The 144,179-nt window shown below is 43.5% G+C and overlaps 1 pseudogene; it reads left to right on the top strand.

Moving 5' to 3' along the window:
- Positions 1-61,320: 61,320 nt before the first annotated feature.
- LOC101614886 lies at positions 61,321-107,688 on the top strand (annotated as a pseudogene).
- The last annotated feature ends 36,491 nt before the right edge of the window (positions 107,689-144,179 follow it).

Here is a 144,179-nt window from a genome sequence, read left to right on the forward strand (position 1 = left end):
AAATATGTAGTCATCATTTCTACATGCATCATTCCTTAATTTAAAAAAGCTTACATTTACAATTTTACATTACAATTTTAATGTATAGTACTTAGAGATATTTTGATTATTATATAGCACTTTATGTTCTATTATTTTTCATTTTCATTGATTAAAAAAGAATTGAACTAATAATTTTATTTCTTATAGGACCCATTTGGGAAGAAAATTCATATTAAAATCTATACATCCAATGTCAAATTTCCTAGGTTTCATTAACCTTTCCTATTGCACTGATGCTTATCTCTTTATAATAGAGGTAACTCCTCAGAACCAGTCTGAATGCTATTCTGGTTTCCAGTCCACAGGTATGCAGAGCAAAATTGTCTTGGGACTTCCTCTGCCAAACAAATCAGTCCATTACATTTGAGTTCACTCTCCCTCAAGTTCTCAGGACATGAGCAGAGAATGTGCCTGATTTCTTTGACAACATACAACATGAACTGCATTTAGATGAGTTTCTGATAGACTCTGTTCTTCTCTGAGATCTCTTGGGCCTGGCCTCCAATGTCCATGTTCCTCTCAGCATTTTTGCCTTCTAAGCTCCCACCAAAATGGTCCATTAAACTCTGTTTATAGCACTTAATGGCTTTGCTTGGCCAAAGTTTCAAACTCTTCCACATTTTTGCTGAAAACCAGTTCTAAATACCTACAAACCACGTGGTAAGATTTATCACAGTAACAGCCACACTTCTTTTTTAAAAATATTTTTATATGTTTATTTATTTATGAGAGAGAGAGAGAATGCATGTGCTGGGTCCTCCAGCCACTACAAACAAACTCTAGGCCTATGTGACACCTTGTGTATCTGACTTACGTGGGTGATAGAGCGTCAAACTGGGTCCTTAGGTTTCACAGGCAAATGCCTTAACCACAAAACCATCTCTCCAACCCAAGCCTCACATTTTAGTACCAGTTTTCTGTATTAGTGACTTTCTTTTGGCTATAATCAAATACCTGGCAAGAAGCAAATTAAGAAAGAGCAGGTCTATTTCTACTTACAGTTCAAGGTTAAGGTGAACTTGGTGGGAACAGTGGCAGCAGGAACAGGCAGCAGCCTTCGCAATAGCCTGTGATAGTTTGGGGGCATCAGGAGCCTCCCAGGCCAAAAATTCACTGGAAGGTACCCCACCTCTGGTACTGAAGTTTTTCTAATAACAATCTTTGGCTTTTGGGCATAGCATTATCCACCCTCACATTACAAGGGAATTACAAAAATAACAAAAAACAAAAATCTACAAGGGATCACATTAAGAGAATGCTTTGAGTTTCGGAAGTCATGTTGGACTTGTGAACAGTGTTGGCACTGTTAAAGACTATGGGGACTTTTGAAGTTGGGCTGAACACATTTTGCCCTGTGCGATAGCCATAAGTCTATGGAGACAAAGAATGGACTGTTAAGCCTCAGAAGTGGTAGGCTTGGGTATCAAATTGACAAGGGGTGAGTTTAGGATGCTTCATGCTTGTCATCAATTTGATGACCTAGAATCACCTAGGACAAGCCTCAGGGTATGCCTGTGAGGGTTTTTCTTAATCAGGTTAGTTTAATTGAGGTAAGAAGGCCCACTTTACCTAGAAAGCACCATTCCCTGGGGTTGGACCCATTACTGAAATAAAGGAAAATCTAGCTGAGCACTAACTAGCATTCATCACTGCGTTTCCTGGTGCCAGACAGCATGTGACCAGCTGCTAGATGCTCTCGCTGCCATGGCTTCCTCACCATAGTGCACTGTAACTTTCACCATAAGTGAGAATAAACCTTTACTTCCTTTGGCCCCAGCTATAAGAAAGTAACCAATCCATTAGGCCTATTAATAAAGCCCCAAAACTTACATTCACCAGATGGATTCCCAGCCGAATTTTATCAAACCTTCATGGAAGAACTCAAACCAATCTTCCTAAAACTGTGCCACGCAATTGAAGAACAGAGAAAACTACCCAACTCCTTCTATGAAGCTAGTATCACCCTAATCCTAAAACCATGCAGAGATGCCACAAGAAAAGAAAACTATCGGCCTATTTCCCTAATGAACATAGACGCAAAGATCCTCAACAAAATTCTCGCAAACCGAATCCAACAACACATCAAAAGCATTATCCACCTTGACCAAGTGGGATTTATCCCAGGAACACAAGGGTGGTTCAACATACGAAAATCTGTCAATGTAATACACCACATAAACAAGCTTAAACATAAAAATCACATGATCATTTCGTTAGATGCAGAAAAGGCCTTCGACAAGATACAACATCACTTCATGATCAAAACATTGGAGAGAATCAGCATGGCCGGTTCACATCTTAATATAATAAAGGCAATATACAAAGCTCCAAAGGCCCAAATAATACTTAATGGAGAGAGACTGGAGGAATTCCCATTGAGATCAGGAACAAGACAGGTATGTCCTCTCTCACCTCTGCTTTTCAATATAGTTCTGGAAGTCCTAGCCCAAGCAATAAGGCAGGAGAAGGAAATAAAAGGGATATAATTTGGAAAGGAAGAAGTTAAGTTAGCGCTATTCACCGATGACATGATTGTATATGTAAGAGACCCGAGAGACTCCATCCCAAAACTCCTGAAGGTGATTAACTCCTATAGCAATTTAGCAGGATACAAAATCAATGCACAAAAATCGGAAGCATTTCTGTATGCAAATGACAAAGACACAGAAAAAGAAATAAAGGACATAGTCCCATTTTCAATAGCAACAAAAAAAATAAAATACCTTGGAATAATGTTAGCCAAGGAAGTAAAAGATCTATACAACGAAAATATAAGAACTCTCAAAAAAGAAATTGAGGAGGACTTGAAATGATGGAAAGACCTCCCATGCTCCTGGATAGGCAGAATTAACATTGTGAAGATGACAATCCTACCAAAGGCAATATATAGATTTAATGCAATTCCAATTAAAATCCCTACAGTGTTCTTCACAGACATAGAAAAAATGATCTCAAATTTCATATTAAACTTATACACAGGCACCCAACCCCCTTCAATTATCTTACATAACATGTTATCTCTCAGTGTAGTATGTTATTTACCTTGTGTTAATTATTACTAGGATATTTTCACTGATACCCGAAGAAGACTTAATAGTATGTTTGTATATCTAGCTAGCTCTCCAAGTACAGAATGAGCCCCAGCAAGACAAAGTATATATTACTAGAAATAAATGTTATTTCTCCTTATTTTATTTTCAAGCAAAAGGGATAGTTATAGATTGTGATAGTTGATGAATGAATAAGTGAAGGCATGAATGAATGTATGCATAAATAAATAATCATCAAGTATTTAAGCTTCAAAATTCAAATTTACATTGATAAGAAATATTAAGATCAGGAATACCAGACACGCTATGCTACTGATTATGCAACTATTGCAACTAGTTAAGACAAATCTATCAGGAGAATTGTCTTTTTGTATAATTTATGAATGGGGATTATAATTTCTAACTTCTTGAGTTGCAACCTTTTCTTAAAAGTTTCTTGCTCATTGTTATTGGACAGTTGATAAACTTTTATGAGTTCTCATCTATTTAGATAAAAATAAAGTCAAATGAATACACAAAAAAAATAAAAAAAAAAATAAAGCCACAAAACTTACATTCACAAATACCAATGCAATTATTTTAATTAGGCATGCCAAAAATAAAAATACTTTCAGCATGCAACAAAAAATTATTGGAAAAATTGAAGTAGCCATAAATTGGGTTGCCTGGTGTTTGTGTGGAACTTGAGGAGCAGACTGGGTTTTGACCCATGCTGTCTTAAGAATGGCATACAAAGAGTTACATGAAAATAACTATAAACATACAAGCATATGAACAAGACAAAAAGGCTTTATTTCTGCTGATATTCAGAGGGAACAAGATTAACTCTTGGGGATTTGTAAGACTGCTTTTTGACTTTTAATCTGCCAGTGTGGTTCACTGGGCACCTTCAGTCCCATAAGGCAGTCATGACGGGTTTATCGCATCCTTCTGATGCCAGGTTGTTGAACACTGAGAAGACCATGTCCAACAGCCAAGTCTCTGGGGATTTGGGTTCTTCTCTTGTTGAAAGTTCTTGGACTAACTTAGTTATTTAAGTTAGCAAGGTCTAAGAATAGTCTTTTAGCAGTGAAAAGAAAAACAGAGAAATAGGTCTGGCATTTTTTTTTTTAATTTTATCCATTTGGGAAGGTAGCAGGAAAGCAAGAACTTGTGACGTGGGGGCAGAGAATTTGTGTCTTTGGAAGTTCTCACGAGGCAAGAGAAAACCAAGAGAGCATTCAGACACTGACATGGCCAATTAGTGTGAACTGGCTGCCTAACAATGTTCTAGAAGCCCATTTTAGTTGTCAAAAGCTATTTCCTGGATGGCTGTACTTCCAGGTCTTTAGAAGCACTACCCTCCTTGATGAACCAGGTCAGGATTGGACTCTGGTCAGGAGCTCACTGGACAATAAAATGTTGGTCCAGAAGGGCTTGTCCTCCGGATGATGAGAAATGATGGTGTATTTCCCGAAAGCCTCAATTAATTTGTTGAGAAATAGGGCAGGATTTTCCTCCCTTTCTTGAGGAAGCTTGTGTAGTTAACAGGCTTCTTTTTTTTTTTTAATTTTTATTTATTTATTTATTTATTTGAGAGTGACAGACAGAGAGAAAGACAGATAGAGGGAGAGAGAGAATGGGCGCGCCAGGGCTTCCAGCCTCTGCAAACGAACTCCAGACGCGTGCGCCCCCTTGTGCATCTGGCTAACGTGGGACCTGGGGAACCGAGCCTGGAACCGGGGTCCTTAGGCTTCACAGGCAAGGGCTTAACCGCTAAGCCATCTCTCCAGCCCGTTAACAGGCTTCTTGATGCAAGTTTCCATTTCTGTTATGAGGCTTTCTGTCATGCTCTTGTGCCTGCGGGTCACTGCTGGGGTGTTAGGATCCCAGTCAATGGGGGATGGCCTGAGAGCCCCTGCGTGCTTGATTGGCTGGCATATGAACTTGGACTCAAAATAGTTCACCCGCATGTTCTTTTCTTAGCTTCCTCTCATATCCTCTGCTTTCCCCCAAGGATACAGTCAGGACTAAATATAGATCTTTCCAAGGTCATAGGTTAAAGTTAAAGTCTTAGAAAGAAAAGGTGCCTAGCAAACAAAGAGCAAAGGAGTCCTGAGAGGGAAAGAACCAGAACGCTTTGTCCCAGCCTGACTCGCATTCTGCTTTCCATCTCCAGGCTTGGGATTCTGGGCACCAGCTGTGCTGCAAGGGTGCCTCACTCTTTGAATTCAGGCTCTGCTAATTTCAAATCCCTGTCCGTACCAGGACTTGGCCTGTTAGGACAAGTTGGAGCTTGGAGGTGCCCGGCACATCAGCATGCAGAGTCGATGGGTCGTAGGATCTTGCAATTTCCTGAAGATGGATATGTATGTCTTCAATGACTACACTTGTCTGAACAGAACACATTAGTTTAAAATACTGGGCAAGGGTTGGAGAAATGGCTTAGTGGTTAAGTCATTTGCCTGGAAAGCCAAAGGACCCAGGTTCAATTCCCTAGGACCCATATAAGCCAGATGCACAAAGTGGTGCATGTATCTGGAGTTTGTTTACAGTGGCTGGAGGTCCTAATGCACCAATTTTCTCTTACTCTCTCATTTCTCTCTTTCTCTCTTCCTCTATCTCACTCTCAAGTAAATAAAATTAAATTAAAATTAAATAATGGGGAAAACCTGTCTACTCCCTTCCTAATAAAGTGTACCATTAATTCATATCTAGAGTTTACCTGCAATTACCTTCCAAATGTTGTCTTGATCTTCCTTAAATGATTTTATTTATGGGAAAAGGGAAGAAACTATGCAGAAGTGAAAATATCTGCCTGCACCCTGCTGGCTCACCCCAAGCTGTAAACATTAAAGCCTTAAATAATGCACCAGAGGGGCAATGATTCGTGACAGCTCGGAGCACTTGGTGAGCATCCTGAAGACTGTTCTTGATGACTGGGAAAACCTCCCAGCTAAGCCAGCACTGGAGGCTTTCAAATAAAAATGTCCCTTCTATTTTCAATCCCCCTCCTGGGAAATTTCATTTGAAAAATTCATTAGATACAATTATCACCTCCATAAATTTTGCTGTCCAGTCAGTGTAGAGCATGCATAAATGACTTAGTAAAGCAAGTGACAAAATGCCAGGCTTGGTGCTAAATTAAATGTGACGCTCCCATGCCTGTCAAGGAGCCACAGGATGCCAGCAGGAAGGCCAAGGAGAAAATACTTAAAAGGGAATTCCCTCCCATCCCCTGTGACCAAATATCATGCAAAATGGGATGGAGTCATTATAAAGAGATGATGGACACCATCATTTATACACTTTTGTGCTCAAAATGCAGTCGCTTGAAATGACAACTTCTTAATCATCCCCCTGTGTGTTTACACTGGCTGGGAGTTGAGGCATCTGAGCTAAATTTGGGAAGGAGTATCTCCACACCAATGCCCCTCATGTACCTCCTGGGACTGAGGCAGAACAGAAAGATAGGGAAAGATTTGGGGAGAACATGAGAGGGAAAAGGAGCCCCTCTTCTATCCCGAAGTTGAAGACTCAACAGAGAGCAAGAATTCCAGCACAATTATCAATGCTTAAGGACTCTCTTCCTTTCCCAGCTAGAAATCAACACTTTTCTAAGAATCTCACCCAAAACCCATTTACAGTAAAAGCTATGTCCTAAATCCCTTGTGCAACCCATGGCACCTGGTTTTATTTCATCAGACTGTGACACCTCCAAAGTCACACTATGTTTTCAGTTATCAAGAATGGAGAATGGGGATAGGGGAAGGGATAGGCCCTTAGGAGCCCACTAAATAATGAAATTCCAAAAGGCTTCCAAATTCCAATAGACAGCTGCCGTCAGGATATGTGAGTGTGACTCCGTCTCTTAGAGGAGTTCACACCCATGCTCTAGGGTTTCATTCATTCTTTTCTCTGCATAGCCTTTCTTCCTCCTAACCTTTGTGCTCACTTAAGCCTCCATCAAAATATGCTTCATGAAATGTCCAACTCTACTCTCTGCCAGCTCTTTTTGGAATTCTTTTCACTGTTGAAACCATGAATCTTAGGTTTAGCCTGAGTTGAGGTCCCTAAAAGTCTAGGGGAACTCCTCAGGCTATTGAGGGTGACAGTGTGAATCATGTCTCAGTCCCTTGACCACTGAAATAATTATTCTGGGATTTGAAACTAAAATGTCCCCCCGGGTCATGTGTTGATCACTACGTCTCTAGATGGTGGTGCTGTTTTGGGAAGTGATAAAAACTTCAGGAGTTGGAGCCTAGCTGGAGAAAATAGGTCCTCGAGGGTTTGCATTTGAAGGTTATACTTGTTTCTCTGTCCCTTCCTGTGTCTGCTTCCTATCTTCCATGGGGATCACCCTCCTCCTCCACATGCTCCACTGCCATAATGCTCTGCCCAAGGACTGGAGAGATGGCTTAGTGGTTAAGGAACTTGCTTGCAAAGCCCAAGGACCCAGGTTCAATTCCCCAGTACCCATGCAAAGCCAGATGTATAAGGTGGCACATGCATCTGGAGTTTGTTTGCAGTGGCTAGAGGCCCTGGCATGCCCATTCTCTCTGTGTGTCTCTCTTTCTATCTATCTCAAATAAAGAAGTAAAAATATAATTTTTAAAAATCCTCTAGCAGAGCCAGGCATGGTGGCGCATGCCTTTAATCCTAACACTCAGGAGGCAGAGGTAGGAGGATCACCATGAGTTTGAGGCTACCTTGAGACTACATAGTGAATTCAAGGTGAGCCTGAGCTAGAGTGAGACACGGCCTCGAAAAATCAAAACCAAAAAAAAAAAATCCTCTATCAGTTGTCAGTCAGAACAAAAAGACTCCATTTCCTAAGAACTGGAATTCCTTCCTTCGAAAGCACATCTGTTGCTTACACAAATTTAGAAGCCAACAGAGAGACCCCCTTTCCTAGGAGGAACTCCTTCCTTCCTTACACAAATTTAAAAGCAAACAGCATTGCTCTCACTCCCTGAAGCTCTGCAGAGACCTGTGAGAGGAAATGAGGCCATCAGTTGCATCACTGGGCCACTGGCCTTCACAGAGCACTATCCCCAAGACAGAGCGGCAGAGGAAGGCTTCCCAATGCTTCCTATGAGGATATGTTCTCAGTATGATGTGCTGGGCAGGACACAGCCAGGCCTGGGCTTCTTGAAGGTGGAGAAACGCCACTGGTTCAGCAGGGCACCAGGGATGCATCCACACATATGTCACATACCAGGTTAGAGAGATGGCTTAGAGATTAAGGTGCTTGCCTGTGAAGGCTAAGGATTCATGTTCTACTCCCCAGGTCCCACTTAAGCCAGATGCACAGGGATGCAAGCAAGCGTGGGTCGCACATGTGCACAGGGGACTGCATGCATCTGGAATTCAATTGCAGTAGCTGGAGGCCCCGGTGTGCCAATTCATACTCTCTTTCTCTAAAAAAAAAAAAGTCAGATACCAAAATACCTCAGAAAGAGAGGCGAAATTCTATGGCTGTCACAGGATGAAACCCCTTCTGGATCATGGGTGAGAGATCCTTTTCAGCCCCTGGTCTCACTGAACAGTTGTTTTGAGATGCCTTCAACATCAAGGTCTGTAGTTTTCCCATAGATTAAGGGGAAGAATTAAATAGAGGATTGCTGGTGTTCTGCAAAGACTTCATAGTATCATGGCAAGGCAGACACAGACCACCTACCCCACGGCCATTTTCCATCTGTCTTTCTTACTGGAGGAGGCCAACTCACCCCACAAAGTCTGGTGGTACTCTCTGTGACACTTTTCCAGGAAGAGCATGGCTGTGTGGCCAGCCTTGGTCAAGGGATCTGTGACACTCTCTGAGAAAAATTTTCTAACAGATCATGAGAGGCCTGTGTGCAGTCTGCCGGCTCTCCAGGGCTCCTCCTTCTTCCAACCCCAGGAGCTGTGGAAGCCGTTTTGAACCAACAATACAACAAAAAAATAACACATGTATCATGCAGTGAAAGAATGGTAGAGCTTTAGTCACCAATAAGATCAATCATAGGCGCACTTTGTTATCACTCTTTGTTATAGGAAACAATAAAAAATTCCACGCTGGTTTTGTTTGCCAGTATTACTTATAATATGGCACATCCTGCATAATGTAATGACCTGAAATGAACAACCCTGAGCCATACTCTCTCCCGTCTTATGTTTTGTGTGTGTGAATCAGAAGAAAAGCTTGGTACAATGCAGATTTCTGATGTGGAAGGTCTGGTCTACCAGTTTTACCTACCAGTCCTCAGAGCAGGCAAGCAAGGTGACTTTCTGCTGGGTCTATCACCATTCTTAACAGCAGCCCTTGGCCATCGCTTGACAGTGACCAAGTCACGCCAGTTTCCCCAGGGCTCGCCGACTCCCCGAGCTCATGTTTCTCAGCATCACCAGGAGGAGATGCAGACAATCCTGTCCTAACAAACACTCGCTTGGAGAAGTGACCCAGGAAGCAGAGATGCTGGGACCAGGATTCCCTCTCCTGCCAAGTGGTCACTGATCTCATTACTTCACACAAATTGCATAGAGGACAGGGCCCTCGGCCTGTGCTGGTTGCCATGGCTACCCCACACCCGACCTGCACTCTGTCTGGAAGCACCATGCAGGATGTTAAACGTGGCCGATCTTCCAGCTGCTCCTTGGAACCTCTTTGTATAGGGTGAGTGCTAATCAGAAGCTTAGTTAATGAAGACCTGATTTAGAACAATCCACCCCACGCCTCCTTTTGATGACCATGCAAGACGGATGAAGCTCTCTTAATAACAATCCACTCGCCTGCAAGAATGGCAGCCTCACAAGCCAGGTGACCCACAGACATCTTGGTCCCACATGCGCATCACTGCTCTCTAGCTATACAGCTGGGGACAATGTCCTGTCCACCCTTGGTCCCCTTCAGCCCACACCTAGGACCCTCCACTTCCTACATTGAGTAGGAAGCCATGGGGAGGAGTGGTTTTGTTCAATTGTGAGTGAAGAGATGAGAGAGTTCATTTATGTCATATTTTATTTCCTCTTATATATTTTACTTCTTAGAAAAGTTTTCCATTTAAAAGAAAAATTGAATATTAAAGTTCCCATAGGTCTCACATTCAGGTTCCCCTCATAATAACACTACAGTTTTTTTGTTTTGTTTTGTCTTCTAGGTAGAGTCTCCCTGTAGTCCAGACTGACCGGAAATTAGCTCTGTAGTTTCAGGCTGGCCTCAAACTCACAGCAACCCTCCAACCTCTGCCTCCCGAGTGCTGGGATTAAAGACTTGTGCCACAAAGCCAAGCTGATATGACAGTTTTTGCAAATAACAAATCAGATACATTATTAGCTAAAGCTCACACCTTATTTAAATTCTACTGATTTTTTTTTATTTTTATATATTTACTTGCAAGCAGAGAGAGAGATAGAAGAGAGACAGATATAGAGAGAACAGGCACGCCAGGGCCTATAGCCATTGAAAATGAACTCCAGACACCTGTGCCACCTTATACATCTGGTGTATGTGGGTCCTGGGGAATTGAACGTGGGTCCTGAGGCTTCACAGGCAAGCACATTAACCACCAAGCCATCTTGCCAGCCCTCTATTGATGTTTTTTTTTTTTCTCCTTCTTCTTTTTGTTTTTTTTTTTTTTATTTTTGATGTTTTTAATTGAATGTCCCTGTCCTGTCCTTGGACTCTACATACTTTGGGCAGTACTGTCTCTTGAGGCTTCCCTCACCTGTGGCTGGCTCTAAGGGATATTTTGATGGCATCAGTAGTGCCAAGACATCTGGCCACATGTTCTCAGGATGCCTTGCTATTAGAATCCATCTGATGTTTTTATCACCACAAGACAAGTGTTGTTTCTTGTGGGAGTTAAAAAAAAAAAAAACAGAGACAAATAGTCCCTTTCTCCAGCTCAGTCAAATGGGATCACTATCAGCATGACTTAAGGCCATTGACCTTGGCCTGGGCTGCATGACTGAGGAAGTGTGTGTCTATCAGATCTCACCACCCTGAGCCTACCTTTCTATCTTCTTTCCATGCTGAGCACTTTGAAGAGAGTCACCTTGGGCAGGTGAAACCTAAAGAATGGCTCCATGCTCCTCCTCCCCCAGCACGGCATACCTACATGACATATATAGAATTCTTCCATCCATTTTCCCTGAGTTGTGCTGCTTCCCATTGCTGAGATGAGTCCCAGTGGGAAACTTTTCACTTGGCTCTGTCATGTCTGGGCCATGGTTAAACAAACATCATAAAGGGGAGCATCGGCGGAGCAGAGAGATGGGGAGGGACCAGGGTACCACTACACATGCCAAACACCCCAGTGACAGCCGTCTTCACCAGGCACCATCTCTAAAGGTTTCCTCTATCTCCATAGCACCAGCAGCCTTGAACACCTGAGCCTTTGGGAGGCATTCCAGATTGAAACTAACCGCCCCCATTTACTGACTTGTCCAATCCCTTAAAGTAGAGCCTTGGATATTTATTTTGTACTTTTCCCAGTGCTATTTCCTTTTTCTTCCAAGTGCCCCAGCTTTGGTTATTAGAATCTCTTATAGCTGGCCTGTCTCTAATTTATTTCCTTTGGCCTATCCTTATCACAGTACTTCCTTTGAAAATATACTTTCTCATTATCTAGTGAGATGTGATAACTCAGGCCCATCTTGCACACTTTACCCCTATTCTTGTGAGTCCCCTCTCCGAGCTTCACTGGATCTCTTTAGCAGAGAATGGCATGATAAACCAAGCTCTAGAGGCAAGATGAGTTTACTACTATCTGGATTATTTCTTTTAGATATTCTCAACTATCAGAGAAAAACCATTTATGTGTATACTAACCCATGTATACATGCCTGTAAACAGTTCACGTATGCATTAAGCTTAGCATGATTCCTTCTGATGTCTTTAAGCTCTAATAGCTTCCCCCAGGGCTACCTGTAAACGACCACTCCAACCGATCCTCACCATTTGCCATCTATTTATTTAATTCTTCCATTCAGTTGTATGTATGTGACAGAATTAGAATGATTAGCCTATGCTTTCTTGAAAAGTGACTGGGGCGAAAAAGACAGGGCTTGTGGTGGGGTGGCTCAGTGATGGAGCAGTGAGGTGTGGTATTCACTCACGGTCTCTGGCCATCCACGTTGCAGGCATCACGATTTTCACTCTTAGGACTTGTCATCATTATCCACACGTACAGTGGCTTCTTCCTGGGTGGACTCTGTTTCCCATTGGACCATCATGTAGTAAGGGTTTCTTTGGGTCAACCACAATCAAGAATTCTTAGGCCTGGGCTGGAGGGATGGCCTAGTGGGTAAGGCATTTGCCTGCCAAGCCAAAGGACCCAGGTTCGATTCCCCAGGACCCACTTTAGCCAGATGCACAAGGGGGCGCACATGTCTACAGTTCGTTTGCAGTGGCTGGAGGCCCTGGTGCACCCATTTTCCCTCCCTCTCTCTCTCTCTCTCTCTCTCTCTCTCTCTCTCTCTCTCTCTCTCTCCCTCTCTCTTCCTTCTCTCTCTGCCAAATAAATAAATAAAAATAAAATGTGTAAAAAAAATTCTTAGTCCTAATCATGTACAAAAGCAATCTGCTTTGCTGCTTCCAAGAGCCTTCTCTTATTCATTTCTCTTGGTCCCCATGACTCTTGGTGTTTCTGTAGAACTTTTCACACTGTTTTTAGACCATGAACTCTTGAGTCCATCAGGGTCATGTCATTAATCACAAATCCTTCAACAACTGACTGTATATGTGACCTGTAAGTTGCACATGTGTAAGCAGCTGATAATGAAGAAAGGGTGCTAGAAATTCCATGCAAAAGTTGAAAATATGGGTAGGTGGGGGAAAAGAGGAAAACTATTCCCAGCAAAGATAAGAACAAAATATAGATTTTAAATACATAGGGTTATAGTTGTTTTAGCAACTATATAACCCAGAAAGGAGATCAAAGGGAATTGAGACCACTAGAACAGTCCTTACACTTTCCATCAGCATAAAATGTGGGACAATCCTGAATGCATGTCTTCTTTCATGTTGTGGAAGGAACTTCTGGTCAGAGGGAAATCAAATCAAAGTCACATTAAAACACTCAGGGAGCCTTAAGTTAAAAGAACCCTGAAAAGAATCACAACTTACTTCCTTTGTATAGTTTTTGTTTTATTTTGTTTTGTTTGCTGTTTGTTTATTTGTTTTTTGCTTCAACTTCTACCATATTGAAAATGGCCATCTGAACATCAAAAGGATACTGCATTACATGGAGCAGAGATTCATGGCAGGACCACAGGCCATGTGAAGCAAAGCCTCACACTCATATTTGAGGAATTCTTGGGGTTCAAAGCCACAGAAACTCAAGGATGTTGCCAAAGCAGATGCCTTCAGAGGCTGAGAGGTGGGTGACAGCAGATGAGTGTTGATGAGACGCCAAAGAAATGGGTGAAAAAAAGTAAACCTGATGTCATTAATATAGTATCCTAGGCCAGAAAGGGCTAAAATGGAAAATAGAAAACCATATTAATCAAAACATCTTCAGAAAAAATTATAGAACAGCCAAGGCTGTCTACACAATCATGAAGACATAGGTATAAATCTGGTCACTGCCACTCCCTGACTGAGCAGCCCAGGGTATATAACTTCACTGCCCGCTGTGGATAACCCTGGCTGTCAGCAAATCTCTGGGCCTATCTGTGAGTGCGCTTCCGCAGAGGCTCGGCTGAGGAGGGAAAACCCATGCTGGATGTGGGGGACACCATTCCGCGGGCTTGGCAACCAGACAGCACCTGCTGCCACGGCTTCTTACCATGATGGACTCTGTCATCAAGCTGTAAGCAAGTCGATCTTTCTTCAGTTGATCACGTCACATCAGTGAAAACCTTAACTAGGAGAAATATACCAGTGGTTAGGGCACTTGCCTGCAGAACCTAGCAATCTGGGTTCAATTCCCCAGTACCCAGATCAGCCAGATGTACAAAGTGGAACATGCATCTGGAGTTCAATTGCAGTGGCAGGAGGCCCTGGCATACCCATACTTACTCTCTCTCCCTCCTTCTCTCTCTCTCTCCATCCCTCCCTCCCTCTCTTTCTTCCTTTCTTTTTCTCTCACTCCACATCTCTCTGCTTACAAATAAATAAAGTATTTTTTTAAAAAAAACTTAAATATTATAGAAAATTGCTAGCAAGGATACTACATAGACCTTAAGCCTGGGATCCTATAAGCAGATCTTAGTGGGCCATTCTGTTGGGGGTTTTGAAGACCAGGATGCTGAGACAAATTCGGGCAATGGAAGGCTGGCTCATGGGGTTTCTGAGTTATTTGCTACATTGTGGCAAAAAATCTAACCACATTATGTGGGTGTCCAGAGATCTCAGTGAGGTTGAGTTCAAAGGTAATGGAGCACAATGGTGACCGCCGCTGGTGTCTCCTGAGACCACTTTCCATGGTGACTGTCATGATTACCTGGTACCTAATTTTTTATTTGGTTCTCCACAGAAATGACACCACACTTAACTAAGAGTTTTCAGTCAAAGCATGATAACAGATTCTCCCTTACTCTAGATTAAATTCAGTGTGATCTTGTTTGCCTCAAGTGTGTGGTCATATCCTTCAGCTCTTCTGTGAGAATTGTTGGATAGACCACCAGAACTGGAAAGTTCTATGAGGTCTTCTTATGTCTCTGTGTCATGACCTTCAGTATGAGGCTGCTGTGCTGCAAAAATGACAAAGCTGGTCTTTCTCCATCACTGGGCAGGGATAATTGTGCCAGGTTCCCAGGAGCTACCATTATCTTTGGAACCAGATATAAAGACTTAGGTGGTCAAGTACAGGGCCAGATTTTCAAATTATTCCTGACTTATCTACATGCCCGGAAAGTCTCATGTCCAGGGTACAGATGGACATGAGATATCGACTTCCTCGGCCCCTAGTGGAACAGGGTAATGTAGCAATGTTATGTTTCTGTCAGGACTAGACATTTATTTCCAAAGTTCTGAAAGTGTTAGGGCTGAATGGCATGATTCTATGACAAAATGAATTGAGCAAATGGATGAGAGAATAAGGAATCAAAAGGCATGACCAAACCCTGAGAAAACTCTTTAAAAAATTGTATTTGCTTGTTTATTTGCACACATGTGTGTGTCAGTGGTGGGGGGCACACCAGAACCACTTGCTGCTGAAAATGACTACCAGGCACTTGTACCCCTTTTTTGACTCTAGCTTAAATGCATGACTCAGAAATTGAATGTGGGCCAGCAAGTTTTGCTGAGCCATCTTCCACCTTTTGCCCTCCAAGAGAAAAGTCGTACCCACCAATCACTAGATGGGGGCACGTTCGCTGTCGTATGGGTGGAACTTGCCCTTGCAGAGTTGGGCTATTTCATGCCAATCACTTTCTTTACATTTGACCCATGGCACAAAATAAATAGCATTCTACATTAGAATCAAATCATACATGGTTTAAGTCACTATGGGAAATGCTTGTCCCCCAAAGAGCAAGCATTACCTTTATTCCAACTTTCCAGTCACAAGGGCATTTTTTGCTTGTATTTTCACTCTTGAAGCTAGTGACAGTAAATGCTAGGAAATTACATTGGTACTAAGCTGTCACACTGCAGAGATTTTTCTCTGGCTTGGCCAAAACTACCTATAATTTAGGAACTTGTTTCTCTTAAGGGATGACATAATATGTTAGACAAATATACTTTTTCCACTGTAAGCAAGTGTTGTCATTGCCAGGAAACCAAGATGCCATCCCCCTCTGCCACTAGCTGGATGTAAACTCAAGACACACTTACCTTGGCTTCATGTCCTTTTCTATGAAATAAAGCAGTCAGAACAGATCAATGTTTTCCAATCCCGGCTCTATGTGTCTATATTTGGTGTTTCTATCTTTAATAGTATGGATTGATCCTAAGCCCTCATCTTTGCTAGGCAAGCATTCTACCACCAAGCTTTATTCCCGGACCTATTTTTGCTCTCTCTCTCCCCCCACCTCTCTCTCATATGTACATGTATATACAGATGTATGCATGCTGTGTGCACACACAAAAGCTAGAGAAAAATGAAGGGCATCCCTCTCCATCACTCACCCACGTGTTTCCTTGACAGAGAGTCTCTCACTGATTCCAGAGTTTGTTGTTTTCACAAGCCCCAGAACTTATCTGGTCTCTGCCCTCCAGTGGACTGGGGGTTCAGATGTACATGGCCACACCAGCTGCTTACATGGGCACTAAGGAATCAAGCTCAGCATGTTTCAAGCCCTCACATCTGTGCATGGAGAGTTCTTATCCACTAAGCCATCTCTCCTTTCACTTTTTACCTTAAGACAAGGTCTCACTAAGTTGTCCAGATTGGCCTTAAATGCATTCTGAAGTCCAAGCAGGGCTTGCTCTTGACATCCTCGTGCCTCAGCCTCCCAAAGAGCTAGGACAACATTCCACTGAGCTCAGCTTTTCTGGCTGTATTAGAGTTGCCTGGGAAGACAATCCAAGAGTTACCTTAACTAATTAAACCAGCTCTGGAGAGGGAAGGACCACTTGTTTAAAGTTCCTCATGTAGGGGCTGGAGAGTTGGCTTAGTGGTTAAAGAGCATGCCTGTGAAGCCTAAGGACCCAGGTTCAGTTCCTCAGAACCCACATAAGACAGATGCATATGGTAGCTAGAGGCCCTGGTATGCCCATTCTCCCTCTCTCCCTCTCTCTCTCTCTCTCTCTCTCTCTCTCTCTCTCTCTCTCTCTCCCTTTCTCTTGTCCATTCTCTCTATCTTATAAATAAAAATTAGATATTTTTAAAAGAAAAAGTTCCTCATGTAATTTTAATGTGTGGCCAATGTTGAGGCCCAGGACACAGAGCAATGCCTGAAGCCACATCTGTGCAGATATTCTGTCATTATCTGTGTCTCTAAACTTGACCTCCTGGGGAAAACAGAATTCTACCGTGATCTCCCAGGAGGTATGACCTTGTATAAGCTCCATTAAGTAGTAGAACCTGTGAGCAAAAGAAACACTGATGGTGATGATAGCCACCCCTCAAAATCACCCAAAGGCTGAAGGCCAGTGTTCAGTTTGCTTTAAAAAGCAAACTGGGCTGGAGAGATGGCTTAGCGGTTAAGCGCTTGCCTGTGAAGCCTAAGGACCCCGGTTCGAGGCTCGGTTCCCCAGGTCCCACATTAGCCAGATGCACAAGGGGGCGCACGCGTCTGGAGTTCATTTGCAGAGGCTGGAAGCCCTGGCGTGCCCATTCTCTCTCTCTCCCTCTATCTGTCTTTCTCTCTGTGTCTGTCGCTCTCAAATAAATAAATTGAAAAAAAAATTAAAAAAAAAAAAAGAAGCAAACTGCTGGGTTGAGTGGGATATTCCATTATGGATTAAATGTTACTACCCCCAAATCTCATAGGCTGAAATACAATTGCCAAGGTAACAGTGATAGGAGGTGGAACCCTTGGAAGGCAATTAGGTCACAAAGGTAGAGATGTCACCAATTAAGCCAGTGCACTGTGCCTTTATAAGAAGACGTCAAGGAGTTAGCCTGCTCTCTTTCTGCCATATGAAGATAAAACTATAAGTCAGCAGGTTGTAAACCAGAAGAGAGCCCTCACCAAGATGCAGCATTCTCTGGGTTTCCACTTGGATAAATGGGCACTTCCCCAGTGAGTTCAACAATCCTAAGCTCTTACCGTGGTAATAACTGTAGTAGAATAATGATTGGGGAGTACAGTTTTGATGTTGGTCCAACCTGAGCTGAAATTATGACTCTACCAAATTGATTATGTATCTTTGGCCAAGTGACATTAATATTTCAAAAAACTTAAAATATTTATTTAATTATGTGTGTGTGTGTGTGTGTGTGTGTGAGAGAGAGAGAGAGAGAGAGAGAGAGAAAGAGAATGAGAAAGAAAAAAAGGTAGAGAAAGAATGGACATGCCAGGACCTCTAGCTCCTGCAAACAAACTCCAGACACATCTGGCTTTATGTGGGTACTGGGGAAATCTAACCTCAGTCCTTAGGTTTTACAGGCAAACACCTTAACCACTGAGGAATCTCTCCAGCCTGGCATTAATCTTGATAAGCCTCATTGTGGTAGTTTTGGATCAGGTGTTCCCCATAAACATACGTGTTCTGAATGCCTAAATCCCTAGCTGATGGCAATTTGGAAGTGGAGCCTTGCTGGAGGAGGTCTGTTGCTGCAGACAGACCCTGAGGTTTATCAGCCCCTCACTTGCCCATGTTAGCTCAGCTCACTTTCTTGGAGCTATTTCCTCCTGCTGTGGCAGAGGTGATACCCAGTCTCGGGTTCATGCCATCCTTTCCCTACCATCATGGAGTTTCTCCTCAAGGCTGTAAGCCAAAATAAAAACTTTCCTCCCATTAGGTGCTTTTGGTCAGTTGCTTTGTGCCAGCAACCAGAAGGTAACTACAATACTCAATTTCCCCGTATATAAACTGTGATAAATTGTACCCCTCAAACTTCTAACATTTCAGGGTGGGATTATCACAGGAGTCAACTGATACAATGGGTTTAATAAACACAGGACTTACAGCTTGTAGTGACTCAAAATGGGTAATAGTAATGGTGGTTTCAAGTGCTTTGCTTGATTGCTTTCCAAATAATGTGTTCTTTTTAAAAATGTTTTCTTTATTTATTTAACAGAGAAAGAGGGAGGGAGAGAGAGAAAAAAAATGGGTGTACCAAGGCCTCCAGTGTGTGCGCTCCCTTGTGCATCTGGCTAATGTGGACCCTGGTTCAATTCCCAGGGTCCTTTGGCTTTGCAGGCAAATGTCTTAACCACTAAGCCATTTCTCCAGCCCCATTTTTAGCTCCCACTTCCTAAGGCACATCTGAAAATGTGCAACTGGGCAGAAAATGACCAAGGTAGGATGTCTACAGAGAGTGGTACCCTGCCCCAGGTCCAGCAGTAAAGGCAATGTCAGCTCTGTTTTTAGTTTTCTCCAAGCCTCAGCAGCAAGTGCCAGCAACAAATAATGGGTATACAGCCGGGTACTGCACACACAACAGCTTCCTGGAGCCAAAGAAAACGCTGAGGCATTCCCCTGCTTTGGCATCGACCTAATACGTTTTTCTTTCCTTTTTTGTTGTTTTTTGGTTGGTTGGTTGGTTGGTTGGTTAGTTGGTTGGTTGGTTGGTTGGTTTATGAGGCAAGGTTTCACTCCAGCCACAAACTGGCCTAACACTCACAGCAATCCTCCTACTTCAGCTTCCTGAGTGCTGGGATTAAAGGTGTGTGCTGCCACGCCCAGCTATTCTTTCCCTTCCCAGCTCTGCTCTGAACTACCTTCAGATACCAAGTGTAATATTTTTTTAATTTTTTTTTTTTTTTTGAGAGGGACAGACACAGAGAGAAAGACAGATAGAGGCAGAGAGAGAGAATGGGTGCGCCAGGGCTTCCAGCCACTGCAAACGAACTCCAGACGCGTGCGCCCCCTTGTGCATCTGGCTAACATGGGACCTGGGGAACCGAGCCTCGAACCGGGGTCCTTAGGCTTCACAGGCAAGCGCTTAACCGCTAAGCCATCTCTCCAGCCCAAATGTAATATTTTTTAAGTCAAACACTGGGAGGCTGTTTGACAGCCTTAAAGATCCTATAGAAGTGATTGCATTTTCAATGCATCGTCCAGTAAGCCTGGCCAAAACCCAGAATCTGCTCAGCTAAGCTGAGAAACATAAGTTCTGAAGCTTACCACCAAGATTCCCATATGAAATACGGGGAAGGGAAATATAAAGCTGGTCCCAGGAGAGAGCTCCTACTTGGCTGAGAAGAGCTTTTTGAGAAAGTTACCTAACTAACAGCCCTCAGCACTCACGTTTATTTGGCATAGAGAACACTACAGAAGAGAGAGATGTGATAAAGCTGAAAGACAGATAACTTCCCTTCTATGAAAAATGCAAGCATCAAATGCAGAAACAAGAGACATTGTTAGAGAATAAATGAAAGAAATACTACATGATGTTGAAAAAAAATTCAAATGTAACAGATTCATAGAAATTCATCATGTGCTAAAGCCAAATATATGTAGATTAATTCATGGATATAAGAACCATGAAATCAAACCTCAAATTAGAGGTCTTTGATGAATGCAGAATTTGAACACATCACAATCATCAAGAACCTTCAAAAGGTTACTTGGAAATATCAGAAAACAAATTCAATATATTAGAAAGGAATCCTAGAGAAAAATATAGATGAGTTTCTTTCAAAATGCTTTTATATAAAACATAATTCCATTTAGAACCATGATGTTTATTTGAGAAGCAATCTGAAATAACTTTACTCCTATGAAGTAGCTATAACCACTGAAAGCTTTATTATTAAAATAAGAAGTAAATGTCCCACATGAACTGTGTTCAAATCTCCAACTGGACCCTGTTCACACAGCATGGAAGAGGACTGCTTGCCTCTAAAGATTACTTGTTCTCTTTACAGATGTAAGGCTGAAAAATAGAACCATTAGAATGCTAAAGAGTGAGAGAGATTAAGAAAAGAAAATAAGAGGGAAATACTGTAATTTTGCTTAAGATGGCCTCATTTGTTTAAAAACAAAAGTGGGAATTAAAAATGCACATTCTCTCTCTTTCCCGCCCAAGGTATTAGCTGTGAGATCTACACCACCTTAGTTCTATCGCAATTCCCCAGGACCATTCTCCTTTCCTCACCACAGGAACCTGGCTGGGATCTGCCATTGGAGCTGTAATACCCCAGCCTCCTTAGTTCAGGCATACAGTTTCCCAAAACCATTCTCCTTAGGGAGCTGAAAGATCCCCCACTGGAGTTGGGTAATGAAGTAGCTTGAATAAATGTTCCCCAATGGATTCAGGAGTTTCATTAAACCTTAGATTTCCAGCTACCTAGCTGGAAGAGGTGTCACTGGGCAGATCTTAGGATCCAGCCCTAAGGTGTGGTGGTGGATTCGGAATTCCAGTCTAAAATATGCAAAGTGCCTGAGTTCCGCCTGGTGTGCTTGTGTGTGGTGTGGCTTTGGGATATTTTTAGCTTGTAGCTTCTCTCCCCGCCCCCACCCCATTTGGACCTGTGAAAGTGGGACAGCTTCTTCTGCCATTATGCCATTACCTGCCTGGATCTGTAAGCTTCAATAAATATCCCTTCTTCCATAACTGTGCCTGGTCTAGAAGTTCATCTCAGCGACCTGGAAGCTGTCTGCTACAGAGGACCTGCTTCATGTTAGTTGGGGGCAAACAGTTCCCCAAGCCATTCTTCCTTTGCTCTTGTGGTGGCTAGCCAAGATCTTTTCCACTGGAACTGGGGTCCCAAGTGAGTCTGGACACCCGTGCAATTGAACTGTGATAAACTTAGCCACTGTATCGGTGAAGCAATGTCAGATAGCTCCAATGCTGAACAATGACAAGAAAACACAAAGAAAGAGCATCATCCCAAATACTTACTCAACACGTGTATGCCGGAAAGACCTGACCAATGAGCTGCATCCAGACAGGCAAGTCTCAATGCAACACGGGTAACAGGAAAAACTATGCCAATATGTCACTCCCAAGAGCTACCAATCCCAATGAGAGTAACTTAGAAGAAACTTCAGACAAAGAACTCATAAGAATAACCATAAATCTGTACAAAGAACTCAAAGAGAAACCTACAAATTCCTGGATGAAGTCCTGAGTAATCACAGGGTACACAGATGGGCATGCTTTGGGGCACTATCTTTCCAACATAAACTGATTGGTGCATTCATGACCCTACAGCAGTTGACTGATTCCTCCGCAAGAGCAACACAGTTCTAAAGCCCATCAGCCTTTTGGCATGGAAGACAGAGGAAGACCAAAGGAACCAGACAACAAAACAGACGAAGTATATCTTGAAAGAGGAAGGTCCACATGCGATTGGACATGGGGGAAGGAGACAAAAGAGGATCATGGGACAGGAGCATGCTGAAATTACTGTGATTTTTTTGTATTTTGACCACAATGTAATAAAAATAGAAATTAATTAGGAACTACAAAAAATCCACAAATTCCTAGAGATTGAACAACATATTATTGAATAATGAATGGGTCATTTCAAGAAAGAAATAAAGTTGATAGAACCTGAATGAAAATGAAAACACAATATTCCAGAAAGATATCAGGGAAAAAAAAAAAAAAAAGCATGGGCAGTCCTGAAAGGGAAGTTTATATCTCTAAGTGTGTACATTACAAAAACTGATATGTAAACTTAATAACAATGCATCCAAAGGCCTTGGAAAAACAAGAATAGAGCAAACCCATAAGTACAAGACAGAAAGAAATAATTAATATCAAGACAGAAATAAATGAAACAGAAACAAAGAAAAAAAATTAATAGAATCATGGAAACAAATGGCTGGTTCTCTGAAAATAGCAACAAAAACTGACAAACCATTAGCCAACTTTGCCACAAGACAGCACAGAATCTAATCAATAAGATGGAGATGAAAAGGGAAACATCTCAACTAATGTCAATGCAACTGAAAAATCATAGGGACATGCTTCAAAAATCTATGTTCCTGGGCTGGAGAGATGACTCAGTGGTTAAGATGCATGCCTGCAAAGCCTAACAACCTAGGTTTGATTCCCAGTACTCACATAAAGCCAGATTCACAAAATGGCACATGCATCTGGGGTTTGTATGCAATGACTAGAGGCCCTGAAATGTAAATAGAATGAAAATGTAAATAATGTAAACAGCTCTATTATTAGTGAGAGTAACACAGTAATAAAAATATCTCCCAGCCAAGAAACAAAGAAAAGTCCAAGTCCTTGTTAGAATTCCATCAGACCTTCAAAAAAGGAACTGAAACCCCTGGCTCTCAAATTATTCCATAAAATAGAGAAGGAAGGGACACTCTCTAACTCCTATGAAGCCAGCATTATATTAATACCAAGATCAGAAAAACACACAATAAGAAAACAAAACTATAAACCAACATATCACAAAGATCATTAATCAAGTCAGTTTTATCTCAGAGATGCAGGGATGGTCCAACACATATAACCCACTGAATATCATGCATTATTCAAGTAGACTCAAGCCACACAATGATCCTAATAGATGCAGAAAAGCCCACTGACAAAATTCAACACCCCTCATGATAAAAAGAAACACTTGAGAGACTAGAGATGAAAGTAACATACCTCAACGTGATCACATCAATATGTAGCAAAACTGTAGACAACACCACGCCACATAGACACAAGCTTGAGGGAGCTCCCCAAAGATCTGGAACAAGAAGAGAGTGTTCCCTCTCGACTGCTACTGAATATGGTGCTTGATATCTTAGTTAGACTAATAAAACAAGGAAAGAAAAGGGAAAAAAGAAAAATGATACAGCTTAACAAGGAAGAAGTCAAACTATCCTTATTTTCATATGATAAGATTCCATATAGGAGACCCTAAAGATTCACCAGAAAACTTATAGATCTTATAAATACTTTCAGCAAAGTAGCAGAGTATAAACTAACACCAAAATCTGCAGCATTCATATACACCAATGGAAAACACATTGAGCAAGAAATCAGGGAAACAATCCCATTTACAATAGCCTCCGGATGATTAAATATCTAGGAATACCTCTAACCAAGGAAGTGAAAGAACTCTATAATAAAAATTTTTAAACTCTGAGGAAGCTAGGCATGTTGGTGCATGCCTTTAGTACCAGAACTTGGGAAGAAGAGGTAGGATGATCACCATGAGTTCATGGCCACCCCAAGACTACTTAGTGAGTTCCAGGTCAGCCTGGGCTAATGTGAAACCCTACCTCAAAAAACAAATTAAAAAAAAAAAAAAAAACACTGAGGAAAGATAATGAGGAGTAAGACGCCAATATCTCACATGCTCATAGATAGAATTAATTGATATATGAAAATACCTATCCTATTTAAAGCCATATATAAAGGTTCAATACAATACAAACCAAAATTCTAGGACTATTCTTTACAAAAACAGATAAAGTAATCTTGCAATTCATATGAAAGCACAAAAGATCCTGGAGAGCCTAAACTAGCCTCAGTGAAAAGAATACTGCTGGAGGTATTACCATACCTGATTTCAAGTTATACTACAGAGCCATTGTAATAAAAAAAAAAAAAAAGTATGTTGTACATAAAAAAAATCAATTAACCCATTCAAAGCATTGGCTATCAATCTCATCAGAGAGTTCCAGAAAGAACAAATATAATTGACCAACTATTTTTTTAAATGTTCAACATCTTTAGCCATCAGAAAAATGCAAATTAAAACCACTTTGAGATTCCAAGTCACTCTGGTAAGAATTATTTTTTAAAACCATTACAAATTAAAATTACTGGCTAGAGAGATGGCTTAGCAGTTAAGGCGCTTGCCTGCAAAGCCTAAGGACCCAGGTTTGATTCCCTAGTGCCCATGTAAGACAGAGGAACAAGGTGGTGCATGCATCTGGATTTCATTTTCAGTGGCTGAAGGCCCTGATATGCTCATTCTCTCCCTCCCTCTCTCTCTCTCTCTCTCTCTCTCTCTCTCATAAATAAATAAATATAAAGTAATATTTTTAAAAAACTAAATATAGATTTACCATATCATCCACCTATACCACTCCTGGACATATACACTGAGATCTCTATACTACAGAGATACTTGCTCCCCCATGTTTTTGGCTGCTATACTCACAATGGCTAGGAAACAGAAGCAACCTAGATGTCCATCAATAGAGGAGTGGATAATTAAGATATGGTACATATTCACAATGGAGTTTTATTTTGCTGTATGAAAATAAAATAATGAAATTTGCTGGAAAATGCATGGAGCTACAATATATTATACTAAGTGAGGTAATCCAGACTCAGACAAATGATAAGTGTTCTTTCTCATATGCACACCCTAACTTTAAACTTATAAATTGGTATGCAAATTGGAATTCAGAAAAAAAAAAAAACTACAATGTGGTGAGGGCTCAAGGTGAGGGGATAGTAGATCTGTAAGAGGAGGGGTGGCCGGGCGTGGTGGCTCACACCTTTAATCCCAGCACTCGGGAGGCCGAGGTAGGAGGATCGTGGCCACCCTGAAACTAGAGTAAATTCCAGGTCAGCCTGAGCTACAGTGGGACCCTACCTTGAAAAACCAAAAAGAAAAAGAAAAAAGAAAAAATAGGAGTTGGATACTGGGGGTGGAAAGGTTTAGATGTGGTCAGGGGAGTGGGTAAGATGGATGAGGTGGATAAAGGAGAAGAGGAGTTAGGGTAGTGTTAACCAATATTAAGGACATTATGAAAACCCCATCAGGCAACCTACTTCTTTGTAAGCAAATTCAAATTATATGAGTAAACAAAGAGAGATAGTGCAGAAGTACCCAGTTGGGATGGGTAGTACTGCTTTCGGAAGCCATAGATTGTTATAAGAAAATCCCAGTGCCAGGGGCGGGATACCTCCCATGAGTCATTGGTCAGGGAGTCCTCTGAGACCCCCAAAACAATACAAGCCATTGCCAACACTCTTGGTTGCCCACCAGAACTATGTGGCAGCCCCTGTTGCTGAAGACAGCACACGCTTTGATTGCAGGACCCTGAGAACTCAAGCTGGAGCTGAGCTGGAGGATGCCCTGCTGGGTTGTGTCACAGTGGTAGAACGGCTCGGGAAGAAAAGTCACCCATCGTGTTACCCACTGCTGGACCCACCACGTATCTTATGCAGCTGACCAACCACGCGAGATGTCCCGGCCAGTGTAACAGTGGCATGTCTGTAATGAGAATAACCAACAGCTCTCTGATGGAGCTTGAGGACCACTGCACCAGAGGGTGCAGTCTTGGTAGTGGAAACCTACTCAGAAGCTTATGGCTATGAAGTTCATAGACCCTAGGGAGAAAGCTACTACTGGTATTTGGCTAAATGAATATGTAGCGCCCATCAAATTACCTTCTAAATATCTATGTTTATTCCCACCCTTGAATAGAGAAGCTTATCTTTGCAGATGGCAGTGTCTCCCAGAGAGACTCAAAATTAGGCAAAAGCCTGAGTAGAAGTGTCTGTTGAGTGCTCCGTCCTAAATGAGACATCTCTAACACAGTCCTGAAACGCAGAGAACGTTGCAGAAGTAGGGACAGAAAGGACACAGGAACCAGAGGAGGAGGAGTGCTTGAGCACCACCTTGTGGACATGAAGTGGCCATTGTGCTATGGCCGCTCAGTAGCTGTCAATACCTGCACCTGATCTGTAACTATACTGAGGCCATCAACACTTTGACATGGATGATGAAGGTGAGACAAAAACAGACATGAAAGTAAGAGACACCAATCTGAAAGGGGGGTTCAGTGGAGAGGGGATAGGGAGAAAACAGAAGGTAATGTACTTCATGTCAATGAAAAGGGTTTTTTTTAATCAAACAAAATGAAGACTATTGGAAAACATGTATTAGGATATAATTCAATCATAAAAACTTTGTCATTTTCTTTTTTAAGGTGTTTTTAAAACATGGAGATAATCTTTTTTTTTCTCACAGAAATGGTAAAAAGAAATAAAAATACTAATAATAGAGGGAGAATGGTAGGAAATGGCCAAACGCATGCACTGAGACTGAAATGGCCCAGCCTTTCATGGAAGCGACATGGCAACAGCTAACAAGTACTCTATTCATCCACACGGCTGATACCAAAGGCCGCCTCTATGAAAGCAGTCAGCTTCAGGAGCAATCAGCGCAGCGCTGTTTTGAAATCGTGACAAAGCAGGACCTGTTTACTGCAGGATAGAGCCTGGAATGCTGGGAGGTTTTTGTTTGTTTCGTTTGCAGGGTAGGAGGGGAGGGACGTCTATAAAGTAGACACAAAGTCTAGACACAGACTTTCTTTTATGGATTGGTGATTCTGCTTGCATTGCCTGTGTATTGCCCCTACTAGGAAAATTATGCATTTATTTTTTTAGTGGTGATAAAGTGTTAGTATAATAATGTATAAAAACATCTGAATATTAAAAATCTTCAGTTAGTTTGGGATGGAAAGATAGCTCAGAGGTTAAAGGCATTTGCTTACAAAGCCTGATGGTCCTGAGTTCGATTCCCTTGTAACCACGTAAAGCCAGATGCACAAAGTAGTGCATACATCTAGAGTTCATTTGCAGTTTCAGAAGGCCTTAGTGAAACTATATATTCCCTCTCCCTCCCTCTCTCTCTCTCTCTCTCTCTCTTTCTCTCTCTCTCTCCCTACCCCCTTCTGCCTCAAATAAATAAATAACATCTTTTTTAAAATCTTCAGTTTTGGTATCTTAACCATTCACCCCCTATGAAGGTAGTTGAAGGTTGCATTAGTTAATAAATGTTTTCTCATTTGATCCTAATTTTCTCCATGTTCTATTTGAGCAAATATAAAGTATTCTGCCACCTTCCCTTCATGTTATTTTATATTTTTTTCCAGGAGAATAGGGATTCAGGATCTTGTGCAGAATCAGAATTACTGTGAGAAAAATATTATCTCCATGTTTTAAAAACACCTTAAGCCGGGCGTGGTGGCACACGCCTTTAATCCCAGCACTCGGGAGGCAGAGGTAGGAGGATCGCCGTGAGTTAGAGGCCACCCTGAGACTACATAGTGAATTCCAGGTCAGCCTGAGCCAGAGTGAGACCCTACCTTGAAAAACCAAAAAAAAAAAACCTTAAAAAAGAAAATAACAAAGTTGTTATGATTGAATTATATCCTAATACATGTACGCCTGGTTTTATGGTGATAACCTTGATGAGGGCTGCCTCTGTACCCCACACAGTAAGACAGTTGCATGGCAGAGTCCAGCAAGTATTCTCCTGGTGTGGTAGAGCCTCAAGCTGGTAAAGTGGTTCTCAGCTGCATATTGAGCCTATTGTGACTCTGAAAACATTTTACTAATAAAATACTAGTGTCCGCCCTTGGAGAGGTTTCTCAAAGCGACATGAGGCCTAGGAGGCCCACCATGTAAGCTTGGGACTTGAGAGTGTGGACAACTGGAGAAAGTCATAGCAACAGGTCGAAGAGGCAATCCCTGATTGTCTGGTACCTGGCTCTGGGGTGATTAAAGGGCAGGAAAATATTGGCTTGGTGTGTGAGCATAATAAAAGCATCAACTGAGAGTACAGGCTTTGAACCAGGTGATTTATATGTCACAGACAGAATCCCGGAGGAACCCTTTTCAATCACAAGGATTCAGCTAGTTTTGGAAGGTCTGTCTCTGCAGAGCCCAGGCTGCTCATGTCAAAGCATCAGGAACAAAGAGTACTGCCAATGCAATACAATGCAATGCAATACGGACAGGCAAGCTCATGCTCAGCCAATGCTTGCAGAATGCTTGCTAAAAGCTAATTGTGGGCTGGAGAGATGGCTTAGCAGTTAAGCACTCGCCTGTGAAACCTAAGGACCCTGGTTCGAGGCTCAATTCTCCAAGACCCACATTAGCCAGATGCACAAGGGGGCACACACGTCGTGAGTTTGTTTGCAGTGGCTAGAAGCCCTGGCGTGCCTATTCTCTCTCTCTCTCTCTCTCTCTCTCTCTCTCCTGCCTTCTCTCTGTCTGTCACTCTCAAATAAAAAGGGGGGGCACGCTTGGTGGCACACGCCTTTAATCCCAGCACTCAGGAGGCAGAGGTAGGAGGATTGCCATGAGTTTGAGGCCACCCTGAGACTACATAGTGAAGTCCAGGTCGGCCTGGGCTACAGCAAAACCTTACCTCAAAAAAAAAAAAAAAACAGGCCACTTCTGGAGAATTATTTATTTGTCCCTGTACCCTGTCTTGATTTTATTTTACCAATGAAGATGTATTACATTAAGGACAATGTCAAGGCTATCCATCACATTAACAAATCATCAAAATAAATAATAGTAGCTTAGTGCAGGTTCTCTAGAAGCAGAAACCTAAGCTGGGGAGTCTTCACATGAGCGATTTCCTGTAGAAACACAGCCATAGGGGAAGAGGAGGGGCGCACCAGTCAGGTGAAGCAGAGCAACTGCCTGGTCCTGTTAGTGGCTTATCCAGCTTTGGGACCCTGGAGGATGGGCACTGTGGAGTTGTCCCTCCTTCCTTCCATTTCCTGTCAGTCTGAGGCGGCTTCACAGCTGCCTCCTGAGATGCTAGGGTACAGACCTATCTCAAGGGATGAGAGCAGTGTGGAGCCCTGTCTTTGCCTATTTTGTTGCTGTAACAAAATGCCACAGGTGGGTATCTCTGATCAGGAGTGCACTGCCCACAGTTCTGGAGGCTGGAAGCCAAGGTCAGGGGCATCTAGCCTGGGTGTGATCCTCAGAGATGGTGTTTGCCCTCAAATGGCAAAAGAGGGAAAAGTGTCCTTGAGGCCTCTTCACTAAAACGCTAATCCCATTTATGAGGGTAGAGTTCTCTTCACAACTAAACCCCCAGAGCCCCATTTCTTTCCCTCTTCGTAAGGTCTCACACATGTAGGTGAGCGCCTACCACAGAGTCCTTTTATTACTCTTTAATTTTGAGGTACAGTCCCTACACTGACAACTCCATAACCCAGACAGGTCTCAAACTTGGCCTCCTGCTTTGACCTCCCAAGTAGCTGAAGTTACAGGCTTATCCACAAAGCCCAGCAGACCCCTTTTCTTAACACCATACAGTGGAGACTAAGTTTCAATTTAGATTTTAGGGAGACACAAACATTGATACCAGAGCAATCTCCTATCAGGCAGCTCACAGAGCCATGAGGAGAAGGTACCTATATTCTACAGGCCAATAGCAGATAATCATTGGCTGTTGTGTGCTTCCAAAGGCCAGCTCTGTCACATCGCCCATGTGTGTCTCAATACCCAGCACATACTCCAAATCTGCCCTCTAAACAGAAAATAGGCATCAAGTGATGCACAGTGGTTGAATGAATGTTAACTATGTGGAAGTCAGAACTTTGCCTGCTCTTTTATGAATACACCATGGGTCCTTAAAAATGACTCTGGGGAGTGTAAATGTAAGAGTATGTCAGGATGTGGTGGGTAAGACATCACTCTTTCATCTTTGAATAGCTTTATAACTGTGATGAGGAGGCAGATTTTGCTAAACTTTCCCAAAAATTCTCCTCTGGGCTAAAATCATGCATGAGAAGTTTCAGGGGAGAAGGCTCATTTTTTTTTCTGAAAACTGCAAACCTAAATTATAAACTCAAGTCAATAAGTCAGAGCTCTAAAAGTTCTAAAAATAGGTGTGGATAATAAGGGCGCTTTCTCAACCAAAACCACAGCCTTCTCTCTGCTGCACTCAGAGAAAGCAGAAACAAATCGTTCTCCTCAAGTGGAAAAATGGGTAATGGAACTCCACTAGATACCTTGGACTCTGGGCACTGACAGTAGGTTTCCATCAACCTTATTTATTTTTGTCTAAAGTCTTACATTCAGGGCATTACATTCAAATACCAAATTAGGGCATATCTACCAAGATAGTCTTAAATAAATAAATAATGGTGGCTTTTATTAGCAGGCATTCTTACTTTCCAGTTTTAATTGTCAATGATGACAAGTCTGTACTGGAGGGGGTGAGATAACGGCTGGCTGATTTTTAAATGTACAATCTGATGGATGTTCTGATGGGAACACGGGGATGTCCAGAGGTCTCTCTAAGGTGGAGTGAGGTGGGACAGAAAAGGGCTTTATCAACAGGGCTCCAGCTTCACCAGATAAAGAGAGGGAAAGAAAACATGGGAGAAGACTTTGGAACAACCATCTTCCCAGTGAGACAGGGAAGTCAAAGTTCTGTTCACTTGGCTTCTTCCCCAACCCCGCTATCTTCAACAACCAACTACATGACTGGGGCAGTTCACCAGTTAAGATGATGGTTCTAGAAAGGGATAAAAGAAGGAAGGAAGGAAAGACCATGTCCTGGTAATTTAAAAAGAGAATTAGGGGCTAGAGATATGGCTTATCAGTTAAGTGCTTGCCTGTGAAGTCTGAGGACCTTGGTTCGAGGCTCGATTCCCTGGAGGATGCACAAGGGGGTTCATGTGTCTGGAGTTTGTTTTCAGTGGCTGGAGGCCCTGGTGTGCCCATTTTCTATTTATCTGCCTCTTTCTCTCTGTCTGTCTGTCACTCTCAAATAAATACATAGAAATTAACCAAAACAATTAAATTAAGAAAAAGAGAGTTAGGATTGAGACATGGTGACCCACACCCATTATTCCAGCACTCAGGAGCCTGACACAGGAGGATTACCATGAATGCCTGGGCTATAGAATGAGGCTACCTCAAAAACTTAAATACTTGATAGACAGCCAGATAGATGATAGATAGATGGATGGATAGATGATAGATAGATCAGAAAAGAGATCCAGAAAGATACCTATTTTTCTAAGTCATTGATCAATAATTGGCTAACTGAAATTTTATTCTTTCCAGTCCAGGTAATAAGCTCAACATGGTTTTAGAATTTTCTCATATAACCAAATCCATGAGAAAAATCATACATCTTTTTAACAGATTATGATTCTTTGGTATGTGGGCACTTTAGCACAAACTCATTTCACAAAGGCACCATCTGGAAAACTCAGTTTTCCTCTTAGACTTCACTTCTATGTCTTTCTCAATGTCTTCCACAACCTCTCCCTTCCTCACTGCTTCCTTCTTTCAATATAGCTTTCCTTCTCTCTTTCTCACATATCCATAAAGACAAACCAACCCCCATTCCTCTCAAAGGGCTCACAGAAGGCCATTGCTAATTGCTGTGGAGATATTCCTCAGGGTACCAGACATCCTTTGACATGCCAGCTGCCCTTTCCGCTCCTGGGAAACTGAAGAAGAATGGGGTAGCAGCTGGCATCAGGCCCCCTCACCCCCAGGCTGGCCTTGGAGCAAGAGCTAGAACCACAGGGACCCTCTGAAGTTGGCTCGGAAGCTGACTTAGCCAAGCAGGAGGCCAGGAAGGGAGAGTGTTCACTTCTGGGGACTTCTCCCCCGGGTGGCACCATCTTGCAGCTGGTGGGACTCCGCAGCTGCAATGCTTGGGAAGTACAGCCTAGATTCTATCCCCAGACCTGAAGTTTCTAACTGCTTCTAGTTCCTTAGAACTTACTAGAAGAAATCATATAAAAGGACCACTATTCTCCACAATGCACGACCCATTTTCATTAACAAGGAGGGTCTAATGGGAGGGGGTAGATCACAGATGAGCCTAAATAATGGTACCAAACTGCCTGTATTTACTGAAAAGAAAACTAATAAATTAAATTTTAAAAAAAGGACCACTATTTGACGGTTTTGATGTACAAAATGATTAGACCTGATATTATATGGTTCAACCTATCCTGCATTGTGTCTGAATGACAAAGAAATCATGGGAGGCCCTTGGAGGAATGCCATAGGGATTACATAAAATGCTTAAAAATAACCAGTGGATCCCTGTTAGCTCACAATAAAGTTGTCACTCATCAGAGTTGTGGGGAAAGCCCCTAAAGGGCCTCAGCCTAGTCATACAGACTTGTCAGCACCCACCCACCTATTCTCTCAACCCTCCCAAACCTTCCTCTTCCTCCACTGCCTAAGTATAGCAGACGTCACAGGAACTTGCAGTTTCCCCAACTTTCCTCCAATTCATTTGCACATTTAACTTCATTCATTAGCTTTCCTAAAGGCAAAGAAAGACAAAACTAAGAACCATAATTAGGGATGGGGTGAAAGTTCACTGTTAAGTACTTGCCTGGCATGCCTGGGTTCAATTCACAGCTCTACCACAAAAGAAAGTAAAATAAAGTATGACTAAGGCATTGACATAATTTTTCAAACCCTGAAACTGGCCTTCAATCAACTATCATAAATTTTGGTTCAAACAGTAACACATTTATTGGTAATAGATGGCCCGATCTTCACAAAAGAAGAAGTGCATTAGGAACAACACTTGTCACAGAGAGTTCTTGAAGAAGGTTCCAGAAACTACCAACGGTATACCTGCTGGTACACTACCACCCAGAACCCGTGGAGGAGAAAAGCTCTCTCCTGCTAACTTAGGGGAGGGTACTCACTTGGATCTTCCTCCAATAGGCCTCCAACAGGTCCCCAGGTGAGTAGCTTCATAGAAAAGTGGCCTTTCTCACCTCATGTTATCCTGTAATAGTGATGGATGATCTGAGTCTTGGATAAGCCAGGGTTCAATTGACCATCTCTCTAATATTGAGAAATGCTAACATGATGTCCCAGTTTCCTAATTAGGACCTCTTCTCATTGACTCAAAAGACCTAAATGTCCTATGTCATACTTGCCCTGACCATAAGCTAAGGCTTATCTTTTGGTGAGAATCATTTTACATCATGTGTTATTCTCTCCTATCACATTTTTAACCTCTTCTCTTTGCACCTGCCTCTTCTTTTGATTTTTTCTTGTAAACACTTTTGCTTTGATTTCTTTTCACAGTTAGAGAGGCTAAATCAGGGACTGATGAAAATGTAGTGAGTCCAGGTTCCCTCAGGGGCAACACTCATACCCAATGCCACAAGGGCTCTGTGTAAGAAGTTTGTCTGAGAGGTGACTCTGCCAACACCAAGGGGCGGGGCAGGGGAGACAGGAGAGGAACAGGCCTGTGGACTGATCCACACCAGTACTGCTGGGGGAGGGTGGAGTTTCAGCTGGCAAGCTAAGGCTCTGGGATCCAGGAAGGCTCTCCGATCCATGCCTCAGAATTATTCCTCCGAAGGATAAAAGAGAGATGTAACGTTCTCACCACTACTCCAAGTTTTGGGGGAAGCTGCTGAGAAGTAAAAGTGAACCTCTCTGATGTTTTGACTACCCAGCAGGTGTGCAGAGCAAAGTCTGGTGTCTAGAAAGATATCAGGCAAATCGATACTTGAAAGTTGCAGGACTGTGGGGTGGAGAATAAGGTGTAATGGGAGGACTGACAGTATCGGCAGAGCTACAAATAGCAAGATGATAGGTTAAAATAATTGGGGAAAGAGAGTGTTAGAATGACACTTATCAGAGGAAGAAGGTTTGTTACAGCCTCTTAGGAGTTGAACTAATCCATTCCAAATGCACAGCAAGACTATTCTCTAAACGTCCTGGTACATTGCCTGTGAAAAGATGGCACTGCCTCCATGCCTCCTGCTTGGACATGTCAAATGCCACCCCAAGTTTTTCACCCCTTGATCTCTTTCCTTGACTGAGGGTCATCTCCCCACTGCCCAGTGACTTGTACCAGACTCGCCATAACTGCTGCGCAGCCTGTCCAGGACCCCATACCTGTCATGACAAGCCTCTTCCCTCATGGCCTAGCCGAAACTCACCCCCCACCCATGCCCAGGCACCAGCAGCACCCCAAGCATCCTGAACGTTCCCCCCCCCATGCCCACTCTGCATTGTTGTGGTGGGCAGAGAATGTCCCTGAAGATGTCCACGTCCTAATCCCCCAAACCTGTGGACAAGTCACCTTAGATGCAAAGGGGAGTTTGTAAGAGACTGAAGTAGACATCATTTTGGATTCTCTGGGTAGATTCAGAGTAACCAAAAGGGCTCTGAGATGGCAGAGACAAGCAGAAGAGTCCATGTCAACAAGATGCTGTACTTTTGGCTTCAAAGATGGAATAGACCACTGATAGCAAGTGACCGCTTGAGTACTCAAGAGTCTGGCTAAGGCCAGGGAATGGAGTTCCCTTTAAAGACCACTGACACTTTGATTTTAACCTGATGGGCCCCACCTTGGACTTATCATTTCCAAACTGAAAGATAATAAATTGGGTTATATTTATTAATTTTTAAATTTATTTATTTTGTGTGTGTATGCGTACATATGCCACAGTGCACATGGGAGGTTCTGAGGTCAATTGCGAGGCGTCTGCGCTCCAGCTTCCTTGAGACGGGGTCTCTTGCCACTGCAAATGAACTACTAGACTGTAAAGGGACATGGGAAGAGCTGACCCACAAGCTTCACATTCTTCTGGCTCTGCTTCTCACTGTTGTAGCTGCCTTGGGATCACAGGTGTGTGCAACCCTTTGCCTACATCTCTGCACAAGTAATTGGAAAATGAAGGCTTTGCAAGCAAGTTCCTATAACTGCTGAGTCATCTCCCCTCCCAAGCCCCAAAGTGGTCTTGTCTTAAGCCACTAACTTGGTGGCTTGGCACAGCAGCAATGGGACATCAGTACAGTGGCTGTGAGGCTATACCCTTCAGCATCCTGGTCACTGGCAAGGTCTTCCTGCTGAGAATGCAACCAGAGAAGCTGTTTTTCCACCAGAGGCATCTCACCGACTCCTGCATAACATTCCACTTAGTAAAAGATTTGCCCCATCTTTGTGGGCTAAAATACAATGTCCTCTAAAAAAATCAGTAATTTAACCTTCAGTTACCCCATTTTTAAGGGAGTAAGGGAAAGAGCTGAAGAGATTTCTTAGTGGTTAAATCACTTGCTTGCAAAGTCCAATACCCTGGTTTGGTTCCCTATAATTCACATAAAGCTAGATGCACAGAGACACATGCATCTGGAGCTCATTTACAGAAGTTGGAGGCCCTGGCCTCTGTCTCTTTTCTCTCTATCTCTTTCTGCTTGCAAATAAATAGATAATTATTTTTATAAGAGAGTAAAAGAAAAGTAGCATTCCTGATAAGAGTTCTGGAGGCTTGGAGGCCTGGGTTTGAATCATAGCTATATAATTTACTAACTTTGTAACCTTGGGAAGTTTAATATATCACTGCTTAGGTGATTTGTCCAAAAAGTGAGGACAAAATAATATCTACCTGTACTGGGTTGGAGAGTGTACTTCCCCTGCCCGCAAACTCCTGTCCTTCCCAGAAGCGGAGAAAGCAGCCCTTTCTGAAAACAGTCATTACAGATCCAATTAGCTAGGTTGAGGTCACACCAGATACATATTTGTGGTACTCTGTTAAGGGCATCCATAAGAAACTCCTACAGAATTGTTGTGTGCTAATAATCCATGGGAAAGAGGGGCAGAGTATCAACAAAAATAAATGGTGTTTGAAAAATGTGATAATGATACTTAACATTTTATGCTAATTAAACAAATATTTTTTTTCAAAGGGGAGAGAAGTTGATGCTATTGAAAACTTTGCTCAGGGCTGGAGTGATTGCTTAGTGGTTAAGGCACTTGCCTGCGAAGCCTAAGGAACCATGTTCAACTCTCCAGATTCCACATAAGCCAGATGCATAAAGGTAAGGCAAGTTCAAAGTTGCATATGCCCACTAGGTGGCAAAAGTGTCTGGTATTCCATTGCAGTGGCTGAGGCCCTGGCATGCCAATTCTCTCCCTCTCTCTCTCTCTCTCTACCTCTCACTCTAAAAAAAAAAAATAATTAAAAAATTTTAAATTTTTACTCAAAAAATACTAAAAATGGAAAGATTTGAGGGCACATCCTGGCATGTTAGATGTTAAATAAAGTTAAGTCAGTGGTCATTGTTGCTTCATAAGTAGCCACCTTATCACCATGACTTTTCAGCATACTAACAACTACTGGCTTTTAAGGATCTCCTGTGTGGAGAGCAGGTCCTAACCCTGCCTGCAGTGGGGAGCCCTTCACTGTTAGGAAGCACTCAGTCTTCTGCATTCCAAACCTGAGCCTTCTTAGCTCCTCACTGCTAGAACATCAAAGTAGAATCTGAGAATCCCTGAGGGATATCACATTGCACTGAGGGCCTCCATAAAATCTTATCTAATTTATGTGCCTGTGTGAGACCAGATTTTTTTCTTATACTCTATTAGTTATTTTTCTCATTGCTGGGCCAAAAGATCTCCTTAAGTCTGAGACTCCAGCCTAAGGTGGTACTACCCATAATTAGTTAATCAAGGTATCCTCACACCTTGATTAACCTAATTTAGAAACTAACACATATTCCTAGAGATTTGTTTCTATGGTGATTCTAAATTCTGTCACATTAACAACCAGAGACTAACCATCACATATATTTCAACCAAAGAAATAGTAGATTGAATGCAAAAGGAGGTTGAGTCCAGCTATCTTTGTGCATGTGTGTGTGTGTGAGTGGTTTTTCAATGTATGGTCTCACTCTAGCCTAGGCTGAACTGGGATTCACTATGTAGTCTCAGGCTGGCTTTGAACTCATGGCAATCCCCCTACCTCTGCCTCCCCAGTGCTGGGATTAAAGGTGTGAGCTACCATGCCTGGCCTGAATTTTCAAGTAAAGCAGAAAACCCCAATTTTTTATGAGAAAGGACTCAATATTTAAATAACTGGCTGCAAGGTGTAAAGTCATAGCACAGAATGGTTCCACAATCTGAACCTGGGGCACTTCAATTCCCCACATCTCTGCTGTCCTCTTGAAGTTAATAACAGAGGTTTATTTTTTATTTTTTTATTTATTAGAGACAGAGAGAGGGAGAGAGAGATAGAATGGGCATGAAGGGCCTCGGGCCACTGGAAACAAACTCCAGACACATGTGCCACCTTATGCATCTGGCTTATGTGGGATCTGGAGAATCAAACCTGGGTCCTTAGGCTTTGCAGGCAAGTGCCTTAACTGCCAAGTTATCTCTCCAGCCCAATAATGGAGTCTAAAGACCAGGAGAGAGAATGCTGCAGAGCAGTGTTTAACATTGGCCACATAGTAGAGAAAACTGTGAGGGTTCCAGAGAGGGCAACGACTGGGTGCGGTGGCACATGCCTATAATCCTAGCACTCTGGATGGGGATGCAGGACCAGGAGCCTGACTATTGTGGGGCAACCAGTCACTTTCTGAATAGAGTCGAGTCCTGTTTTACACTTAGTCACAGCCCATGAGTTGGAAGGACATGGGTCCTGATTTGCTAAATGGATGTGTTCAAACTGCCTTCTAAATATTTATGATTATACTCATAGATGTGGGTGGCTCTACACCTTCATCAGAAAAGCTCTTTCTGCAGTTTCATGCAGAGACTGGACCACGTGCTGAGAATAAGTGATTAATGAGTGCTCAGCACCAAATGGGACATGTACATCACCTTCTCTGAGCCTCAGGGAGCACCATGCAGGGGGAGTTAGAAAGGATATAAGACCACAGGGTGGGGAGGGGTGCCTTGAAGTACCATCCTTTGGACATGGCGTGGCCAATGCAGTCATTAACTCACAGCTTCTGTGCTTTCTTGCACAAGAATGAGCCCATCAATAGCCCATCATGGACTGGGGAGGGGACATGAGGCCCCACTCCTCCTGAGAAGTTACTGGCAAGTTAATGGCTGCTGAGAGTGGGTGAGTCACAGTGCTATGTTGCAGGCACTCGTAACTCATCCAGACTCCAGCAAATAAGCCTTCACCCATGCACATGCCAACAACCCTCATTTGTCTCAGTGGTTCACACACACAAAATATCATGCCCAAGTTGATTTTAAACATGCAGGCAACAGGGCAGTTAGCCCATTGTTCTGTTGTATCAGCTTTGGTATTATTTCAATTGAAGAGTGTCAGGTTTACGCTTTGTCTGAAGAGCACTGGGTATCATTCTTATTTCTCTTGCTGTAACCTTTGGCTCGGCTGAAATTAAAAAGGGAAAGAGGGGAGAGCAGTGGACAAGGGAGGAAAGGAGAAAGGGGAAGGGGAAGTTGACTCTCTCGTAGCTAGGTGCTGAGACGGCAGTATCCCCAGATAGTCCCCAACTCCTAGAAGTCCTGCTTTGGAGATCATGCCTCTGTTCAGCCTTTCAACCCTCCAGTCACAAGCCTCGACAGGTTCTCCTCACCCATCGACGCTTCAGGATCTCGCACTGTGCACTGGACAGGTTCCCCTCACCCATCGATGCTTCAGGATCTCGCACTGTGCACTGGACAGGTTCCCCTCACCCATCAATGCTTCAGGATCTCGCACTGTGCACTGGACAGGTTCCCCTCACCCATCAATGCTTCAGGACCTCGCACTGTGCACTGGACAGGTTCCCCTCGCCCATCGATGCTTCAGGACCTCGCACTGTGCACTGGACAGGTTTCCCTCACCCATCAATGCTTCAGGATCTCGCACTGTGCACTGGACAGGTTTCCCTCGCCCATCGATGCTTCAGGACCTCGCACTGTGCACTGGACAGGTTCCCCTCGCCCATCAATGCTTCAGGACCTCGCACTGTGCACTGGACAGGTTCCCCTCACCCATCGATGCTTCAGGACCTCGCACTGTGCACTGGACAGGTTCCCCTCACCCATCGATGCTTCAGGATCTCGCACTGTGCACTGGACAGGTTCCCCTCACCCATCGATGCTTCAGGACCTCGCACTGTGCACTGGACAGGTTCCCCTCACCCATCGATGCTTCAGGACCTCGCACTGTGCACTGGACAGGTTCCCCTCGCCCATCGATGCTTCAGGACCTCGCACTGTGCACTGGACAGGTTTCCCTCACCCATCAATGCTTCAGGATCTCGCACTGTGCACTGGACAGGTTTCCCTCGCCCATCGATGCTTCAGGACCTCGCACTGTGCACTGGACAGGTTCCCCTCGCCCATCAATGCTTCAGGACCTCGCACTGTGCACTGGACAGGTTCCCCTCACCCATCGATGCTTCAGGACCTCGCACTGTGCACTGGACAGGTTCCCCTCACCCATCGATGCTTCAGGATCTCGCACTGTGCACTGGACAGGTTCCCCTCACCCATCGGTGCTTCAGGACCTCACACTGTGCACTGGACAGGTTCCCCTCACCCATCGATGCTTCAGGACCTCGCACTGTGCACTGGACAGGTTCCCCTCGCCCATCGATGCTTCAGGACCTCGCACTGTGCACTGGACAGGTTCCCCTCGCCCATCGATGCTTCAGGACCTCGCACTGTGCACTGGACAGGTTCCCCTCGCCCATCGATGCTTCAGGACCTCGCACTGTGCACTGCCGGCCCTGGTGACCGCGCTGCTGGCTCACACAGGTTGAGAGATACACGGGCACACACTTCGATTTCCCAATTCACAGAGCAAACTCCCATGAAACACATTCACCCCACACATCTTACATGGGTTCAACTGTTGGGCAAAAGCCATTTTTGTTTCTGTGTAGTCTTCCATGATTGCCAGAGCTGGAAGGGATTCCTCCTCTGTTTTCACCCCCATTACCTTCTCCTGTATCTCTCCTCCAACTCCGTTGTATGTAGATAATCTGAGTTTAATTAGGGTACTTGTATGAGCACTGAGCCCCTGAGATTCCACCCCTGGTATCTTCCCTAGCACTTGTAATTATATTGACATCTGTCTTTTCTCCATTACAAGACTATAAAGCACTTGAAGAGAAGACCACACCTCTTCCTCTTCCCTTCCTCTCGTTTCTGTGCAGGGACCCCTTACATGCACACAAATGATGACTCAATATGCCTCAAAAAATGCTTTAACTAATCTATGTGGTACTTAGACTTGTTCTGTTTTGGGTTACCAACGCTTTTTAAATATATTTTCTAAATATAATAGTACTACACACTATTAAGCCCTTTCTCTATGACAGGCCACATGCATATATTGTCTTGTTTATTTTTCATGCAACTGTATGGCGTACTTTTTGTCATTTTCTCCCTTTGTAACATGAGATGACTAGAAAGAAGACCGACTACAGCTCTTGGCTAAAGTTTCTTATACTTCAGTTGTTTTGCTGCCTTTACTGTCAATTTTGAATGCCAGCAGCTGTTCAAGGCTGTCATGACACTCCAGCCTTAACCACCCCACCCTGGCTGAACTGGTAGTTACCCTGCAGATAATAATAGGATGGATGGATTATACTTTGTAGGTGGTAAACATTAAATTTTATGTAAATATAAATTTTATGTAAATTTTACTATAAAGAGTAAGGATATACTTACTTTGGAATTATTTTTAAACAGAGCCAATTTTCCTGCTACTGGTAACGAGTTGATCTAACATTTCTAAAAAGCAACATGTTGATACACAGGACAACTGTTTGAAATGTGCATGGCCTTTGATCCAGCATTTCTTTTCTCAGAGTTTGCCTTGAAAAAGAAACAATTAAGGCTGTGTACAAACATTTAGCTACAAGGTACAAGATTTGCACATTAATGCTATTTCCAATGACAAAATCTTGAAAAAAGTTCAAATGGCAAACAATATTTTAACTAATTTGTAATCAGTGCGAAGGAACACATGTTAGTTATTAAATGTAGAATAATATGCTTCGTCATGGTGGGGTGATGTTTGCATTAGCTACTAAAACAATGTATAAGAACCATATGTGGTATGATCTTTCTAAAAGAAATATAATATGCTATAAACGATACATTGGCATATCATGTACAGTACATGCGTGTAAATCACTCACCAGACACATAGATAAATCCACAGCTCAGTAATTAGATGAAAATTTAAAGGGCCTGAAGTAAATATAGCAAAAATGATAACAGTTGTATTTTCTGTGATGTTGGAATTACTTGTGATATTAATCTTTCATTTCATGCTTATCTGTGCCTTCTAAAATGAACCTGTTTTATCTGCTTAAAAAGAAAAAAAGTAGTAAAAATTACCATTGCAAATAAACTATCTCTACAAAATGCCACAGGGCCTAAATCTCCTGCATTATGACAGCTGTCACCCACAGTAGCAGTGGCCCTCCTCAAGAACGGGGCACTGAAGAACCAGGCCTGTGCTGAGACACAGCAAGTATGTCCTAGGTCCCTTCCAAGTCACTACTTCCAAACTTGCAAAATGCACTTGCCATTTCCCTGCTCGTAACTTGTGATATGCAAGTCTCTTTTTCCCATTGGCCCTGTGTTCTTTTTCATCAATTTGCTACTCTGTCCCCAGATTCCCAAATTCTTTATAGAAACGTCAATGTCACCACTCTGTGAAGTGTCAGTAGTTTGTTCTAGAAGACCTGTGTGCTAGGTGAACAAGATCCTTCTTTGAATACTTTCTCTCCTTTAAGCCCCACCCCACTTATGTTGCTCAATGGAATGTAGAAATCCCCTGTCCTCATTGATAAGCCAGAGTGCTTGACAGGCGTTTTGGACTCATATGACAGACAGGAGCAAATAAAAAGGCAAAATGAAATAAAAAAATATTAAGTTTCTTAAAAATACATATGGTAGCAATGCATTTGTTTGTTACTTTGAGCAGTTAACAGGAGAATGGTAGCATTTGACTTCAAAACACCAAGTTGTGCTGGAATTCATGAGCTGAAAGTACACATTCTAACATTTGACTTTGAAACACCAAGTTATTCTGGCCTTCGTGAAAAGAAACCATACATACCCGAAGCATCAGTTACTTGCAGTCATTTATAGTACTTGCATGTCAGCACTCTTAATTCATCTATCCATTTCTTATCCTGCTATCTTCTTTGCCACATTTCTCCTTTCTTTTTCCCCTGTCTACTTAGTGCTTCCTGTTTCATTTGGGGGAAAAAATAAAAAATAAAAAAAAACTTTTTTTTCAAGGTCGGGTCTTGCTCTAGACCAAACTAATCTGGAATTCACTGTGTTGTCTCAGGATGGCCTCGAACTCACAGCAACCCTCCTACCTTACCCTCTCAAATGATGGGATTAAAGGCATGAGCCACCACATTCAGCCTTCATTTTCAAACTTTCCCTTGACAGTTTTATACATGTATAATATTTTTATCACATTCCCCTCCTGTTAGCTTCTCTTGGCTCCTCTCCCCCATTCCTTTCACCAAACCCTTCCTTCTTCCAACTTTCATGTCTCTTTATGGTTTGGCTCTCCTCCCATTCCATGATGGAATGTCGATGGTCTCAATAATGTGTAAGTCTTGTGCAAATATAATGACAGTCCCTGTGAGGTTATGAAAGCAGCTACCAGGTCATGTTCAGTTGCATTTCACAGCACTCCTTCCCATGTTCTAGCTATTGCATTCTTTCCATCCCTCTTCCACAGTGTCCTCAGAGCACTCCAAAGTCACTTATCCTCAGTACCTGGATGAGCTTTGAGTCTCCTCCGGAGTCCCCAACAATTGGAAGAAGAAGTTTCTCTAGCCAAAGGTGACAGCAGCCCCAACCTATGGGCATTAACATGAATATTTAGAGGGAAATTTGGTGGACCCCGTATCTCCGCTTAGTCAAACAACTGTAGTTCCTTCTTTCCAAGAGCCGTAACCAGCCAGCCATAGGCTTTTGGCTAGGTTTTCACTTCCAGGCATGAATTCACTCCATCGCGAGCCTCTCACATACAATCAGAGAACAGCTGGTTATTCCCATCACAGTCATGTCACTAAGTATTGTACCAGCGGGCACAACTTGCTGGGCTGGTCAGTTGTGTAGTTCAGACGGTCCACAACTGGGCAAAACAACTGATGATTTTTCTCCCCCCAAAGCCTACATAACACCTCCCAGCATTAAGACAGCCACCCAGCAGGGAGGCAGCCTTCTGCTCGGTTCCAGCCTGACTTCTCGGAGTCCTGCAGCTGAACTACCGGGTGGTGCTGCAGTTACCTTCCCGATGCTGGCACGAAGCGCCTGACCAAAAGCAGGCAGTAGGAGGAAACAGTTTATTCTGGCTTACAGATTCAAGAGAAAACTCCATGACGGAAGGGAAAATGTGGCATGAGCAGAGGCTAGACATGACCTCTGCCACAGCAGGTAGAAAACAGCGGCAGGAAGTGAGTCACCAAACTAACAGTGGCAAGCTAGGGGCTGATAAACCATTAAGGTCCACCCCCAGCAACATACCTCCTCCAGCAAAAATTGCCATCAGCTGGGGTTTAAACATTCAGAACACGTGAGCTTATGGGGTACACCTGACTCAAACCACGACAGGACCAATAGGTATAAACTTTCAGGTCCTTCCGGGTAGGTGGGTCCCTGAGACCAGAGGCTGTTTCCTGAGTAGGGCCCAAGTGTGAGCCATCCCACCGTTCATGTGCCCAGAAGCTCTGACCTGGGCGTTCTGCATCAGTCCTGGAGCCTTAGTGTGGCAATAGCATTACCTTATTTGTCAGTGATCTAGAACAGATAAAGCATCTGCCCACACCCATCTGTTACTCCAGGGATATGAAGAAGGTCCTCGTGCAAAAGGACAATACAGGAACTCTTCCACAGCACCCCCAGATGGGTCCTTAACAACTTGTCTACATTGACTTTCTGTTTCTTCTGAAGTCAGCTCTGAACATTTGCATGGATTTTGTTTGTTTGTTTCTGTGAATGCAGTCTTTTTTTTTTTTAAGATTCAAATCAGACTGTTTATTATTTAGTCTTGACAATAATCCAGAGAGGCAAATGCCCAATGTTGAAACACCAAGACTTATGATAAATATTTCAGACTCTCACATCATTTTGCCTGCCAAAGAATCTCCTTTCAACTACTTAATTCACTGTTAGTAAACAATTTGTTGGAAATAGTATTTTTGTCTATTACTTCAGGTATTTGGACATTAGTGAAATGTTTATATTATAAATGTTACCAATAATGATGAGGTAATTTAGAGGAAACAGATCCTCTCTCCAAAAGTAAAAATGAGGAATATCCTTGGGCTTGTAAGGGACAATTTGTTTTTTTCTTTATGCCCTTTTCTCCTAGAACCACACCAGAGGAGGTGAATTCATGTCCCTGGTCTCATCTCTTCCTTTCCTGAGAGAGAAAGGAATGTAAAAAGATTAGTTCCTTCCTGAGAACTTGACACCCTCCAGACACTTGGCATCAGAACTGAACTAACCAGTTCAGTACCCCAACCTGTGAGATTCCTTAAAAACTTCACCTACTCATTTCTTTTTTAAATTTATTTTTATTAGATACAAACATATTTAGCATATAAACAACACATGTTGGTACCATACTTTCCCTCTTCCCTGCCCCTTTTCTGGGTGGTTTTTTTTTTTTTTTTTTTTTTTTTTTTTTTTTGGTTTTTCAAGTTAGGGTCCCACTGTGGTCTAGGCTGACCTGGAATTAACTCTGTCATCTCAGGGTGGCCTCGAACTCATGGCAATCCTCCTACCTCTGCCTCCCGAGTGCTGGGATTAAAGGTGTGTGCCACCACACCCGGCCCCTGCCCTTTTTCTGAAGAAGCCTTCCTTGTTGGGAATGCAAGTCAACCCCATGGAGATTGCGGGTAATGCATTATGGGGGCAGCAGTCAGTTATAGGGGAGAGGCATTGTCTCTGTGGCAAAATGCCCTAACTTGTGGCTCTAGCAATCTATCCACCCCCTCTTCTGCAAAATTCCCTGAGCCATGGTGGATGGGCTTTAAGTTGGTGATGGGCTCTTAGGAGCCTCTGGATCTCTGCTTTGGTAGGTGTTGAGTATCCTCAGTGTCTATCTCCTTCACCCTTGTGCTGATAGCAGGTTCACCAAGAAAGCAGCACTCTTGCTCATTTCCCCAATTATCCTGTGGTTTCAGCTTGGGCCAGGGTGAAGTGCACTGGGTCATTTATCTCCTCAGATCCTGCTCCCATCTGAAAAAGAGAAGCAGAATCTCCAATGGAGAGTGAAATCAGCACCAGTTGAATGGGATAACATTATTAATTTAGAGAGAATTGAGAGGGTGTAGCCCCTCATATATGCCAAGATTAGTGAGAGCTTGGCATTGGGAAGCAAAAATCGTTATCTTGATATGATTCTGACTTTTTTCCCAGTTCCAGATATGGTTTCCTTTCCACTGAGCAGATCTGTTAGCCAATCCAAGAGCAGCTGGTTACCCACCATGGCTGTGTGCCACTATTGTACGTGTGTGAGCAGCATGTCAGGTTGTTTGCTTCTGAGTCACTTAGACTTTGAGTTGCTCAGATTGATGTTGGCCACTTTCCCCCAGTAGCTCATGTAGTGCCTTCCAGCACCCGATGGGCTAATTGTCTTGGGACTGGCTCTTCTCCAGATTCCAACCAGGTCTCTCCATGGTCCATGCTGACAGTGAGCGTCTTTAGCAGTAGGGTCTTACCATTAACCTCTGGTGGGTAATCAAGTGCTCTGACAGAAGTCTGTCTTGTTTGTTTTGGGAGAACTAGTAGGTCTCTCTGACCAACAGCTCATTGTGGATGTAAACCTCATTCTGGTACAGGGAATTACAGGCCATAGCCAAGGGAAAGGAAAAAGAAAGACAGAGAATAAAGAGAAACAGAAATTTAAGGTTAGGTTTCATCTCACCCTCTCCAGGGCCCTTCAATTCAGGTGCTCCCCCTAACGTCCTCTTGAAGGTTCCACCGTTTAGTCTAGCTTCCAGGATATAGGATTCTATGGTGCCAGTTCAATTTGGGTTCAGTTTTGTGTCCCCCCTCCAGCTTTCCCCATTCCCCACACTCTACCTTCTCTATTGTCCAAGCCTTGAGATGCCATTCAGGTATGTCAGCAACTTGGGCTGATCCAGGTTAGGAACCACAGATGAGTGAGACCATGCAATAATTGTCTTTCTGTGATTGGGTGATTTCACTTAGAATGATCTGTTCCAAGTTCGACCATTTTTCTAAAAATTCATTGTGTCATTTTTTCTTGCTGCTGAGTAGAATTCTATCATGTAGATATACCCCATTTTGCTTATCCACTCATCCAATGATGGGTACCTGGGTTGATTCCAGTTTTTAGCTATTATGAATTGAGCAGCTATAAACATGTTTGAGCAAATATCTCTGAACCAAGATGTGGAGCTTTCAGGGTAAATGCCCAGTAAAGGAAAACCAGGGCCTGTCAGAAACTCTATATTCATCCTTTTCAGGATGACTTCCATATTGATTTCCATAGTGATTGTACCAGCTTACATTCCCACCAACAGTGAATGAGTGTTCCTATTTCTCCACATCCTCACCAACATTTGTTATCATTTTTTTTAATGTTTGTTATCCTTACTGGAGTAAAGTGGAAACTCATCGTTGTTTTAATTTGCATTTCCCTAATGGTGAGGGATGTTGAACATTTTCTTAGGTGTGAGCCATTTGTAATTCTTCCTCTAAGAACTCTTTATTCATTTCTCTCCCCCACTTTTGGAGTGGGTTGTTTGTTTTTTTATTGTTTAGTTGTTGTAGTTCTTTGTAGATTGTAGATATTAGTCTTCTGTCAGTGGTATAGCTGGCAAAGATTGAAAACATAGTCTTAATACATAGCCCAGAGTGCTCTTGGACCCAGATACCTGGCTCAACTCCCAAGGTGTTGGACTTTGGGCGTGTAACATCACCAACCTGCCTTTGGGAACATTTTAGCATAAAGTGATGCATTGTCAACTACCACAGTTCTTGTCATTTGCTCCTCCAGTGGCCAGTCCCACTCTGCACAGTCTGCGCTGTGGCCTCTCTCCACTTCTCTGTTTTCTTACACTGGCTAGGGGAGCAATTTCTCTTTTGTGATGACCTTTGGATCCTGGGGAAAAAAAATGCCAACTTGCTTCCACTTCTGGAACGTCTGTACTCCCACGCTTGCTTGCTTGCTTTCACCAAAGGCTCCTGTTCCCTGGATAGAAGTTCACACTTTCCTTTTCCTCCATGATCACTACAGTCCAAGCAGCTTCAGTGCAGAGCATCCCCTCTCTCCTGCAGGCTCTGGCAGGAGAGCATTACTACTGTGAAAATAAAATGGATGGGACCACTGCTCCCTCTGCACCCTTTCTCCCAGTGACTCACAGGACCTGATCTCCTTATAAATACACAGATACACACTCCTTCACCTTGCTCTCTTCAGAGACTCTGTTAAATTCAGAGGTGGGCCAGTGTTGTGTCAGGGGCATTGCCACAGGTCTTCTGGCCAGGCTGAGGAGAGGCAGCAGATGGTTTGCTCTTTTAGCTCCTACATGGTCTTTTCCCTCACCTTCTGCTCATCCTGGGCCAAGTATGCTTTCGGCTACTCAGAGAAGGACATCAACATACCCCATCATGTGCGAGGTATGAGTGAGGGACAGATAAGGATCCAGCTCATCCTTGCAGGTCTGTCTTCCTTGGCCCTTGATATTTCCTTTCATCTTCCCTTCCCAACTGTTGCCGCTGTGGACACAAAGGCACAACCTTGCATGGACTGCTTCACAAGTGAATAAAACCACATAAAGCCTAACCACTTTGAATCCAAAGTGGGATGTGGTGGTATGAATACAAAATGTCCCTCATAGTCTCATGTGTTTGTGATGAAGACTCTTACTTAGGCCCCAGCTAATGGAGCCCATGGGAGGTGAAGGCTTGCTGGAGGAGGTGTGTCTGTGGGGGCGAGTCTTGTGTGTCTTATAGCCAAGTCCCACTTGCCACTGAGAGAAACTTACACTTTCTGTTTCTTCCCTGGTGGTGTGAAGATGTGATCCTGGCTGAATGCTCCTGCCATGCTTTCCCCACCATGATGAAACTTTCCTGTGAAAATGTAAGCTAGAAATAAACCATTTGTTTCAAAAGCTGCTCCTGGTCAGGTGTTTTGTCTCAGCAATGAAAAGGTAACTGCTACATAAGTCCCTTTTTTTTCACTGATTAAAAATAAGAGGCTGGAGAGATGACTCAACAGTTAAGACTCTTTACTGCAAAGCCTAAGGACCCAGGTTCAACGCCCCAGTACCTACATAAATACACAGATACACAAAGGCAGCACACACATCTGGAGTTCGTTTGCAGTGGCTAGAGGCCCTGGCACACCCATTCTCTCTCTTTATCTATCTGCCTCTTTCTCTCACACACACTCTCTCAAACAAATAATAAATGAATATAAAAAATAAAAAGTAAAATCTCCCAACCCTGACCTTCTGAACTTCATGTAGCCTTAACACAGAATGTGAGCTTAGAGACAATTTTATGCAAAGCCTCCCTTTCCAGCTGGAAGAGTGGATGTGACTGTGTTAACATCATACCTTATGCTCTGGTCAACATAGAAGGAATCCCGCTGCGTGGTCATTTCAGAGCCGAGGGAAGCATCCACAGTCATAGTGTGCAAGTGGCCTGGGTTTCATTCCTTAACAGCTGTGTGGCCTCCCAAGTCCCAAGCAGCACATCAGACCCTCCACTCCAGCCCGAGTTTCTACTGTTGGCAAAATTGCTTTAATCCCTTTTCCTCTAATCCCCCCAAGCAGCCAACTTCTTTCTGGTGTCACAGCCAGCTGTGCTGTAACATTTCAGCAAATTAAAAAGTAATTACCTCAATGATGGATTAGTTACCAAGCTTAATCATTCTGAAATAGGACTTGCACTTTCCACTTATGGCATTACAAAATGCTATGTTTCTGTGTGCCCCGTCATTTAGGATTCCTGAGCCTATCAAGCCTTAGCTGACCCAGGCAGACATTCACACCTGACGACAAGGAAATGGATGAAACCCCCAAGTATTTCCTACCAGCAAAGAAGGCTAGTGGAAAAGAAGAAACCCTTTAATCAATACACCAAGTAATAAACTTAACAGATAGCTCTCAAATGTCCAATACATATGTATGTATGTATGTATGTGTATATATATATATACACATACATACATACATATATATATATGTATACATATATATAAATATATATATGTATATATATATTTGTATATACATTCGGTTTTTCAAGGTACGGTCTTACTCTGGTCCAGGCTGACCTGGAATTAACTATGTAGTTTCAGGGTGGCCTCAAACTCATGACAATCCTCCCACCTCTGCCTCCTAAGTGCTGGGATTAAAGGCATGCACTAATACACATATTTAAAAACAATTCAACCTCCTAACCACCAGGGAAATGCAAATCAAAACTATATTGAGAGTGAATATTACCCTAGTAACAACTTATAAATCAAAGCTCACACTCTTTCCACCCACAATGTTTTGTCTACTTTCCCAACTTTGGTTTCACCACAGTGGAATTACCCACTGGTACAATTGAATCTCACCTTAGGCAAAAAGTGAGCTAGGATCTCTCTTCTCATTCTGCACAGGGCTCTTGGCCTCCCTACCCAGCCCCTAGAAGGTTCGCTATTAACCAATATGAGTCAACCTAAAGTCATCCCCAGGTGATGTGTCGGCAGGGGTGTCCTCTAACCATGACCCTAGGAACACTATGAGATGGAACTCTCCTCAGACCCATGCCTTAGGTCAATCATGCATTGGCTCAACTGTGCCTATTCGTTCTTGAGCTTGTTAGGAAGTTACTGATCGAGGCTGAGTCAACACTCTCCTACATGTCCATATCCTTCTGGAGCCAGTAGCTGACACATGCTTGCAGTGACAAAAGAGACAAAACATATCTTTCAGAGAAGCCAAGGTGACCCAGCACAAGCAAGCAGAATTTTCTAGCATTCAGCAGCTCATAGTCAAAGCAGCCAGAAGACAGCTTCTCGGAGAAGTGGGGTATTGAGAGGGCACAGTGAAGTTCAACACAGGACAGACACAGACATGGAGCCAATGCAGAGCCCATAGCAGCAGGGAGGGAAACAGAGCAGAGAAGCAGAGAGGGAGCTAGAGATGCACAAGGGAACCAGCATACAAGTAGATGCCAGACAGAAAAGCCATCTGGGCCTTGTTGATCTTGGAGCTACTCAACATGCTGACACTGGAGAAGAGCTTGCATTTCTCAGCATAAAAGATGCTCCTGGGCTGGAGAGATTGCTTACTGGTTAAGGTGCTTGCCTGTAAACCCTAATGACCCAGGTGTACATGATGGCATATGCATCTGGAGTTCATTTACAGTGGCTAGAGGCCCTGGTGCACCCATTCTCTCTCTTTCTCTCTCTCTCTTCTCTATCACTCCCTCATAAATAAAAAAATAAATAAATATAATTTTTAATTTTAAAAGAGGTGCTCCTGTAACAGGGAGCCAACTAGAGAAGGTGCCACCCAAGCTTGCTGCTTTGGGTGACATAAGTCCCAATGTTCTCTTTTTCTCTGGAACTTGCAGTAAACATTGCCATTCAGATCCAGCCAGTATATGTCTTATGACCCACAGCTGCCCAGTAGGATACCACTGAGGCCAGTTCATTGAAAAATACATTCAGTGCGATTTGGGCTAAAGACCTGATGGCTCAGTCAATCAGAGAATGTCCTGGAGGCTGAGCAGGCTTGTGGGTTTGCCTACAGGGACTGGCTCTCAATAGACCAGGCTTGGGCCGTGGAAAGCAGGGCACATGCTATGACTCTCCACCCTGTAATTTGCTACCCTACCTTTCATGTGGGATCCATGAAGTGGGGAGTGAGCTACTTGGGGCAGACACAGAACCCAACTTGATGTCAGCCAGTCCAGACCCTGTGAGCTAATCTGGCCAAAGGAATCTCCAGCCCAGCAAACTTTCGCTCCATACTACCTTGGACTAGCAACAAGGAAGTGAAGTCACTCCAATCAGCTCTGATCCAAAACCACCCCCAGGGATCAATTGGTGAGGGCCACCATGAACGGGATGGGGTGACTATTCACCAGCCTTTGCTTTCTCCAAGGAGTGTAGAGCCCAAAACTACAAGAATTGCATATTGGCAGAGGAAGTAAATATTCACTCTTTCCACACAATCATACCAGTGGGGATAATGCTTTTGAAAAGTTAGATTGCATTTATTGATTTGTTGATTACAGACAAATATATATATATATAAACACATACAGACAGACATACTTTACACTATGTATTTTTTTTACTATGTATTCTTTTTATTATCTCTTTTGGTTCTTCTAACACTCAAATTCTTATTTATTTATTTATTTATTACTTTTTTGCCATGCTGGGTATTGAACCAAAGGTTTTTTCACAGGCTAGGCAAGTGCTATATCACTGAACTCCTTCCTGACAGTCAAATTCTTTTATTCTTTCTTTTTTTGTAATTATGACCTTCAATTTCCACATATCTTTGGTTTTCTTCTATTTTTACATTGTGAGTGTTTTAACTTTATGTTTGTATTCCATGCCCATTTTCTTGTCTCTTAACTATTTTCTTTCCTGCTTTTTTTTTTTTTTTTTTTTTTTTTCCTGTAGGATCTCACTCTCGCCCCAGCTGACCTGGAACTCACTCTGTAGTCCCAAACTGATGTCAAACTCACAGTGATCCTCCTACCTCTGCCTCCAAAGTGCTGAGATTAAAGGTGTGCACCACTATGCCTCGCTTAACTATTATTTTGGGGGGGACTTTTAAAAAATTATCTTTTAAGCTTTGTTAACATTGTTTCTGTCCCTGCCACTGCTGTCACAGTTAATAAAGTTGTGGTGTCATAGTAGAAATTGGGTTTTACTTTATTTCTGTTTCTCTTCACTACTATTTATTGCTATTGTGACTGTTTGTTTTTCTCCTAAGGTCCGTTGCCGTAATCCAGCACGGCATTTCAAGCACACTGTGTAAGCGCTACCCACTAAGCTGCCCTCCCAGGCAGCTGTGGCTCAGTGCACATCACCCGACAGAGCCTGCCGCTGAGCTACATTCCCAGGCAGCAGGAACTGTAAAAAGTACGGCAGTATGGCTCCTCCAAATATTCACAATTCTCTAGCAACTGACTCCAAAGATATTGAGGTAGATGAAATGCCAGAAAGAATGCAAAAGAATTGCTATTTTTTAAATAAATTAATATATATGGATATGAATTCCAGGAAAATAACTGAATGAATTAAGGGATAAAATATTGGATATGAAAGAAATATATGATAAATATCTTTATGCTTTTAATTTAGAATTTGAATTACATGAGCGTACTGTAATTTGATTTTATTCCCTTCCTATGACGTCATATTTCTCCTCACCCCACACCTATTCCATGGTGCAGCTTCCTCTTTCCAAGCAGTCTTTCTACTGTTTTGCTTTCTCATTTGTGACCCATTGCTTTTGTCCTTCTCCATCCTCTGTGGCAAAATGTTGGTAATGACAACCACTGAGAGGTATTGGTCAGTTCCTATACAGATGACAGTGCGTGAAAGTCCTTGTTCCCACCCTGCGGGTCTTACATCCTTTCTGACTCCCTTTCCACAGTACTCCCTGAGCAGCGGAGGACACGACTGAGATGTCTCATTGAGCGTTGCCATCTCGACAGCCTCTTGTTTTCAGCTGTGATGACTGTTTAATGTCCTCGGTGTCTACCAGCATCTCCACAGAGAAGCTACACTGACTAGCAGTGAGGGCAGCACCAATATTCTTTCCACTACCTCCTCTGCCATGTCCCCTGAGCCCTGGCGGGCAAGTAGAAATGACTCAGCCAGTCCTAAGCGCTGGGCTTTCCCTTCTTCTCATCACCTCTGTGAGCCGGGTCTCCCCAGAATTCACCACCGTCTATAAAAATAAGCTTCTCTAATCAAAAGTGAGAGCAGCATTAATCAACGGGCATAAAAATATACATTTAGAAGGCAAGTTGATGGGCTCAATATATCCATTTAGCCAAAGAATGGTGGTAGCTTCTCTGAAAGCCCATAGGCTTTTGACTTGGTTTTCAGTACCAGAAATGAAATTCCTCCCACTGAACAGGACTCAAGTCTAACCAGAGAGGAGTAAATTACCTCCGTAACTTACATGCCACTGTTGTACCCGTGGCACATCTTGCCTGCCTTGCTGATGGTGTAGCTTGCAGGATGCACTTGCTTGTTGAGTCTGTTGATGGCTTCTCTTCCCTGGCAAGTGACTGACCTAACTATTTAGGTTTGTGTAAGAGCACTCTACAGTGTTCACAGCAATGAGGTCATCTAACGAAGCCTTTCTTAGAACGCCTCCAGTCACCAAGCAATGCTTCACTGTATTAAGCTTCTTCTAAGACACTCTCTAGGAGTGTGCAGCAAATCTCCTGATTCTTACCAGCTGGAGTAGGCTGCATGCTGCCCCTGAATACTGAACAGAGAGCACCGTAGTCTGCTGCAGTCAGTTCTGGTTTGTCCTCAAGGAGCCGAGAGGAGCTCTTTCAACTGGGAGCAGTGCTGCCTGCTGGGCACTGACACCAGCAGTGGGCTCTGCTGGCAATGAAACAAGAGACCACTGTTGTATAGGAAACCAACAGTTATTCTCCAGATGCTTCATTACAGAGACTCAACACAGTAGTCCTTGAAGGCAGGAATTAGAAGGCATGGACAAGAAAAGTCTCCTTGGCAGGATACAATAAGACAAGGAGGCCTGGAATGTTCCTAACATTGTGTTAACACATTGTAATGTGGAGCACATGGAGCTGAATCATATGGGCAATGGAAGAACCTACAATTGCACATTTTTCTGGGACCATCTGACCACGGGAAAGACTGCTCACTTGCTGCACAAGCCTGACAACCAGAGGCCAGAGCCCCAGAAACCATGTAAAGCTTGATGCAGTGGTGCAGGTGAGGACAGACACCTTGAAGTTGTACTTGGCATCCGCAGCCTCCCTGTGCCAAATATGCAGACACCACACACACACACACACACACACACAGAAGTAGAACAATAGTGTAGGGAAAGAGAAATTAAATTCAAACCACATGAAGACCAAAATCAAGTTCATAGAAGAGGAGAATCTAAGGAGAGAGAGGAAAGAAGCCAGACTGATGGTATATATCTGTAATTTCAGAACACAGGAGGATTAGGAGTTACAGGCAAGGCTGGGCTACATACGAGTTCCAAGCTAGCTTGAGCTACATAGTGAGACTGTTTTTAAAAACAAGGGAAAGGGCTTGGAGAGGTGGCTTAGTGGTTAAGGTGCTTGCCTATGAAGCTTAAGGGCCCAGGTTCTAGTCCCCAGGAGCCAGATGCACAAGGTGGCACATGCATCTGGAGTTCATTTGCAGTGGCTGGAGGCCCTAGCATGCTCATTTTGTCTTTCTCTTTATCTGCTTCTCTCTTTCGCTCTCTCTCTCTCTCCCTCTCTCTCTCATAAATAAATATCTTCAAATGTAAAAAATTATTTAAATATTTTAATTTTATTTATTTATTTATTTGACAGAGAAAGAGGGAGAGAGAGAAGAAAATGGGCATGCCAAGGCCTCCAGCCTCTGCAGATGAGCTCCAGACATGTGTACCCCATCATGCATCTGGCTAACATGGGTCCTGGAGAATTGAACCTGGTCCTTTGGCTTTGCAGGCAAACGCCTTAACTGCTAAGCCATCCCTCCAGCCCCAAATTTAAAAAAAAATTGAAGGAAGAAATAAGATGAGAGAGAGAGAGAGAGATCAGAGAGTTCCACTTTCACGGTCCTTGCCAGCCTGGGGGAAGCTGGAAGAACAAGCACACGATCATACAAAAGATTTCCTGGGGTCGGGGAGAAGTGGATACAGGGCAAGCCTTGCAAGGACTCAAGTTTAGTCCCTAGCACCCCATGAAATGTCAGGCATAGTGGTGCTTACTTATCACCCCAGCACTGGGGAGATGGAGACAGAAGGATACCTGGAGCTCACTGGCCAGCCAGGCTAGCCTAACTGGTGATCTCCAGGCCAACAAGAAATCCTGTCTCCTAAAAAGAAGGCAGCATTTCTGAGGAAGAACACCTGAGGGTGTTCTCAGCTTACTCGGGCATGTGCACACATGTGTGTGCCTACCATAAACACACACATACCCACACACACATGTATATGCACACATACATGCAGGCATGCCACACACAAGCGAGTTAAATAGATAGATGCAAGAGGTTTCTCCAGTTCGTAATTTAGTCTATCATTTGGCTGCTTATGAAGCTATGCTACCCAACTTTATCCAAACCTTACCACTAGTCTCAACTCGTAGAACATCACCAAATGTTCCTTCCTAAAAAGCAATCTATGGCTTCTGAGTGTTTCATTGTCCAGAAGAGTAGGTTTCCATATGAGTTATTTATATTCTCTTAGATTTTGATTAGCCCTCCTTCTACCTTTCCTGTACTCAATCTCATCCCCTGACCTCACTTAGGCCTTTTCACCCCCATTAATCTGCTCTTCTACTTACATATATACAATACCATCCTATTAAGTTCCCCCCTCCCTCCCTTTGCATTCCCTTTATATCTCCTTTCTAGCTTACTAGCCTTCACTACTGAGTTTTCTTCCTCTTCACATAGATGTCCAATCATTTGTAGCTAGGATCCACATATGAGAGAGAACATGTGACGTTTGGCTTTCTGGGCCTGGTTTACAAACAAATCCACTTCTCTTCTCTCTCCCCTTCTTGGAGGAGGCTTGCTTTCTTCTCCTACCAGCCAAAACTGATGGCTGTTGTTTGCTGATTTATCTTGCACTCAGCTCAGCTCCATGCCAAGTCCTCAGGTGTACCACGTCATTTCAGCTCCATCCCAATCTTAGGTGGTAGAGACTGGTGTCTGTACTTGGCAGACATGGGTGTTTCTGCTCAACGAAGTCAAAAAAGCAGCGCCCAGCCACAAAGCGGGTCAGGAGTAAAAGCCACATGCGCCTCAGGCCGAGGTCGCCGAGCTTTCCATAATTCCACATGACTCTGCAGAGACAGTGGCCATGCTGTGTTCACATGAAACTGTGCTTCCTTTTCCCTCACTCCAAATTATCAGAGAGGTGTACACAATGTCAGAAGTCACAGCAGGCAGGAAGTCACAGAAGACTTTTGAAGCAGAGTAGAAGAGAAATGAAAGAAAAAGAGGAGTGTAATAGCATCTTAGGACTGCAGAGATAAAAGGAATAGAGACCCATTTAAAGAAAAGTATGAGATTTTTTTATTACTATTAATTAAGTACTTTGTGAGCAAATTGCATGTTGGTCACATTTATTGTCTTATGTCTCCTCTTCCCCACCCCCATTCTACTGAGGGCCTTCCTCAGTGGGGTTATTGGTATTTACCATGATGTTATGAATGCATCAGTCTCTGTGGGGGGAGGGAGACAATGTCTCAGGATATTCCTTCCCACCCTGTGGCTCCTACAGTAGTCTTCACAGATGGCAGACAAAACCACAGAAAACCAAGACCCATCAAAACGACAAGAAAAGACAGCAAACTGCTTAGCAGGAGACAACCCACCTCTGTCACATCTGCCAGGGCCCAGGAGACATTACGGAGGAAGTAGCAATTTAACTGTGGCTGTGGTTCTCCCTGCTAGCCTGACAACTAGGTCCAGGGAGATGGAGATAGACACTGAGGACACCTGAAACTCATCAAAGCAAAAATCCAGAGGTTGCAGAGAGCCCAACACTAAAGTAAACTTATAATATACCTGCCAAGGCTCGGGGCTCATTGAAGGAGAGGGAGCAGAAAGAGGATGAGAGACTTGACGTTATAAGACTCAGTAAAGGCGTTATGGAATCCAATTAACAATACAGTACATCCATCTGCATACTGGGAGCTACATTGCTCTATGCTCGGTGAGATGTACACACAGCCCTGGACCTCTAGCTCCAGGCTCCCAGACAAGCTAATTGCTTAAAGTCGACAACAGGTTGGTGTATGCTATTGTTTCTTTGTCTTAAGACACTGAGCTTTTTGTTTAAGTCTGAGAAAAGGTTTTATAGCACATGCAATATGTTCAAAGATCATTTTTAAAGATTCAGGTAACTAACTGACTCATCATGATAAACATGTGGACCTATAAATAAAGTTTTATTGGGACATAGTTATGTCCACTTATGACTACCAACAGGGATTATTTCATATGATAGCAAAAGAGAGGAACAGTTGCAACAAGACCTATGGCCGTTAGAATCAAAAGTTTTACTGATACTTTAACAAAAGCTTTGTCAGCATTTGATGCAATTACGTTGTCCTATATAGATTCACTATTTTGCACAGGAAATTTAAATGGTCATTTTTAACTTTTTGAAGTAGCAAAAAAAAAAAAAGAAGAAGAAGAAGAAGAAGGAAATAACCATTCCCTGGGAAACAGTTTTAAAACTCGAATAGAAGTGATTAAGCTTTACATAGTAATGGTCTTCTCATGGTTGGTATTGGGGGATAAGATAGGCCAGATTTGGGAGAAGATAGAACTCACTAGCATATGCTAGCTTCCTTTCTGATGCAAAAGTCTCCAACTGAGAAATGCACACACTTGTGTGTGGTTTTATTATATCCACTTACCAGGTATGATTTTAACCACTTAGGTACCATGAATGCTTGTAGCCTGGGCTAGAAATCAGAATGACTGAGGCACAGCCCTGGACCTTCCTCTGGCAGCCATGGGTAGGACAGAGTCTGTCACCTGCAAAAGACAGGACTTTTACTTAGAGCGAGTGTGATGAAGAATCTGAAAGGAGCCCTGGGCAGCTGTGCAGGGCACAAGACATGAGGGGCTGTTAGGGATGGTGATTTAACACTCCTGCCATTTTTTAACTACATTTCATGCCAGACCTTCAATCAGGCCCTCCCTCTTCTCCAGTACGGTCAAAATCCATTCCTACCACCTCATACAGGGAGCCAGCCTCAGGCCTGAGGGGGTGACGAGTGACGTGAGGAACACCCCGGGGCTGCCACCTCTGAGAGCGTGCTGTCCCGAAAGCCTCACCGCCCGCTGGATAGCAGGTGACCTTATCTGTGCCTTACAGATGAGTGACAAAAGTCAAATGTGGTTCTCAAGTCAGCGAGGCTAATCAACTCATCAAGTTTATTAGGAGCATTCCTGATATTAATACTGAAATCCCCAAATCATGAAAACTGTCCTCAGTGCTGAGAGGGGGAAAAAAAAAAAAAACCAGATTGCCATCCTGAGGGTGAATCAAGTGTTAGGCTTCAAGCTCAGTGCTAAGCGTTCCCGCAGGTAAGCCCAGCAGCTCACCTGCCTACACATTGGTCCCCTTGGACCCATCTTGTCCTGGTGTCTCTACTGGATGTCTGTGGGCAGGGATCAAGAGCCTGTTCAGCCACACGATAAATTTTGCAGTCCTGAGTGGGAAATGTATTTTGCCTACAAAAAAAAAATTTTTAAATACAAGAAGTTAGGCCCAGTCAGAGCCACCTCTTGCATACCAGTCTCTCATTATCATGGGCTGAAGAGGCAGTCAGGGTAGCCCTCCTCAGCAGGCCGCTTTCCCTCACACAAATGCCTAGAGCGATGTCGGGAGGTCGCAATACACTGGACGGTAGTAAGAAGGAAGGCTGAAGAGTGTCCAGTCAGGAGACGAATTCAGTTTTTCTCTGCCTTTTTCCCCTCCCAGGTCCACTCACTTGTCAATAGTGTTCATGTTATTGGACAGAAGCATGATTCTACAAAAGAAGTTAAAACCAATCATGATCCAGTCATGCTGGTATAAAAAGAGAACCCAAAATGCTAACTATTACCTCTGAAAGGAAGCCTAGCTGTGAGATGTTATCCCAACCCTGGCATACGAAAAACAGGAGCAAAGGGAGGACCAAAGAGAAGCAGAGATTTGGCACTAACGCCATCTTTCACTGGAGTGCATCTCCAGCCTGCATTCCTCTGAACTCCCAATCCACTTCCCAGACATCTCTATCCACTTGACTAATATATTCCCCAAACTTACATGTCCAAACTCAGAGTCTCAGTTCTCTTTTTAGTTTTATTCATTTATTTATGAGAGAGAGAGAATGGGCCTCTACCCACTGCAAACGAACTCCAGATGCATGTGCCACCTTGTGCATCTGGTTTACATGGGTACTAGGGAATCGGACCTGGCTCTGTAGGCTTTGCAGGCAAGCGCCTTAACTGCTAAGCCCTCAGTTCTCCTTTTATTCACACGTGGAGAATCCCCAAGGCCACCTAAAGCTTGAAGGCTTATTAGAAGCTCTTGTGGGGATCAAATGTTGCTATAGTCAGGCTGTGGTTTGTCGCAGGGAACCCGTGCAGGATGAACCCAGCAGAGGGGCAAGGTAGATGGTGTGTAATAAGGGAAAACTCCACGTAGCCTTCAAGGTGTCCTTCCCAGGGAACTTCCAGAGGGACAAGCTTAGCTCATGCAGCAGTCCTGCCTAACCGAGAAGCTCAGATGAGCCTAAACATGAGGGATTTCATTGAATGCCAGCCAAGTAGACATGCAGTGCCCATGTGACTGGCCTATTACTACTCCATCTCCAGTACCACCCCCAGCAAAAGAAGAAGCACTTACACGTTAACACCATCACCATCAACCGCACCGGTTGCGCTGGCACTGCCTGGTTTCGGGCTTCTGACCACACAAAAGCACTCTCGTCAGACAGAAAATTGGAATATGCATTAGTTACTTCTGAGTAGCTATGACTAAAATATCTGAGAGAACAATTTAAAAGGAGGAAGAATTGAGCCGGGCATGGTGGCGCATGCCTTTAATCCCAGCACTTGGGAGGGAGAGGCAGGAGGATTGCCGTGAGTTCGAGGCCACCCTGAGAATACAGAGTTAATTACAGATCAGCCTGAGCTAGAGTGAGACCCTACCTTGAAAAACCAAGAAAAAAAAAAAAAAAACAGAGGAAGAATTTATTATGACTCACAAGTTCAGAGAGTCCCATCCACGGCCACATGGCTCCTTGTCCCTGGGCCCATAGTGAGCCAATCACAACAGCGAGAGGAAGGTGTTCACCTCACAGTTGGCAGAAAACAGACAAGAAAATACAGACATCAGCAGCTCAAGGTGTGGTGCCCAGCACACCTGTCTCCCAACACACACACTTCCTCCAACTGGGCCCTACCTTTTGCTTTTCACCTCCTTCCAACAATATCTTCATATTATGAAGATACGTTAGGTCAGAGCCCTTATATCTAATAGTATCTGGGAACACCATCAATGACACACCTAGAGCTGTGCTTTGCTAATCTCCAATCCGATGTTCAATCTAATCAAGCTAGCCATCCAAATTAACCTTTACAAAAGGGTTCAGAGGTTACTGTCCAGCAGTCAATTCTGAAGAGCAATCTCTCTGGAAAGTGAAATGTTTGAGCTACTTGGGCTGAGCTAGCCTTTGTCTACAAAGCTTGCTTCTCTCCATCTTCCTGTAGGTACCGATAGCAACCTTAGCTTTCCAGATCTCCAAACCATCTTGGGAGTGCATCTTGCCTCCATTTATTTCTCTCTGATTTCACACTGAATTTCCCTTCAGTAAGTACTGCCAGAATTACCTATGTAATTTATTTAGATGTTCACATCTCTTCATCTCTGTCTGTGCCTAAGTTCCTATTCTGCATCACCTAGGTTAATGTGTGGTCTCTCCCTTCCTTCCTTCCCAGAGGCTCAGTAATGCCGTATCGCTCACTTTAGCCATTGGAAACACATTCCTATGCCAGGAGTGAGGGCAGAGAGAGAACCCAAATGCTTCCCAACACAGCAGAGAAAATCACTTACAGTAGAAGCCACATCGGCTCCTCTAAGGGACGTTCCCCCAGCTTCCTCGTCACTGTTCTCCATGTGGTGTTTTCCCCAACTGCACTGCTGACCTCCTCTCCTCCAGCTTTTGCTCTCCCCATGACCGTTCATCAAGCCATGGTGGCCTCCTCCACCTCTCTCTTCTTGTCACAGATAGCACACTCCTGCCTCTAGGTCACTGCATTTGAGGTTTCACTTATAGTGCTTTCGGGACTCCAAAATATAGATCCTCGACTGTTACATTGCTATCACTTGATTTAGCTTTTTGCCTATGTGAGTTTACTTCTAATACTAATTTTACTCAACGTTCTTATGGCTGTTGTGGCATCTTACAATTTGACATAAATTTCACGAGAATAACCATGCTTTTTGTTCTCTTCTGGGACCCTACTATCTAGGTAGATGTCAGGTGTGGGGTTTATAACGCGCACGGGATGCAGGTATGCACGCGCGTTTGTGTGGGGGTTGGGGGTGCACATGCACTTCCTGCCTGAGCAGCGCATGTCTCTATGGGGAACTGTGGATTCCACACTCCCTGTCAGACCTGCTCAGTCACAAAACCTGCAGGTACAGCTGAGCCATGCATACTGAACACCCAGTGAGTTCCAGCCATGTAAAGCTGAGGTGTGACTTACTGCTACAGATTCCCTACACACCCATAACGTTTTGGTTACATGCCTGGACTACAGCCCCAGGCTTTTCTGTGTCCTGACTCTGCCCCTTCGCTCCTGGAGGGTGACAGCGGCTGCCTTTGCCATGAGCTTCCTGTCGGAGAAGGTTTCCTATGCAGCTCCCTCCCTCCTCCACCATGGGAACCAGGCTGCTCACATAACTTCCCATACCAGAGGCACAGCTGACTTTTCCAGGCAATTCCAAGAACAAGGCAAAGGCTACCGCTTGTCAGAAGCTACCTCCCTGCAGACGCAGTTGTTTTTCTGCAATCCCTGGACATTTAAACCAAGCCGGCAGAACAAACCCCACGGTAGTTCCGTAGGGCATCTATCTAATCCGGCTGTGCTTTGAGCAGACAAGCTCGTCCACACTGCAGCCCGGAAACCAGCCATGGAGAGAAGCAAATACTGTGAGCTCACTGCGCTTGGAAGCCTTGGAGACAATACAGACCCACAGCCCAGACCTCTGTGTGCCGCCTGTCAACCGCAAAGGCCGTGCTGGTCCTGGGGGAGCAGGTCTTTGATAAGGTCACTGTAAAACAGTCACTGGGAAGCAGCAAGTATCTAGTCCTCCACACTTCTCCCTCTCCTCTCTCCTGAGCCCTCACTTCTCACTGGAGAGGAACCTTTAACTTCACCAATATATGATCCTCATGGTGGACCTTAGACCTTAGGAGGAGAGAGAACAAAGCAACATGACCTCTCCCTCCACTGTCATAAGCAACGTGAAGTCCTGGTTCTGCCCTGTTGCTCTCAAACAAGCCCACTGCTTGGTTTCCTCCTTACAATTCAGCCCGGCCAGCAGTGTTTTCTGTCACATCAAGGAATCTCTTGAGGCTTAGAAATGACAAGATGAAATTGGCTGCACAGACTCAGGAACACAACCCCTGCTTTAGCCTAAATGTCAGTGAGTACCACCCAGTAGATCCAGAAAGGAGCAGGCAGAGGGTCTCAGCCCCAGCAGCACAAACAGCTGCTCTCCATCTCTGCACAACGTGGCGGGTACCCACAAGTCACCTCTTTGGGGATGGGGGGGTGTATCCTTTAGCTTTTCATGACTATAACAAAGTGTCCATGGCGGAATAACTTTCTAAGAAAAGAGATTGATTTAGCTCAGAGCTCTGCAGATTCAAGGGCTTGTATCTACAGATGGCCTTCTGCTGAGAAAGTTCCATGATGGCTTTGGGTATCATTTAGCAAGTGTCAGAAGCACACAGCATAAGGCACCAGCCTGGTGATCTTACCTACTTCTCACCACCTCCCCACATCCACTTCTCAACATCATAGTCAGATTGTTTCTGGGTTCTTAATGACACGTGATGGGAAGCAAGTTTCTATACCTGTCACGCAAACCATAGCTACATGAGGAAACCTTGCAACAGGAAGTAAGATAGCTTCAAGATATATAAATATCCCAGGAAGAAACCATTGCTCCAAAAGCATATAGCCATCAAAGCAGTTGGCATAATTACCTTTTGGCCACAGCATAGTTTGTAGAAAATCAGTCGCATACAAAATAGGGTAGAAACAGAAAGAAAAGATAGACTAGAGCAGGACTCAGCATAAATACTGTGCTAGACCATTAAAATATATTTTTTATTAGCTGAGATATAGCTAATAGTATAGCGCATCTGCCTCTCACTTCCAAAGCCTTAGGTTTAGTCTCCTTCCTGGGGGAAAAACTGTTCAATTAGTATATTAGCTCTTCAGTGTTTTTCTCCAGTTTCCCAAGGATTATTTATTTGAGCATGAAAGGCTGTCTCATGCAGGCAGAAGAGGAACACTAAGCCTGGAAGGGAGTAGACTTTCATTTAGATTTTGCCTCCATGACTCCTGTCTCCCAAGACTCCAGAAGACAGGAGGGGCTGCTGTGGGCATGATTCTCACCCTCACTGCCCAGCACTTACCCAAGAGCGTATAAGACACTGTGGATTCAGTGTGGAATGAAGCCTGGTTCATGGAGGTTATAGGGAACATTTCCAGGCAACTCTCACATGGAGCAGGGCTGAGTATCGCTGATGAGAACTGTGAGTGAGGTTAGGAAGAAGCCCTCCTCTGCACAGTGACTGTGTAATGACTCTCTACAGTGATTCTTAACCCCATGTCGGAAAAAGAGCCCAGGGGCCCGGTGTGGTGGCACACGCCTTTAATCCCAGCATTTGGGAGGCAGAGGTGGGAGGATCGATGTGTGGTCGAGGCCACCCTGAGACTACATAGTGAATTCCAGGTTGGCCTGAACTAGAGTGAGATCCTACCTCAAAAAAAGAAAGAAAAGAAAAGAAAAAGAGGAAAGGCAAGTAGAAAATTTCTAATTATAAATTGTCTGGAGTGTGATGTTTTCATATTTAGGAAAGAGCATTGAAGATAAAACTGTGGACTGAGTAAAATTTGAAGATTATCTATAAAGTGCTACTTTTTTTAATAGGTCACCTTCCATAATCCTTGCAGACAACTATTAGTGAGTGACTCTCTTTGGCAATAGAGAATGTTGCTGAACTCTGAGGCAGTATTGGAGTGGAAACCATAAAAGTTGATATTCATGCAAGGAATTATTATTTGACCTAGTAAAGAATTGGAGCTGTGTAATTTCCCCTTGTGGGACACATGCCTCTAAAATTAAACACTGAATTATCTTTAGAAAATAAGAAGTTTAAATCCAGTCATGATAACTGCTTTAATACATTTCCCAGCTGATTCCACCCAATTACAATATTATTAAGTCTGGGGCAACTGCTCCCTAATTGCAAATATGTAATGAAGTTAAAAATGCCACTTCTGATCTGACAGTGGACCTATGACATGCTTCACTCTCTGTTTCAGCCAGTTCTCAGTTCCCAGCATCTGAATTCTCCATGTTTATTTTGGAAAACAAAACAAAACGATTACATGAACATCAGAGACTTCATAACCTGTGGTTCTCCAACAGAGATAACATGAGAAAGATCCCTTGGAATGACAGCTGATACAGAGCTCTGAGAAAGGTTATGTGTGAAAAGGCATAAGTCCTATGACAACTTGAAAGTACAGCCTATAGTTAATAGTCTACTTTACCTACAGTAGCACTAATCAATGCACTTGGTATGTTTAGTTGGATGAACGTGTTTGTGCTTGGAAGTTGTAAGTAGATCAAGATTTTAATTCTCTAACAAATTATCACTGTTGAGGATGCCCCGGTTTGGAACATCTCACAGATTTCAGCCCAGAGCTGTGTGAGTCACTATGGTGATGGGAAGGCAGAGGCTGATGCATAAAGGTGCAGGCAGAGCCTGCCTTGGTACTGATGAGAGCGAATGACGGATATTCAGGGGGCTCTGTGAACCAAGAGGATGGGAAACAGCTCTAACCCAAAGCAGACCAAGAGAGAAAGCAAGATAGTAATCAGGAACCCAGATGAGTCAAAAGAGTCAGAAATAAATTGAAACTGGGCAACATGTGGAGAAATCCCAGATGAAAAATAGCAGTAAGGGTGTGTGTGCGTGTGTGTGCGTGTGTACACAAGAACCAAAAATAATTTCTACTAGGGGCCTCACAGAATCAAGAAATGAGTCACATGTTTTGGCTTTTTATACCCTTCATTGATGTCTCAGAGGACAAACTTCAATCATTATTTTTGATGCAAAGAGAGGAGAGAGAAAGAGAGAAACACATGCGCACACACATACACACATCCATTCTTCCCTCTCCAGTTAAGAAGCAGAACCACAAAGTCCTGGAATCTCCCAGCAACTAATTCCCATGATCAGAATGTTAGCCAGTATCTATGAAAAAGATAGCAGACCCTCCTCCCCTCCTCAGACAAGGAGACCCAGGGTGAGATGGAGCATTAGAACTCCTGGGACACAAGGCTGAGACCTGAGAGCAGTCCACGGTGAGCTCGAGGAAGACCACTGCACAGAATCCAGGCAGAGCAGGAGGAGGGGTGGCCTGGGGTTGAGGTAATCACAACTGGGGAAGCTCAGCTGGTAGTCAGAGACCTGGAGAAATCAAGGACCAGCTCCGGTCATGAAGTCCTCATCAATTTTAAAACAAGGATAATAGTGAAACCCACACCCCTGAAAGGACCTCAAAATTCCCCTAAGGCTTTCTCAAATCCTCCATGAGCAATAAGCCCCCACCTCACCACCACAAGGCTACAGTTAGAACATCCTATGATAGAACATTTATGGTTGGAGAATGGAAAGCAAACATTTGAAAATAATTATATAGGGCTGGAGAGATGGCTTGATGGTTAAGGTCCTCACCTGTGAAGCCTAAGGACCCAAGTTTAATTCCCCAGAACCCACATAAGCCAGGTGCACAAGGTGGTGCATGTGTCTGTAGTTTGTTTGCAGTGGCTAGAGCCCTGGCACATACATACATCCATTCTCTCTCCCTCTCTCTCTCTCTCTTTCTCTCATACAGACATACATAAATAAATTAAATATTTTTAAATAACTATATAATAATGAGGTCACTTTCCTAGAAGGAAAGCTGAGAGTCATTCAAAGTCTATCTCATATATGAATTTAAAACATGAAAAGACCTCTCAATGGTATGTTGGATACTATGTCAGTTGCTTTCTCATTATTGGGACAAGTAACCAAGCAGAAGCGACTTGGGGAAAGAAAGAGTTGATTTCTTCTTGGAGTTCTTGAGGGTAGACTCTGTCACAGCAGGGAAGGTCTGGCAAGCTGGAATCAGAAACCTGAGTCACTTCCTCATATCACGGGTGGAGGGGGAGTAGACAGATGGCAAGAATAATACGCAGGGTCAGGCAGTGATACTCGAAGTCTCCCCCTAGCCCCATGATACTTCCTTCTGCCCTCTCTCCTCTTCCTCTCCCCTAGGGTTAAACCTAGGACCCTACATTTGCTAGGCTAGCTCTCTACCACTAAGCTACAACTCCTTCCTGAGTTTCGGGCTTACCTATATCTAGTAGGATTTACCTCATGTGAATTGACATTACTCACCTCTCCTACCATATTTCCATCTGGGTAAAGTTGAAGCTAGTCTGTAGCTGAGATGTTGCTGGTTTGTTGTTGTTGTTATTGTTTTTCAATGTACTTGTATTCAATGCTGCTTTATTCATTTTACTGGGAATTAATGTAGTAAGAACAGGTTAACAATTTGAAGTTGGTGAAGATTTGGTCCACATTGGAAGATACACAAGACTGGCTGATTTTTCTGTGTGTTGTTTATTATTATATCTCTGTGTGTGTGTGTGTGTGTGTGTGTGTGTGTGTGTGTGTTTCTATGGATAGAACCCAGGGCATTGTAAATGCTAGGTAAGCGCTCTGCCACTCAGCTACAATCATGTTTCCAAGAGACTATCTTGTTTCCACTGTCTACGTGCCTCCTAGATAAGTTACAGTGATTCTGCTTGGAGTCTTATCATGTGCACAACTGACTCATGATATGTTCCCATGGTAATTTAAGTGAAGATTCATAAGATGTGAACTTATTCCATTTCCAGAGAGCTTACTAAGCAATTTTCTTTTAGCCTCTGGTGGTTTTTAGTTAGGCAAGAAGACTAATTCGACCTATATTCCATCTATATTTAGTTTGCTTCTATTAAAAAGGACACTCTAGCTAGGATTGAACCTACCACTCATATTTGCTGGGATTAGAGTTTGCCTTACTTTAGTAGGATTTACCTTGTCTGAATTAATGACATCTGCTCTCCTTTCCACTCCTCCTCTTTTTTTTTTTAATATTTTTGTCTTTTAAATATTCTTATTTATTGGCAAGCAGAGATAAGATAGGAGAGAGAAAGACAGAGAATAGGCATGCCAGAGCCTCTAGCTGCTGCAAATACACTCCACATGCATACGCCCCTTTATGCATGTGGCTTTATGTGGATACTGGAAAATTGAACCCTGGTCCTCAGGGGATACAGGCAAGAGCCTTAACCACTGAGCAATCTCTCCAGCCCTCCTCCTGCTTCCCAGTGAGTCAGGTTGAAACTCATCAGCAGGTGAGACCACAGCCTGGCTTCCTGTTTCTCCCAACTCTCCCCTCCCTTACACACACACAGCTTTCTTTCAAAAGCACAGCATACACAGATGCTCACATCAGTTTTAACCTCACTGACTGGTAAATATGTAAACAGTTGGTTATTTTTTCAGTAAAGATTGGGAAATTGAAAGATGTTATATTCTACATTTTCAGTAGGAAAGTACATTAGTATTTTACTTGGAGGCAGTGAGGTAATGTAAATGAAATTTTTAAATGTATATCTCTTTTGACACATCCACTTTTGTGAACTACGAAGATAGGCAAGTAAATAAGGATGTTTGTACAAAGATGAATATGACTATTCTTTTATAACCAAATATTAGAAGCAATTTAAACATTGATAAAAGAAATAAATGTATATTTTTGTGGGCCATATTGCAACATTTTAGTAAAGATTATAGATGTTTGTTTTGCTAGAGGAGAAATGTTCATAATGATAACATGTAACACACAGAAAATATAAACACGGGAGTATGAACATCTTGCCCAAATATTTTCATTTAGGACGGTTCTAAAAATAAGCAAAAATTTGTTTTATTTTAAGCTCTTGGGAAATTATTAGGGACCCTTTATGGTAAGATTTCTATTTTAGAACCATAAAGCTTTTTGTAGACAGCTTTACGCTGTTGGGATGAACTTCCAAGCCAGACACAGCTCATGGGAGGAAAGGATTTATTTCAACTTTACAGATATATCCAGGGGAAGTTCTATACATGTAAAAGAGGCTGACCCCCTTCCAATGACTTGAGCAGAGATACACAACCAGCCAGCAATCATGCAGGAACCTGCAGAAGCTGGAACCCCAGAGTTCATTCTGAATACCTTAGGCTGGAAAACAAATCCACCCCCAGTAACACCTAATGGCTGCACCCCAGGACCTGGCCTCAGTGACACCTCTTCCAGCCAGGTGGCCAAAAATCAAAGTTACAAATTTGAGTAAAACATCTGAGTCTATGGGGGATATACATTTGAACTATAACTTTCTGCCCCTGGCCCCTAACAGACTCATGACCATCTCATATTGAAAATAGTATTCAGTCTACTGCAAGCCTTATATTTGGCCAGCCAGGACAAATGAGCCAAGGGTGCAATGGTGGCACATCTATTATGGTGGAAACCAACTGCTCTCTAATTGGACGGGAGGCCCGCTCCATGGAAGGGTATACATCCCTGATACTGAAAACTTAAAACAGGGATAGTCATGAGCCCTAGGCATGTAACGTCTGCTGCTGTCTGGCTAAATGTATATACTATGCTTATCAAACTGCCCAGTAAGCACTCCTCTTAATGTTTATACCCTTATATTAATGCTACTCTCACTTTTGGTAGAGAATCTTTTCTTTTCAGATGGCAGTGACCTTGGGACAACTTAGAAGGTAGCACAGTGCTGGAAAGAAGTAACTGCAGTGCTCAGTACTGCAATATCTCTATCACACCTTCCAAGACTCAGGGTCTAATGCGGAAGAGATGGTGGAAAGAATGTAAGAGCCAAAGGAAGGGTAGGACTCCTTACAACATGCTCCCTCCAGACACAAAATGGCCTGTATATCCATGACCTCACAGTGCCTGGCACTACCTACACAAGACCATCATAAGAGGAGGAAAAGACCATGACATCAAAATAAAAGAGAGACTGATTGAGTTGGGGAGGGGACATGATGGAGAGTGGAGTTTCAAAGGGAAAAGTGGGGGGAGGGCGGGTATTACCATGGGATATTTTTTATAATCATGGAAGTTGTTAATAAAAATTTGGAAAAGAAAATAGTATTCAGTCTAGATTCAAAGGTCCCATAGTCTTTACCATCTTTAAGATTGATTCAAAGTCCCAAGCCTCATCTGAGATTTAAGACTGTCTCTTAACCGTGAATCCTGTACAGTCAAATCAGGTTATACACTTTCAACATATAATGGCACAGAGGAAACACTTTTATTGCTATAAGGCATTACAAAAGACTGGACCAATGCAACCTCAACAACAATTAGGCAAGCATCAAACACCAGCAGTTCAAGGCTAACATCCAACAGTCTCTGGAGTTTCCCATTCTGCCCCTCCAGCTGAGCAGGGAAAGCTTCTATTCTGCCCAACAGTGGTCCATGGTAGCCTTTGTACAGCCCTGTTGCATGCAAAGCGTCTTTGAGTCTCCATGTAAACAACGGTCCATCTCCAAGTGGCTTCATTGGCTGTCAGAGTCATCATGCCCCCTCATAAACATGTGGTGGCGGCAGCTTCTAGAACCATGTGCACCTCATGACACACTCCGTGCATTGATTCATGCTTCTGAAAGCAATACCAGGTTTCAGGACTTAGCCAAGTTGTTAATCCAGGAACAAAATAAATTATGACCTTGAGGAGCAGATTTCTTCCTTAGCATCAACTCCTTTCAAAAGAATTCATGTTTCTACCACTTAATGATTCCTCAAGCATCCTCACCATCATTTCAATGTAACATAGTTGGGCCATCCTTAATCATGGTAATGTCTCCTTACCAGTAGCAGCTTTAGTAACCAACTCTCAGCGTCAGGAACCTGAAACTTGTTTAAGGTTTTCCAAGTTCAAATCTGAAATTTCTCAGTTCTATATCTTCTGCCGAGCACATCATTACTTTTAAATTCAACCTCAATCAAAGTCTCTGGGAGTGGAAAGCAGAACACAGTCAGCCCTTATGCAAGTACCCCAGTTCAAACAAGGTTCTCTTTGGTCTTTTCTTCTCCTTTAAAAGGTAATAAGCAAAGCCTCCAAATACAATTCACGCTGCGTGTAGCATCTTCAGACTCACCAGAATAGTCCATAGACTTGGCTTACCACTCTGGAAGGCATCTTCAGTTGCAAGTACCAAGTTCTGTCCCAATCCTCCAGCACAAAAGTTCAAAAAGACCAAAATCCGCATGTTCAGATTCATCACAGCAACATCACCCCACTCTTGATACCAATGCCTGTTGTAGACAGCGCCACACTGCTAGGATGGACTTTTGAACTAGACACAGTTTGTAGGAGGAAGGGCCTTATTTCAGTTTACAGATCCAGGGGAAGTACCATAATGGTGAAAGAGGCTGGCTGCCTTCCACAGATTCAAGCAGAGAGACACAAACAGCCATCCAGCATGCAGGAATGCCCCCCACACACCCCACAGTGATACCTCTTCCAGCCAGGCAGCGGGAAATCCAAGTTACAAGCTTGAATAAAACATCTGAGTCTTTTGCGGGCGCAGTGTTAGGGTTAGGGTTTAGCTTCTGGGGATTATGACTAGGATTAGTGTCAGGATCACATGCGCTATAATTGTGGTGATTGTAAGGGTTATATAGCGTTAGAATTATTATTGCATACGGTTATAATTAGGGTTAGGATAAAGTTTACATAGGATTAGTGTTAGGCTTAGGATAAGATGTTATGCTTAAAGTTATAGAAAGTTTTGTTTAGGGTTAGAGTTTAAGGTTAGGCAGATGAGCATGGTGGTGCACGCCTTTAATCCCAGCACTTGGGAGGCACAGGTAGAAGGATTGCCATGAGTTCAAGGGCACCCTGAGACTACATAGTGAGTTTGAATTCCAGGTTAGCCTTAGCTAGAGTGAAACCCTACCTCCAAAAAAAAAAAAAAAAAAGACTACATAGTGAGTTTAAGGTTGGGATTGTTACTTTTGGTTATATAAATATCAAGTTTGGTTAGGGTTTGGGGTTAGCGGTTTTTTTTGGTTTTTTTTTTTAATTTTTATTTATTTATTTGAGAGCAACAGACAGAGAGAGAGAGAGGATGGGCGCGCCAGGGCCTCCAGCCACTGCAAACGAACTCCAGACGCGTACGCCCCCTTGTGCATCTGGCTAACGTGGGTCCTGGGGAATTGGGCCTCGAACCAGGGTTCTTAGGCTTCACAGGCAAGTGCTTAACAGCTAAGCCATCTCTCCAGCCCTGGTGTTAGCGTTTTATAAGGTTATGGTTAGGGGTACATAGGTTTGGGGTTAGAATTAGAGTTACTTATGGTTAGAATTATAAGAAGTTATGGTTAGAGTTAGGGTTATCTAAGAGTAGAGTTAGGATTAGGTTTACATAGTGGTAGGATTAGGGTTACATAGAATTAGAGTTGTTAGAGTTAGATAGGATTGTTAGAATTACATATGGTTCTGGTTAAGGTTCAGGTTACATAGGATGAGGATTACATTGGGTTAGAATTAGGGTTATATAGTGCTAAATTTAGTGTTAAGTTTACATAGGGTTAGGACCAGTGCTAACTGAGGTTTACAATGACAATGTTGATATTGGTGAAATCTCATTAGTCTGATGCTTTTGAATAATAATTTTGGGTAGTTTGTTAACTATAGCAGAGCCTTGAATTAAAGATGGGATATGGCTCTTTCATACATTACACACAGTATTTGCATACATAATTGTTCCATGGAATGCCTGGCCAGGTAAAACTGAGAGCCCAGTTCTTAGAGGATACAGGACCTGGAAGGGCTCCAGCTCTCACGGGAGAATTGATTCTCAGATAAGAGTAATGGGCTTGCTAAGGAGTCTAACTGAAGAGGGAGCAGAGACGAAATTGTATTATCGTTCCCCAATTGCTGCCTTCAAACATTTTCAGCTGAATCTCCCTTCTCTATTCCTAGATGACGTCTCAGGTCTATGCCATAGCTTTCCAGTAATTTTCAGTTACTAACAACCCCAATCAAGTCTAGGCCAATCTAAAACTTCAGCCTTCATGCAGCCTGACAGCTCCTCGTCATCCTGCCTTACAGCCTAGGCCATACATAGGTCTGAGAACTTGGGAAGGGGACAGGGGGCAGTGCCATGGCCCCTGCAGCCCTCCGCTCTCCACCCCCTTTGATGAGCTACAGATGGCAGGAAAATATTTATTTATTTATTTATTTAGGAAATGGTGAGAGAGAGAGAGAGAGAGAGAGAGAGAGGGAGAGGGAGAGGGAGAACATCAGCATGTCAGGGCCTCCTGGCACTGAAAACAAACTCCAGATGCATGCGCCACTTTGTGCATCTGGCTTTACATGGGTACTGGGAAATCGAACCCAGGCCAACAGGCTTTGAAAATAAGTGCCTTTAAATGCTGAGCCAAATCACCACCTCTGGACTTGTTTTTGAAACTTGCCAGGTCCTGAATAGCTGTTACTGTTCCCCTCTCTCCCTCTCTCTCTCTCTCTCTCTCTCTCACACACATACACACACACACACACACACACACACACACACACACACACATCTACATGCTGGACCCTTTGTGGCAGCTATGTGAGTCTGTTGGAAGATTCGGTGAGATTCTGTGAAATCCAGCAATGGGTCACCCCGTGCCATGTGCAGACAGCACATTTAGCTCTCAAGGCTGGCATATGTTCCACAGACTCTCGGAGTGGGTGTCTATCCGAATGTCCAGCCCTTTTGGGTGGAGACCCAGCAAAATTTCTCAAACTGGTGTGTACACCTTGCCCGTACAGCACATCCCACTGTAGTTTGGGTAAAACTTGGAAGTTCTGGCTTTGTATTCTTCCATCCAAACAGATCCCATCATTCAGTCTGTAGCCACTTGGGTGATTTACCAGGAAAACAATATCACATTCCCTTTTTGAAACTATTGTGAGCTTCCTGACTCTAGTACTCCCTGAAGGCTCTTAAGACTTGCTTCTCTTCCCAGCTACCTGGCTTGTTGCTAGGTAAACTGTAGGAGTTTAACATCAACTAAAGGATAGGACCACAGGGAGAAATAAAACAAGGTAAAGGAACTCGATGTGTTCCATTGCCCAGAGGGAGCTGCACTTGCTTAGTTGTATGGATTGTCATGTCAAATCTCGTGCTGAATCTTACCACTCCATTTGCTTCTGAGCCCAGATTTCTCCGTATGCCTTATGATACTCTTGCTAATAAATGTACTGCACTAATGAGCAAAATGTAATGGACTGTGTTGGTGAACGGCCCGGCTCGTGAATATCCCACTTAAGGTGCTCTAAATTCGATGCAATGGTGTTTTGAACAATGAAAAGATTTTAACTTCAGCTTACAGGATATATTGAAAACAATTTTGGGATTTCTACATGTAAAATCATTCCAAGTAGCACATCTTCTCAGATACTTAAGTCATTTGCTAAGCACAGAAAACTCAAAGTATGTCCAAGTTTCCAGGCCCATTTTACATTGTTTTTACAAATCCTCTGAAAGAGTCTGACAAACAAGATGATATGCTGTTACACCCAACAAATGTGCAGTGGTAGGATCTATATCAAATATTATGAAGGAATGACTGTGGAATGTTGTTTCAGCAAATGGAAACCTTACGATGGGAATAAAACTCTGTTTTTAAAGCGGGATTTAAAATATTAAATTGGGGCTGGAGGGATGGCTTAGTGGTTAAAGCACTTGCCTGCAAAGCCAAAGGACCCAGGCTCATTTCCCTAGGACCTATATAGAGCCAGATGCACAAGGTGGCACAAGGTGGCACATGAGTCTAGAGTTCATTTACAGTGGCTAGATGCCCTGATGTACCTATTCATACCCTCTCTCTTTCTCTCCCTCTTTCTATCAAATAAATAAATATTAAATTGACCTTTTAGCTTAGTCTTAAATATTTTATTCTGAAGTCTTAATTGAAACAAAATACCATGAGTTATTTCATGCCGAGGTTTAAATTAGGTTCTGCCAATCACTGATCGAGGCTACATAATTAACCTCTCTGGGCCTCACTCTCCTCCTCTATAAGTGAAGATAGTAATTAGTACATCATAGAATAGCCTTAACAATTTTTTAAATATTTTTGGGTTCATTTTTATTTATTTGTTTGAGAATGACAGAAAGAGAGAGAAAGAGGCAGATAGATAAAGTGAGAATGGGCGCGCCACGGCTTCCAGCTACTGCAAATGAACTCCAGACACATGTGCCTCCTTGTGCATCTGGCTGACGTGGGTCCTGGAGAATCAAGCCTCAAACCGGGGTCCTTAGCCTTCACAGGCAAACACTTAACCGCTAAGCCATCTCTCCATCCCAACCTTAACACTTATTTAGGAAGTGCTTCAGTCACGGTAAATGCTCAGCACTTCTTTTTTTTAATATTTTTTGTTCATTTTTTATTTATTTGAGAGCGACAGACATAGAGAGAAGGACAGAGAGAGGGAGAGAGAGAGAATGGGCGCGCCAGGGCTTCCAGCCTCTGCAAACGAACTCCAGACGCGTGCGCCCCCTTGTGCATCTGGCTAACGTGGGACCTGGGGAACCGAGCCTCGAACGGGGGTCCTTAGGCGTCACAGGCAAGCGCTTAACCGCTAGGCCATCTCTCCAGCCCGATGCTCAGCACTTCTTACAGCCTCTCACAGTGTGGCAGACCAGAGGTGTTGCTCGACTCAGCTCTTAACTCTTGCTGTGTCTGTGCTCTTTGTGCTGTGACTGCAACTCCACTGATCACACGGCGAATGTCCTCTCTTCCTCCCTCTAGCTCAGGGTAGTCATGCGACTTGCACTGGCCAATGGGATATTCATGGTCTCATGAATGCTTGAAAAAGCCCAGATGTTTTCCCACCCTGACTCTCCACTTCTATCCTTTCCACCTTGAAAACATGCTGGAACTGGTGAGGACACTTACTTAGGGCTATTTAAGTGCTCCTCTGCTAAGATTCTCTTTAGGGGCCACCTCAGGGTCAGCATTAGTACTTCTGGGGTCCTAGTACTAGGGGCCACTGAATGGAGAGCCGGGCTGGAAGAAACTCCTGCCAGCTGACATGGCACCCAGTTAGCTCTGGCAGCTTGCTTTCCTGATGGCTAGAAGGTCCTTGCACAAGGAGAGTTGGCAGTTATACTAAGCCTAGAGCAAAGCTTACAAGGAGAGGTCAGCAGGAAGACCTTGCATCAGTTATCCACCAGCTGGGACCCTCCTGCTCACTCCCTCCATTGTGGACCGCACCTTCCCAGATTAGCTGATAAAAATCCATCAAATCTCCTCCCCTGGGGGCTCCTCCAGAAGACTAAAACCCAGCATCTTAAATATGCCCAGCAGGGGGTTCTTCACCTACAGTTAGTGCTCAGAAACTGCTTTGCAAACCGCCAAGGCGCTGCTTTGGAAACCGCCACACCCACCAACAAGCCCTTAGGAGATCCCGGATACAGCTCTGCTCCGCACTCTGTGTGTGTGTGTGTGTGTGTGTGTGTGTGTGTGTGTGTGTGTGTAAGAAAGAGAGCGAGAGGGAGGGAGGGAAGGGGGAGAGACAGACAGGCACCAGGAACAGAAAGCACAGTCACAACAGCCCACATCCCCTGAGAAGGTGAGATGAGAAGTCAGCGTTTCTTTTGGTGTCCCCAGAGCGGCAGAGTCCTTTGGGAACCTTCCGGGGTTCAGACGTCTGTGGCTGCCCACTTCAGCTCTGCTTCCAAAGCAGGCTCGGTCCTGATGGTCTTAGGCCCACCAGCTCCCGCACAAACACACGGACAGTGCAATGACGGTCACATCACCTGTCAGACATCCAGGAACCCTTACCCTCTCCCACCACCCACATCTCCAATCTGCCACCTGGTTCCCGACTTGGAGAATTTGCAGAACTTTAGCCCCCAAGAGTGCTCTGCCCAAGAAAAGCCATGTCTCCTCACTGCCGTGGCTCCGTCCCTGATGCTGTTTCTGCCACACTGCTCTTATTCCTGTCACCACCCATGCCAGCCAAACATATGGCCGAGGTGTGGTGGCTGGGTTGTAGGAGGGATGCCTGAGCAAGCTGGTGTGCTGAGAATCCAAGCGGAAGCTCCACTGGAGCCGACACCGTGAAGTGAAGGGATCGTCAGGCCATCATGACGGCGGGCAGGATGGCTCTGATGCACGGAGTCCTGTGACACCAACAGGAACCATGAAAGCCAAAAGACAGGCTTGAGCATCCCTGGCCAGACCCAGAGATCTCGTCCCCAAGTCAATACTGAGCCGCTTTGTATAGATGCAGCCCCTTGCAGTGCTAGAAACATCTGTTCACAGAGTGAGGCGGGAAGATTACAGATGACCATTACATAGAAGCTTCTGGGATAAATATGCAGAGCAAGTAACTGTATTCGGATGTGAAGCCCAGGCCAAGAAAGCCAGTGGCACCTCTGTGAACATTCTAGAAGCATATTGATCATAGTTCCTTTGCCTCACCCCAGAAAGAACCCTTCTGAAGCAGACAGTAGCCACGGTCTCCACAACAAAAACTGGGACAGTCCAGTACAAAGCGAAGTTCTTACTGGGGACATTGCGAGCAGTGTCTAATTTCATCTGAAGCTCACATACAGCATAAATCACGCCTGCTCCGGCCTGGGGCGCAGAGAGGCCTGTGCGACTGTCACCATCAATCAGGCCCTGTGTGGGCTGGACAAGCTGAAGACCTTGATATGTCCAGCTATCCAGCTCTAGAAAATGGCTTTTTTTTTTCCTCTCTTTTTTCAGCCTTTCCAGTCCTTTGCCAGGGGTAGAGGAAAGGGAGGGGCTTGCTTGATAACCAGAGTCACTCTGAACCACAAGCTACAGGTGTGGCAGGGTGCCTGGGCCTGGGCAGTGCCCATGTATTCCAGCTGAAGGAGGAAGTAGAAATTCCAAGAGGAAACCGGATCCTTTAGGAGCATTTCACACCAGCTGTGACTTGGACCTGATGTACCTATGTCTAGTGTCCAAGGACTAGGAATCTGCTTCTCATTCAACTCTACTAGAGGAGAGTCAGCAGAAAGGAAATTCAGGCTCACTGTGAACACCGTGTACAGGCACCACAGGGGACCACCACAGGCTAATCTTGCTTCTCTTGCGCCTCCTACAGGTGACACTATAGCATGTTTGTGTGCTTATTTTTTTAATTTTTTATTGTTGACAATTTCAACAATAAACCATGATAATTCCCTTCCCCTACCACTTTCCCCATCACAACTCCACTCTCCATCATATCCCCTCCCCAACTCAATCAGTCTCTCTTTTTTATTTTGATGTCATCATCTTTTCCTCCTGTTATGATGGTCTTGTGTAGGTAGTGTCAGGCACTGTGAGGTCATGGATATCCAGGCCATTTTGTGTCTGGAAGAGTGCATTGTAAGGAGTCCTACCCTTCCTTTAGCTCTTACATTCTTCCTGCCACCTCTTCTGCAGTGGACCCTGAGCCTTGGAAGGTGTGATAGAGATATTGCAGTGCTGAACACTCCTCTGTCACTTTTTCTCAGCACTATGGTGCCTTTTGAGTCATCCTAGAGGTCACCACCATCTGAAAATAGAAGCTTCTCTAACCAAAAGTGAGAGTAGCATTAATGTATGGGTATGACTATTAAGAAAAGTGTCTACCAGGCAGTTTGGTGAGCATAATATGTGCATTTAGCCAGACACTAGTAGGCACCACTACAGCTCATGACTTCCCCCATCATAGGTTTTCAATATCAGGCATGCATTCCCTCCCAGTCGTATGACATTAGAAAAATATTTAAGAAATAATTCAGAGGGAGTAATTGAAAGAATGTTTCAAATTTCATACCAACCAAACATAAATGTTGGTAATATTTTTATTTATTTCCCCCCAAATATTTTTTCAATAAAAATTTGACAGTAAAGAGTGAGTGTAGATGAGGTTTCTAGCATGCTTTATAAATTTTCCAATATTTTATACTTAGAAAAATATGACAAAAACAGCATTGTTTCTATATACCATGCATCGAGCGTCCCCAGCTATAACATAGCCATAGTACAATGGTCAAAACAGAAATTGCTCAGAGTGGTGGCGCATGTCTTTAATCCCAGCACTTGGAAGGCAGAGGTAGGAAAGTCACTGTGAGTTCGATGCTAGCCTGAAACTACATAGTGGATTCCAGGTCAGCCTGGGCTAGAGTGAGACCCTATTTCCAAAAAAAAAAAAAACTGAGAAATTAACATTTATGCAGTTCTTAGAGCTGAACTCCAGATTTCGTTTGGATTTAACCCAGCTTCCAGCTAATGGCCTTTTAATTTTAACTTTACAGTTGACAAATGTGTGAGGGAAGATACTTTGAGACTGTTAATATCCTGTTTCTCCTCCACCTTCCTCCATTAATTTCAGTGTCTTTCTCTGGACCTTCTCTGTAAAGATTGCGATGGAGGTGCTCCGCTGGGCTTGCCTCCATCCCCGTTCCTTCTATATCATCATTACAGCTCTCCAAAGAACAAGTGCTCCTTTTCACAGTTATTTGTATTTTGCAATAGTCTACATAGTTTCCTGATAAATGGAAAAGCTGCTAAGTTATTCTAAAGTTAATTTCTCATTGGAATCAGAAGCAGTGCAAATCTATCAGTGCCTTCATTTCCTCTGGATTTCCATGTTTCCATGGTGAAAGGAACTGTGAAGAAAAGCAGACATAACTGATACATAAATTAATGATGTATTTTCAAATTTTTGGTCTTCTGTTTATGCTACTTTCAATCTAATAATTTTTAAATAGTTGAAATAATTTCTCAGATATTAATAGATCGCCTTGATGCAACTCATTATTGATACTAAATTATACAGCATAGAGTAAAAGACTTCCCCCCCTCCTAGCATACAAGAGAAACAGTGGTAAAGTGCTGAGCTAAAGGTAAGAACTCCACTGCAGTTTAAAACATGTTTATATTTCCTCTCTTGTTATTTTTGTTTTGTTTTGTATTTCATCCATGACAACATAATGATGGCCTCAGTATTATACAGGTCTTATACAGGTAACAGCAACCACTGTGTGGTTATGAATGCAATGACCATTTTGTGCCTGGAAGACAGTATTGCAAAGCATTCTTCCCCATCCTGTGGCTCTTACATTCTTCCCACCACCTTTTCTGCTAAAGCCCTTGAGTCATAGAAAGGTGTGATAGAGATGTTGCATTTAATGCTGAACACTCAACTGTCATTTCTCAGCCCTTTCTGCTTGCCAGTATTTTGTTGATAATTTTTGCAACTATGTTCATGAAGGAGATTGGTCTGTAATTTTCTCTTTTTTATTGTGTATTTTCTGGTTTTGGCATCAGGAAGATTCTGGCTTCATAAAAAGAGTATGGTAGTGCTCCTTTCTATTTTATGAAGTAGTTTGAGAAACATGGATGTTAGTAAGTTCCTCCTTGAAGGCCTAGTAAAATTCACCAGTGAATCCACCTAGGTCTAGCATTTTTTAGTTTGGAGATGTTTTTCTGACTTCTTTGATCTTATTACTTACTATAGGTCTATTTAAATCATTTATCTCATCTCAGTTTAATTTTGGTTCATTGTATATGTCTAGCAATCCATCCTTTTAGGTTTTTCAGTTTAGAGGAGCATATATTTTTAATCTAAGACCTTATGACTTTCTGAACTTCATTGGTTTCTGTTGTAATATCTCCCTTTTCACCTCTAATTTCTTTAATTTGTATCTTTTCTCACTTTCAAGTTAGTTTAGCTAAAGGTTGATTGATTTTGCTTGTTCTTTCAAACAACCAACTCTTTGTTTCATTGATGTTCATATTGTTTTTGGTTTCAAATTCATTAATTTCTGCCCTGATCTTATTTCTCTCTTTCTATCTATTGATTTTGAGTGTGGCTTGTTCTTTTTCTAAGGACTTAGTTGTATCATTAGGTTATTTGTGACCTCTTAATAGAGGCACTTAAAGCTATAAATTTCTCTCTGAGGATTTTTTTCATTATATCCTATAGGTTTTGGTGTGCTGTGTTTTTCATTGTAATTTGATTCTAGAATTTTTTTTTTATTTATTTATTTCTTCCATAACCCATTCATCATTCATTAGTGTATTGTTTAATTTCCATGAGTTTGTGTGTGTTCTATGGTCTTCCTTGCTGTTGATATGCAAGCTTGTTCCATTGTGATCAGATATAGCACAAGGAATTGTTTTAATTTTCCTGCATTTGTTAAGACATACTTTTATATGATCTATTTTAGAGAAAGTTCCATATACTGCTGAAAAAAATATGTATCCTGGGCTGGAGAGATGAATTAGTGCTTAAGCGCTTGCCTGTGAAGCCTATGGACCCTGGTTTGGGGCTCAATTCCCCAAGACCCACGTTAGCCAGATACACAAGGGGGCACACATGACTGGAGTTCATTTGCAGTGGCTGGAGGCCCTGGCACACTCTCTCTCTCTCTCTCTCTCTCTCTCTCTCTGCCTTGTTCTCTTCTCTGTCGCTCTCAAATAAATAAATAAAAATAATAAAAATAATTTTAAAAATGTATCCTGCAGCATTTGAATGGAATGTTCTATAGATGTCTGTTAGGTCCATTTGTCCTATGATGTCATTTCATACAAATGCTTCTCTATTTTTTTCCATGATAATCCTCCAAAGGGAAAAAGTAGGGTACTAAAATTGCCCCCTACTATTGTGCTTGAGCTAATCTGTAACTTTACATCAGGTAGTGGTTGTTGGATAAAGTTGGGTACACTCAAGTTCACTGCATATATGTTTAGAATTGTAATGTCCTCTTGCTGGATTGTTCCATTGACCAATAAAAAGTTACCTTATTTATATCTTCTGACTAATGTTGGATTGAATTCTAGTCTGTCAGATATTTGAACAACAATGCTAGCTTGTTTCCTGGGCCCATTTGCCTAAAATACCATTTTTCCATACTTTTCCTCTAAGATAGTATCTTCTGTGGAAAAATGAGTTTCTTGGAGGCAACAAACAGAAGGACTCTGCCCTTTAATATATTCTGCTAGTTTGTCACCTTTTATTGTGGAATTGAGACCATTAATATTCAGAGTTGTACTGGAAAGGCATGCATTAGTTCCTGCCATTCTTGTTGAGTTGGTAATGCTTGCTGTTTTTCTACTCCTCTCACACATTAACGATTGTTCAAGCACAGTATACTCTTTCCTGTGGCCTCATGTAGGTGCTCTTCCTCTGTTCAGACTAAAAATGTCCTTTAAGTATTTTCTGTGGAGCTGTCTTAGTGGTCATGTATTCCTTTAGCCTGTTTTAATCATGGAAAGTTCTTCATTTTCCTTCAGTTATGATAGTTTTGCTGGAGATAGATAGTAGTGCATGTTGTCAGTCATTATTTTTAACTTGAACTCTATCATTCCAGGCCATTTTGGCTTTTAAAGTTTGAGTTGATAAATCTGTTGTCATTCAATAAGCTTCCTGCATTGCTACTTCTCTCTTCTCCTTTCAACATATTTTCTTTGGCCTGTATATTTAGTAGTTTAGTTGCAATATTTCAGGAGAGGTTTTTGTTATTGTTGTTGTTGTTGTTTTGCCAAGTCTTGTTTGTTTGGCATTCTTCATGTCTCCTGTGTTTGTGTTGCTGTCTGTCTAATTTGGGGGAAATTTCTTCTGTAATTTTATTGAAAGTAATTGCTATGCCTTTAGTTTGAAAGTGTTCTCCTTCTTCTGTGACTATGATTCTTAGATTTGATCTTTTCATAATGCTGTGAGTATCTTAAAATTCCCACTTATACCTTCTTATTAATTTATCTTTTTCTTTGTTAGAATCCAGATTAACTTTTTCTTAATTATATCTTGGGCTTATGTTGTTTAGCTAATTTCTTGTGCTGTCTTGGAGTTTATTTTCTTCTTTGATTTCTTTGAACATACTTTTCATTATTCTTTTGCATTCTCCATCTGGCATTTCATCTAATTGAGTCTTACGGACGTTCATTACTATGGGATTCATTATTTTGGGAGGAGTTATGTTGCCTTGATTGTTTTGTTTTTCTTATGTAACTGAATTGGGATTTTTCACATCTTCATTGCTTGGGCTTTCTGGACATTCTGTTTAGTCAGCTGCATTTCTGGATATGCAGTCATGATGTTATGTCAAGTGCCAGGTGTGGCCTCTATATCACCCCCAAAGCATAATACAAATAGCAAGAGTAATCCAAGTTAGTGAATATGCCTGATATGTGAATGCCCAAATAGTGAATTCATAAAAATATGTCTTTTGACTTCAATAATTGCTTGTGGGTAAAAGAGCGGGTTTTTCAGGTGGGTGTCTATCTCACCTATGTTGATTTATACAAACGGTTCCTTGGGTGGTACACTGTGGGCTTGTCTCAGCTGCCTAGGCAGGCTTGAGCTTTGGATCAGCTGGTCTGGATGCTATGTGGGTGACGGGTGGTAGGCATGGACCCTTGACTTCCTACAGTATGCTGGGATATGGGGAAGGAAGGTCACTGGATGCCATCTGGAGGTACTCTGCAACTGCTCAGCTGAGCCCCATTGTTCTCTCCTTCAGGTTTTTGTTTTGTTTTGATTTGATTTTTCAGGGCTGGTGTGAGTGGAGAGAATATCTCCCTAGTAGTCTCTAAGGATCTTGCTGGCACAGGCAGAGCAAGTGGAGGAAAGTGCTGCCTGCCCCTCACTGATTGCCAGTAGTCACTCCTGCTTCCCTGAAAGGGAAGTTCTTTATAGATCTTGACTGTAGGTGACAAAGAGCATATTGTGTGTTTTCTTGCCTCTTTCCCCACTTCCCACCTCTAGGATTCTCAGGCAAGGCCCCTGTTCCGCCATATTGACTAGAAGTCTTATCTGCTCTTACTAATTTTCTTCTTGCACACACTGCCTCAGTTTTGGCCCTTGGTGGTTTGCTTACATTGTCACCTGGGCTCTTTGAATATCCTCATTTTTTTTTTTTTTTAACACATGAGTACTTTCTGGCACACTAAAACTCTCCAGCACCACCGGCATTTTTCTCTACCACCGGCATTTTTCTTGGCATTTCTTTTTATTTTTTTCCTTTCTGATCTTTGCCCTCCAGATGATGCTTTCTGCCCCATGGGTGAGGAGGGGCAGGCCTACAAAGAGTTCTGGGCCCCAACCATAGGACTGCTGTCACTGTCCGTCTCTCTTTAGCAACACTGAGGTGAGCATTTCTTGGGCCTCTTCCCTGCAAGCACCATGAAGACCTAGAGACCAACTCGCCCCGTGTCCTCAGTCTCTGAAACCGAAACGCCACCTACTGTCTCATGGAAATTCACTGCTGAGGTCTTACGTTCCTCACTCTGTAACCCTTGTCTACGGTGTGACATTAGGTGAGTTGGTCACTCTGTAACTTCATCCAATTCATGTGTTTAAGAAAAGCTGAAACCTCACATGCTTTATGTCTTTATCTTGGTAGAGCAAAAATAAAGTCCTTTCCAACTCCATATGCTGGTGAAACCTCGGACACTTGGAGCTTGCATCCACTCATGTTGGCAAACTTTCTGCCTCCCTGAGTCATGGGCCCCATCCTCATTAGCCTAACCTTCCTGTTTGGCAGTCATCCTACAAACACCCACAATCCCCCAAGTGCTATGAAGTTGAACTTTTTATAATTATAGATTTGGTTAACCTTTGCACATCTCGGTGATTCTTCAATAGCTGCTGCCGGTGGTTGAAGTTCAAAAAAAAATCTTAAAATAGCCTTACTCGCTCTCTGTAAAGATGCCAGTGCAAAAAGAGGTTGGGAGAAAAGTGCTGATGCATCCCAGTCATGCCAGGAGAGAGCCAGGGCTGCTCAGAAAAGGGCTAGACAACATTCACAATGTGCATTCAGAAATACTGGGGGCTGGGGAGACGGCTCAGGCAGTAAGAGTGTTTGCTTACCATGCAAGCATGAGGGTCGTGGAGGAAATGAGATGGCCAATTTCTAGCACCCATGTAAGAAACCAGCAATGATCATGCAAACCTGTTATCCCAGTCCTCTGGGGACCAGAGAAAATAATTGCTGAGGCTCCCTTGTCAGTAAGTTTGACTGGGAGGAAAAAAAGTAAAAGATGCTCTGGGATCAGTGAGAAACTCTGCCTCTAGGAAATAACATGGAAGGAAGAGTGATAGAGGAAGATACCAGAAGTTCTCCTTTGGCTTCCATATGCTTTTCACATGACACATGCATACATCACACACGTGCACACATACCAAAGCTAAAAAAAATAAAATATTGAGAGCTTGCTGTGGGACTATATGAACTGGAATGGCATGGGTTTGGCTTGACTGCCTCACAATCCAATACTTAATCATCGCAGTAAACACTGTGCCAGAGATAAGTGTAAATGTTTTGAGGTAACAGATGGAAAAAGATTGTTTTCTTGGTGAGTTCCCAGAAAGCAAAGGAAGGGAATACCCAGAGCACCGTCCTGCTGGAGAAACCCCAAATTTGTGGCACTAGTGACGAAGATTGTGGGGGCTAGGGCAAGGGGCATTAGGTGAAGTCCCCTGAGCCTGTGGTGATCCCTGGTATGTGGCATGGGCTCTGTGACCAGAGTGTAGTTGAAAGTCAGGAGGACATGCACAGAAAAATGTGGCAAGGAGATACAGCTGGGCTGCAGACGCCATCTGCCGCAATATGTGGTGAGTGCATTTGTCTTTAATAGGGGTATCATAGAGAGGGGATGGATCAGGCAGAGGAGGGACAACACACCACAATGTGTCCAAGAGAAGGTGCACAGTCAGAGGGCTGGCAATGGTTCCGGTGTTTCCTTTAGAAGCTCATGTGCTGAAAACGTGATCTTCAACACTGCAGCGTGGGACATGGTGGAACCTTTAACATCAAGGGCTAGTTAGGTCATTGGGGATGTGTCCTCAGAAGATATTAATATAGTGCTCTCAGAGCCCTGGTTAGTTCAAATGAGAGTGGACTGGTCCACAAATCTCTATGGCTTCCTGTCTTCTATGTGGTCTTTGGACCCATTTCCACCACTATGCTGTCATCCGCCACAAACCAAGCGGGTAGGACTGCCTTGCACTGAATTGTTAGCCTTCATAACAATGAGCTAAATAAGCCTCCTTTCTAATTACTAAGCACCCAATTTCAGGTTTTTGTTATATATAGAAGCAGAAAACAGAATAGTAAGAATCCAGTGGTTGGAGATAATAGAAAAAGCCAACTTGTATATATAAAAAAGAACACAGGAATCATCAGACAAGAGTTAAGAGGGAGGAAGAAGATGACCAGTTCAGCACTGAAGTCACTGGATTTAGGAACATGGACATCAGTGGTGACCTGATGACCTGACCAAGCAAAGATAACTTTGTTTGATGTGACAGAGACGGTGTCCACAGGACAGAGACAGGAGTCCACAGGACACAGACAGGAGTCCACATGGAATGGATTTAAGAAATAATGGGAGGAGCCAGACATGGTGGCACATGCCTTTAATCTTAGCACTGGAAGGCTGAGGAAGAAGGGTCACTACTAATTTGAGGTTAGCCTGGGCTGTATGGTGATTGCCAGGTCAGCCTGGGGTAGAGTGAGACTTTGCCTCAAAAATAACAATTTAAAAAAATGGGCCAGGGAGATGGATCAGTTGTTAAAGGTACTTTCTTGTAAAGCCTTATGGCATGGGTTCGATTCCCCAGCACCCATGTAAAGATACACGAAGTGGCACATGCATCTGGAGTTTATTTGCAGTGGCAAGAGACCCTGGTATGCCCATTCTCTCTCTCTTTCTCTCTCTCACTCTCTCTTTACAAATAAATATTAAATTAAAATGCATTAAAAATAATAGTAAATAAAAATAAGAAAGAAATAAAGGGATGAGTCAGGCATGATGGGGTGCAGCTGTAACCCAGCACTGGGAGGCTGAAGCAGGAGGATCTTGAGTTCTAAACCATTCTTGGCTATGTAATGAGACCCTGTTAGAGAGAAGGGAAATATGGAGGAAAGCAGTGACTAGGAGATCAGAGAAATATTTTGATATTTGGACAGTGAGTGGTTTAATTAAAAGAATTTTTTTCACCTTTGCTGGATTCCATGTTTTTATTGCAGCAATGGTACAAGTCGATGACATTTGCTGTGCAGTTGTGTTCCTGTGCCCCTTCCTTCACCCTGGCTGCTCCATGACCATAAATGGTAAAAGGCATTTTAATAATTTTCAGGGTGGAAGAAGTCACACCATGTTTCCAGGCATGAAAATGATCTCGAAGAAAGGAAACGCCAATGATGAAGGAAAGAAGTCCTCTCTTTACAGTGGCGTCTGTGAATGGATGGGAAAAGGTGGACCTGGTGGACAAGGAAGGGGGCACGGGGGCACTAGAGGAAGGCCACTGAGGCCAGCCCTTGAGCGGCGGTGGTAGCGACAGCAGTGGAGGTCTTCTCATGGTCATCGCTCAGTGGAGGAGCGAGCAGAGCGATGACGAACAGGAGCCACTGAAAACTTGAGAAGAGTGAAAATAAGTGATAACAAAAGTGAAATGTACAGGACATAAGAGATTGCTCAGTGGTCAGGGTGCTTTCCTGCAAAGCCTAATAGCCCGGTTCAATTCGCTATTACCCACATAAAGCCAGATGCACAAGGTGGCACATGCGTCTGGAGTTCGTTGACAGCAGCTGGAGGTCCCGGTGCACCCATCCTTTCTGGCTGTCTACCTCCCTCTGTTTGCAAATGAATAAAATAAATAAATAAAAACATTCAGAAGGCTGTTTTTTTAAATTTTTTGTTTGTTTTTATTTATTTGAGAATGACAGAGAGAGAAAGAGACAGAGAGAGAGAGAATGGGTGCGCCAGGGCCTCCAGCCACTGTAAACGAACTCCAGATGCGTGCACCCCCTTGTGCATCTGGCTAACGTGGTACCTGAGGAACCGAGCCTCAAACCGGGGTCCTTAGGCTTCACAGGCAAGCGCTTAACCGCTAAGCCATCTCTCCAGCCCCAGAAGGCTGTTTTTAAGCGGTGGCAGGTAAAACAGGCATCAGGGCAGGAGCAGTAAAGGAGCGAGGTCCACACGGTGCGCTGGGGAAGAGCACCCAGGGCCAGCTGAGTTCCAGAAGGCCCACCAGCTCAGCACAGCCAGGGCTTTGCCCTGAGCAGGTCCACCCCAGTGACGACCTGAGGTGGTGAAGTTAGCCTGAGTGCAAGGACGTGGTTGTGAGGATGAGCCACAGCGCTGATGCTCACATAAGCAGATGTGGGTTATGAGGGACATCAAAGGTGGCCAACAGCTGAAAAAGCAATTAATCACAGGACCAAAGAAATGTCAAAAACGGAGAGTGTTTCACACCATCGTAAAGTTCAGTGGCTTAAAAGGACAGTAATTGTTCTCTTCATTTGGTATGGTTCCGTTGGGAGTCGACAGCTAACTCAGCCGGACTTCACTGTCTGCAGTGAAGGCTGCAGCCAAGCCAGGTTCCCAGAGGCCTCCCTGGTCTCCTGGGTGTGGGAGGGAAGGCGGAGGGCACTCCCCTTGTGAAAATGCAAAAGCAAGAGCGACTCCCGGTGCCTGTGCGTGTTAAACCGCTCATAACAGTACCACCAAAGCAAGTCAGCAGGCAGAGCCCATCACAACAGGGCAAGCAAAGACTTCAGCCCAGCCACACATCCCATCCCTGCCCAGCTGGGAGTCTCAGGGTGTCCACATGCCACCTCTGCGGAGGCTTAGCCTGTCTTTCGGCTGAGGGCTGAAGGAAACTTGGCCAGGCTTGAGAATTCCTGGCTGGTTTTCATCTGCTTTCTCTGTGCACCGAGTGAGATTCTAAGCCTAGCAAGAAATACTATATTGAAACACTGTGCTTTATTAAAAGTAAAATTTGTTGACTGACTGAAGGGCCTCATGAGTTATAAGTCACAATCCCATGGGAAATACCAGCAACCCCACTGAGGAAGACCTTCAGCGGAATGGGGGCAGGGAGGAGAAGATGATAGTACCAACGCATGATGTGTCCACACAAAGTGTATACTTAATTTAAAAAGTAAAATGTGTGAAAATGGAGGTGCCCTAATGCCCCACCTTGGTACCATAGTGGAAAGGGAATGTGTGCAGAGCAGTAGAAAATGCCATACAGGTGAGGCAGGCATGCTATGACGTGCCACTCAGATGCCGATGTGAATGGAGCTTTGGATAGGGATGCACTCATTGTTGTCCAGAATGTGAGTGCACAGCAAAGGGAGATGCTGGGCATGGAGAGAAAGCTCAGTCGTTAAAGGCACTTGCTTGCAAATCCTGTTGATCCAAGTTCAATTCCCCAGTACCCACATAAGGCCAGAAACACAAAGTGGCATGCATCTGGAGATCATTTGCAGCGACAAGAGGTCCTTATGTCTCTCTCTCCCTCTCTCTCCCCCACCCCTCTGTCTCTCCCTCTCCCTCTTTCCCCTTGCAAATAAATAATAAAAATATTTTGAATAAAATCAAGGGAGATTCTGGGGAAAGTGAACACAAACCACAGCCTATGCAAGATCCTCCAACTTCTCAAGAGCTGGGATTGTAAGTGTGCGCTACCACATCTGCCTTAAAATAAGTAGCTTTAAAAAATAATCACAGGGCTGGAGAGATGGCTTAGCGGTTAAGCGCTTGCCTGTGAAGCCTAAGGACCCCGGTTCGAGGCTCGGTTCCCCAGGTCCCACGTTAGCCAGATGCACAAGGGGGCGCACGCGTCTGGAGTTCGTTTGCAGAGGCTGGAAGCCCTGGCGCGCCCATTCTCTCTCTCTCCCTCTATCTGTCTTTCTCTCTGTGTCTGTCACTCTCAAATAAATAAATAAATAAAAATTTAAAAAAATATTAAAAAATAATCACAACAATAAACCTAGCAAAAGCTCGATACATGATTATAAATGTCATGTTTTTCCTTTTTTGTCTATATTATGTTCATGTTCCCTAGAGAAAGAGGAGTGAAAAATAGAAATTGGCATCTTAACCTAAAACATTATACTCTAGAGAGTAATTTTTCTAATGGCCACAGTGGCATTCTTAAAAGTCTTGCAGTTTGAGAGCGTTGTCATTGGAATCAGGAGCTAAAAATATTGTACTGTGTCAGGCCACAGCAAGCAGCTAATACGTATTCCTGAAAGAAGGCCGGCCCAGGTCATTTCTGACTCGACCATGACTGCTCCAATGTAGTCTTCCAAGGTTAGCTGAGCACCTCCACCCTAGAGCCTCAGTCTGCCTTCTTCCACCAGCTTCATTTCACAAGTCACTGGACACATTTCTCAGCTTGCTTCTCCCTGAGTGCTTCCTGAAAGAAAAATCCATTGTCAGTGATCCCAGGACACAGGAACATTAACTGTTTTGTGGAGAAGACTTGCTGCCCTGGGGTGCCTGATACAGCTGTAATGATTAAAGCGGTGAGTATATTGGAGCCACGTGGCCAGTGACCAGTAACCCAAAATGCTGCCGGTGTTCTCAGTTGCTTCCTAATCTGCTAAGGTGTGAGCATCAGTGTTCACCATTCATGACCTCAACATACGTGCACTCACAGCAGTTTTAATTAAAATGCTACTCCAACTTTTGGAAGCTAGAATTTTTTTTCACCTGCTATTTAAGATAACCCTGCTGTGGTTTGAGTGTCAAGTGCTCCCATAGGTTCGTGTATCTGAACACTTTGTCTCCAGCTTGTGATGCCATTTGGGAAGGTTATGAAACCTTTGAGAGGTAGAGCCCTGATGTTTTATAAGCTGGCTCCGTTTCCTCTCATTCTGCTTCCTGATTGTGGATACAGTGTGACCAGCCGACCTCTTGCTCCTGCCTCCATGCCTTCGTGGTCATAGTGGGTTGTCTCCTTTGGAACAATGAGCTGAAATAAATGCTTTCCTTCCTGAAACAGCTTCTTGTTGGGTATTCTGTCCCAGCAACAAGTAAAGTGACTAATAGAGACATTTGGCACTAGAAGTGGGGTCACTGTTGTGATAAACATGACCACATGTTTTCAAGTCTTTGGAAGTGCTCTGTGGGAGCAAAGCTTAACGGGCCATTCTGGTGGGAGACTGGAAGGCCAGATGCAGAAAGAAATGCAGACATTGGAGGCTTTGCTCATAAGGTTTCAGAGGGAAACAATAACATTATGAGGGGCTGGGATAGAGGCAGTTAATGTTGTCAAGGAAACTAGCTGCACTCTGTCCATGTCCTGTGTCCCTGAATGACACTGAACACCAATGTAAAGGGCTGATTTGTTTAGAGGAGGGAACCTCAAGACAGGATGGCATCCAAACTACTAAAGAGACCAGCACCATTGAAGAGAACTCTATTAGACTACACTTAGACAACAGTAAAGGTGACCCAAGGGCAAAACCCTACCACCCGAGGCTCTACTTTGTGAAAATCCAAATTCACTTGAAAGAAGAAAGCCTAAAAATGAACAGTTTCCCTGCTCATACTTAGCTATCTAGGGATGTATCTCACCAAGGAATACAGAGGCTGCTAGAGCTGTGGTCCAAGGAAGCCAAGCTATCACTCAAGCTGTCAGTAAAACTTGGAAGGGCCATTCAGAGTCATGGTTTTGGAGGCATGAAAGGCGCAAGGTTGAGGGGAGCATGGAGTCTTTCTCCACCATTCCAGAGAGCTGATGAGGCCAGGCAATGTTTGGCCAGGTTGGATTTCCTGTCAGAAGGCCTGAGTAGCCACTGTGTGATGAAGTGATGAAGATGAACTCTAAGTTGCAATGGAGACCTCAAGATGTTGGAGATGCCAAAACCATGGACTGTCTGCCCAGAAAAGCTCCAGGCTCAGAATGGAGCTGGCCCAACAGAGAGGCTGCATGTGCTACAGACAGCAGACCCCTACATAACCAAGATAATTTCATCACGAGTCTTGGGTACCAGACGTGGAGCTACAGGACTGGGTATTTGCAGTCCTGCATTTCAGAGTTTGGTCCAGTCTTTCCTGGCTATACCCGTATTCATGTCTTTTGGAATAGGAGTATTTGCTGCACTCTATTGTATGTTGGAAGTATCTAATTTGCTTCCTTTTTTTTTTCTACAGGAGGGTCACAGCTAAGAGATTGCCTTGAGTCTCAGAAGAGACTTTGGACATTTTTTGTTGCTGTTGTTTTTTTTTGTTTTGTTTTGTTTTTCAAGGTAGGGTCTCACTCTGGTCCAGGCTGACCTGGAATTGACTATGTAGTCTCAGGGTGGCCTTTAACTCATGGTGATCCTCGTACCTCTGCCTCCAGAGCACTGGTATTAAAGGTGTGCACCACCACGTCCAGCTGAGACTAAACTTTTTTTGTTGTTGTTGCTGTTTTTGTTGTTTTTTGAGGTAGCGTCTAATTCTAGCCCAGGCTAACCTGGAATTCTGTATATAGTCTCAGGGTGGTCTCAAACTCATGGCAATCCTCCTACCTCTGCCTCTGAAGTGCTGGGATTAAAGGCAGGTGCCACCATGTCCAGTGACTTTGGACTTTTGAAAGGTGTTGGGATCATTAAAGACTGTGGACTTTTGAAGTTAGAAAAACATCTATATTGCATCATGAGATGACCATGAGCTTCAGTTGGTGGTGTTAGGTAAATTTGTAGAACCTTTAGAAAGTGGAGTCTTATTGAAGGAAATAGGCCACTGCAGACATGTCTCAAGGTTTTATAGCTCAGCCAAACTTCCTGTTACACTCAGCTTCCTAACTGTGGTTACAACGTAACAAGCTAGCTTTCCATTTCGGCCTCCGTGTCTTCATGGCCATGAGCTGTGAGCTGAAATAAACCCTTCCTTCCTTTAACTGCTTCTTGTTAGGTATTTGGTCACAAAAAAAAAAGTAAAGCAACTGGGATGGAGGGATAGCTTAGTTATAAGGCGTTTGCCTGCAAAGCTAAAGGACCCAGGTTCAATTCCCCAGGACTCACATTAGCCAGATGCACATGGGGGCATACATGTCTGGAGTTTGCTTGCAGTGGCATGTCCATTCTCTCTCTCTCTCTCTCTCTCTCTCTCTCTCTCTCTCTCTCTCTCTCTCTCTCTCTGTCAAATAAATAAATAAATACTTTTTATATAGATTTGGGGGAGGTATTTTCTTTTTTTAATTTTTTTGTTCATTTTTTATTTATTTATTTGAGAGCAACAGACACAGAGAGAAAGGCAGAGAGAAAGAGAGAGAGAGATTGAGAGAATGGGCACACCAGGGCCTCCAGCCACTGCAAATGAACTCCAGACACATGTGCCCCCTTGTGCATCTGGCTAACGTGGGTCCTGAGGAATTGAGCCTTGAACCAGGGTCCTTAGGCTTCACAGGCAAGCACTTAACTGCTAAGCCATCTCTCCAGCCCCAAAAATATTATTTTTAAAAAGTAAAGTAACTAATACAATCTATTATTCCACAGAGTAAGGAAGAAATTCAATTTATTACAGGATTGTGCTTAGTGGCAAGACCAGTATTACTTAACAAGATGTTAACTATTTAATTTCACTTTCCAAGACATAATTCCTCCAACATGTCTGGGGGAAAAAAAAGTCTCCTTGAGTCTTGTCTGGGTGTGAGGTGCACAGCATAAGATGGAACTGCAGCATGTGGAAGTGCTAGGGTAGCCAGGCGTGGTGGCACACACCTTTAATCCCAGCAATTGGGAGACAGAGAAAGGTGGATCGCCATGAGTTCGAGGCCACCCTGAGACTACATAGTGAATTCCAGGTCAGCCTGGGCTAGAGTGAAAGCCTACCTCAAAAAAAAAAAAAGGACGCACTAGGCTAAAGCAGGGAAGAAACACATTTAACCACACTGTTAGTCTCAGAAAGTTTCATTCAGTATGTGAGCAGTATGTGATCAGTGTGTGAACAGCCAGCATTCTAAGTCAGAGATGATGGCCCAACATTCTCTCCAGCCATGACTGTCCTGTCTCCACATCCCAGCCTTCTGTGTGCGTCCTCTCAGGACCCATGACTAGCTCTTCTTAAGGCAAACAAAGATGGGCTGCACCTGGCCTCTATGGACTAGCTTAACTTTACCTGTTCTGTCTCTTCTTCACAGGGCAACACAGTGTGCTGCGAGTCAGCTGAATGACCTGTGTTGGCAAGGAAATCAAGTCAGAAATAGCAAGAAGCAAGATGTCGAAGGAGGGAGACCTCATCTTTACTGTGTTGTTCTGGAGCCTTCCTTTTTCACTGTTGGAATTTCTGTGGAGCTGTAACCTATACAGACATCAAATGCCATAAAAAAAAAAAATCTTGATATCTAGTAGGGTTGAGGGATGTAGGTTTCTTATTATACCAAAATAGATGGTTAATCTTAATTGCCAAATTGATTAGATAGAGAAACATCTAGAAGATCAATAAATTACACCCTTGGGTGTGTCTGGTGGCATTTCCAGAGACATTAGGTCACAAAGGCTCTGATGCAACGAAGGGACATCCCAGCTTCATAGTGTTTGCCTACCAACTTCAGCCTCCTTGCATCTCCCCTTACAGCCGAAGTCATGTAGCTCCTCCCCACAGCACTCGGGACATCAGAGGCTCACAGACTAGAATTGGGGCGTGTGGCAGGTAAGCTGGTGTTGCAGCCAGGAGAGGAGCTACCCACATTCCACAGAAGCTACACCATTATCCAAGGACTTACTACTCTGGTGAGAGGAGCCCATGATTAAGTACCAGGTAGTTAAGTTTGGGGGCTTTGTTTTTAATTCGACCATATGGATTGGCGTCAAAAGTCAGGCCATGGGCGAGGTGGCAGATAACACCCAGATAACACGAGGTTGAAGTACAGGCTGACAGAAGGAGCTATGTGGATGCCAAGGGCTGACTTTGCTGCTAAGGGAGGCTTTGAGTGGCTCCAAGTCTGCCAGCCCTCATCAGGATCAGCTGGAGGCGAGAGGGCCTGACCCTGCCTGTCAGTCAACAATCAGTGAGGCGGACAGAGGAGCAAAGTTTAGGGAGATTTGGGTCTGGTTTATGTGCTGGTTCAAGTGAAGGAGAGAGAGAGGTGAAGAGAGTCAAGAACAGCATCCCCGCAGGAGCCGCACTCCCTGTGGCAGACCGCTGCAGATCTTACAAGCACCTGTCTGCTATTCAGCTGCTCAACGCTGGGGCTCTGCTCACACCCAGTAGGTTCTCTGACAAGTGAAATACAGAGCTCTGCACACCACTTATTTTCTGGACCCCTTGACTCACCTGCATTATATTTCCTTCTTGCCACAATCTTTTGCTTAAGAGATGATTGATCTAGTTACTCCTGAGCCAACTGAAAAGTGGACTAATGAGATGTTAACATTTTTACGAGGAGTAACTGGTGGCAAATGGCCAGAGGCAAGGACTTCTTTACAACACAAAGCCAAGTCCATATATGTCTGACAAAAACCATCTCCTGGGGCTCGGGAGATGGCTCAGTGGTTAAAGAGGCTGGCAAAGCTGGATATCCCGGGTGCCCACATAAAGCCAGAAGCGCAAAGCAGTGCTTGCATCTGGAGTTCATTTGCAGTGGCAAGAGGCCCTGGTGCTCCCATTCTCTCTCCCTGCCCGTGTGTGTGTGTGTGTGTGTGTGTGTGTGTGTGTGTGTGTGTGTGTGTGCGCGCGCACACACACAGACCCATGTTTTAAGAAACCACCTCCTTGGATCTCTGAGTCCATCACCTGCCCACAGTGGTCCTTGGAGCTGTCACGTTGTTCTCACTGTCTCCTCCATGTTGGACTCTGGCATGAGCACCATTTCCCTGGTCATACATAACAGCTCAGAGTCGGGCATATGACTCACTCGTGCCCCAGGCACCCAGCACTTCCTGTTATCCTCTCCTTCTAGCTCAGATGCTCCAACTCTTTCCAAGCTGGTCTACATAAACCTGATGTGGAACTTTTGCTAAGTGATAAGGGAGTCTTTGGGATCAGGAAAGGCATCATTCTAAGTGGTCCTGGGATGGAGGGAAGAGTTGAGACTTGGCCAAGACAAGAAGGAGTAAAATTCATAGTGAATGAAAGAAAGTAGAAACACAGAGAGTGCTCCTGACACTCTGTCCTCGTGGTTTTAGCAATGTGTCACGTACACTCAGTCCCACGTGGTTTAATGATACAGGATAATATGCCCCCCCTTGACATCTCAACCATTTACTATCTTATTTTTTGATTTTAAGCACTGAAGAGCATGCTGAGGCCTCTGTGGTCTTTTTGCCCTGTTCCTCTGAAATAGGCATCTGCAGAAGTCTTACCAAAGGTGGAAGTGTGGGCTGTTGGTATAAAAATGAAGAAACTGGCCAGGCATGGTGTCACACACCTTTAATTCAAGCTCTCAGCACTCAGGAAGCCAAGATAGGAGGGTCACTGTAAGTTCGAAGCCAGCTAGAAACTACATAGTGAATTCCAGGTCAGCCTGGGCTAGAGCAAGACCCTACTTCGGAAAAAAAAAAAAGTGAGGACACTGAAACTTAAGCAAGTCAGCACATGTAATCCTTTATCCTTTGAGAAATTATGGGTTATGAAATGTTTTGTATGTATTTGCTGTTTCCTTGCATTCATGTTAAACTATTTATTATGCATTCATTCCTAACTTCTCTGGTTTTTTGAGGGTCATAAATTTGGGGGACCCCTTCTGAACCAAAATATACTCATTCATAAATCACCATTATGATGTTTGGGGCTGGTAGACATTAGCTATTGTCTTCCATTCCACGCTCTCAACTTGGGTCTTCTCATTCTGAAAACAGCTTTGTAGCTCTTCTCAGTGGACACTATTAATGATTAGCACTTTTCTCACTGGACACTATGAATGGTGAAGTAACGCACATTGCTAGCGCTAACCCTGGGGCCGCTACTCGACACGTCCCTCTCTGCGCTGGAAAGCAAAAAAGGGAGGATTTCAAAATACATCCTCATGCACTTACTGTGCTCATAAATAGAGCGCTTTTACAACTTGACCTGATTTATTTCAAAGGGAAGTGGCTCAGACACTGCTATGCATCAGCCTCATGGTTTTAAATCCAGATAGCTCAATAAAGCCCTTAAGGTAGAAATGTTAAAAAATAAGGCTAAGTTTTCAAAGCCAGCAATTCATTCCTATTGTTCCTGAGGGGGGGAAATCAACTTATTGTCCTACAAACACTCCCCAATACTTATGGAGTCCACAGGACTTATTGATAAAGGCGCTTGTTTGCCATGTCAAGTTTGAATCCCTAGTACCCTGTACTGCCAGACACGTAAAGTGGTGCAAACATCTGCAGTTTGTTTGCAGTGGCAAAAGGCCCTGGTATGCCCATACTCATCATATTCTCTTTCTCTGATCCTGTCTCTCTTTCTCCCCCTTGCAAATAAATTTAACAATATTTTCAAATGAAACCTGTGCTCTTCAATGTACAGATGAGAAACATTAAACCCTTAATCTAATATCCAACAATTAGAAAATCAGGGATTCAGCATTTGAAACCGAGTCTGAGAACCAATGACCAAAAGTCTTAATCATGTTTACTGATGTACTTAAAATATATTTTGGGAATCTGGGGGCTTAGGTAATCACAAGTGTGTAAGTATGGTGATGACAATAGAAACCATGTGCTTGCCATATTAATTTCAGTGAATTCTTCTCTATATTCAAACGATAGGAGTATTTACATACTTATGAAATGCCAACTACTTTCCTGGGTTGTATAACAACTTTTTGCATATACCAAAGACAGTCAAAATGTTTTTGTCAACACAGCACAGCTCAAGAGACAAAACCAGTATATGTACAAGTTCATGGCATGTTACTCTTTATGTGGGACAGATAATTAAATCATGCATAACCCTCACATAAAATGTAAAATGCATATGCAATTCTCTGTTTGTAATGGTTTGAATGTAAACTGTCCCCCATGGGTTCATGTGTTTGAATACTTTTTTTTTTATTTTAAATTTTATTTATTTATTTGAGAGTGACAGACACAGAGAGAAAGACAGATAGAGGGAGAGAGAGAATGGGTGCGCCAGGGCTTCCAGCCTCTGCAAACGAACTCCAGACGCGTGCGCCCCCTTGTGCATCTGGCTAACGTGGGACCTGGGGAACCGAGCCTCGAACCAGGGTCCTTAGGCTTCACAGGCAAGCGCTTAACCGCTAAGCCATCTCTCCAGCCCGTGTTTGAATACTGAATCCCCAGTTGCTGCTGCTGTCTAAGAAGACTGTAAAACATTCAGAAGGTGGAGCTTTGCTGGAGGAAGTGTGGCACTGGGGGTGAGTCTTGATGTTTTAAAACCAACCCCCACTTCCTATTCTCTCTCTTTTGTGGAGACAATGTAGATGGATTTGGAACTTCAAACTAAAGAAAACTTATAATGCCATAAGCAGAGCTTAATTGGCTAATCTGGTGAGAGAAATACCAGAAGGCCAAGAGAAACATGACTGTGGGCAAAATAACTTTGTGTGTGTGATATACTGGCAATGAAACTGGCTGTATTCTGACCTGGCCCTGAGAACGTGAACAAACTTGAATTTGGAAGAATGACTGATATGCTTGACAGAGGAAATTTCAAGGCAAAATAGCATGGAATCTGTGGATTAGCTTCTCTTTCCTGTTCTTAATCAGAACCACAGTGAAAAAGCAAAATGCAGAACAGGAAGATATGAAAAATGTGACATTTTGTAGAGAAAGAAATTTCAGCAAGTTTAATATTCCCAAGCCCAGAAATCATAGCCTCTTCATCTGGAAGTGTGAAAGAGAATACCGCCATGAAAGATCAGCCAACTGAGATACAGGGAAAGATGCTCTCAGGGCAAGACTCGACCCGTCCAAGTTCAAGATAGGAAGAATGTGAACTCTTGAAATAAAACAGCTTGAGGGAAGAATGTGAAAAGAGAGCTCTGCCTTCCAGGGTCAGTAAACACACTGACAACTCCTTAGTGGAATGCTGGACCCCACAGACACTTCACGCCTGTGTCGTGACACCTAGCTCTGGAAATCAATTCTATTACTATCCAAATCCCCTGAAGTACGTGGTCAACACAGAGGGCCAGGACTTTAGCTAAGATGTAATACCCACTCACATGCCATATATTTCTTCTCAGAATCCTGGCTTAAAGGGAACTTAGCATGCGCTGCTAAATCTTGGGATAAAATGCAGAAGGGGGTGGAAAGATTATAAGAGTCACAAGGTACAAAAGAGTATCCAGAGGCATTGTCCCTCCCCCCAAGAATGACTGCTGCTCTCATAACTTATAACCCATAACCCCATGGTGAATGCCAGTAACCCCACTAAGGAAGACCCTCAGTGGGATGGGGATAGGGAGGAAGGGAATGGGGCCAACACATAATTTGTCCATACAACAGTTTCTAATCAATAAAAATAAATAAATGGAAACTAGGACTACATCTTGAGTTTACAATGTTTTGTAAGTAACCTTCACAGTCTGGCTAAAAGATGCCAGGACCTTAACTTTCTCTTGGTTTGTTATTTCTGGTACCAACCTTTTTCCTTGCCATGGGACAGTTCTTCATGTGTTTGCAAATACTCTGCCTTATGAGCTCATCATATCAATTCCAAGGTCTCATCTAGTCTTGCATATTGTCCAAATGGCAGGTGCCTTAATTTTCAGTGAAGATGACACATATGTCTTTGTGCATGGAAAACAAAGCAAGGCACCTCCTAATGGCAACATCTAAGCAGATACATACATGTATCCTGTCATGTGATTTTTTTAAAATTATTTCTGCACATAGTAACTGGGCCAGAAAGCATCATATCATAAGATGAAAGGACAAACTCTTCTCACTTTCAGAAGAGCAACTGTCGCAGTCACCTTCTCATTGCTGGGACAAAACACTAACCCGAAGCAGCTGACGGGAGGAAAGGGTTTGTGTCAGCTTCACAGGTTCCAGCAGAAGTGCCGTCATGGTGGAAGAAGCTGCTCGCTTCATCACACACCTGCCACAGCAGAGAGAATGGCAAGGATGAGCTGGATCCAAACACACCATGGGGCTGGACTCCTCAACCCCACCCCGGCCCTCACCCCCAGAAATTCACCCCCTCACCGAGACTCCACCCACTGGAGACCCAACAGGAAGCTGACACCTGAGGCTGTGGGGACGTTTACATTCAAACCACCACAGTAACATTCTATTTTCAATTAGGAGGAAATTTCACTTATGAATAAATCAATAATGTTCACTAAAAAGTCTTTACATAACAGTTAAATTCTGCATGCGTGTAAAAAGTCCAACATATCTTCTCATATAAAGGGACTTGAGGGCTGGAGAGATGGCTTAGTGGTTAAGCACTTGCCTATGAAGCCTAAGGACCCCAATTCGAGGCTCGATTCCCCAGGACCCTCGTTAGCCAGATGCACAAGGGGGCGCATGTGTCTGGAGTTGGCTTGCAGTGGCTGGAAGCCCTGGCATGCCCATTCTCTCTCTCTCTCTCTCTCTCTCTCTCTCTCTCTCTCTCTCTCTACCTCTCTCTCTCTCTCTCTCTCCCCTTCTCTCTCTCTGTCCCTCTCAAATAAATAAATAAAAATAAACAAATAAAGGGACTTTAAGGAATATCATTTGCATTTTTAAAATCCCAGGGGACATATTAACTGGCAATATCTGTTGATCTATCTGTCACCTCATGAAAATCACAAGATCTTTCTCAGTCCCCCTTAAAATACCAAAATAAAATCATATTAGAACAACCAGAGTACTAATTATTACAATATGCCATTTAATGGTGATGACACAGATGAATTACTTGATCACAAGGTGTTTTTTTTTCCTGAGACATAAATGTCTTCCTGTCAATATTGAAAGTGTCATATAAGTGTGAGCATGTATTAGCAGCATATTTTAGTCATAAAAACTTATCCAAAATTATAACACTTTCTATCAAAAGTTTATTAATAACTACCTGAGGGAGCTCATGTAATCAGATTCCGTTCTTAAACATGGAATTTGATGTTTGGGCAGCATTTCATGCTAGGAGTCACAGTCAACATGTGAAAGCTCAACTTCCACCACACTGCACATCAAGGGCTCCAAGGAGCTACTCTCACCCAGGTTCCCTCAAATTGCCTGGCTGCTGATTTTAAAAAGAGGCAACTATGGGCTGTAGAGGTGATCAGCAGTTTTGCTTGCAAAACCTGATGGCCTGGGTTCCCAGTATACACATAAAGACAGACACACAAAATGGCATAGCAGTCTAGTGTTTGTTTGTAGTTGCTCATTCTCGCTCTCCCTCTCCCTCTCCATTCCCCCCCACCACCACCAACAACAACCCAGCAGTGAATTCGTTTTTCAAAATCCCTCATCTGGAGCTTTCAGGTAAAGAGCATCTCCCTGTAGAGCAGTAGTGGTCATTTTCTTTCATTTTGATCCTGTGAACTGTGTTTGGTGTTGCTGTCTGGCTGGTGGTGGGTTTCCCTCTGCTTGGATCTGTGAAAGGAGCCAGCCTCTTCCACCATTATGGAATTTCCCCCCTGGATCTGTAGCTTCAAATAGATCATTTCCAGCCCTAAATTACCAGGTTTGGATGTTCATCCCAGCAACGTGAAGCTGACTACAGCAGACTCCATGATAGGTGGTTTACTTGCTAGTGCCTAATGTTTTTGGCCTCAAGGTTAGCAGGGGGAAGATGGCGACTCACTGGCTGTGGAGCTTGATGGGAGAATTCAAGTGGAGCACACAGAGACTTTAACAAAACTAGCCTCTCCAACATAGTTGATGCACTACAGCTACTGCATAAAAGGCATCATTAGTTGTTTTTATTCATTCTTCCTGGATTCTTCTGGAACAGATGCCTCTCCCATGACCTACAAGAGTTACCAAGAAATATCAATTCCGTTTTCAATCAGTAAGGTAAACTGCATGAGGAGGAAGTGGGCCCTTCACACATCAGATGACCTAAAAAAAAAAAAAATGACTGTGTGAGTAGAAATAACTTATGCTTGGGTAAATCAATAATAACATTTGGACTCTGCATGTGAATATGATATGGGAATGGAATTGGTTTGAAAGCTGAAATATAAATTGTAAGTTTTCAGATTGCATTTGTGATCTGGGAATTTGATGGTGTCTCACGAGCTTGAGAGCATGGGAGCCTGTGTCAGCTCTTGGATGGGCAACAACTCTGGAGTTAGGAGGCCAGACGGGTCAGCAGACATGCAAAACTTCGACTGAGTCAGAAGCCTCTGCACCCCTGTCTTATGGAGTCAATGCATGAAACCCATAGCCCAAAGGATAAGTAGGGTTCAGAAAGATTGTATTAGATCATAGATAGAATATAAGAAAAGAAAAGAAGGCAGAACTCTTACCCGAGGAAGGAAGAGATGGTTTGAGAAAACCACTGCTAGATTCAAGTTGGGTTTTTTTGTGACTATTATTAGTTATGTACACAGTGTGTATAAAGTCATGTCAGTACCATTGTTAGCCTCCTCCCTGTCCTCCCCCCTCTGCAAGGTCCCTTCTCATTGGGGATTGTGGGTAGTGCATTGTAGAGGGAGCCATCAGTTATGGGAAAGAAGCAATGTCTTTGTGCATAATGTCCCAATGTGTGACTCTAACAATCTTTCCGACCCCACTTCCACAAATTTCCCTCGTGTTGGGTTCATTTTAGGTCTACTTCAGTGATGAGGTGTTGGGAGCCTCTGGATCTCTGGATCTCTGGTTTGGTAGGAGGTGAGTGTTCTCTGTGTCTATCTCCTTCACCCTTGTGCTGATACCAGGTTTGCCAAGAAAGCAGCACTCTTACTCATTTCCCAAATTACTCTTAGTTTCAGTTGGGACCCTGTTGAGGTGCAATGGGCTGATTCTTTCCTCAGGATCTACATCCATCTGGAAAAGAGAAGCAAATTCCCCAATGGAGAGTTAAGTCAGCACCAGATAAATGGGATAACTATTGTTCAGGTTGAGGATTTTTTTTTTAAATTTTTTATTTATTTATTTGAGAGCGACAGACACAGAGAGAAAGACAGATAGAGGGAGAGAGAGAGAATGGGCGCGCCAGGGCTTCCAGCCTCTGCAAACGAACTCCAGACGCGTGCGCCCCCTTGTGCATCTGGCTAACGTGGGACCTGGGGAACCGAGCCTCGAACCGGGGTCCTTAGGCTTCACAGGCAAGCGCTTAACCGCCAAGCCATCTCTCCAGCCCGAGGATTTTTTTAAGAGCAATTTATTTTTATATTCTTAATATATATATTATTGTATTATTAGATATGGACATATTTTGTATGTAAGCATTACATGTTGGTACTATCCTTTCCCTCCCCACTGCCCCTTTTCTGAAGAGGCCCTCCTTACTGGGGACGCAGGTCAACCCCATGGGGACTGTGGGTCGTGCATTATGGAGCAGCAGTCAGTTATGGGGGAGAGGCAATGTCTGTGCAAAATGAATGATTCTGCTTTCCATTGTCAAGCTCCTGCAAACCTTAGACCATAAAAGTGTCTAAACCCTTTTAATTCTCTCTAAATTAATAATGGTCATCCCATTTAACTGGCGCTGACTTCACTCTCCATTGGAGATTCTGCTTGTCTTTTTCAGATAGGAACTGGACCTGAGGAGATAAACGACCCAGCACACTCCACCCCAACCCCAGCTGAAACCTCAGAGAAATTGGGGAAATGAGCAAGAATGCTGTTCTCTGCTCTGTTGGTTAAGCTGATATCAGCACAAGGATGATGGAGAAAGACACTGAGGACACTCAACACCTACCAAACCAGACATCTAGATGCCCCTAAGTGCCCATCACTGAAGTAGATGTAAAATGCTCCCAGCATGGCTTAGGGAATCTTGTGGAAGAGGGAGCAGAAAGATTGTTAGAGCCACAGGTTGGGGCATTTTGCACAGATTGTGTGTTTTGTTTTGTTTTTGTTTGTTTGTTTGTTTGTTTTTAATATGAGTGTCCTGGATGGGTGGCTGGTGTAGTGAGTCTAGTCCTGATGTCAGGTATCTGGAGTCAGGAATTCTAGAAAGGAAAATCTTCCCCAAAATATTAATTAATTCTCTAGAAATGCTCTTCTTGAAAGAGGATGCAAGAACTCTAAGAGGGTACAGATAAGAAATGGCCAGGCTCTTCTGATGTTTCTGACCTGAGGAGAAGTGTAATAACCTAGATTTTCCACAACAGGCCCAAGGACAATTCTCATGTTTAGTCAAACATAAAGCTATTCATTTTGGGGCCCTGTCACCCATAAACTGTCTCCATCTCCCTCTGAAGAAATAATCTGAACTGACATTAGGGAATTGGGGCAATGACTGACATGGCTTCTTCAAGATAAGTGGTGTTGTACGGTGTGGCAGTTGGAATACTTCTCTAATGGGTTGATCTAAGGGTCCCTGAAAGTGCATTGGTATAGTGCAGGAAGACAGTCCTGGAAGAAAATGTGGGGAGAAAGAATAAAATAAGAAGAGTCAAGAGGAGATGGGCACTGAATAAATTGAGGCTCTTTATGTTTCCCATTTTTGTAAACTTTCAGATGTCAGAGGATGATGAAGGAATCCAAGAATTAGATCATCACAGGGGCATCTGAGGTGTGGGCTGACGGTAGATGAGAGGAGAGGAGATCAAAACAACAAGTTGAACAAACAAGGTCCTGAAATTAACAGAATTACTATTACCAGAAATAAGAGGCAAAATCCTCCCTCACCACAAAGATCCAGAAATCCATTTTTAAAGGTGTTCACTGTGATAGTTTGAATGGATGCCCCCTAATCAATTCAAGAATTTTATTCAGGCCCATAACTTGGTGTCACTGGGTGGGTCCTCGGTTGCAGCCCTGAGGTGTGGGGGTGGATTTGGAATTCCTGTCTAAAGATATGCAAAGCTCCTGAGCTTTGTCTAAGTTCCTAAGTGACTTACTTGCTTATGGTGCTGGCATGACTGTGGCTTTCCTGTCTCTGCTTGGACCTGTGAAAATGGGCCAGCTTCTTCTGCCATTATAGAACTTGACAATGACACAGGTGTCATTGAGTCATCACGGACACATCTATCTAAAGTAACACTATGTTGTGCAATTGCCACTCTTATCATTTGACCTTTGGAATTAAGAAGGGAAATATTCTAGGCTATGCCACCCAAAGTATTTAAGGCATACTTTATTTTCTGAGTGTTTAAGAACAAGTAGATATCTAAAATCTAACTCTGTACATTTTTTAATCAGTTATAGCCCTTTGGGAGAGACTTTTAGTGACCTGGAAGAATATCTGTGGCTCTCTAAGCATTTGTGCTATGGACTGGGATGAATCAGGGCTGTGCTGGCCACATGACTTCCCTCAGAAGTATTGGAGATATTTTGCTCTGTTCTGACTCCCTTTCTGCAGACTACATTGTTTAGAGTCCAACCTTTGGCCCTTTCTGATCTCTTTGATCAAGAGAATGGATGACTGACCAGAGCTGTAACATCTTCTAGAAGCGTCCTGTCATTCTGTGGACCTCTTTGATTTGGGGGCTCAGGACCAAAATATAGGCTCCTCTTTTAGCCCCAATGTCCTCATTGGTTTGAGCTGTTATATCTGGTTGTTAGGCACCCAGGAGAAAAATGGAAATAGAGAGTATATCTGCACCTTCTGTCTTGAGCAAAGCAGATCTAGTGAAAGGATAATATAAAACCTAACACCTCATAATAGGAGGAAAAGATGATGATATCAAAATAAAAGAGAGACTAACTGGGAGAGGGAGGAGATATGATGGAGAATGGATGTGTGAAGGGGAAAGTGGGGGAGAAGAGGGAATTATCATGGTTTATTGTCTATAATTACGGAAGTTGTCAATAAAAAAAAGCCTTAACATTATTTTGTAATATCTAACTTAATATGTCTGGTGACAACATAATTTTCTAAAAATAGAAAACATACTATTTTCTAAAAAAAGAAAACATATATTATCATCTATTGTAAGTACAGACAAAACATCTGCCTTGGAGACCATTTTTAATCAACAAATTTTAAAAACCTAGAAATGCTTCTTGTTAAGAAAACAAATCACAATAAAGTCTTGGCATTTATGGTTTAAGACCTTTTTCTTTCTTTAATATTTTTATTTATTTATTTATTTGAGACACAGAGAGAGAATGGCACGCTAGTGCCTCCAGCCACTGCAAACAAACTCCAGACACACTCACCACCTTGTGCATGTGGCTTACATGGGTCCTGGGGAATCCATCCTGGATCCTTTGGCTTTGCAAGCAAGCCCCTTAACTGCTAAACCATCCCTCCAGCCCAACCTTTTTCTTTATTTTATTTTATTTTTATTGTTTATTTGAGACAGAGAAAAAGGTAGAGAGAGAATGAGCAAGAATGGGTACTTCAGCTGCTACAAATGAACTCCAGATGCATGTGCCACCTTGTGCATCTGGCTTACATGGATACTGGGGATTCAAACCTGGGCCCTTGGGCTTTGCAGGCAACCACCTTAACTGCTAAGCCATCTGTCCAGTCCCAGACTTTTAATATTGATGAGTTTCAGGTAAGAGCAGCTTTTTTATTCCTGTCTGGAGCCATCCTTTGGGTTGTAATGTCAGTTTCTGTGAAAGTTCTCATTCTTTTCTTTTTCCTTAAGCATGGAGGGCCAAGGTGGCATATTGAGAATCAGTGTAAATATTAATACTCTGATTTTTGATTAGTTCTAATGTTCTGGTGAGAGCCACTGGTTGTCAGGTAAGCATTACTGTATGGGGGGAAGGGCATGCACCTCCGCTCTGCAGGGAACTTTTAGAAGGGCTTCCTGTTATCTCAGGGGCAATGGTCAGTTAGCCAGAAATACGTCTTGGAGAATAAGAGGCCTAACTGAGCACTTTCAGTCAGATCATTCCCCAAAGTTAATTTGGCAGCATCAGGAATTAAAAGGGTCATCATTGCTTCTTGAGCGACTCGTTACTGCTATGTTGTAGGATCTCAGGGAGTGAACAGGAAATAATAGGCCTCATCTACTCTCCACCTAAAATCCCAGTCTTCCCTGACAAACCTGACCTCAGACACTTTACAGTGTCTCGGCAAAATTGAGCCCTTCACATTAAAGCCTTAGAGCCCTGTGGTGGCTTGAGTGTGGTAGTTGGAATGTATGGCCCCATAGACTCAGGGGTTTTATTAAAATTGAGCTTGCAACTTCAGTCCCTAGCAAGCAGATCCCTGCTGGGGGGTGTCACTGGGTGAAGCTCTTGGCATCAATCTGTACAATGAGTTTGGGGACAGATCTGAGTCCAGCCCCACTGGGTGTGTTCAAAGCAGTTTGATCTCTGGCTGTTCGTGCTTGCTGGTGTTGGTGTTTTGCTTGCCGCTGTGGTCCCTCTCTGCTTGGATCTATAGAAGAAAGCGGCTTCTTACACTATGGATGGAGTTTCCCCTGGATTCTGTATAAGCTGTGTCTGGCTGGGCATTTGTCCCACCAACTAGAAACTGATGGCAACAGGAATTAATACGGTGGTTTGACTCGGATATTCTCCCATTAACTTATGTCTTCTGAATGCTTGGTCTCCATCTGATGGAACTTTGGGAATTTGAACTTTCTGGAAGGTGTGTTGCTGGAGGCAGGCTTATGGGTATTGTACCCAGCTTCCCCTTGCCAGTGTTTGGCACACTCCTCTACGGCTATTGTCCACCTGATGCTGGACAGGATGGGATGTCCAGCCTCTGCTCATGCCATGTTTTCCCCTTCATGGAGCTTCCCCTTGAGTCTGTAAACCAAAATAAAACCTTTCCACCCACAAGCTGCTCTTGGTCATGCTTTGTGCCAGCAACCAAACCCTAACTGCAACGGTTTCTATTTGAGAGGAACTCGAGAAGCCCAAGTACCTAACCTATAGCTTTGGATCATTTCTGGATGGTCTCAGAGAGAGAAAAAAAGTTGGACATAGAAGACCTAAGACACTTTTTTTCTTCTATAAATCAGGTCTATCCAGGTTTCCTTATCTCCCAGGTCTGTTATTGAGGTAAAGAAAACCAGGGTGATGCCCTCCACAGCGCCATCATATGTAGGGACAGTGGGTCAGCCCTTGTCTGAACTTGCTGCTGGGATCTGTCCCACAGCAGGGCAATCCCAACTCAAGCAGAATTTCCATTTCACCTTGACTCAGGTTGGGGCTCCTGTAGGAACCAGTCCCCTAAAATCACCAAATCTCTTTTCACTGATCACTGCAGGGCTACTTTTTAACCAAGGCATGAAGTTCTGCAGAGCACAAATGTAAACTATATATTGTGACAAGCTCAGCCAACTTTTTAATTTTTTTAATATTTTACTTTTATTTATTTATTTGAGAGAGACAACAACCACAAGTGCGCAGGCGCTCGGCCGCGCTGGGGGCTGTCTTAGGAGCCGAGCTGGACCGCGCACATGCCCGCCTCCGCCCTCCACGCCGGAAGCGTCCACTCGCCTTCCACCAGCAAGGCGACGTCCTCCCAGGACCGTCAGCTGATGGGCCACCATCGCTAGGCTGTACCCAGGGAACCGGGAACAGCCAGGTGCCTCGGAGCAAATATGCCGAGCTGCTAGCCATCATTGAAGAACCGGGAAAGGAGATCAGACCCACATTTGCAGAGAGCAAGAGCGCCGCGGAGCGGCTCAAACGAGGCATCATCCATGCCCGAGGGCTGGTTCGGGAGTGCTTGGCTGAGACAGAACGCAATGCCAGATCCCAGTCTCATTAGATCTGAAGGTCCTGTCTTTCTACAAGATGGGAGGTTACAGTTCATCTCTCCTGTTGAGACTAAACTCTTTGTTTTCAAAATGTTAAGTTTAGTTTTTTCTACCATGGTTCACTAAGCTCTATACCTACACCCTCAAAGATTGGGAAAAGGTTTGGCAGTAAAGTTTGCATTTTAAGTCATTACGATGACCCAAGTTTTTTTTTTTAATTTTATTATTTTTAGCATTGAATTAAAGATGCATGTGGCATTACCTTACAGCAAACTGTCCTAAAGCCAGTGTCTCCCTTTAGCCTTCTTTTGAACACATTTGCATCACCTGAATTGGTCTGCTTCTTTTCATAAGCTTGTCTGACTCTGAGGATTTGCAGTGCACACTGATAGCGTGCTTCACTCCTAGCTGGCTCACTTGCCACACCGTAGATCCCGCTCAACAGAGCTTTGCTTAAGCATTTGCATGACTGAGTGCTTTGAAGTCAATCTTAAAGATGCACAAGTTATAAATACAAAGAAAGAGCAATCTACCAAACCTAACATGTACCCTGAACATTTTCATACTAAAAGTGTAGATTTCAGTTCTATGTTTATTGTAAGTTGATCAAAACATCTGGAAGAAAGTGACTAAAATTGTTTGCATCTTTGTATGTATTTATTGCTTGATGTAATAAAGCTTATTTTCATTAACAAAAAAAAAAAGAAAGAAATAGGCAGGTAGAGAGAAGCGATAATGGGTGGTCCAGGGTCTTCAGCCTCTGCAAACGAACTCCAGATGTGTGCGCCCCCATGTGCATCTGGCTTATGTGGGTCCTGGGGAGTCAAACCTGGGTCCTTTGGCTTTGCAGGCAAGCACCTTAACCCCTACACCATCCCTCCAACCCTCAGCCAATGTTTTACAAAGAATACTCACATTTTGACATTGGCTTTACAAGTGTGCTTAAGGAGAAAACATAAAGCTTGACACATGTTTTCCACATAAATTTACCAAATCTACCATCTACCACCTTCCAAGTTTTAAATGTGCCCATTTCCGAAGCTGAAGAGATGCAAAGAAGACAGAAGATTGGGTGATGGAACAGATTGTGTCTCCTGCCATGGGGAAGGCAGGAAGCAGAACACTTACCCTCTTGTTTCTCATCCAATGTGCCAACATACGATACGGGAATTTGGGGGTGTCTTGAGACCTTGAGAGTATCAAAGCCTTACCTCAGCTCTTGGGTGGGCAGTAACTCAAGAGCACTGGAAAGCCCAATGGTCATGCAAAATTTCACTGAGTCAGATGCCTTTGCGCTCTTGTCTTATGGATTTCAAGGCATGAAATCCACAGGCCAGAAGATAAGGTTTGAAAAGATTTTATTGCATTATAGGTAGAACTTAGGAACAAAGTTCTTGCCTAGGGAGAGAGAAGGGGGTTGAAAAACATAAAAGATTTATACGATATAAAGAGAAACCAGAGTACGAAGAAAGGATTTTAGAAGCCCACTTAAAACTTCAGGTTGATGTTTTCTATGTGAACCCCTGGGATGGATCTAGTCAGTCTAGTCCTGATGTCAGGTATCTGGGGTCAGGATTTCTGGAACAGAGCAATTTTCCCTGAAATTTTAATTCTCTAAGAAAGGCCTTCTCAGAAGGGGATAAAATGACTCACTAAGGGGGCAAGAATGAGGAGAGCCCCAACCCTTCTGATGTTTGTGACCTGCAGTAAAGTGATCTAGATTTTACCCTACAGGCCCAACAACAATTCCCACACTTGGTGAGGGAGAAAGATATTCACTTCAGGGCCCTGTAACCCCTAAACTTCTCAATTGCACCTATTATTTTAAGTTATAATAAATTTTAATTGCTATTTTGGCTAAAGACCAAGAATGATGCATTGGTAATATTCAACTTCACTGGTGCATGATTAAAGAGAATCTAGATATCAACTGTTAAACATACTAATTTTAAAAAGAGCATGGATTTACATTAAGGATTTTTGCAAGTCAGACATGGTGGTACATGCCTTTAATTCCAGCACTCAGGAGGCAGAGGTAGGAGTGTCATGAGTTCAAGGCCACCCTGAAATTATGTACTGAATTCCGGGTAAGCCTGGGCTACAGTGGGACCTACCTTGAAAGAAAAAAAAAAGAATTTTTGCATATTATAGAGATAGACTACATTGTTATTCAACCACTGCAAATATATTAAAGTAAATGTCATTCACTAAAAATCACATTATAAATACATCACTACAACTAACAACAACAGAAATCAGTGATAAGTCAAAAGCATAATTTCAGGGCTGAAGAAATTGCTCAGAGGTTAAGGTGCTTGCCTACAAATCCTAACAACCCTGGTTTAATTCCTCAGTACCCATGTAAAACCAAATACACAAGGTGGCACATGCATCTGGAGTTCATTTGCAAAGGGCTAGAGGCCCTGGCATGTCCATTCCTTCTCTCTCTCTCTCTCTCTCCCTCTCTCTCTCTCTCTCTCTCTCTCTCTCTCTCTCTCTCTCTCTCTTTCTCTCTCTCTCTGCAAATAGGTTTTTTTTTAAAGCTTAATTTCAACTGCTAGGTTACTAGTTATAATTTTTTGTGTGGTAGATACATGTTTGATCTGGCAGTGAGGTTATTAGTTGATGGTACACCACAATTATCAGAAGGCACTTGAAGAGGAGGAGTTTGAATCCAGTGATGGGTAGTTGGGACAATGTTTGACATCTGATTTCTCTTTCTTTGGGCTGTCTTAATGAGTCAAAAAGGAATTTATTTATTAAGTTACTTATTTTCTTTGAGATTCTCAAGCCATAAACATTTATTTGACATGTAGGTAAAGCAGGAAAGGGGACTTGGAATAAAGATTATTGCTTCTTTTTCACAGAGCATATAAGTCTTCAAAGTGTTTACAAGTATAAGTTTGGGGCTAAAGAAATGGCTTAGTGGTTAAGACATTTACTGGCAAAGTCAACGGACACAGGTTTAATTCCCCAGTACCTACATAAAGCCAGATGCACAAGGTGGTGCATGCATCTGGAGTTTGTTTGCAGTGGCTGGAGGCCCTAGCGTGCCCATTCTCTCTATATATAGCTTTCCCTCTCTATCTCTCAAATAAAGAAATAAAATATTTTTAAAACTTCATAAAAATATATGCTTGATTAGCACTGAAGCATCAAAACCTTCCCCATATATATGAATATAAACGTACACTGTACACTGATGTATAGTGTTAGCCTAACTTCACTCTGACAACTTGACAGCTACCTATTCCCAGATGTGTGCAAGGTTATAAAAACTATCTGCACTGTGTCATGTTCCAGGACCTCTAGCACCCAAGTGGTTCAAAGAAAATCAATCCTTTTATAAAAAACATCAGTAATATATTCTGAATTTCTGTTAAGATTAAAAAATGAGTGATATGGTAGATCACCCAATATATCATACTGGGTCCTGTAAATTTTTAATCTAAACTATTTTTATACATGGAAGGCTATATAACTTTAAGCAGAACTTTGGCAATCCTGATTGTAAAATGTTCCTTTGAAAATATGAGAACTTAGTGGAGGGAAGTTCTTTGAGAGTGCCTTCCAACCTAGAATAATTTTGCATCGTTTTCTCCCAAGAGCCCAGTCACCTTGTATATAACGCATATTGAGAGCAGAGTCCCCAGGTGCTACAGCTGCCACTCCCTCCACAGGGCTTCCAGAGGGAGGTCCTCCAGACCCCAGGCTGCTTTGGCTTTTTCTACACCTTTATAGCAGCATCCAATCTTGGGCATCTTGCAGTCATGGCTGATATAAACAATTTGCACTTTGCCGGGCATGGTGGTGCATGCCTTTAATCCCAGTACCCAGGAGGCAGAGGTAGGAGGATCACCATGAGTTCAAGGCCACCCTGACACTACATAGTTAATCCAAGTAGGCCTGGACCAGAGTGAGACCCTACCTCGAGAAAAAAAACAAACAAACAAACAGAATTTTCACTTCCCTGGGAAAGCATACCCATTCAAACTGCAACATCCTCATCTTTTGGTTGGATGAGCCTTGGTCCCGGTGGATAAGAGTGACAGCTAGAAGACCCAAAAGTGGAAAGAGTTCTCCAGAGTGACGTACATTTCTCTCTGTGTAGCTAACTTCAGTAGCTGTGGATTGGACATAAAAGTAAATAAATAGCAGGAATAAAAAAAGAATTCCATTAAGTGGACACAGTTTTGGGTAGCCTTTGCCTTTTGCTAAAATTAGTGCTAACAGGATCCCACTCAAATTATGAACACAACATGAACTAACAACCCTCTATAGTAGAAAATAAACACCATTCAGAGTAGTGTGTACCTCATTTGAAGGCTTATGTGTATTGAAATAACTATTTTCATGTTTATCAGTCATGAAGAAACAAAGCAATGCAAGTTGATTGCATGTAGATTTCATATTTCGTCATGGCAAAAAGTTATTAAATAATCTTATTTAAGAAACGTGGGGGAGAGTTACATACATAACAACTGTATCACCTATGTTTACAGTTTGAGGCTGTCCTTTCAAAGGCATACATGGGTCAACGAACAAATCACTATCTGGTTCCTTCCAGCTTAGGTGGTAAGGTGTACTCTTTCTTGCAGAAGAAATCTCAGAGGTACCTTTAATGCACAAATAATGCCAAGTAATGAGCTTCTGTAAACTCAGACAACTAGTTTTTCATTGATACACCATTGACTTTCTGTAAAAATATGAAGCTTTTCATTTCCGTTGGTCCTGAGCCTCTGAGGAAATGCATATAAAGTGACAACAGTCATAAAATGACAACCTCTGCCCCAGTGCTCCTAAAATAATGAGATTCTGGGCTGGAGAGATGGCTTAGCGGTTAAGTGCTTGCCTGTGAAGCTTAAGGACCCCAGTTCGAGGCTCAGTTTCCCAGGACCCACATTAGCCAGATGCACAAGGGGGCACACGCGTCTGGAGTTCGTTTGCAGTGGCTGGAGGCCCTGGCGCGCCCATCCTCTCTCTATATATATATCTGCCTCTTTCTCTCTCTGTCTGTTGCTCTCAAATAAATAAGTAAAAAATAAACAAAAAAATTTTTTAAAAAAATAATGAGATTCTGAGAGTCAAGAACAGAGACAGGTACACTACCCACAGAAGACTGATGCATGGTCAACTCCCCCAGCAGGCAGTGGAAATTCAAAAGTCTCTCCAGGGATGGTGGGAAGAAAGTATTTGTGATGATAGTAATTTATATTAACAGTGTATCCTTGGAAAACGAAAACTATTCATCATTTCTCTGTGGTTATACATCACAAACAGAACTAAATTTACAAAGGTAGTATTTTGGAAACTTATTATCAAAGCCCAAAAAGCAAGTCGTTAAATAATTTTGTACATGATTCATAGGAACAACTCAGTAAAATGAGAGAAGGGAAATAAACATAGCAGGAGGAACTAACCCCAAAGGCAAATGTAATTCCTTTAATAATGTGCTTAATGAGTGTGTTTGTGAGCTTATTTTCTCTTTCTTTGGCTACCAGCTATCGTCCAGAAACACTACTGGAATAACTGAGAAAGGTTTAACACGGACCTTTACTAGCTGGGAAAAGGCAGCTCCTCTGAGTAAAGAACACTTGAGGGCAGAAGCTTGTGAGCCTCCCCTCCTCCATCCACCAGGGCACTGTCAGTAGCTCCCTTACCACTACTATAGACCTTGGAATCACAGCATTGCTCTGCTCCAGACGCACTGCAGCTACAGGGCCACAGTGTTCTTTACCTCCCGATGGCATCATGTTGTGCCTGGAGGGAAAATGCCATACAACAAAGAGATGCACCAATGGAACCGAGTAGGGATCCAGAACTTCACCCACAGTGTTTTAGCCATCTAATCTTTAACAAATGTGCCTGTGGCCATTTGAATGTGTGCCCCCCATAGACTCAGGTAAAACACCTAGAGCTTATAGCTGGGGTCTCCAGCCACCTGGCTGGAGCAGGTGTCACTAGGGGAGGATCCTGGGGCCTAGCCCTAAGATGTGCTTGGGATGGACCTACAAAAGGTATGCAGAGAGATTTGAGCTCTGCCTGAGCCCTGATTGCTGTTGGTTGGTGTTTGCTGCTTTGTGGTGCATTCTGGTGTTTTGTTTACTGTGGGTTTTCTCTCTGCTTAAATCTGTGAAAGGGAGCCAGCTTTTTTTGACATCTGTGAAACTGGATCTGTAAGCCTGAAATTAATCCCTTCCTCCTATAAACTGTGCCTGGTTTAAGTATTCATCCCAGCAACACCATCTACAACAGCACCAAAAATATTCAGTAGAAAAAAAAAAAAAAAAACCAGCTTATTCAACAACTGGTGCTGGCAAAACTGGATATCCACCTGCAGAGGAATGGAATTAGATCTATACCATTCTCTCCGTTTAAATAGCAAGTCAAAATGGATCAAAGCTGGGTGTGATGGCACATGCCTTTAATCCCAGAACTCAAGAGGCAGAGGTAGGAGGATTACCATGAGTTCAAGGTCACCCTGAGACTACATAGTAAATTCCAGGTCAACCTGGGTTAGAGTGAGACCCTACGTCAAACCCCTTCTACCCAAAAATGGATCAAGGACTTCAATCTAAAATCAGAAACTGAAAGTTCTAGAAGAAAAAGTAAGGCACACACTCCAGAATAGGCAAGAAATGTCTGAACAGAAGTCCACTACCACAGGAAATAGCTGCAAGTATCAAGAAATATGACTATATGAAATTCAAAAGTTTCTGCACAGCAAAAGAAACCATCGCCACAGTGAACGGATAGCCTACAGATTGGTAGGAAATCTCTGCCACCTATACCTCAGAAAGTTAGCTAATAAACCAGAGTTTACAAAGAACTGCAAAAATTAAACATCAAAAAAATTAATTTGCCAATCACCAAGTATGCTCATGAAATGAACGGTTCACCAAAGAAGAAAAGCAAATGACCAAGAAATACTTATGAAAAGGTTCAACATCCCTAGCCATCAGGGAAATGCAAATCAAAATTACTTTGAGATGACCTCTTATCCCAGTCAGAATGGTGGCATCAAAAAAGAAAGAAAGAGAGAAAGAGAAAAACCAGACAACAAATGCTGATGAAAATGCAAGAAAGAGGAGTTCTCATCCGCTCTTGGTAGGTAGGCAAACTAACACAGCCATTATGGAAATCAGTATGAAGATTTCTCAAAAAGTTAGAAATACATCTCCCATTTGACCCAGCTATATACTAATACAAGGGCTGGAGAGATGGCTTAGCACTTAAGGCACTTGCCTGTGACAGCTAAGCACCCAGGTTTGATTCCCCAAAATCCACATAAAGCAGATGCACATGGAGGCACAAGCATCTGGAGTTAGCTTGCAGAGGATAGAGGCCGTGCGTGTGTATGTGTTTGTGTGTGTTAAATAAATAAATGAATAAATAAATAATTTTTTAGTGTACTAATATGAATTAGGAGCAAAGTAACCATTTTTCCTGTTGAGTGATTAGCTAGGTCCATGGAAACACGGACGCCACCTTGCCTGCCCTGGCAGGACTAGAACCTGTGTCTGATCCAGTCTCATCCAATATTGCTGCAATCAACAACTCAGCAACCTCTTCTTGCTTCTTCCTCAGACTTCCCTGGGCCTAGCACACCTGCAGGCTGGTCTTTTCCAAATCAGCCTCTTACTCTCACCAACTAGCCACACCCTTCCCTTGCACATCTGAGTCTGGTTATGAGCTTTGTTCTGCTTGGACGTGTGGTTCATGAGAATGGCCCTGACACATATGTGTGAGCTCTGGGCTCCTTCTCTCTCCCAGCTCTTGGCTCAGGCTCTTGGTCCCTTACTGCTCGCTTAGCTATTAATTCCCTATGTGAGAGGGGTATCTGTGGTCTCCCCTCCTCAACCTGGCTGGGAATTTATTTTGTCCCAAGCAATTTCCTCTTTGTTTGGGCATTTTTCTTCTTGCTTCTCTCATCTGTGAGCCCCTTCCCCAGATCGTCCCTTTGAGAGGGAGATTGTCTCCATTTCCTTCCCTTCCCAATCAGGCGAGGAAGTGGGGGTGTGGGTTCTTTTAGCTTGGGGTTTCCTGCTTTACTTTCCCTCTTAATCCTACCTCTCCTTAAAATAAATTTCATAATTCATAATTTACCCTTCTCTGAGTTCATATTTTTAAGTTCTTTGATAACTTGGACAAGGACCCAAAGTTAGAGTTCAGTGGTCTGGGGTCTCCTACATTTGTATGGGCATCTAATCCTTCCCAGGATGCCAACCCCACACTAATACCACTCCTGGGACTCTACACTCTCCCACACAGGTACCTGAATACCTATGTTTATTGCAGCTCTATTGACAATAGTTAAGAATTAGAAACGTCCAGCAGCAGATGAATGGATAATAAAATATATATATATATATATATATGCACACACACATACATATACACACACAATGAAAGTTTCTTCAACATATGGAAAAAATCAAATGATAAAAATCTCAGGAAAATGGGTGGAACAGGCAAGAATCATATTAAAACTAAAGCCATATGTTCTCTCTGATATGTAGGTCTTAGCTCGTAATATGTATAAGTATGTACATATGGCAAGGCAAAAGTGGATAAAAACTATAGATAAAACCATTTTCAAAGGTCACGGTAAAGATAGGAGCTGGAAGAGGGGACAGGCTGGACAAGCTAAAGAGCAAATGAGACATGCAAACAGAGGGAGGGGAAATAGTGGGGGGGCATCGGGGGAAAATGAATGGATTGGAAGGGTATGGAATCGACAAAAACAAATTGTATTTGGAATTTCCATAAATAAATGAGGGATGGAGAGATGGCTTAGAAGTTAAGGTGCTTGCCTGTGAAGCCTAAGGACCCAGATTCGATTCTCCAAGTCCCACATAAGCCAGATGCACAAGGTGCTTCATGCATCTGGAGTTCATTTGCAGTGCCTAGAAGCCCTGACATACCCATTTTCTCTCTCCGTCTCTCTCTGTCTCAAATAAAAATAAATAATTTTTTGATGAAATGAAAATTGAAATGCAATGCTTCAAAAACTAAGGTCTATGCTCTTTTTAGCATAATCTAATCTACATTTTTACTTATAGTTGACCACCAAAATAAAATTATTTGTCTTGTTGCTAGAAAATAAAAATAAAATAAAATAATTCCTTCTAGTATTAAGGATAATGTAATTTAATATCTTGTTATCTCAATTTATCTTTCACATTGAAAGTGAGGTCTAGATCTCACTGGGTAGCTGTAAAATTATAAAAACTACTTTCCTCTAGAACTTCTTCAATCATAATCTTAAAAAAAAAAAAATCTAGTTAGTATTGAATTAAAGGCAACAAAATAGGGCTGAGGGGATGGATCAGCAGTTAAGGTGCTTGCCTGCAAAGCAATTCCCCAGTGCCAGATGCACATGGTGGCGCATGCATCTGGAGTTCATTTGCAGTGGCTGAAAGCCCTGGCATGATCATGCTCATCCCCTCCCCTCTCTCTTTCCCTCTCTCCCTCCTTACCTCTCTGTCTCTCTTCTTTCTCCTTACAATAAAAAGAGCAATAAAATAAAAGCCTCAGAGAGAGTGATTCCTTGCTCCAAATCAAGGCTGGTGATGGGCAGAGATAAAATAGATAAATTCTAAAACACTGAACATTTGGTTCATAATTTCTTAATTGCACCTTATTGTCAGTTGTTACTTTAACTGCAGGGAAAAGTCAATTTCTTAAAGATAAATACCAGACTCAAAAGTCAATTCCAAAGTATCTTGGCATTGTTTTTCTTATTGGATGCTTTGTATATGGCCATTACAAAGCAATAGATTAAGATTTAGGAGCATGTTGATATAACTTGATATAAACTAGTCAATTAAGTTAGGGTCGTGGTTTTTGCTGAGGCAGGTGAGCACTGATTCCACATAAAAGTTCCCTGACAGGTGAATATTCTGCTTAGTAAACACATATGAGGTAATATGTGCAAGAAAGAAAATAAGCCCTTAGGAAAATAGTCAGAGAAACAAAGATCTGTCTCTTGCAAATGTCTGCCTATAGCAAAATTATATTTCATGCCATGAAACCATTCTGCTGGTTGGTTTAAGTATGTAATACAAGCACCTGAACCCAACCTGACTTTTCCCAAAATGACTGTTAACCAGTTTCCACACAGTTGTTCCCTGCTGACTTCCATGATAGCAGGGAAGGTCGGCTACATTTCTGGAAAGAGGCAAGAGAAGGGTTTGCAGGTCTAGAAGAGGTATGAAGACCTAGGGGCTCATTTTTAAAGCTACATTTGCAGGAGCTCCCCATGGTGCTAGTAGGTCTTGATGTATTGGCTTCTGCTGGGCCTGCTGTGATGAGTCAAGCTTCTCTCTGGGATGGAGAGACCAGATGCCCAAGGTGGAGTTGATAAACCCAGGCTCAGGCCTTTTGAGAGACTTCCTTCGGAGTTCTTCATTGCATCTCAATTGTTCTGACAAGAAGTTTGATATGCAGGTGAACTTACCACCTGGAAAAGGGTTTTATATTTTTTTAATTTTTGTAGCCAGTGGATACAGTCAAGTTGGCACCATTGTTAGCCTCCTCCTTGTCATCTCCCCTCCACTGGGACCCTCCTTGTTGGGGTATATGGGTCGTGCATTGTGGAATTAGACTTTAGTTTTGGGTAGGAGGAAATGTCTCTGCATGTCATGACCCAACGTGTGGCTCTGACATTCTTTCTGCCCCCTCTTCTTCAAATTTCCCTGAGCTATGTTGGATTCATGTTAGATCTGCTTCAGTGTTGAGGTCTTGGGAGCCTCTGTGTCTCTGGATATCTGGTTTGGTAGGAGTTGAGTATTCTCTGTGTCTGTCTCCATTACCATTGTGCTGGTTCCCAGTTCGCCAAGAGAACAGCATTCTTGCATGTTTCCCCAGTTATTCTGAATTTCAGTTGGGGGCCTTTTGAGGTATGATGGGGTGGTTCTCTCCTTAGGATCTGCATCAATCCGAAAAAGAAAAGCAGATTCCCAAAAGAAGACAGATTTATGTCAGAGCGCTTGATGACCCACCATAGGTTAGAGGTAAGACCCTACTGCTGAAGATGCCATACACTGTTGGCACGTATCATAAAGCGACATGGATGGAAGCTGGAAGAGAGTCAGTCCCCAGATAGCGCGTCTAATGCAGAAAGGTGCTACATGAGCAACTGGGGGAAAACGACCAGTATCTCTCCAAGCAACCATGGTCTAACCTACCTAGCAGCAAACCACCTGACATGATGCTCATACAAGTGCAATAGTGGCACACAGCCATGGCGGGAAACCAGCTGCTCTGGATTTGGCTAACTGATCTGCTCAGTGGAACAGAACCCGTAGCTGGAACTGGAAAACAAGTCAGAACCATATCCAACAATGAGCCCGCTCTCCATTAAACTGTCTCTAAAAAAACAACGGAAGGAAGTTTTAAAAGCAAAGGGCAAAGATGGCTCAGCAGGTAAGAGCACTTTCTGCACAAGCATGAGGACCAGAAAAGGAAAAATCCAGAAGTGGCCACTCAGGCCTGCCACCCCAGCACCGAGGGGCAGAGACAGGCGGGTCGCTGGAACTCGCTGGTCAGCCAGCCTAATTGAAAGCTGGCCAGGGAGCGCGACTCAGCTGCCCGGATCCTCACACATGTTGCGGTAGGAATCAACGTGCCAGGGGGCTGCCGCAGCCGAGGAAGCACAGTCTCAGAGAGCTTCCAGACTCCGATTCTCTTTGTTCCCCAAATACTCACTCAAGTAACAAAAATAACCTCTATTTTTCCATTTAAGATGAAATTAATATTTTGGGAAGAACCTGTCTATCCAAGTAATATAGTTCTTCCTGCTTTTTTGTTTGCTTGCTTTTTGTGAAAGCCAGATCACCTTTACCTGTGGGGTCACTTGAGTACCACCTGTTTCCACCCAATGAATGAAGTAATAATGGATGGTGATGTCTCATTGAAAATGCTTGGCTCTGTTGGTTCTAGAGACCCCTGAAACAACTAAAACAGAGGAAAAGCAAAAACACGTCATATTTTATACTCAGAAGCAAATTACAAAAAGCCTAGATGTGGGGTTTTTCCATTTCCTGAACTCTGTCTCCACATGCAAATTATCGTGGTCTGTTGTCCTTTGTAAATAGAGAAACATAAATTGGGAGCAGAGAAATTACAGTGAGTACAAGTTACACAATGCTCCAGCCATATTGAAAAACATACTTTATGGTTTTAGAGAGCAAAATAAAAATAGATGGAAAAATAATGGCATGGGCCTGGGACATCAAGATGTTATTTTTAATCAGGCGTAGGAAGAATAAACTCCAATTTTTATTCAACAGAACAATGTGTTAGTCCAAATCACAACCCTTTTCATGCATCTGCTTAGAAAAATTCCGTCATGTTGGGGCCATGGCAAGCAAGTTTCTTAATCCCTTTTTCTATATTACTACTAACTTGAATCTGCAAACATTAGTTCCTAACATTCTATTCAACCAATGACAGCATTTAGGTTCATTTATAAAGCTAACTTTTAATGTAATTTTAGGCTATAAAAGTTTTCCAACTTTTTTACTTTTAATTCCACACAGCACCTGGACTAGCCAAGTTTTAATGCACGAATAAATATACTATATTTTAAAATGCCAAATGTTAACAACTCATAAGCAAACAGCACAATTTGAACTGCACAATAGTGGTACCTTAGGTTTACATGTTCTGTTCATGAGTTAAATAAAAACACCCAGCTTCATTCACGTGAGAACACTGGTAGCCACTATCACAACTAAGTAACTAAGTCAATAAATGCCCGAGCTAGCTCACTCTTAAGGACATTCATGAGAGAAACAAGAACATGGCAAAACATATGTGTGAGAATCTGGGCAGATGACTCAGTGAAGAGTGCTTGTTCTGCAAGCATGAAGATACAACTTTGATCCCAAGCACCCACGTTAAGAGCCAGGCATGGCCACATATGCCTGTCACTCCACTGAGTGGGGCAGAGGCAGAAGAATCACTGTGGCTTCTTGGCCAGTCAGTCTAACCAGAAAATGAAGAGCTCTAAATTGGGTGGCAGACCATCTCAGAGAAACAAGGTAGAAGAGCAATTGAGGTGAGCACCCAACATCCTCCTATGGCCTCGACACATGTATACAATAGGGCACACACACATATACCACACACACACACACACATCCACAAAACATACAACACACACCAAAATATAAACGAAAAATACATGTACATGAGTGCGTATTCATAGCACTTTATTCATACTAACTGAGAACTGGAAACAGCCCAAATATTCATGGAGAGAAAAACAAGGTAATGGATTATGGTATGCTCACACAATGAAATTCTGCAAAGTAATAAATAACAAATGAAGACTGGAGAGATGGATTGATGGTTAAGACACTTGCCTGTGAATCCTAAGGACCCAGGTTCAATTCCCCAGTTCCCACACAGGCCAGATACACAAGGTGGTGCATGGGTCTGGAGTTTGTTTGCAGTGGCTGCAGGCCCTGGCATGCCCATGCTCACTGGCTCGCTCTCTGTCTTTCTCTCTCTGCCTCTTTCTTTCTCTCTCAAATAAATAAATACTAAAATATAAAAAACAACTGACGAATACTCGGAACATGAGTGTTTATTTACATATACAAAAGAAGCCTGCGCACAACTTCCCCTACACACCTTGTCACCATTAGGCAGAACTAGCTAGTGGGGATGAGAGTCAGGATCACTATGGCATTGCAGCAGGAGACGTGGCATGTCCACGAAGGAGCCATCTGGGTGGTTACATGAGTGAAAATGTGCCTCTCTATGCACTATGCCTCTGTATAATATTTTATGTTAGCAAGTCATAAGAAACTATTGAGTCACTGTAGTCTGGATACTATAAATACAAACCAAATGTGTTTTCCAGTCTCCATGTTACCAAACATCTACTAAATTATTTTTAAAAATGGCTCCATTGTTTTTTTATTCTTGAGAATTTATTTTCTTCAGTGACAACTGATATCAGTAAGCTATATGTGATATGACAAGATTATAAGATAGCAATGCTTTGTCCTGCAGGAAAATCTGACCCTGTCTCTCAGAGCCCAGCTAGCAAGCCGCTCGGACCAAGAGTCCTAATGTTCCTAGTGATTTCCTGGAGTTAGCTTCAAAATGACTTCAGATGGGATTGCCTTTCATATGGTTTAGCACAGGAGTAATTTTGGTTGTCTGACATGCTCATCCTAATTATGGAAATGTTATTCAACTTAATTATTAAGCATAGCCTGGAATCCTAGAGATTTCACAGCCAAGGAGAGGTTTAAAGCCTCAAAAAACAAAAAGCATGAGGTCAGGCTGGAGAGGTGTCTTAGCAGTTAAGGCACCTGCCTACAAAGCCAAAGGGCCTCAGTTCAATTCCCTGCTACCCATATAAGCCAGATGCACAAGCATCTGGAGTTCCTTTACAGTGGCTAGAGGTCCTGATGCAGTTTCTCTTGCTCTCTCTTTGTCTCTCCCTCTCTCTGTCTCTAGTAAACAAATTAAAATTTTTAAAAATTTTAAAAAGCATGAAGTCAAGACTGCAATTTTAAGATGACAAGCACAACTCCTTTCCACTGATACTCAGCGTTGAGGAGAGGGTTTTCTGAGATGCCCAGTCTCATGTTACAGTAGCACCCACTGTTAGCTGGAGAGCTGCAGATCCACAGAGAGATGGGCCAAGCTGAAACCAAGATTCATCAGTCTTGCAAGTGGATCCACTTATTTTTACTTCTAGGAACTTCCCAAAATTTCTTTTTGTAGCTTAGAAACAAGATGAAATACTGACCCAGAAAACTTCTATTTGTTTTGTTTTTGCCCTTTACTGTGTGTTATGGTCTAAGGAGGATGCACAGACAGCCTGACTTTTTAGACTTGCTCTCTAACTAGAAGTTGAGGCGAATGCTTGTGAAACAGCAGACAATGCAAAGGATGGTGTGGTGAAGAGGGGTGAATTCTCAGTGAGAAGAGAGGAGCCCAGGGTCCCACTGGGTGAGAGCCATGGGATGCAGAGGACGAGACAGAAGCTGGAGTATCCTTAATGACAAAGTAATCCCTACAGCCATTGATTAAATACTTAGGACACTGTAGACGTATTTGATAAGGTAAACATTATCCTCATTTTACAGATGAGGAAACATGAGAGGCCATTTAGCCAAGATCATAGCTATTTAGAGACAGAGTCTGGGCCAGGACCCACAGCCATTACCATCAAAGGTCAAGCAAACCATCTACCACTTGGCTCAGTCAGTAAAGTGCTTGCAAGCTTGCCAAGACCTTATTTTGATCCCCAGAACTCATGAGGGATGAAAAAATAAGAACTGGACAGATGTCTTAGTGGTTAAGGCACTTTTCTGCAAAGCCTAAGGGCCCATGTTTGACTCTCCAGATCCCACGTAAGCCAAATACACAAAGGTGAGGCACACGCAAGGTCACACATGCCCACTAGGTGGAGCAAGAATCTGGAGTTCATTGCAATGCCTAAAGCCCTGGCTTGCCAATTCTCTCTCTCTCCCTCCCTCCCTCCCTCCCTCCCTCCCTCCCTCCCTCCCTCCCTCTCTCTCTCTCTCTCTCTCTCTCTCTCTCTCTCTCACCATAGCAAGCAAACTCCAAATGCATGTGCCACTTTGTGCATCTGGCTTTACATGGGTTCTGGGGAATTGAAAACCAAGCCATCAGGTTTTGCAAGCAAGTACCTTAACCATTGAGCAGTCTCTCCAGTCCCCTCTTTTAGTTTTTATACTGTGGGTATGAGCAGAAGTATCTAAACTCATTTTTTTCTTACACACACATGTGCATACAGTCCATCTGCTCCACCACACTTCCTGCACACCAGGGCCTCTTGCCATTGCAAACAGACTCCAGATGCACGTGCCACTTTGTGCATCTGGCTTTACCTGGGTACTGCGAAATCAAACCAGGCTTGTTAGGCTTCACAGGCAAGCTCGTTAACCACTGAACCCAATATTTTTATTTATTTGTGAACAGAGAAAGATTTAGAGAGACAGAGTATGGGGCACCAGAGCATCTTTCCACAGCAAACAAATTCCAGATGCATGTGCATTTGTGCTTTGTGTGGATAATAGGGAATCAAACCAGAGCTGGCAGGCTTTGCATGCAAATCCCTTTAACTGCTGAGCCACTTCCCCCAGCCTACCTCTGTATGTGGCGTGAGTGCAAGGATGTTTGAAAACTCTAGGAGATTTGATAAGCAGCAAAGCCTGCAACTTCCTGGACATGGCTGAGTACTTACTTTACGTACCGCTTCCCACTTGGTTCTCTGATATTTTGTCTGCTTTAATCCTTGGTTTGGTAATGTGTGTCGCTTACAAGGCAATGCTTGTCAGCCCTGGTTGCAGCCTAGTGCCTCCTGGGTCTGTGACCCAGAGACACACACCATGCCTTTGCGAAACCCAGAAATGGTCAACTCTTCCCATGGAGGATCCCTTGAGGATCCTTTTACCCATATGTGTTCTCATGTTTTCTATATTCACAACAAAATATGGAGCATAGGCTGACAAAGGTTTTTGTATAGAATCAGACAGTAAACATTTTTAACTTGGAGGCCATAAGATGTCTGTCTCAGCTACTTAATTAACTTTGCCTGTTATGCAAAAGCAGCCACACACCACCTGTAAGTGAATGCATGTGCCTGTGTGAATAAAACTTTACTTACAAAACTAGGCAGCAGGCCAGGTTATAGACTGCTGTCTTCTTCCTATTGAGAAGCATGAGCAGTTGCAGGTGCAAGCTTTTGGCAAAAGCACTGGTGCAGAGCTGAAGTCCTGGCAGGGATTAGATCTCCATAAAGATGCCAGGACCTGGGCTGGAGAGATGGCTTAGTGGTTAAGTGGCTTGCCTGCAAAGCCAAAGGACCCAGTTTCAATTCCCCAGTACCCACCTAAAAGGCACATGCATCTAGAGTTTGTTTGCAGTTTGTTTGCAGTAGCTAGAAACCCTGTCATGCCCATTCCCTCTCTCTCTCTCCCCCCCAACCCCAGCCAGGAGATCAAGAAGCCCCCCCCCCCATACAGGCAGAAAGAACCGAGAAAGGTAAGGGGGCTGGAGGGTAAGGAGCCAGGAGCTTACTTACACAAGGGGCCAAGAGCAAAAAGACTCACATGCATGGCTCAGGCCCATTTATATGAATCTCACATCCCATCAAGATGAGCCTCATCGGCAGGCACTAGACCAGATTGGTTGGTGGGAAAAGCCTGCCAGCCTGGGCTCAACAATGGGAGGCAGAGCCAGGAAAATCCTAAGTTAGTCTGATGTTCATATGGAGTCTGACAGTTTGTTTTCAGAAGCAAGAGACCCTGTCTCAAAGAAGATGGGGCACAGACTTCTCAGTTATCCTTTGATCACACACGTGCTATGGCAAATACACACACCCACCTACCACCCACAAATTACTTAATTGAAAAAATGGAATTTCCATTAAAAATAATGGCAATGAAAAAACTTTATCAGAAAGGTCGGTGGGGACTCAAAGGTCGAAAACTTTTTATTTATATCTAGTGAGACAGGAGATGGTTTCACATTCATATAGAAATGAATAAATATATTATACCAACTGATATGTTAGTTAAATAATTGAAGCACAGACTATCATACCAAATGCACCAACATATAAACACGTTAGACATTAATTAATTACACATTAAGCATGAACCACATGCCAGGAACTATGCAAGGCCCTGGGAAATGAAAGATGAGTAAGGGGAACTCATTGGCTCAGGAGAAACATACATAGCCAGACCCTGAAGACACCCAACATCTACCAAAGCAGAGATCCAGAGGCTCCTAAGAGCTCATCGTTGAAGTAGACTTAACACCCACCCACCACGGCTCAGGGAATTTTGTGGAAGGGGGGCAGAAAGAACGTAAGAGCCAGAGGTTGAGACATCATGCCCAGAGGCATTCTCTCCCCCAAAATTCACCGACAGCTGCACCTACAATGTATAAACCACAACCCCATGGGGACTACCTGCAACCCCACTGAGGAGCATCCCCAGTGGAATGGGGGCAGGGACGAGGGAAAGGAGGTACCAACACATGATGTGTCCATATGAAAGATGTTGTCAATAATAATAATAAACAAACTTTTGGAAAAGCTATTTAATGCACAACTGAGTGAAAAGGTGATTCAGGCAAAGAGGCTTGTGAGGCTGTTTGCGGACAAAGAAATAAGAAAGACCTTGGAGGAGGAAGAAGTTGGAGGAGGAGCTGACTCCAAGGCTCTTCCACCATCTAGATTAGAGGCTACTTTAGTGCACGTGAGGAAGGAGAGAAGTCACCTCCAGCCTCCATTGAGCGTAGCCGACCACCAACATATAAGCCACTTTCTTTTTTTAATATATCCTATTTATTTATTTATTTATTTGAGAGAGAGAGAATGGGCACCCCAGGGCCTCCAGCCACTGCCAACGAACTCCAGATGCATGCGCCCCCTTGTGCATCTGGCTTATGTGGGTCCTGGAGAATCGAACTGGGATCCTTTGCTTTGCAGGCAGAAAAAGAACAATATGACTTGCCTCCTAAGCCAGCTGAAAATAAGACCCTTCATCTCCCCTGAGTACCCCAAACTCCTTTACATCCCTTCAATCCCCACTTTTCCCCCAGACGAGGAGGTATGTCAGTGTCCTGGTTAGAGATACTCTCAGGGTCCAGAGGAAAGACCAGGGTGGGCAGGAGGAGCAAGTTAACATGAGGAAATGTCCATGCTGTCAGGGAAGGAACGAAACACGAGGTGAGCCTATGGAAGGAAGAGAAAAGTGACTTTCTGTGAGCGCAGAAAACCCTGAGCGGGAAGGAGCCTCCACCTTTGCACATCAGCCTGTGGCAGACGCTCTCATCTCCCCCAAACCAAGATTTCTGCTGAAATAAATTTGTGTATAAACTGGATTATTCCAAATTCCACTTTAATAAGAAAATTTTAAAAACCAAGCAACATGTACTCTTTCTGTGGGAGACTCAGGCCCCTGATGTTTAAAATGTATCTCACGGTATTCAGGATATAGCAAGTGAATATCAGAAAATTAGTATCTGAGGCTTCCCCTATCTCTGCTTTAGGTTCACTGGTCTCCAGTCTCCGATGGATGGGTTCATGCTTTGTTTACGGGTCACCGCCTCTCCCCGGCTCCTTGCTGGCCACACGTGTGGATGGTGCACACACTGCCGTGACCCAGCCAGGCCTCCGCATGCTGCCTGCCTGCCTGCCTTTATTAAAGAGCTGGCATATTTTCTCAAGTTTATGCAAAAGGATAAAGAAACCTCAAAGGAAGCGCTCATAGGCAGAAGTTGCCAAGGTTTAGGTAGATGAGTAAGCTTTTATTCAAAAAAAAGAAGAAGAAGAAGAAGTGAAGTTGGAGGAGACCAAGCAACTCCACCCAGAAGCCTGACCTCCTATGCCTGGGGCCTTTGAGGATACTTCCAGAACAAAGGGATGTCTTGTGCCAGATTTGTGTTAACCAGAGGTAAACAACCTTCTCCCTGTTTAATTTAATGACTCCGTTTCTGTGTCTATGAATAGAAACAGCCAGTGTGCCCAAAGATGAGAAGAGCGCGGAATGCTGGGGATTGAAAGAACCTTGGCAATTGCTCATTCTGTCCTCGCAGATGATAAAATCACAGCCTCCCATGGCCAGGCGACTGCTTCAGACTGGCCAAGCTCAATCTAGAGGATCATTGAAGACCCTTTTGAGAAAATATATGGATGGACTCTTCTTTTTTTTTTAAATATTTTTATTTATTTATTTGAGAGCGACAGACAGAGAAAGAGGCAGATAGAGAGAGGGAGAGAGAATGGGCGCGCCAGGGCTTCCAGCCTTACAAACGAATTCCAGACGCGTGCGCCCCCTTGTGCATCTGGCTAACGTGGGTCCTGGGGAGCCGAGCCTCGAACCAGGGTCCTTAGGCTTCACAGGCAAGCGCTTAACTGCTAAGCCAACTCTCCAGCCCAGATGGACTCTTCTAAGATAGGTGATGTTTTTTAAATTAAAGCTGACAGTAATTCTTTAGAAAACACACAATAATGCTGAAAGAATGACTTATTCGTCATTTGCAAGTAACAACCATGGAAATAAGCGTGAGAAGCCGGAGGCAACAGCAGGTGTTCTCCGCAATACTTTCACAGTGGTGATGCCTTTTCTAGAACACCGAGATCAGAGGACAGAGGACAGGAGAGGTGGCATGAAACCCGGAGCGTGTTTTGCCAGCTGATGGAGTCCTACGTCTATAGACCCTTTAATTTCAGGTGTCAAGTTACAGCAGTTTCTTGAATCTCTCTAGAACCCTTCTTTGTGTGTGTGTGTTTTGGTTTGGTTTGGTTTGGTTTGGTTTGGTTTGGTTTGGTTTGGTTTGGTTTGGTTTGGTTTGGTTTTGGTTTTGAGGAAGGGTTTCACTCTAGCCCAGGCTGACCTGGAATTCACTATGTAATCTCAGGGTGGCCTTGAACTCACAGTGATCCTCCTACCTCTGCCTCCCGAGTGCTGGGATTAAAGGTGTGCGCCACCACCCCTTCTTTTCAGAGCACCATGCAAAGCTAGGGGAAGCTGCAGAACATGAGAAGACAGCCCATCATCATAACCAAGTTCTCACGCTACGTTGCTGGCCACCAGGAAGCTGCGGAACAATGTGCTACTCGAGGGAACAGTGCTGGGAAGTAGGATCAAGTCTAACCTAAGGCCTCTACATCTTCCCTCCCTCCCTCTCCCTCTCCCTCTCTCTCTCTCTCCTCTTTAACTCCTATATATTAGTTACCTTTTTTCCTCATTTTCTTAGGGGACACTGACCTGTAACTCCCAGTACCAGCATGGGGCTATCACCCACAATGAGCTTTAAGAAACCTACAAGGTTTTCTGAAAGAGTGACAGATTTCTGTCAAAGTACTTGATGACCCACCAAAGGTTAGTGCTATTGCTGAAGACACCATATGCAGCTGACACGTAAAATGGAACGGCATGGCTGGAAGCCAGGAGAGAGTCAGTCCCCAGGCAGTCAGTGCATCTAGTGCCAGAAGGTGCTACATGGGCAACTGGGGGAAACGACCAATATCTGTCCAAGCAACTCATGGTCCAACCTACTTAGCAGCAAATAACCTGGTGTGATGCCCACACAAGTGCAATAGTGGCATACAGCCATAGTGGGGAACCAACTGCTCTTGATTTGGCTAACTGATCCCCTCAGTGGTACGAGACCCATAGCTGGAGCTGGGAAACAAGTCAGAACCATATCCAAACATAAGACCACTCTCCAATATCAAGCTACATCAATCATGGGCTACAAGAGGGCCTACACCTATTAAACTCTCTATAAAAAAAGTATGGGCTATCTCATTTGTCTTGGTGCTAACTTACTCTCCGTTGGAGAATCTGTTTCTCTTTTTCAGATAGTTGCAAATCCTAAGGAGAGAGACACCCCAATATACCTCAAAAGGGCCCCAGCTGAAACTAAGGAAAATTGGCAAAATAAGTAAGGGTGTTGTTTTCCTGATGAACCAGATACCAGCACAAGGGGGAAGGAGACCAACACAGAGAAAAACCAACGCCTACCAACACCTCATCACTGAAGCAGACCAGAAATGAACCCAACATGGCTCAGGGAAATTTTGCGGAAGAGGGGGCGGAAAGAATGTCAGAGCCACATGTTGGGTCATGATATACAGAGACATTTATCTTACCCATAACTGTGGGCTAACCTCACAATGCACAACCCATATACCTCAACAAGGAGGGCCCAGTGGGGAGGGGATATGTCACGGATGAGCCTAATAATGATACCAAACTGCCTGTACTTGCAGAATAGAAAACTAATAAAAAAAATTATACAAAAAAAGTAATAGGGCTGGAGAGATGGCTTAGCGGTTAAGCGCTTGCCTGTGAAGCCTAAGGACCCCGGTTCGAGGCTCGGTTCCCCAGGTCCCACGTTAGCCAGATGCACAAGGGGGCGCACGCATCTGGAGTTTGTTTGCAGAGGCTGGAAGCCCTGGCACGCCCATTCTCTCTCTCTCCCTCTATCTGTTTTTCTCTCTGTGTCTGTCGTTCTCAAATAAATAAATAAATAATTTTTTAAAAAAGTAATAAAAAGAAGCAACAGAGGAGTGCTCCGCACTGCAGTATCTCTTCGATCACACCTTCCAAGGCTCAGGGCCCATTGCGGAACAGGTGGCAGAAAGAACGTGAGAGCCAAAGGAAGGGTAGGACTCCTCACAACACTCTCCTCCAGACACAAAATGGCCTGGATATCCATGACTTTGCAGTGCCTGTCACTACCTACACAAGACCCTCATAACAGGAGGAAAAGATGATGACATCAAAATAAGACAGACTGATTGAGAGGGGGAGGGGATAGGATGGAGAGTTGGAGTTTTCAAGGGGAAAGTGGGGGAAGGGAGAGAATTACCTTGGGATATTTTTACAATCATACAATCATGGAAGTTGTTAATAAAAAAAAATCAGGGCTGGAGAGATGGCTTAGCGGTTAAGCGCTTGCCTGAGAAGCCTAAGGACCCTGGTTCGAGGCTCAATTCCCCAGGACCCACGTTAGCCAGATGCACAAGGGGGTGCATGCATCTGGAGTTCGTTTGCAGTGGATGGAGGCCCTGGCGCGCCCATTCTCTGTCTCTCTCTCTCTGCCTCTTTCTCTCTCTGTCTGTCACTCTCAAATAAATAAATAAAAAAAAATCAATTAAAAAAATTTTTTAATCTAAAAAAAAGAAAAGAATTCAAGTTTTCAGTAACAGGATCTGGCCATCTGGTTCTTGTGGGCAACCAAGAGCCTTGACAATAGCCTGCATTGTGTTGGAGCCCTCGGAGGCCTCACTGACCCATACTTCACTAGGAGGTATGCCAGCCTTGTCTATGACAGCATACAGCTTCTGGGCATAACATTTGTGCCCCCATTGGTACTTCTGCCCAAACTCACTCACTCTCTCTCTTTCTCTCTCTCTCATATATATATATATATATATATATATATATATATATATATATATATGCTCATATATATATGTGTATATATATAATATGTGCTATATATGTACGTACATATATAAACATATATATATATATTTAATTGATTCAGGTGTCCCCCATAAACTTGGGTGTTCTGAATGCTAGGTTTCCAGCTAGCTAATGGAGATTTAAGAATTAACACCTCCTGGAGGCAGTGTATTGTTGGGGGCAGGCTTATGGGTATTATAGCCAGTGTTTGGCACACTCTCCTGTTGTTCTTGTCTACCTTATGTTGGCCAGGGGGTGATGCCCACCTTCTGATCATACCATCATTTTCCCTGCCATCATGGAGCTTCCCCTCTAGTCTATAAGCCAAAATAAACCTTTTTTTCCCAAAAGTGTCTCTTGGTCTCTTGTTGCAGACCTGACTGCAACTTAACAAAGAAGTAGATTCCTATGTCTCTTGAGTTTTGATGAACTCTCCCTTCATCTTCTCCTGTCTTCCATCCACATCTCCTGACACCCCTTAGGCAATCCCACCCCAAGTATTTCCCCTTTACTTATTTATGTACTGCCCCCTTCCCTTAAGCCTTCTCTTCTCCTCCCTCCCTCATGGCCCCTTTCTAGCTTCCTGCCTGTACCACTGACCCTTGCTCCAACTCACACACAAATCTAAAAGTTTGAATGAGAGAGAACATGCAGTGTCTGGCTTTCTGAGCCTGGGTTACCTCATTCAGTATAATCTTTTCCAAATCTATCCATTTTCCTGCGAATTTCACTAAAAGAAAGAATCCATTTTGTGTATGTACCACAGAGAAATCAATCAGGAACTGAGCTGGGAGGCTCCTCCTAGCTGACTAGTGATCACAGTGTTAGAAAATGTTAGGCAGCCTGCTGGAAAAGGAGTCTTCAGTGGCCCTAACCAGCCATGGATCCTGCAAGCTACGTGTCGTAGTTGGAATGTGTGTCTCCCATAGCCTCAGGTATTTTTACAGTAAGGTTAGTAATAAATAACTCTCTAAGTCTCCAGCTGCCTACTGGAGGCAGCATGTCACTGAGGATGGATCTCAATCCCAGCCCAAAGGCGTGTGCAGGGAGTTTGAGCTCTGGCCATCCTTGCTGGTGGTGCCGTCTGCTGGTGCGGCTGTTTTTGCTTCTCTGCTTGGATGGATGGAAGCAGCTTCTGCTGCCGTTGATGAAACTTCCCCTGAATCTGTGAGCTTGAAATAAATTCTCTTTTCCCATAAACTGTGGCCGTTTGGAAGTTCGTCCCAGCCACCTGAAACTGACTGAAACACTACACAACTGGCCATCTAGAAAAGGTGTGCCCACAATGCAATAGCGGCACGTGTGTCACGGGGACAACCAGTGGTTCCCTAATTCAATTTGAGGCCCACTCCACAAGATCGAAGTCATGCCTGATAGTGTAAACCTAGTCAAAAGCCTGTTGATGGGAGGGTCCCAAACCCTGCTGGGGGGGTTGCTATGTTGTTTGAGGACATGGTTACATTATTCCCACCAAATCAACCTCTGAATGCTTGCGTGCATATATATCTTATTTTGGGTTAGAAAAGTCTCTCTTTTCAGGTGGAAGTGACTGCTGGGGAGACTCGATACTCATCAAAGTGCTGACAGGAGGTGGCCGGTGAGTGTTCAGCATCCAGCGAAACATCTCGGTTACACACTACAATGGCTCAGGGACGGTAGTGGAAGAGGTGGTTGAAAGAGTATAAAAGCCAAAGGAAGGAAGGAAGGAAGGAAGGAAGGAAGGAAGGAAGGGAGGGAGGGAGGGAGGGAGGGAGGGAGGGAGGGAGGGAGGGAGGGAGGGAGGAAGGGAGGAAGGAAGGAAGGAAGGAAGGAAGGAAGGAAGGAAGGAAGGAAGGAAGGAAGGAAGGAAGGAGGGAAGGAAGGAAGGAGTGCTGTGGAATGCTGCCTCCCAGACGTAAAGTACTCATCATTTCCACAACCTCCCAACAGCTGTCATTATCTGCGCAAGCCCTCCATAACATTAGGCCCACCAACAGGCTGTTGGGAATCATTGAGGAGCACCAAGAAAAAGAAAAAAAACCTCAATATAGAAGAGGGAAGTAGGAAACAAGTTCGGAGAGTCAAAGGAGTATGGTAGGAGTAGATTACATAATTTTAATAAAGATTTAATTAAAAATTGATTGAAAAAGAATTTAGTTTTACTCCAAATTATCCAGAAGGAATAAAGGCCTTGGCTCTGCTGTGGTGCAAAGGTCTGCTGCCATTTACCTTATAGTGGTGACATTTACTGATTGGGCTTTTCATGAAACGACTGTGCCAGTAATTGCCCTCATTACATTTTGGGAAAGACAGCCTTGGCTGGGATGGTGCATTTCCTTGGTGATTATGAGCTGTCCCTGCTCTATCGTCTACGTTCCTTCTAGTTTGAATTGGTGCCATGTGATTACTTGCAGCCAACAAAATGATGTGCATCATCCTAAAAATTTCATAATTCAAATCCATAAAAGTCATCGTAATGGTTGTCCAAAAGGACAACTATGGAATCCAAGGGAAAAATCATGTAATATGGAGAGAGATTTCTCAGTGCTTTTTAAACTTTTTTATTGATCATATATAACATATATTTTTTTTTCATAATACCCTCCCACCAGCCCACCTTCCCCTCCCAAGTTCTCCTTCCACTGAATTCCTTCTTATTTCAAACTAGTGTCTCTTCTATTTTATGTCATAATTTTCCCCTCCTATTATGCAGGCCTCAGATGCATAGTGTCAGCCACCGTAAGGTCATGAATATCAAGGTCACTTTGTGTCTGGCAGACAGCATTGTAACAGTCCTCCCCTTCTTTCGGCTCTTACCTTTTTCCACAACCTCCTCTCCAGTGGTCCTTGAGCCTTGGACAGTGTGGTACAGATGTCTCACTCAGTGCTGAACACTCTACGGATGCTTCTCAGCACTATGATGAGTTTTGAGTCACCCCAGTGGTCCCCACAGTCTAAAAAGGGAAGCTTTTCTAACCAAAAGCGAGAATAGCATTAATATATGGGCATAAACATAAATGTTCAGCGGGCAGTTTGGTGGGCATAATATATTCATTTAGGCAGACAACAGTAGCAGTTTCCCCCCTAGGCCTTATGACCTCCCCAGCCATAGGTTTTTAATTTTTATTTCTCATTTAATTTGAGAAAGAGAGAATTGGCATGTCATTCCTGTCAGTGCAAAGAAACTCCAGACATATGCACCACTTTGTGCATCTAGCTTATGTGGATCCTGGGGAATCAAGCCAGGGTGTCAGGCTTGGCAGGCAAGTGCTTTTAACTGCTGTGCCCTCTCTCCAGCCCCCCGAAGCCATAGGCTTTTGACTAGGTTTTCAGTACCAGGCATGAATCCAGAAAGCAGTTGGCATCCCGGGCATGCCACCATTGCACCAGTTGGTACATTTGGCCTGGCTGAACAGCCATAAAGCTTGCAGTGTCCACTTCTGATTAAGACCACTGATGACTTCTCTCTCCCAAAAGACTGTGTGCTGCATAGCTCTGCCCAGCTTCCTGACTGCTAGTTAAGAGGGAGGATGTGTCTAGCTCAGACCCAACTTGATTTCTCAGTGACCTGCAGCCCAAGCATGCGGTGTCTTTAGCAACAGGCTCTTACCATCTAATTCTGGCAGTCAGCCAAGAGTCTTGGCAATAGCCTATAATGTTTTGGGGGAGGAAGATGAGAAAGGGAATGGGTATAAATAACATGTGTAAGCATGAAAGAAGAGAATTTAACCTGGCACCAAAACCAGAGGTGATGGAGTATGGCACGTGCACACTCTCCTAGCAAGGGTTTGGATGGAATAGCAATTGGGTGGAGAGAGAACCTGGAGAGCCTGGATGCTTGGGAATTCCCTATTGCTTCAAACCACGCGGCGCCAGCTTCCTAAATCAAACAGCAGGTGGCAGTGGTGAGCCAAGACCAGCTAGTTGCCTCTCCGTATGATTGCAAAGTGACCTTCCGGGTGTGGTGGTTTTGATTGTAATGTGTCCATTACTCCAGGTGTGTGTGGTTACGTTTCTTATTTACTTCCACACCTAGCAGAGTGTGGAGGTGGGACCCGGCTTGAGAAAGTATGTCACAAGGATCAGACCTCAGGGTTGAGTCAGCTCACGCATACTGTCGTTCTTTCCTGGCTGTGATGAAGTGGGCCAGCTCCTTCTGCCACAATAAAGCTTGCTCTGGGGACTGCCAGCCTAAAACAAACCCTTTCCTCCAATAAGCTGCTTCTGGCCAAGTGTTTGTTCCAGCAGCCGAGGTGGCTGCTACCCAAGGGAAAGGAGGCCAGCACTGTCTGCCACAGGAACCTTTGACGGTGTTGAGCACTCGTGGGCTCGTGGTGAAGGAGATCCAGGAGAAAGATAGCTTTTCTTATAGCCAGCCAGGGTCAGGATCCCAAGGAAGACATGGACACCACCTTGCCTGCCCTGCCAGGACTAGAACTCAGGCCTTATCCAGTCTGGACCAAGATGGCAGCAAGTAACACTCTCCAGCGACAGCTCCCTTCTTTCTCAGCTTAGCACACCTGGGTGGGCTGGCGCCTCCGGAGCCAGCCTCTTGGGTCCACCAACCAACCAGGTCTCTCCCTTGATTGGGAGTCTCATGACAGTGTTCATCCGAATCGGATGTTTAACCCAGAAATGAGCTTGATGAAGTGTGTAAGCTCTCAGCTATTCATTCTCAAAGTGTCTGAATCTCTTGGCCCTTGCTTTGGTAAGCACTCTGGGCACTTTGCTGTCTTGTTTTGGGGTGATTCCTGTTTCACTATGTGTGTAATCATGCCCTGAGCCCTTTGCTATCCCATCCCGTAGTTTTGTTCTGATCCCCTCTGTGGGGAGGGTCTTTGAGCCTTGCCACTCGTGTTTGGCCTTCCAGGTGAGGGAGTGTGCGTGTGTGTGATGTCTCCAGAGGCCTTTCCCCTGGGAGACTTCTCTCTGCAAAGGCCACTCTACTCACCTATCTCCCTTTCCAGGTGGGCAAAGTAGGAAAAATAGATCCCTCTGGCTTGAGCTTTTCAGCTAGCCTTTCCCCTGGATCCTAATTCTCCCTAAAATAAACCTCACAATTCACAGTTTTCCCTTCTCAGAGTCCTTTTTTTTTTTTTTTTTTTCAATTCTTTGCTAACTTGGATAAGGAATCAAAAGTTGGGGTCCACAAGCCTACTAGGGTGTCCTGCATCTTTATGGACTCAAAATCCTCAATCGACAGCAGCCTCACAAAAGTCCCAGCACAATATGGTCGGTACTGTGTCAGATTAATTCAGAGATGCAGAAAATGCTCACTTTTTATTTAACTTTTGCCTCTTGTTAACTTTGAATTTTGTCAACTGCCCCAGATGTCCTGAAATAGTAATATAACAATTCATTTGAGTAAGTGCATGCCCAGCCAACTTGAGATCCACACCCAGGACAGTCCCAGGGATCTACTGTGTCTCACTGGAGTAGTTATTGATGCGGGATAGAGCCCTGAATGAGATTAGAGCTCCAACCTCAAGCTTTCATCCACATTTAGTAAAGAATTTAAAAATATAGACCCAAAAGGTAAGCTATTAAAGATTTAAAGTTTTGAAAGTTTATTTTCATTTGATTGATTTGCAAGCAAAGAGAGGTAGAGAGAAGAGAGGCGGACAGAGAGAATGAGCCCACCAGGGCCGCTTGCTGCTGCAAATGAGCTCCAGATGAACGCATTACTGTGGGTTTGGCCTTATATGGGTCCTGAGGAACCAAACCTGGGTCCTTTGGCTTTGCAGGCAAGTGCCTTAACTGCTAAGCCATCCCTCCAGCCCTAAAGGTTCCTTTATTCAATAGGTTATTTATTTGAGAGAGGCAGATAGATAATGGGTGCACCATGGCTTCTAGCCACTGGGCTTTCCTGCCACTGCAAACAAACACCATACGCATGTGCCACCTTGTCACTGGGGAAACAAACCTGAACCATTAGGCTTTGCAGGCAAGTGCCTTAACCATCTCTCCAAAAGATTTATTTTAAGAAAAAAAAAAAAAAACTGTAGGTAAAAGGAAATTTTAAAAAAAGGAAAGAGGGGAAGCTCTCAATCTGAGTAGCTGGGAGGGATCCTGAGCATGTTGCCATGGAAGCCTGAATTGGTGTTCTTTATGTCCTTGGAAATGTACAATGGGAGACCTTAGATTGGGATGTGTCTCGCTGCCAGGCTTAGGTGCTCCTGATTGGTTGTGGTGCACTGGAAAGAATGCCTGGGCTCAGGACCAGCCCACTAACCAGGGAGGGGGTGAAAACCCAGGTTTGGAGAAAGCCCAGAAAATCTAACCAGGGTTAAGGACAAGAAAATGGCTCCTAGTGGCCATTTTAATATAGATGTGAGTTTCTTTCTACTCTGGCCAGGGGAGGTTGGCATCTACCAAGACCAGAATTTAGCAGTTCCTTGCCAAATGCATCAATATTATGCCAATGTACCAATATGATTCAGGAATTGGGCTTGTCTAATAGTTCAAATTTAAATCCACAGACCAGAGGGTAAAGTTTAAAGAGATTTTACTAGATTACGAAAAGGAAAGAGGAGAGAATAAAAAGAGTGTGAGAAGGCCGGAGGGGGTAAAACCCTCCTAGAAACTTGAATTGGGGGTCACGTGTAAATTCTGAACGAGGACTGAGCCAACCAGCCACAGTGCCAGGTTCAATCCTGCCAGGAGTTCTAATTCTAGGAAAAGGGAACTCTTTCTTAGGAAGGGACTCTGGTTGTTTCTGGAAAAACTGATCTAGGAACTCCTTTGGGCAGCAAGAGATCAGGAGAAGCTGTAGGCTTTTCTGACCTCCAACAAAGCGGACATTGCAAGGACAGGGTCAAAGACACTCCCTGCTTTCACTTTCGGGGATGGGGTGGGGTGGACTGTTACCCTAAACTGCCTCACTATGTTCTTCTTGGGTCTCTCTGTCCCTGTCTGATTACCTAGAAAAAAAGCTACCTTGCTCCCATTCTCTATCATTATCTCTAGTGTGAACTGAAGTTCTAGAAAAAGCATCTACTTTGAACGTAGCTGAATGGACTGGTAGAGCTCCCGTGATCACAGAAGATGGAAGGTTTCAGAATCAGAGCCAAATTACCTTGGGCTACCTTCAGCCCCCTAATATCCATTTACTGTCCACCTTTGGGTCTGACCTAACACCCTGGTGATTATCAAGTAATGAAGTGTGATTTATTTTTGGAATGTACTGTAGACCACAGGCCAACAACAAAGGCTAAAAATGTCATCAGATAGTCTGAAGCCTGTGGTAGAGGTTTCCCCACTCTTCTATAACCCAACTAACTAAGGCTTCAGCCCACGTGTTTGAATAATGCCTTTACTGACAACTTTCTTTTGTTCTGTAACTATAAAACCTTCGTGAATTTGTTAATACGCTGGAACATGGAATTTGGGGTGACTTAAGTCTATGTTCCTGGGCCATGGTCGCTCATATTTGGCTCCAGAATAAACTCTGTCTTATCCCCTGGGAGGTGAAAGCTGAGTCTTTTGCACTAACACTGGCAACTGCACCTCATCGTCAAAGCAATGGTGAAAGAACTTAAACTTTTACACAGAAGGATGATGTATGCGTGACTTAATTGTAAGTACTTGATACACATATTATTGTGCAGAAGGAATGAGTACAAACACCTGATTCATATGTGCTGGGCATCATGATTGCTCCTTTATATGTGTTATCTTGCTTCCCTCAAAGTAACTTGTTTCTTTTTAATTTATTTATTTGAAAGAGGGAAAGAGGCAGAGAGAGAGAGAAAGAGAAAATGGGCATGCCAGGGCTTCCATCCACTGAAAACAAACTCCAGATGCATGTGCCACCTTGTGAATCTGGCTTATGTGGGTCCAGGGGAATCGAACCGAGGTCCTTTGGCTTTGAAGGCAAGTGCCTTAACTGCTAAGCCATCTCTTCAACTCCCCCGCCCCGCAAAGTAACTTATAAAGCAGGTGCTATTTCTAGGAGTGGAAACCAGGGCATAAAGGCGATCACTGCACCCTCTGGGGCAGCAAGACTCCTGCTTTCTCCACAGCAAACGCCACCACTGACGCCACAGCTGCAGCGCCTTGCGGGGCCGTCCGTACTCTCACGAAGGGCGCAGGTGCTTCTTTTAAGGCAGGCAGCAGTCCCACCCTACTGACTAAGAAACTGAATATAGAAAAGGTAATGTGTCTCTCAAATTTACACACTCCAAAAGACTGTTTGTTTGTTTGTTTTTTTTTGCTTGTTTTATTGTACCACAAAAAGTAACAAAGAAAAAAATCATAAACTCTGATCTGCATGTTTTCTCAAATTTTCATATTTGGATTGTTTTCTACAAACCTGATTCTCTGTCTAGGAATGTATCAGCCAGGCACTAGTAGTACACAGGGCTCCATTTCATAAGTAGTGGCCTAAATTAGTAGTTTATTCTACTTTTGAAGAAAGTTATTTTGGGGATGGAGAGATGGCTTAGTGGTTAAGGAGCTTCCCTGGAAAGCCAAAGGACCCAAGAGAGAGAGAGAAAATGGGAATGCCAGGACCTCCAGCCACTGCAAATGAACTCCAGATGCATGGGCCACCTTGTGCATCTGGCTTACGTGCATACTGGGAAATCAAACCTGAGTCCTTAGGCTTCACAGGCAAGCATCTTAATGGCTAAGCCATCACTCCAACCCTAGATACTGACTTTAAAGTATTTAGTTATCAAAGTGATCAAAGCATAGGGGATAAAACCTAATGTTAATGTGGCTGTGTGGGTCTTAAACACCAACAGAAAGGTCATGGGTGCCGATCTCCTTCTTAGCTCTCTTAAGATTACCACTCATTTCGATGAAAACAGATGTGAAATCAGTGAAGGAAGAAGAAAGATTTTAACACCCTTCCTTTGTAAAATCAACGCCTTTAGATGATTTTTGCAACCCTGTCTCCATGGAAACTGGAAAAGACCAGCCAGGTTGTCACCAGCCTGAAGCAACTTTTCCTGTTGGTTCCTCTGATGGTTGTCAGGAGGGACAGGCTGGAGGACACCAAGTGAACTTGCAGAGTTAACCCCCAACTGCCCAGGCAAGCAGGAGGGCGTCATTTGTTTCTCAGTTCAGTCTTGCTTTCAGCAAGCTTCCTTTGCAACTAGCAGAGAGGAAACAGAGGTTGGTCTTTGGTATAGCATAAAGTTTAAGCTTGTGTGTTTTCCCTTTGGGTGAAAGGCATCAACTGTGTTGAGCAAGTTTAAAGTTACCCAGGGGAGAATCAGTCATTGCTATGCCCAATAGCATGAACTTGAAAGTATTCGGAAAACACATTTGAAAAGCCACAATTGTTAGGTCTGAACTGCACCCATCCAAAAAGTATGAAATCATTTGTTACACTCATAGTTTAAGAGCATAATAGTTAGATTTTTTTTCTATCTTTGTTTTTTGAGGATGACCTGAGATAGTCTCACGGTGGTCTTGAACTCCACAGCAAGCCTCCTACCTTGGCCTTGGTTTAAAGGCTTGCGACACCACACCCAGATGTAGTTAGATTTTTTTAAGCCTCTTTTTTAAAATTATTTTTATGTATTTATTAGAGACAAAGAGAACAAGAGAGACAGTGAGTTAGAATGGGCATGCCAGGGCCTCTAGCCACTGCAAACGAACTCCAGACACATGTGCCACCATGTGCATCTGGCTTACATGGGACCTGGAGAATTAAACCTAGGTCCTTAGGCCTTGCAGGCAAGTGTCTTAACTGCTAAGCTATCTATCCAGCCATAGTTAGATTTTTATAATAGTTTCATTCTTCTATTGAGATACTTGGAAGTCCAATAAAGAAAGTGAATATATCCATTAAAAAGCTAAGTACATAAAAATTTTCAAATAAAACTTATGTTTAAATTTTAAAGGATTTAAATTTATTGATTAATAGTTAAGGTAATGAAAAGTTACTTACAGCTATTTCTATAACACTACAGAATAGTTTTCCATATTTTCATAGCAAGGTTTAAATGGCTACACTTTTTTTTTTTTTTTTTTGAGGTAGGATCTCACTCTAGCCCAGGCTGACCTGGAATTCACTATATAGTCTTGGGCTAGCCTGGAACTCATGGTGATCCTCCTACCTCTGCCTCTCAAGTGATGGTATTAAAGGCGTGCACCACCACGCCCAGCGGACATACATTTTTCATGTAGTGGGTTAACTGTATAGATCTGGTAGATTACACTGTGATTGACTAACTAAACTCTGCTTTAGAATTTCCTTGTACTCCTCCATGCTCTCTGTTTTTTACTGTTTATTAACACATGTACTTAGTAATCCCCTGGCCTTCCCTCCTCTGACCCATCTTCCTGCCCCACTACCCTGCTTACCCTCTCCCACCCCTGAGACTCTCCCTTTGACTTTTATATTGCTCTTTTATTTAGTCACTTGAACAATTCTGTATAATTACCTGAGACAAGCTGACAGAATAAAATAGTGAGACACATAATCAATTTTAGACTCTTGCTTCAAGAAAAGTAGACATCAGGGTGACTGAAAGAAACACCAGATTTGGGACAAACCTGACAGGTAAGAGACCGGGTGATCAGCCCCAGGCATAATAAAGAGGCTTATGACTAGAGGGGAAAGGATGGAGACAATGAAGAGGCTGCTTGGCACCAAAGAAGAGGAAGTGGCTTTGCCTGCCTGTTTCCCAGGGTTACCCAGTGAAGGGGCACAGCCCTGAAATTATAGAAACTAACCTTTGCATTCCTTTATCCAATGGTGGGGCTAGCTGCTTCCAGGAGCCGAGTCTGAGCAAAGGAAACTAGCCCTTGGAGTCACCCGAGTGTGGGCTAACTCCACCTATAGCAGCTTCAGAGGAGAGACAATGACCCTTGGAATTGTTTGAAGCAAAGACGAACCCGCTGCATCCGCTGTGGCCACTGCTCTGATGCTCTGAGAGTTTAACTTTTACACTCATTGATATTTTCATTGAACAGCCAGGAAAAAAAAAAAAAAAACCTGTAATACATGAGCAAGTTGAATATTGCATGGCAAGAAATGTTTGATCTTGGGTAATTTAAGGATGGGATTGAGGGATATGACCTGTCAAACTCTGCTGATTCAGAACACACATGCATGCACGCGCACACACACACACACACACACACACACACAGAGGTCACAAATGTAATCACACTAAGCCCACTTGTTTTCGTCAGCAGATCTGTGGCTGTTCTATTTGTTTGTTTGGTACTGACCATGCCATCTTCAACACTGCCATCTGCACTCACACATGCTTGCTGGTTCTGGGTCAAGAGTCCAATCAGAACACTGAGGAAATTGGGCAAAGAGCATAGCTTAAATCAGTTGGCGCCTCTAAACACTCCTTTTCACTATTGGTCATCTGTGCTGCTCAAGTCAGAAGTAGAGGAAACATAGCCTTTTTATTTTTATTTTTTTTTATTTTTATTTTTTTTTTTGAGGTAGGATCTCAATCTAGCTCAGGCTGACCTGGAATTCACTATGTAGTCTCAAACTCAAGGCAATCCTCCTACCTCTGCCTCCCGAGTGCTGGGATTAAAGGTGTGTGCCACCACGCCCAGCTTCTAGACATATTACTTTAAGCAGGTAAAGTTCGTGGTGGTAGGATTAACTTCCGGGAAGTTACAAGTCAAGAATTTAGCAAATAAAGCATGTCACAGTAATGTTCTCTGAAAAGCTATTCGCAATGTCCACAAGAACGATTTCCACAGTTCATTCCCACCTTTCGTTCTTACAGTTTGTTCCCACCATTGGTTCTCACCATTGATTCCCACACAGGGTTTGTGGTCTGATATCCTGTCCCCTTGATTGTCCTGCTCATGCCACCAGAGCATTTCTTTGTTGTCTGGCTAGATGCTAAGCTGTCAGTAGAAGGTGCTGAGGTATTCTGGAGGAGGACCAGCGATTCCTGGGTCCACTGATGCTCTGGGCGTCATGGCTCTAGTCACTTCCACTCACATTCAGTAACACCCACGGTGTGGAGACCATCCCAGTCACTTCCATGAGCAACATCTACCTTCCTTGGTCCCATAAAGGTGCTTCCCAACACTGCTCTGCAGTAATGCTTCCCAGCAACCTATCATAAGGTTCTTCGAGATGGATGGTGTGCCCTGTCTCCAGAGGAAGGACTTGCTGCAAGTTTCTGCAACGTAGCACCTTAAAAACTCTCTGACCCTTAAAGTAAGGACTGGCCCACAGTCCAGGGTAGACATGTCTACTCCAGGTGCACTGCATCAGCTCCAGGTAGTAACATTTTTTTATTTTAGAGAGAGAGAGAGAGAGAGAGAGAGAGAGAGGGAAATGGCAAGGCAGGGCCTCAGTCACTGACATTGAACGCCAGTTGCTTGCGCCACCTAGTGGGCATGTGCCAACTTGTGCATGCCTCACCTTTGTGTGTCTGGCTTACATGGGATCTGGAGAGCTAAACATGGGTCCTTAGGCTTCAAAGGCAAGTGCCTTAACCACTAAGCCATCTCCCCAGCCCAGGCAGTGACATTTTTATCTGATCTTCTGCCCAGGTTTGATGCCCCAGTACCCATGTAATAAAGCCAGATGCATAAAGTGGCACATGCATCTAGAGTGTATGTGCAGCACCTGACGGCCCTGGAAAGCCCATTCTCTCTGTCTCTTTTCTCTCTCTAGGCTTGCAAATAAATAACTAAAAATTATTTTTCAAAAAGTCTTCCTTGCTCTTCCAGGTAAGATGGCAGCCTAGGAGCCACACCAAACCAACCTAGCAAGAGATTTAAACAAAACCACAGGAAAATATACTCTTCTTCTGAAAAGTGAAGGTGTATATATAGGTCTTTTATTAGCCATAGCAGAGAAGCAGGAGAGACCAAGATCCACCAGAAAGGAGGAAAATGGCCAGAATCCCACTGAGGAGCTTGCAGCCGCTATCTGCGTGATCCACACACCCGCCCAGCACTGAGCTGCAGGAGCAGAGACCAAATGAGGGGACTTTCCAACCTCATCAGACTGCTTGCAAAGTCAAAAAACTGGAAGGAAAGGCAGCAAAGATCAGCGAAGGCACCGCTGAAAGAGGCGGTACAACTGTAGACCTCCTGCACTCTCCCATCCCCCAAACATCAGAACAGTGAACCTCCAGATGCATTCAGCCCCCAGCGCAGGGCATCCAGCACAGCTGATCACAATACCAGCTCCACAGCACAATGCAGAGGGATCAAGGTGGGCACTCAGCATTGGTAAGATTGGAAACCACCCCAAAAGGTAATGAGGCAGACTGACAAAAAAGCAGGTACATAGGCCTGCATTGGAAGTGCTAATCTCTCTTTCCACATCAGGGGAGGTTTGGGTTACATATTCTTGGTTGGCTTTACCATTCTCAATTAAGCTGTATTTGAGGGTTTACTATTGGGTGCCTTTGATGCTTTCAGATGCATAGGGCCTTTTTCTTTTGCTTCTGTCATTATTGGGGACAGGGTCTGATTCAGATCCAAGCTGAACTGGAACCCAATTCAGAACAGAAATCTCAATCTCCCAGCTGTCAGAATTAAGGGTGTAGAGCAACACACACCCTTAGGAAGTGTGGCTTTATAAGACTATCTATGTTTTTTAATCACCACACTTGCATATTCTGTGCTAGTTTTTATTGAATGTG

Source organism: Jaculus jaculus, chromosome 16 (assembly GCF_020740685.1).
Source record: "Jaculus jaculus isolate mJacJac1 chromosome 16, mJacJac1.mat.Y.cur, whole genome shotgun sequence".
In the NCBI taxonomy this organism is placed as follows: domain Eukaryota; kingdom Metazoa; phylum Chordata; class Mammalia; order Rodentia; family Dipodidae; genus Jaculus; species Jaculus jaculus.